A 123,154-nucleotide genomic window follows, 5' to 3' on the forward strand; every position below is an offset into this window, starting at 1 on the left:
CGAGGCAACCGGACCTCCTAACGGCTCGATTCGAGAGGAGCCATGACTCTCCTAAACAAAGTCTCCTTTGTTGTAAATTATCTTCTCTCATTTTATCCTTTCATTAGATTACTACTCCGTAAATACAAGCAAGAGAGAGTGACACATCACAAGCACACTTACCCACTAACAAGACACATTACAAATAACTAACACCCACTACTTAACACATACACCATAACTAACACCCATAACTCTAAAAACACATTCCCACAACTAACATCCACACCATAATTATTATGCACATAACATTCCTTTCCCCGTATAATCGACCTTGTCCTCAAGGTCGAATTACTGTAGAAAATATTGTATTCCGCCGGGGTTCCAAATCTTGTTGGGCACACTTTGATTGAGAAACACAATCAACTTTAGACCTCCGTGTTCTTCAAAAGTAACGACTATGATCGTTCGAACCCCGCTTTTAAAATTTGTTGCTCTCGAAGTTGGAAAGGAATAAAAACTTTCATCCTCATCACCATTGATTTTCACAATTTTGTCTATGTGAGCATCAACTTTCTCAAGATATAACTTTGCTCATTCTTTACGCATTTCTTTGATCTCTTCACTGATTTTTTCCAAGCCTTCCGTGATTCGCCAGTACTCCTCCATCATTTTAAAAAACTTCGCTTTGATTTGCCGGAAATCATCGCATAGGGATTCCAAAAGCTCTAACAGCACAGTCATGGCGTATGATCTACCGCTTTGTTACCAATTGTTACATGCCTAATCGGCCGTAACGGAAATAAACAAAATAAAAGAGAAATAGAGGGGGGAATGGTTGATTCGAGGCAACCGGACCTCCTAACGGCTCGATTCGAGAGGACCCATGACTCTCCTAAACAAAGTCTCCTTTGCTGTAAATTATCTTCTCTCCTTTTATCCTTTCATTAGATTACTACTACGTAAATACAAGCAAGAGAGAGTGCCATATCACAAGCACACTTACCCACTAACAAGACACATCACAAATAACTAACACCCACTACTTAACACATACACCATAACTAACATCCATAACTCTAAAAACACATTCCCACAACTAACATCCACACCATAATTATTATGCACATAACATTTTCCTTCTTCGTGAGCTTTGCGCATGCCATTTTAGTAGTGTGACTTCAAAATCTAATGCTACATTGTTGGAGAAATATATTATGCAAGGGCCCTCGTTATGTAAGGGCGGGAGAAGGGCCCTCGAATAGATCCACATCATTTTATAAGTCGGCTGAGAAACTGAATTCGGTTTCACTTAATGACGTGGATCTATTAAAGGGCCCGTCTTTAGCCCTTGTATAAAGAGGGCCCTTGCATCTATCTTTCCTCATATTAATATGTTTTAGGTTTTCGATGAGATGCTCTAGTCAGATATTTGCTTTCAAAAATCTCAAATAAACAAACATCTCAATTATTTGTTGGAAATCCAATCATTTTCGGGATACAACCTATTTACGCTGTGGCTCAAGAAACGAAGGGTTCTGATCATCCCATGAAGCCGGTTCCACTACTTTATGAAAAAAAAATACTAGGGGGCCACTTGGATATGTAGATTTTAGAATCCATATTTTAGTTCGAAAACAGTGTAAAAGAAGGTTCATGATCAAGCTGTTGTATGCTGTCCTGGCAGTGTTTCTTGGATTTTAAGTAAGAAATTCAGGTTTTAGTAGAAACATGGACGATCTACTGCTCTCTTGATGCCGGAAAGACTGACGAGCAATCAGAAAACAACGGCTGGTCTCATGCTTCTTTTGTCTCCCATGTACAATTTTGAGGAAATCCAGGATTCAAAAATCCGTGTATCTAAATGGCCCCTAAATGTCACCTTACAATCTCATTTTTGAAATGATAAACGATATCAACAACACCATGTTTTAATAAGAGGGTTGCTAGGAAAACGGGATCCCGTGTGGAAAAAAAGAAAAGCACGGGATCCTCTACTGTGACACGTACTCGTAAAACAAAAGAAGAGCCCATCTCGTGAAATGCAAAAAAACACCTTAAAATTGTGAAATCGATCGACCATATTTCTCCCTTCTCTGTTTTCAATAGGGGATCACGTTTCAGAAGTGTTTTCCTTGTAATAATTGCCCAAACTCTGCTCTTTTTTAAGTGCACAGAGTCAGCTGTCAAAGGTCATCAAAAACCAAATTTTTATATGGTGTGTGCCTTACACCGTAGGACGATCAAAACCATTCATTTGATGGGCCACAACGAAAATAGGTTGTGCCCCAATAATCATTCCCATATGATGGTCCCAACCCTCCAATCTATGGAGGCTTTCATAATATGCAATTTCTCTATAGATTGAACAGGTAGGATCATTCTAGGGGAATTTTTTTTTTTTGGCACACACTATTTAGGCTTTGCCCCATCAAATGGACGGTTTTGATCATCCTATGGTGTAAGGCGTACAATACTTTTTTAAAAATACTGGACACTTCGGTCTTACACCATAGAAAATCTACCCAAAAGGCTATGACAAAGCAATTAAAAAAGAAAAGACAAGCTGAGTTAGTGCAATTATTAAAACATGGTTGTGCAGCTTGTGCTGATATCATTTAGCTTTTGAAATATGACCCGATAGTACTTTAAAAAAGATTATAAGGGTGTTTTTGACACTTCATGCGCGGGATGTAAATAGAGAATTAAAAATCGCAATCCCTGTGGTAGTGGCCGCAATAAATGCCGCACGCTCCTCCTACCATGACCCACGTTTCTAACCGCTCCTTTAAATTACAACACATCTACTAGTATGCCAGGCCAAAATCCGAATGAAATGACAAAATCACCCTCGTAGTCATAAAATGAAATTGAGACCCGATGACTGGAAGGCCATTTACTTTTTTTAACTTTTTGTATCGGCTCGGTGCTCTTCTATGTGAACCGTTGGATTAGGTGGCTTTCTGAACAACTTCCTCCTCAAATTCCGCTTCTTCTATGCGCTTTTCCCTCTAATAATAGAACAAACGTCACCAAAAAAGAGCAGAACAAATTCATGTGATTATGAACTTTGATATTATATGTTCGGATTAGGTAAGAAAATCCTAAAAATAGAGTGGGAATCATCCAATGCTTCATGGATGTTTCTTATTACCATATGGTTCTTAGCTCTATCATGTACACCGGCCCATCTTGTTTAATACGAACCATTCATGTGGTGGGCTCCACCTTAGATTGCCTATAGCACAAAAAATCAGCAATTATGTCTTTGGTCACTCTTTTGGGCGCCACTTTTGCCTCATTTACGTGGTAATATCTATTGATTCAGAGTACAATGGCTGAAACTCCTTAATCGGATGATCCTAGGCCCTTAGTCCATCATCCCTTAACCAATACTCATTTAGGGTTTCGTCAAGAAAAGCTAAATCATTGATTTTTGTAGCCCTTGATCATACACATGGGTTGCCCGTTCAAGATCGGAACTTTGCTAGCATCCATCGCAAAAGCCATTTCGCGGCTGGCCTGTGCCAGCCGCGAAATGCCTTTTGCGATGGACCACTTACAAACCCTTCAAAATATAATGCTTTGTAGAACGGAAAATTGCCTTTTACCATTGATTGTAAAAGTTACTTTCTTGGTATTGGTCCTCAAATATCTCTTCCCCACTTTTCATGTAAAGTAACTATCCATTAGATATACGTGTGACACTACTACTAAACACATGGAGCCCAATGGGCTCCACCTTAGATTTCCTATGGCCCAACAATCAATATGATCATATATGCCGGCTAAATGATATTACCACCCACTTTTTAGGTGCTTTGCCTCCCATCTCTTTCATGTTGAATTTTTTCATTGGGTTTGACGATGCATTGAAAGTTGAATGGTCCAATAAAAAAAGCCTACATAAAAGAGTGATAGGGAGCTTATATGAGGAAATGTTATCTGCACAAAATTCCACATGAGTGTTGTTGGATTTATAAAAACTCAAATAAATTATAGGCTTCATCGTCCTGTATTTTATCTGCATTGCTTTGGTAGCTTTTTGGGAATTTCAATAACTTTCAGCAGCTAATTAGAAAGATGTTTAATAAATTGAGAAGCTCCATTATCAAAATTAGATTGTGGATATCATTTCCATATTATATATTATTTGTAACCAGCATGCATAATGCACTGTGCATTCGATGACTTTTGCTACCGATTCGTGATTGAAAGAAACCCCTTTCTTTGGAAAGTTTTGGCAAAATTTAAGGCTACCACTACAAGCCCTGCATGTTGGTCTTACTAACTGAGATGGGACCCACCAGCTTAACTCGAAGACTCATTACAAATAGTCACTTTTACCCTCCTTCCCAAAAGAAACTTATTGGGCCCCACTGATGCATCGGTTTTCGCAAGATTGGAGATGGCAGTCATAGCCTCATAGGTCCGGCCAAATGCCACCTTAGAACCCTTGATCAAATGATCATAGGCCGTTGATCAATTGAGCCTCTTCAAGGTCTCTACTCAGAAAAGGTTAATGCCTTTTCATTTGAGATTGTGACACCCGATTGTGAGCCCAAAACCTATTATTAGGCTCAAGATCATATTCGCTTGTCACTGCCATGCATGATCGTTTTCTTTCTTCAGATATTATATGTGGGTCATGCATTGATTACATTGTTTCAAAGGTGGGTCCTGTTACTTGACTAATAAGAGGCGAGCCCTAGGATTCCCAAACTAGGCCTCTTTCTCTGAACGATAAGGGGCAATTTTGTCAAGAAGTTTAAAGGCAGGTTCGTCGTTTCAGTGGTACAATGAAAATACCTTTCGCTGTCTTTCTCCCTCCACTTTCTCTCCCTGCCTTTCTGCTTTTGAAAACTGCCACATGATTGCACCAGCCCAGAAGACTAAAGTGCTTTCCTGTTTTCCCCTGTTTTTGTCCTTTCCAGTAAAGAGAGCAAAAACTAAAGATTCAATTCAAGAATCCAGATCCTACTTATAGGTCTCCAGCATCATTTGAAATTGAATCTCTCCTCTCACTCTGCTTTTCCAATCAGTCATGAAGCTGATTCTTGTTCTTCCGATTTGGGTTCTCTGCTTTTCCCTCTTTTCAGCTCTCAGTCATTCTAGAATGCAACCACTGCTATATCCCAATTCTGGGCCTGTTTTCGCCCCTGAGTTGCAACCCATTTCTCAAACTCAGCAAACAGTGTCTCCAGCTCCATTTAGTAAGCAATCAAGAATCCCTGCTTCCATATTTTTTTCTCTCTCTTTGACATTGTTTTTGGGTGTGTGTCCTTCCATATTCCCCCCTTAACGGTTTCTGTGAGAATGGTTCACTCCTCTAGGATAAATTCACCCCCTTTAAAGTTTTCCTTGCCTGTAAATCTGAACGAATAACGTTAAAGGGGGGATTTTTTCTGTCAGAGGGGGGGAAATATCATTTCCCAGAAGAAAACTTCTCTTTGAGATTGTTTCCAAAGCAGTTTTTTTTTTTTTTCCCTTTCTTTTCTGGACTGTACTTTTTCAAAACTTTACCTTCAGTACATTTGAAAAAAAAAGCATCGATTTTCCTCTGGGTTTTGGATATATTCAAGTTTTAATGTAATCTGGATGAAAAATGTTATCTTATATTTTTGTCTTTTTTCTTTATCATGTATTTTTCTTGTTCACATCGATACAATTGATCAGTTTTCTATGAATATCTACAATGGCTGCTGATCCTCCTTTAAATCTCGAATTAAAAGGGGAAACGCTTTTTGCACCTCTTCTATTCTTTGCTCTCCCTCTCTCTTTTTTGGGTTTTGACTCTTACATCTTATCGGGGCATCTTTCAGAAAATTTTCTGAAACCAGGGATGGAGCTCCCAACAGGAGACACGCATCATCATTTGGATAAAGAATTGCTTTTGGCCATCATCTTAATTTCCATTATGCTCAGTTCGATCATACTATCTTCATTTTGTGCCTGCCTCTATTGGCGAAAAAACCTCCAAAAATCCAATCTAAAAAGCGTCACGAGTTCTGGTATACATCTTTGCAACGCCCCACTTTTCATTTTTTGTTTATAATTGCAGAAATTATGCTTTCTTTTCAGGGTCTTTATTTGTTATTGCTGATTCCTTTGCCAATTTTTTTACCTGTAGAGTCTAACATAGGACTTACCTTCGGCCCAATCTTGGGTAAGTTCAATTCCTTGAGGACCACTGGTAAGAAGCGATCCATCTCAGTGATTGAGTATGCATTGTTGGAATCTGCTACAAATAATTTCAGTGAGAATAATATTTTGGGGGAGGGTGGATTTGGGTGTGTTTACAAGGCCTACTTTAACGACAGTTTCATTGGTGCTGTGAAGAGACTAGAAAATCGGGGGCAAGATTTCGAAAAAGAATTCGAGGTATACATCATGAATTTGGAATTACATTTGCTTAAATTTTCTGATTTGCTTTTACTCTTTTATTGGGTTAATATTCACTCTTTAGTTCGAATCACAGAATGAGGTTGATTTGATGAGTAGAATCCAGCATCCGAATATAGTCTTTGTTTTGGGTTATTGCATACATGGACAGACAAGGTTTCTTGTTTCAGAGTTGATGCAAAATGGATCTTTGGAGTCACAGTTGCATGGTGATGTTTTTATTCTTAATTCTTTGCTCAGCAGTGAAGAACAATAAAAATTCTAAAAAGAGTAATAAAAAGGCTGAATTTTATGTTTTTTCTTCTTTCTGTTGCAGGGCCTTCTCATGGATCTACTTTATCTTGGCACCTGCGCATGAAAATTGCGCTGGACGCAGCCAGGTGAATGTGCTCAGCAATTACTTTCTATTTAGTGCTTAAATGCGCAATTATAATGCCCATAATGATCTATTTTCTCTTATTTGCATCTTTATGCATCAATATTGAACAGAGGGTTAGAATATCTGCATGAGCACTGCAACCCGTCTGTGATTCATAGAGATCTAAAATCATCTAATATTCTTCTGGATTCCAACTTCAATGCCAAGGTATATATGTAAAAAATGCAGTCTTAATATGTTTTAGCTTCCACCATTCTGTCTATAAAATCTCACATTATTTTTGGATTTTCCCTGGATGCAGCTTTCAGATTTTGGTCTTGCAGTGACTGCTGGAAGCCAAAGCAAGAGCAACATCAAGCTTTCGGGTACTCTGGGTTATGTAGCGCCAGAGTACCTTTTGGATGGTGAGCCTATTAATATATGGCTATTATCTGGAATTTGAGTTAACATGTTTTTTTTTAATCTGTTGGTTGAGCCTTCTGATTTCATGGAATTTTATTTTTCTTGAAACTATTCTTATTTGAGTGGAGCTCAAAATCTTGTTTCCGTGTCCTGCGGTAGAGATAAAATATTACTGTCCTTTCTTTCCTTTTCTTTTTTTATGCATCTGAATTACCAATTGTGTCGTTGTTAATGTTCACTCCATGTTCTATTGGGCGAATTAAGCATTTTTATATCACAATCTGCAGACAATAAATTGTGAGTATCTTTCTGAAGGTTAAAGCATTGTTGGATCTTTCAGGTAAACTGACTGAGAAAAGCGATGTCTACGCTTTTGGTGTTATCCTCTTGGAGCTTCTTATGGGAAGGAAACCTGTGGAGAAAATGACATCAACTCAATGCCAATCTATTGTAACATGGGTATGTTTTTCTTGCGGGTGCCCATACTTAGAAAATTTTCATTTGAGTTGTTACCTGATTTCCCATTTCAGTTCTCTGATTTTTGGAACTTTACACAGGCTATGCCTCAGCTCACTGACAGATCAAAGCTTCCAAACATTGTAGATCCAGTAATCAGAAACAAGATGGATCTGAAACACTTATTCCAAGTTTGTTAACTGGACATCTTATGATTATTTCCGATTTCCTCTAATACTTTCCCCTTTCTAACATGAATTACCATATGGTTATGCAGGTTGCTGCTGTCGCCGTACTCTGTGTCCAACCCGAACCAAGTTACAGACCATTGATAACAGATGTCCTACACTCTCTCATTCCCCTTGTTCCTGTTGAGCTTGGAGGGACACTGCGAGTTACAGAGCCTGTACCTCATATATGCCCGAAGTCTTCTCACTGAGTACACTAGTTGGCGATGCAATTTTCTCATTGGACATGTTTTGCGAGGCCAATGAGATTGGGCACTATGCCAGTCTCCACTGTTAGGCCACACTTCCTGTCTTCCACATTGCTCACCTATCGGGAGTTCTTGATTGTTTGCTCAGGTATTTATTTCCTTGTGGAGTTCATATGGAGGGGAGGGGGAAGAGCTGGCCCATTTCAAAGGAAATCTTGTTTTCTTTATAGTTGTAAATTGAATCAAATTATATTGGTTTTGTTTCTTCTCATTCGAAAACTTCCATGCGTGCAACTGAGGGATACTGAGGTTTGAGCAATAGCTTGAAATCCAAACCATTTTAGTTAGAAGTCTTTAACTTTTGTAAGATGGAACATGATTGCCTGACTCCTTGTTATTTAAAGCAATGTTTATTAAGTCCTTTGCCATCGAATTCGCCCTATTTGATTCCTTTTTAACTTGGCCAAGTCCTCCTCCAAGTCCAAGTTTTGCCCCATTAAGTCAATCAAAATTTCCTCAACTTGTCGGAATTAATGAAAATTGACTGCTTTAACCATTGACTCGTCCAAACTAATGAAAATTGACCACTTTTAACCATTAACTCACCCGAGTGACTCCCTTTTACCTTGGCCGAGTTCTCGTCTAAGTCTGAGTTTTGAGACACCGATTTAAAGCATACAGTACTGAAGTTTGGTATTTTGACCATTTTTAGCCAATGATGGAATTTTCTGGAGCTCCTTTGTCATCAAATACTTTGTCTGTCCAGTCCTCAATTTCGTATTTTACAATCTTGATCTCTGTCTTCCTTCTAATTTCTAAATACTAAAACAACATCAAGCTCCACGCCTGTTACCAACATTTTAAAAAGGGTTCCATACTCCAGGCTGCAACTATAACTTGAGTGTCTAACACATACAGAAGCCATACCCCTTAAGTTTGATTCTCCCATGTGTATTTATGCTATTAGTGTCGAAGAGTTCACACATTATTATATGGTCTACAGCCTCTAGTAATTAGCAACTGATCCCTCAATGACCATATCCTTGCACCTCATGCTGTTACTGAATGTTTTCTTTTCTGTCCTCATTCTTTTATAGCTAAGCTACAGTCAAGGAACACGAAATACAACTACTCAACTCAACTCAACTAAGCCTTTGTCCCAGACTAGTTGGGGTCGGCTAATGAATCCTTTATAAAATTTTCATGAAGATTTTCTATAGGATTCATTTCACAGAAAAGTGGCAAAGTTTACGGCTAGCTGCCAACTTGGCGCCAACCCTTCTACTTTATCCTGGCTTGAGACAGGCAGTGAAAAACATAGCCGGAGCTAGTCAAGGAACACGAGTGAACTTAGGGCCCGTTTGGATACCTCAGATTTTTTATTTGGATTTGGAATTGAGTTTTCGGTACAAAATGAATAGATCTGCCAGCTCATGTTGAGGGAGAGGGAGGGAAGGGGTAATTCCTTAACGGTCTCATCAATATATCTTATAAATGTAAATAGGGAAATGTTATCAGTACTATTGTATTTTGATGAGGGCACTCCTCACTTTATTAAAAGTATAGTCAGGTCCGCGCATAGGATGATCCAAACCGTCCATTAGATGGGCCACAGCCTAAATAGGTTGTGCCCCAAAAATCATTTCCATAGGTTGATCCTAACCCTCCAATCTGAATGTTAGAAGGTTGATCCTAACCCCCGATCTGGTTAGGTTCAACATATGAAAATGATTTTTTGGGCGCAAAGATCGGAGGGTAAGGATCAACCTATGGAAATGATTTTTGGGGCACAACCTATTTAGGTTGTGGCCCATCTAATGGACAGTTTGGATCATCCTATGGTGCGGGCCATATCGTACTTTTAATAAAGTGAGGAGTGCCCTCATCAAAATACAGTAGTGCTGATAACATTTCCCATTCTTTATAGTTATTAATTTAAACAGTATATAATCAAGAAAAATAGGGTTGTCAGCCCTAGATTATTTAAAACCTTGTAAACATAAATTTCTTTATAGCAGCCATTAAGTACTTTATAAATGTAAACATGATTGGATTGGCCCTGCTCACCATTGAGGCTCCGTTTCTTCCAATGTAAAAATGGGCGTAAATTTTGTTTTACACCCATTTTAAGCTAGAAAAATGGATGTAAATTTTGTTTTACTCCCATTTTACATCAAAAGAAACTGATAACATAACAAGCAGGGGTATATTTTATCCTTGGTTAGATTTGCTATCCTATATTCATGTAGACCTCTGTTCTTGTATAAGAATATTAGCAGAACAAACAAATTTGGTTAAAAATATTCCCAAAAAACATGGAAATTTTTTCACTGTTTTATGGATTCTCTCTCTCTCTCTCTCTCTCTCTCTCTCTCTCTCTCTCTCTCTCTCTCTCTCGTTTGTGTTTGCTGCCCTCTGCTGATGCTCCCCCTCAGCTGGAGCGTGCGCGTGGGTGCACTGAAAGAGCTTCACCAATCGGTAAGTCAACCCTCTACCTTTCTCTTTCTCTGCATCATTGTTATCTCTCCTACCTCATTTTATTTTATTTTTTTACCTCTTGTAAATCCCATGCATTGGATTGTTCGTAAGCAAGTGTTGATTTTATTGTAAGTAACTTTCTCCTTTATTTCTTCCATTGAGTGCATGTTGATCTATGTTGGGTGCGTTGAATTTTTTTCTTGAAAGTTTTTTCTTTAGAAATTGATTCTTTAAATGTTTGGTGAACCATTTTTTTAGGCAAAAATCTTGGCAGATATTTTTTTCGATGGAAAACCTTACGACAGAATGCCCATGTTGTATGTCATGGGCCAACTACCCTGATCACACCGATGCGATACTCATGAAATGCCCACCCATTGTACTCACACTCAAGAAAGAACACAAGTTCGATAAGTGAAGCTCTACATGGGCCCTTTGGCGATGTACCTCCCAAACTCCCTTACCTTACTCTTATGAAACGCGGCATTATCGGTCCATCCAATTGGGGCCAACATAATTAACCTCGAATGACAAAAGACCGCCTTCTTAAAACCAAAAAAGAGATTTTCCTTGAGATTGCTTATTTACTCATCCAATTCGTAGAGGAGATTTTCTTTTGGGAAAGTTGCCTAAGTATAAAAAGGGTTATTGGGTGTTGCGGCAAGAGTTGTGGGCTGCTTGGGGTGTGTCAGTTATCTCAATGTAAGAGAGAAATAGGGAGAAAAGAGAGGGAAGAGAGAAAGAGAAGGAGAAAGAAGTAGAGGGCTTCTTCTTGGGTTTCCTCTTCGCAGGTATTCTCTTGTGGGTTTTTCTCTGGCTTCTCTTTGTGTACGACCTTGGTTGAGAAAAGCAAGGGAAGGCTTGCGGGTTGTAGGTTTTAAGGCTTAATCCATTATAATCCATGTATATTGTTTTCTCATAGTAAAGATCGTGTTTCTCGCCAGTGGATGTAGGCTTAGTCGAACCACATAAATCTTGGTGTTCATTTTGTAGCTTGTTTTCTTATTTTATCTTTCCATTTAATTTGTGCATGATCGGGATTTACTCGACGGGTTTTCTCAACAAGCGGTATCAAAGTTGTGGTGGAGCGATCGTCGAGGCCAGGTGAAGTGATCGTAGATGTTGTGGTTGGATCGCGGCTAGAGTGATCTTTGGGAGTAGAAAGATTGTCCAAGAAAGATTCTCGTTTGAGGTTAAGCACTACACCGAGAAGTGCAGACTAATTTGAGATGATAGTAAAATCAAGTTATACCCAATTCAATATCGACAAGTTTGATGGAAAGGGCAATTTCACCTTAAGCTAGATGAGGGTGAAGGACATTCTAGTTCAACAAGGATTAGCCAAGGCGTTGAAAGAAAATGTTGGGAAGTCAGAGAAGATGACTGATGCCGAGTGGGAAGACAATTAGTTGAAACCGATCAGCATGATTCGGCTATGTCCAGTAGATAACGTTATATTTAATATTATAGAAGAATAATTAGTGTCTTAACTATGGGAGAAGTTGGAAAAACTTTACATGTTAAAAAGCTTGGCCAACTGATTGTATTTGAACTGGCAATTGTACGGGCTGAAGATGGAGGGAGGAGGGAATCTTCTAGAACACATTACGGTGTTCAATGGGCTTGTGGATCAACTCCACAAGGTTTATGACAAGTTGAAGGAAGAAGACAATGCTCTTTTGCTTCTTACTGTGCTTCCTGATTTGTATGACAACTTCGTGACAGCTTTATTGTGTGGTAAGAATACAATCAAGTTAGTGGAAGTCACGACGTCGCTATTGTTGAATGAGATGCGGAAGAAACTTGTTCTTTATGGGAGTCAAGAGCATGAGTTGGTTGTTCATGGTAGGAATCAAAGATGAAGGTTGTATGACTGGGGATCAGGAAAAGGTAGGTCAAGACCATAGTCAGCGGAAATGGCGTGCAATGTTAATGGTTCAAGAAACATGGCCACATCAAGTGGGATTGTCCGAAGCGACCTGACAATCTTGTTCTTGATGGGAGTCAAAAGCATGGGTTGGTTGTTCATGGTGGGAATCAAAGAGGAAGGTTGCATGACCGTAGATCATGAAAAGGCAAGTCAAGATCTATAGTCAGCGGAAAGGGCGTGCAATGTTATCGGTTTAAGGAACATAGCCACATCAAGTGGGATTGTCCAAAGCGAGCTGACCAGTGGGACAATAGTGTTACAAATAGAAAGATGAACTTTGGGTTTTGGGGAAGACCGAAGAATAAAGGGGCTCTCTAGGGTTGCAGCAAGAGTCATGGGATGCTTGGGGTGTGTTGGCTACCTCGATGTGTGTGTGTGTGTGTGTGAGAGAGAGAGAGAGAGAGAGAGAGAGAGAGAGAGGCTTGTTCTTGGGTTTCATGTTGGGGTTTTTCTCCGGTATTCTCTTATGGGTTTTTCTCGGGCTTCTCTCTGTGTACGGTCTTGGTTGAGAGAAGCAAGGAATGGGCCGCGGGTTATGGGTTTCGGGCTTAATCCATTCTCTAATGGACTTGCTTATTCTAATGCAATTACGGAAGTTAGCCTCTGTACATTGGATTTTGGATTCCTGTACATGGGATGCCCTATAGAGAGCGAATTGAAAATTCCTACAAGGGGATTTAATTTTCTGGGGAATCTATTAGGAGCCGTTTCGCCTCATTGCGACTAAGAGCATGCCCAAAAATCAGCCTTTCTCTTTCTTGTGAAGGGCTGAAATTAAAAAAATTGAAACGGCTTTATATGTTTTTTCGTTCCATCTTGCTCTTGGATTTCGTCCAGAACAGCGGGGCTCACGGGAAAGAAATTCTGGCTATGCTAAACAGAGCCTGATATGTAAGCATGCGTAAGTAGTTCGTGGCATTTTAAAAGATCAAATGTTGCATAACGGGGCCTTTCTTATTACTTTATTTCTTTGCTGTTGTCCTGATGTGGCTCCGACCACCTTCGCCACGGAGCCTTCGCTTTTTTTATTAATAAAGTTATCTTCTGTTTAGATAAAAAAAGTTGTGTCAGCAAGCAATTCGGTTTTTTAAATCCCCCACTTTAACGTTATCCGTTAAAGGCAGAGAAAAACGTAGAGGGGGTGAATTCATCCTCAAGCAGTGAACCATTCTCACACAAACAGTTAAAGGGGGGATTTTATCCGTTTAGGGGGGTCACATTTCCCGTTTTTTTTCTTGTTATTATTGAAAAAAAGATCCCCCTCTCACTTAACAATTTATTTATAAAAGAAAAAAAATTGAAAATAAGTATGTGATTTGTGTGAATTTATATGGTAGGCCATGAACGGACGGACGTTCCTGTATGCACGTGCAGCCCAAAAATATAGTGGAACCCACATTGTTTGGGTGATCCAAACCATTCATTTGATGAGCCTTGACATAGATAGTGTGTATCCAAAAAAGCTTATCCGTAGGATGATCCTACATCATCCTCTCCGTGGAGGATTCTACACTGTGCTGTCTATTTTCCTACGGTGAAGATTTCCCGGGGTCACACGGAGATAGTATGTATCCAAAAAGCTTCTGTGCTGTCTATTTTCCTACGGTGAAGATTTCCCGGGGTCACACGGAGATAGTATGTATCCAAAAAGCTTCTGTGCTGTCTATTTTCCTACGGTGAAGATTTCCCGGGGTCACACGGAGATAGTATGTATCCAAAAAGCTTCTGTGCTGTCTATTTTCCTACGGTGAAGATTTCCCGGGGTCACACGGAGATAGTATGTATCCAAAAAGCTTCTCCGTGGGATGATCCTACATCATCCTATCCATGGAGGTTTCTGCACTGTGCTGTCCATTTTCCTACTGTGAAGATTTCCTGGGGTCACCCTATCCGTGTAGTCGTGTAGAAACCTCCGCGAATAGGGAGAAGCTTTTTGGATACACTCTATCTATGTCAGGGCCCAACAAATGAGTAGTTTGATCACCCAAACAATGTGGGCCCACTGTATTTTTGGGTTGCACGTGCAAGCACGGCTATCCACCTTATACTTTCTAGCTATTTGCTGTGTAGTTGTAGTTGGTAAGTAGTTTGAACTTTGAAACACTGCTACTCACACAAATAAAATAAGAGTTTTTCGAGTATTTTATAAGACTAAGCAAAGAAACTCCTTAAGAAGTATTTAAAAAATAATAATAAAATCTTTCTACAATTAAGGAGGATATTTAATAAAGAACTAAGATAGAATGCATAAATTACTGCTGATGTAGGATGCAAAATACGCTACGTATAGGTCTGTTGCATTTTAATGTAACTAGAAATCAAGGCCATGTGAGTGTTAGCATATGTAAAGAACTGAGAAATCAAGGCAACCTGGAAATGTGCATATGTAATGTTTATCAGTTAAAGGCCCATGCATCACTTATGGCCCCTGAATGGGTAAAACCTCCGTGGTAGTTGTGGTGAGAAAGAACCTCTGTTTTATTGGAATTGGAGAATTTCTACAAGAAAGAACCATGGTTGGCCCCTGGAGGAAGAATCCACATCATGTGGGTGGGTTGTGTGTTTTTCACCGGGTTATCATAGTATCATTTCTCTCATTGTTATAAGAACGGAAATGATAAATTTGGCCGTTGAATCCCTCCCACGTGAATTACATCAGCCCCTCTGCAGTCATAGATATGGCTGTCCCAGGTAAAATATTGGGGCAGATATATCACTTTCCTATAGGAAAACGACATTAAGCTGGCTGCCCGTTGAATCCCTCTGATTTCCCCATTTTTTTTATTTGAATGGGTGTTCTCAAATCTCAATGGCATCTGACCGGCCCTATGCCATTTCGGAGCAACTGATCCGATCATGTAAATGTGGCATAAGAGGGCCCAATAATTGTCTTTTATGAAGCAGAATAAAAGCCGCTTTCTTTATAATATCTTATCCTTGAACCTGCTTGTTTCATGCTGTTCTGAGCTATTGCTAGAGATAATAAATTAAAATCATGGAAACCTCTTACAACGTGAGTCATAATTTGGATCTTACTCCACAATCCATATGATAATTCTCTTGATTGATTGGCTTTTTGTTTATTCGTACTCTTTTGCTAGGGTTTCAGGGAAACAGATAATTTTCCCGGAAACTAATTTTATACGAGGAGTGGTTAAGGTGTGCTGGTCATATTGATGATTAGATCATCGATGTGAAATCTGCACCGTCCATTTGGTGGGTCCACCTTTGATGGTCACCATAATTACATGTCGATCCACCTTAATTGAGAATGCAGAGTGCAAACCACACAAGAGATCCACGGTGGGGCCATGCCAGCGAACCCTCGTCTGAAAACATTGACTAATCCCTTGTATTGACATTTATTGGGGGCATGTCCATTTATTGGTGCACCGAGAAAAGGAATTGATAATTTAGCACTTCTTCATATTTGATAAAGACAGCCTCTTTTTCTTTTTGGGAATTGATTTACAATTCCGAAGAATTGGCCAAAAAACACAAGTCGGCAAGGAGGCTACACCCACGTGTAGATAGGGCAGGTTTGACATTCAGCGACAAAAATACACATTATTGGATGATCTGGTGGATTTTGAACCACAGGAAATCCAAAGTATTTTAAATAGACGTTTTGGATCAATCAAAGGTGGGACCCAGTGTTTCATAGTGAGCCCCTAATATAGAATTTCTCACAACCTTCAGGGGTGTGTATCTATCAAAAGAAGACGTCTGCATAGTTATCTCCCATTATACAAAAAAGTAATTTGGAGAGGGATACGAGGCCATTTTCGTCACGCGGCTCTGGCCTTCAAAAGAAAACATAAAAAATTAAAAAATGAGATTTCGTGTACTTGCCTAAAACAGGAGTGGCGGTTCCATTTGTAATTTGCCTTCTTAAATCTCTCTCTCTCTCTCTCTCTCTCTGCAGATCTGATCGAGAATTTCTAGGGGAAGAAACATCTTTTTCTTCGATTTACTTTGGATTCTTCTCGAAAAGGTCCTGCAGAGGAGCTTTTAATGTCATCCAAGACGAATACCAGCGAAGGATCGGACAGAGAAGGGTCCGAGAACGGGTCGGAAGAGAGAGGGTTCGAGTACTTCGGATGGGTTTATCACATCGGATCCAATACCATAGGCCATGAATTTTGCCATCTCCGTTTCCTCTTCCTCAGGGGAAAATATGTCGAGATGTACAAGAGAGACCCTCATGAGAATCCCGGCATTGTAAGTTTTCTCCTCATTTGTTTCTTTTATGTAAAATTTTTCTTCTTAGGTTTTCCTTGGATTTTCCTTATCTCTACTCGATTTCTCTTGTTGAATTTCGATATGGCATATTGTTAAGACCTAATGTGCAAAGAATCTATATGGTAAAACAAGGAAAATCAGGGGTAATCTACGTATTAGGGTTAGAAAAATTAATTCGATTGTAAAATAATTTCGGGTGGGATCTTACAATTTTTTTCCCGATTGCATTGCAGTTCTCATGTTATGATTGGTAATACCAACTTTTTCCACGTGGAAAAGAGGATTAAAACCTAGGAGAGCAAATTGGGATATTCTCCAGCTTGGGGGGGGGGGGGGGTAGGTAAGCTGATATTGAACCCCCCGACTTCTAGGTTAAAAATCAAAGACTTTGAAACTGAGCTAGAGGCTTAATTCCGTGAACTAGGAAAAAAAAGAGTAAAAAAAGAAAAAAACAGATGGTAACTTGTATGTACTCTGTTATTCTATTCTTCAACCTTTTTAACTTTTCAATTTTCAACTTCAAGTCTTCAAATCCCATCAGTGTGACCTTCACTATCTCACAAACTGAATCTTAAAGTACCTCAAGTTTTTTGGTAATCACATTAACACATGCTAATTTCCTCTCTTTTCCCTCAATTTGGAAATGGTCTTGGAGTCATAAAATGTAACGGTAGGAAAAACATGTGTTCATGAGGGTAAAATGTGACACGCAACTCATAGGAATTACCATCGGCATGTTTGACGTTGGCCACTGTCTCTCAGAGTTCTTCTTCTTTTATTTATTTTGGGAGTAGGTAGTAACGTTAATAAACATGACAAAGAGAATATCATCGAAATCTACTGTTAGCCAGGAAAGGCCGCACCAGAAAAAGACAAGAAAATAAACCCCTCCAAAAGGATCAAGAATGCTACTAAATAACAGAATGCTGTTGCTAAAACAGGGCTTGGGCCTGTAGCTCAATGGTTGAGGCTATGTTTCTCGACCTTATGGTCTCGGGTTCGATCCCAGCTTACCAATAAAAAAATGAAGAATGCTGGCCCGAATGAACTCGAGTGAAAAATGATCGACTCAAGGAGGGATTAAAGTTAAACAGTACCAGGTATGTATAGATGCATTAATTTTTCATTCTAACCTATATAGCATGCTTAACCCCACCATGACACAATTAATGCCTTAACCATTCACTACACTGGCTCACTTAGTTTTTCCTATTTACAATGCACCAATGTCATTCCATCTCTTTGGTGCTTATTGTTGCATCCTGAAAGAACCCTGTAAGTGAAAATTTAGCCTGGCTAGTAAAGCAGTGCAATTAAGGGCGGCCTTACCCATCATTTTAATGTCAGGTCACTCTTTATGTTAGAGCTAACTAGCTTTTTCATTTTGTCTTGCATCAGAGGAATGCCCTAATTATGTGACATAAAAAGTTGGGAGTTGGGACTTGGTACCACGATGAAGCAAGCACTCCTTGAAATGCTCTTGCCTAAGCATGCTTTCTTTCCTTGTCTACCTTTATCCTACCTTCTGGTATTACTTCTAATATATTATTTTGCAAAATTACAAAGACTGGATAATATTGCCCATGGGCCATAAAACTAAAGATATAATTTCATAGAAATGGCATACAAGGGCAATGAACTAATTATCAGTTAGCCATGAAACTACTAATAGAATAATTAAGAAATATTGTTACTTGGGCTATTTTAGAGTCAACCCTCAAGTCCTCAACAACATACACGTGTTTGTTATATAATATAACTATAATTTTTTTGTATATTTTTTCGTTAGTGCTGCTGATTTTTCTTATCAGATGTCTGTGAGATTTGTATACACTATGATTTCTTCTTTGTTTCGGAAGATTTTTTTGGTTTTAAGTTGGGAGGTTTGATACCATGAGTTAATTAGTATTTTGGCTAAATTTGTGTCGTCGAGTACATGGAAACACTTTCAATTGATTGATCACTTGATACTTCTATCACTTTCTCTTACTACAGAAACCCATCAGGAAAGGGGTTGTTGGCCACACTCTTATGGTGGAGGAGCTAGGACGCAGGAAGGTGGATCATGGGGTAACAACCTAGTTCTATGTTCCCTTTCTTTTAGTAGGAGAGAAAGAGTAACTTTTCTTTGGGTAGGAGTTTGGTCTTTTACTTTTTATTCTTTTTAATCCAGAGAATGCAAGAGAGAAGCTAATTGTGTATCTATTTTTACCTAGGATGTTTATGTTCTGAGATTTTACAACCGGTTGGACGAGACAAAAAAAGGAGAAGTAAGTGAACATTATACTTATTTTGTTTATTTCCTACAAGTAGTTTTAGTAACGGGAAGATAAATTTCACTTTGTAACCATTCAAGAAAAAAAAAAAATCACTTTGTAAGGATTTTCTTTCCTACAAGTTGTTTTAGTAACTAGAAGATGAATTTCACTTTGTTAAGGATTTTCTTGCTTTCCATTTGGGAAGTCAGCAATCCTATTACTAGTTCTTGTGATATTTGTTTTAGCATTTACACAAAAACCAAGTAGATTTGTGTAGTGGAGTATTTTTATTTTTTACTGAAATCAGAAAGATTTGCATTGAGTGGATGGATATATAGAGAGATAAGAGATGAGATCAGCCCAAAGGAAAGCGAAGAATAACAAAAAACAATTAAAATAAATAAAAAAGTAAATATAAAAAGAAGGGATCTACAGAAGGGGAAAATTAGGTCCAAAAGGACCAAAACTTGCAAAGCAAGAAATGACCCTGCTCTTTTCCTTAATATATTCTTAGATGGTCTTTATTTTTTATTTAAAAGCTGATAACACCTTTATTTTCACTAGGGCTGGTTATTCGGTTATAACCTAACCGAAATGGCCATTTTTTTAAACCGAAATGGCCATTTATGTTAGTGAAAATCACTAACCGAAACGGTAACTGAATTTTGTGTGGACCTAAAGTAACCGAACCGTAATAATTTTCCGGTTAGTTCAGTTAGTTCGGTTATAACCGAACAACCAGACATTTGATATTTTCTGTATATATATACATCAACTGGTTTCAGATTCCCAACATTAGGGTTTCAGATTCCCAACATTAGGGTTTCAGATTCTTGCAAAATCAAACAACGCAATAACAGCTCCTCAATCTGAGACCCAATATTAGGGTTTCAGATTCCCTTAAGTTAAGATGCCCTATCTTAAGATTAAGAACCATCCTTCAATGGAAAAATAAAATCCAATAAAACCCCCTTATATTTTCTTTATGAAATGGCAAAATTAGGGTTTCAGATTCCCTTAAGATGCTGATGAAGTGATTCCCTATTTCCCTTCTTCATAAATCAACGGATTGGGATTTACCTGAAAGTTTCTTCTCGCCGGATTAGGGTTGAATACTTGAATGGTTGATGGATCCCGGACTTCTCGCCCGCCGACTCCGTATCCCGGAGAGAGAGAGAGAGAGAGAGAGAGAGAGAGAGAGAGAGAGAGAGAGAGAGAGAGAGAGAGAGAGAGAGAGAGAGAGCAAAAATCGTGTAAAAAAAACCCTAGAGTCTCTCGAAGATTCGAATAGATTTTTTAGTCTTTTATTTACAGAAAAAAAATTAAGTGTATTTTTCCTCGGTACAACCCTTATACGTCCATAACTGAATAGTGTTGGGGCTGTCCCAGGTCCAATATTTGTTACATAGTTTATTAGTTTATATGTTAAAACTATATTCCGGTTAGTTCGGTTAACCTGAATTATTTTCCGAACTAACCGCTACAAAAACCGAAAACCGAATTTCAACTCTTTTACCCACCGAAACCGAACCGAATAAGGGAAAAACCAAACCGAACCGAACCGACCAAAAAAATTTGGTTTGGTTTGGTTATTCGGTTAAATCCGAATAATGCACACCCCTAATTTTCACATCAAATCTTCATTATTTTTCTCGACACCTTCAGTTTACTATTCCATGGATGGCACTGGTCACTGGTGGTATGTTGAGGCGCATTCATTGGTCAATTCTGCTCGATTCCTAAGTCCTAAGTCCGTGGTTGATGTTTCTTGTCAGTGTTACCTTGACACTTGACACGGGTTCCAAATGTCCATGCCTCCAATATGGGGATCACAATGGCACAGGTTTTTCGTTGCCAGGAATGGCGGAAGATCAAACTGATTTGTTGTGAAATAAACACCAGAGATTTCTGCATGCAAAGCAAGACAAGGAGGCTGCTGAAAGATAAGAGAGTACTTGTGAAAGGGGTGAATTCGAAGGAAGCGATGTCCCTAGAGACCCACTATAGACGCGTGGAAGATTCATTACGTGATGATGAGGGGAAGATGTGGTAGGTTAGATAAATCTTAGATCCTTTCTTCCTTGTTTTAATCTAGACAGTTTTCTAGAGGTCTCCCTCTCTCTCTCTCTCTCTCTCTCTCTTTATATATATATATATATATATATATATATATATATATATATATATTTACGTGTGTCCATAATTGTTGACTCTTCAGCAAACTAAAAAAAAATCAGTGTGTCCAGGTAGCATTGTTCCTCGTGCTTGACCTGTCATGTCCTGTTTGTCTGTCCAATTGTGGTTGACTATGAGCATCCAGACCGATCTGCATCTGCACATTTCAAGATGTCTCAGCAACTATTTCTGTTAATACATATGAATTCATGTATCTTGTGATCGGATACGGAAAGAGATGTCCACCTAGAACTTTTCTTAATAAACGGACTGATAAATCAAAAGTTAGAATTTATTGCCCTGTTCATGTTTAAGGAATTTGGGAAGTAGTTCATACATGCTTGGATTGTTTATTGGATCCTCATCATCAAGAAGAAACATTTCCACTATCGTGTTTACTAGTTTCCTTGCAAGCAATCTTCTTCAGGAATGGAGCTCCCAAGCAACTGTATTGGAATAATAAGATTTCTATCTTATGTCTTGTCGTTTATCGTTCACAAAAAAATAAAAAAATCTTATGTCTTGTTGCTTTTATAGAAAGATGTATTTCAATCTGAATCACCTTTTGAAAGTCTCTTTCATGTTCTGCCTAGTGTCATCTGCTTTTTTTTCCTGAACATGTGAAATTTTATTAGAAGAAGGCAAAAATGCAATAACAACTAGAAGGGCAGCGTAGACTCAACCCCCCCAAAAGGACAAAATCAACTATAATGGCGGCATATCATTCCAAACTCGTAAATTTGTTCAAATTCCTCCAAAGTTTGCTAACTTATCAGCTAACCCATTCCCTTCCCGATGAATATGGGAACAACGATACTCATCCTAACTCTATAATAAATAATGCATCTCCATAAAGAGAGATTTAAACTTGCATGGGAGAGGGGACTTCTTATCAAGCTAATGAATGATAGTAAAGGTGTCTCCTTCGATCCAAATGGATGTCGCCTTGCTTGAGCAGCATCAAATCAGATCTGACTGCCATGACCTCCACCTTGATTGCATAAATGTCACCACAGGGTTTTGGAAAAGTTAAGATAAAATTACCAGTTGGATCCAATAGGGTACCGCCAAATCCATCCCTCCTCACTTTGTCGCCGTGAGCGAGATTCACATTGCAACTCCCATTGAAATAAAGCTTCAGCCATTCTGCAAGGGAGACAACCTGTCACCCAATCAGAGATGATATAATGAAGGTGATGACCAGAAAAATATTACATTTTCGATGCACGTCCCATGACCTCAATAATAATAGACTTAATTGTCTGACCAAGATTTTTAGTTTACCATTAAAAATGCTATCGTTTCATTTCTAAACATCATCATTTGCTTTCATCCTATTTATCTATTTGCCTTTATTTTTTTTGTTTCTTCCCATTTATATGATTGTTATTTAATGTAAGTTGGGTGTTTTCTGTCGTCAATGAAAATCTGGGATGCCTTGGTTTAGTATTTGACTCAAATGGATTTATATTGATGCAAATATTTAATTTATCACTATATTCTTGCAAGATTGCTTGTGGTACGGCAGGCGAAGCACGAAAGTGGATGGAAGCATTTGATCAGGCCAAGCAACAGGTATAAATTTTATTTAGTAGTAGCATAAGCATCTAGGAGGTTGTTTTTTTTAGAAGACCATATTCATTTATTTTGCATTGACAATTCGCAACCAAAACCATGTTTAGCTCAAGATTACTACTACATAATTGGCACCTTCACGAGTTTTGTTTGATAAGCTAGATGTTCTAGTCAAATAACAACTTTAAACAATCTATTTGGTACTTAAAATTGTCAAAGATATCAAATATATTATCTGTACTCTAATATAATGTATACAAATGAAGATGCCTATTGCTGAAACTCAATTTATTGTCTTTTTCTTGTTAAGAAATTTCTCTTTTAGGGTTTCCGATGATATTCTATCTAATTATCATGCTCTATTCTTAACAGGCTGAGTATGAACTCTCAAGAGGAAGAAGCCGACACAAGCTAACCTCTGAGACTGAGTATGCTTAGTTTCATAAATGTATACAAGAGAAGGGTTCTTACTTCTTAGCTGTTTCTCACATTAACTTGATGATATTTTATCTTGTAGAATTTCAATTTGCCACCTTTTTAATAATTTAGTATCACTTTAGTTTTGTTATTTCTTTGTGGAAGGATCAATCTTGAAGGACACCGTCCCCGGGTGAGGCGATATGCGAAAAAGCTTATACGGATCGGAAGAGGTGAATTCACAATTATTTTTTTCTAATATTTGGAGGCACTTTTTGTCTCCAAGATTTGGTCTCAATCTTTGTTGTCAATTCGATTATGGTGAGTGTTCCCCTTTTTTTTTTGGGATTGGAACATTTTGGTGTTTCGTTTCAGAAGAGTTGCTTCACAATTTGAATTTTTTTAAAAATATATGCAAGAAACCATTGCACACACCAACCAAATTTAACAAATAGACACACATTTTACTACTTAGAACCGCTAACAAATGTATGTGCTATGGAATTCACTCTTAATGAGCTTAATATCAAAATCAGAATTCAGTTTAAATAGGTTGGCCGGTGTGGAATGCAATGGAATCCTGGATCTATTAAGAGCTTGCACGAAAATCTGACTGGAAATGGTTGTCTGAAACCTCCGGTTTTTGGAAAGTTATAAAAACTCAAATTAATGCAAAAGAGGGGGTTTCGATGTGTTTTGACCTTCCCATTTGATTGAGCGGGATAAATTATAGTCAAATCCCCTCAACAGTTATAAAACAATAACATTTGAGGGGCAGAAATGGAAAACAGCGTCTTTTAGTTGATTCCGACTAGAACGTGGTGTTCGGACCAGAACTTCCAGGACATTGGAATCCGGTCAAAACTTTCAGAATTCCAACTGAAAAGTTTTGATCGATTTTATGTTCCAGAATTTGAAACTTCATAGGGCTGCAACAGGGTCGGGTTTTTCAAAACCCTAGCCCAACCCTGGATCCATTATCTCAGCCCTGACCCTGAGTCAGGGCCGAAAAACCTCAACCCATGGCCCGTCCTACAGAGCTCAGTGCTGGCCCTAGCCCGCCCTGATTGGCCTTGATTGGGCAGGGCCGGGCCGGCCCTAATTGACCCTAGTGCAAATACCTGTTAAGAGTGCCAAAAATAAAGCAACCACTTATCATATAGAACAAAATGATCAATAAACAGAGAAAGGGAACAAAATAAGACGGTATGAATTCAACAACTTGACGGGGCAACAGAGACAATTATTAATAATAATATAAAGAAACATCAATCCAAGATAATAGAAAACATTAGCAAAAGAAACATGCATAGATGGTTCAATTCTATAATAGAAGACTTAGGGTCGGGCCGGGTCAGGGTACCCGAGGCATTAACCCAGAACCCGACCCGACCTGAGTCGGGGTCTAAAAAAATGAAACCTGACCATCCCTCAGGGTTGGAAAATCCAGCCCTGTCCCTGTTCGGGCTCAGGGCGGGTCAGGGCTGACAGGGCCAAACTTGCACCCCTAAAACTTCATGTCAGAACGGAAGGGAATTGACAACTAAGGTCTCATATGATTTCTAACTCTAAGCGACTAGGAAAGGAAGAGACATTGACAACTAAGGTCTCATATGATTTCTAACTCTAAGCGACTAGGAAAGGAAGAGACAGAGCAAAATCATGCAAGTGAAGTTTCTTTTTCATGGAGGCTTGTTGTATTTGTTGAAATTTTATCTTTTAGAGTCAATAGAGCCCATAATTGCATCTTGTAAAGTAACTCAAAAGGAAACCCTGGTTTATCATGTTGTATAGCTTCATTTTTTTCCTTAAAATTTAGGTGTTTGACTGTTTCTATTTATGGGAAATAATGATATTTTTGAGATGAGCTTAGCCTTTTGTTAGGTCTATTTTGAAAAAATGTGCATAATGTTTTCTCTTTCTAGTTGGAGTTTTAAAAATCATTAGGTCTTTGTTTGGTCTAAATTTTGGAGGGTTGTTTCTTTATGATTTATAGGAACTTTGACTCTTTTGCTTGAATTTTACATTAGGTTTAAGTGGGTTCTGGTGGCCATACTGCAGAAAAATTATGAATGGTAGATTGCCCGATTGGGAATGAAATTATTTTAGAAAGTTGTATGTAGGTTTTGAACATTCTTTTCTTTTATAATTAGGACCAAGGTTTTAAATTTCGGTCCAAAATCCGAAATTTCGGATTCCGGTCAATAACGAAATCGAAATTGATATAACCTGAAACGTTACATTATTTCGATCGAAATTTCGGTTGAAATTCCGTTTTCCTCAAATTTCGAACCATTTCGGTCCGAAATTTAAGGGATTTTACCAAAAAATCTGGGATTTATTGATTATTTAATATTTTTTCAGCTGAAATTTTGTACGATATAAAATTATACTTTATTTGATTTCGTTGGATTTCGTCCGAAATTTTTGAAATTTCGGTGAGGACCGAAACACATTCCGAAACCAAAATTTAAAAGCTTGATTAGGACATAATAGAGCTGTTAAATCAGGTTTTTTGATTCAATTAGGGATTTAATGAGTTATGGTATGATATTAATGGATCTTTTTTGGTGGAACTTGTTAGACTATCCATATGTAGGGGCATACTTGCAGTTTTATCTTTTATTTCTTGTTTATATATGCAACATATGTACCCCTCAAATGATACGATTGAGATGAATACACCAATTCGTGTACGACTTTCTCTTTTGCTCACCTTTCCCATGATTTCTACATGTTATTCTAATGCTTTCATGGAATCAGAGCAGGTTTGTACCTATCGCAATGTTATTTCTTTTTCCTCCCTTCTTTTATCACGAAAGACTTGGATCTTATTCCCCTTCATTCGAAAACCCAAGCCGAATTGACTTTGTGAATACTTTTAGATTTTGTGTGCATGTACATTAGAAAGATTCTTGCACACGTGTGCATGCGGGGATGTCTTTGTAAATATATAACATGGTAGCATACTTCTGCTTGCTTGAATGTGCAATTACACCTATAGAACATATACACATTCTTCGTTGTTGGCATTGTGATATATGCTGCCCCTTGAATTTCTTTGAGCATCTACTTTCATGATACGAACCTTGTCAAAAATTATAGGTCCAGAGACTCTTCTGCGCCAGTCCTCAAATCTAGGAAGTAATGCCCAACCAGATGGATATTTTGAAGGGGATGTTACAGATGCAACGGAAGCACATCAATGGAAATGTATCCGTACTGTAAACGGTATTCTAGTTTAACTCTATTGTTGTGGATCTTTCTTATATTCTTAACACTTTATAACTTTACCATCGGCATTATTATTGTTTAATGACATCAACACTGATACATACCATAAAATACTGTACATGGACTGTCATCTGTTTTCATTACATGGAAAAATATCACATGGAAGACATTCATTCTCTTACAAATGTATCCTTATATCCAACAACGTGCATGCACATCCTAGAATGTTCTACTTAGTATTTTGGTCATCCCCTTTTGTATGTTCTTAAAATCTTATTCAGCATGATGAGGTTGTGGCAAAGTGGCTGGATACTTTCCTTGAAAAAACATGCATAATAGGATGTAGTTCATTTAGTGATGATGGACTTGAACATTATAGCCTGTATGGTGTTTTGTTATCTTCCAAGTGCCAATTGTTGGTTATACATACCTTCATTTTCTAGTGGGAAGATTGGAAGAAGCCATATTAAAATCTTACAAAGGGAAAGTATAAATTGGAAGATTTTGTACATTCTATTACAGACCGATCTCCATAATCTTAGGATTTGTATGCATTCTGATACATGCCTAGATGGGTTCCATTTAGAATGGAATAAATTACTTTCTTATTTTAGATAATAAGATCAGATCTAGTAAGATCTGATATATTTAGTAGCTTGATAGATTATGATACTAATTTAGATTAGTATAATCGTTATTTTGTAATTTTTATATTTATCATAAGATCTTTCTAGATCTTTTTATGTTTATCTTGGAGTGCTTTATATAAGCACATGCTACTGTAATGGAAAAGGGGATGAAGAAATCTTATTAGAAATTGTGTCTTTTTGCACAAAGAAGGATTGATCCTTCCCTTGAAGTGGATCAAGAGGCTGATCTTCCCTCTAAAAAGATCAATCACGTTACGAACCGATTCGGGTTGGTAACAATTGGTATCAGAGCGGTCGATCTTGCGCCATGGCTACGTCTTCGGAGTGTTGCGAACCCATGCGTGGAGATCTTCAAAAGATCAAAGCACTCCTTTGGGAAATGATGGAATGGCAACGACAATTTGTGGAAGGCTTGAACAAGATCGACATGGTGATCGATAAGTCTTGCCCGATGAAAAAGAAAAGACGAAAAAGGAAAAGAGGAGAAAAGAACGGAGAAAGAAAAGAGATGGAAGAAAAACCGAAGAAACCACTGAAGAAAGTCGTCGTTGATTTTCAGCGTCGTCGAGTTCATCGCCGAAAAATCCGTCAATCATCTCTGCCAGTCCAACGCCAACGTAAAGATCCTCGCCCACAACCATTCGTGCATCACCATCTAAACCATTCCAAAAAAACGCAACGAAAGAGCTTTGACAAAGGCCCGATGATAACAGTTTTAAAATGGAGCGTCATAAACTCTTGATGATGACATTCGTAATGATGACTAATTACAAGACGAAGAGAGGAAGAAAGGGACACATGATTTCATTTTTCACCATCCAATTCGTAATCTCCAACCTTGAGGACAAGGTTGATTTCAAGAGGGGTGGAATGATACATGCCTAGATGGGTGGGTTCCATTTAGAATGGAATAAATTATTTTCTTATTTTAGAGAATAAGATCAGATATGATATATTTAGTAGCTTGATAGGTTAGGATACTAATTTAGATTAGTATAATCTTTATTTTGTAATTTTTATATTTATCATAAGATCTTTCTATGTTTATCTTGGAGTGCTTTATGTAAGCACATGCTACTGTAATGGAAAGGGGAATAAAGAAATCTTATTAGAAATGTGTCTTTTTGCACAAAGGAGGATTGATCCTTCCCTCGAAGTGGATCAAGAGGCTGATCTTCTCTCTAAGAAGATCAATCACGTTACGAACCGATTCGGGTTCGTAACACTTTCTCTAGGATATTCGTCTTACAACATTTTTTTATCGATATTCTTCTTACAACCATTTTTTTCTCCTCTGAGATTGTGCTTTTTTATGTTATAAACCGTGGATCATTAGGCATTGAGGTGCTCATGGTTGATTATTGGCTTGAGAAATACACAGAACATTTGTGTCATGTAGTTGTGAACACGATTTATTGTATTTCTGGCGGTTTTTTATCTACCAATTGTTGCATGTCCTTTCAATTTTTGATGGTCCAGTTAGGGGTCCTTCAAGCCAGATTCTTCCAGCTAGGACTGCTTTCATACCCAAGTTGTTAACTAGAGTTTGGCCTATTTGTTCTCCCATCTTTACAGATTCATCCTCCTGTCTCGATAGATTTGCACTCTCATTTTGTGAGATTCATGCCCTTGATTCAAAAAGATTCGTCCTTCTAATTGGGAACTTCACACATAGTGAAGCAAATAGGCCTGGCCACCCAATGGGCTATTGGGTCTGGCCCGACCCATGCTTGGTTTGGCCTAGACCTTTGGCCTGTTAACAGATTCGTGTGGGTCTAGTTTTGAATGGAAGGTATGAAGTTTGGTCTGGCCTGCCTGACATTAACGTGATGGGCTGTTTGAGCCTTGACTGATCTGGAGTTCTGCACTGGCCCAACCCATCTACAGCCGTATTCACACCTTTCTCAAAAAAATTGAAGTCAATATTGTAGAAGAATAGATGGAACCCATCATTTTATGTTCACATATGTTGTGTTTTATAATGGTAGAGGCATTTTTGGGTTTTTATTGTGTAATATTATGTGGGTCCACAGGTCACCTAAGGGACTTGTGGGCCACTTTGGGCTTTGCACAAATCAGAGAAGTGTTTGTGGGTTTGGTTTTCCAACCTCACGAACAAGTCTTTCCCTTCTCCTTTTCTCCTCTTCGTCTCTTCACAACTCTTTCCCCCCATTTTATCTTCCCTTCCTCTCGTCTTCTCCTTGCTCTCCATCTCCTCTACTCTTCGTCTAAAATCTTGCTTCGTCTTCAAATATCAAATATCTTATTTTTGCTATATACCATGCTATCAAAGTGGGTTCCGGTCAGATCCAAATGCTCCGTAAGCATGCCATGGATGTTTTCTTAGGTTTTGTGATGAAGAGCAACACTCGGATGCAGCAGAAATCAAAACCAGTTTTGAGGTTGGTTCTTTCTGTTCTTTTTTTTGAGGAATTCTTGGAGTGTGATTGTTATTATCTATGACTTGAATCGTAATGGAGAAAGAATAAAGTTAGCCAGAAGGTTGTATCGACTATGGGAAGGAGTCACAATGACCACCCAAGTCTGATGATCACTACGATTAGACTCAATAGTAAAAATTATCGTCAGCGGTCTCAGTCCAAAAAAAAATGTTTATTGAAAGTTAGAAAATCTTGGAAAGTGAGAATCTCACCGTTATGTCATGGTTACTCGATTTGATGGAACCTAAAATTTGTCGGACCTATCTATTTCTCAGGATCAAACTAAATATGGGAGGAAGTAACTAGAACTTACTCCCAACGTGATGATCTTGCTTGTATTTATTAATTGCACAGGGAGATTCAATGCGTCAAAGGGATCTCTTAGATGATGAGTTTTTTGGACTTCGTAAACAGAAGTGGGAGGAGCTTGATTACTATCAACAGTTGGCTTTATTGCCTAAAGGCATTAAAAACAAATAGAGCAGCGAAGAGTATTTGAGATATTGGCTGGTTAATCCTGCATATGAAACTCAAAGGGTTTCGATGGGTTGGGATTGTCCCGACCCATCTGTAACCGTATTCACACTTCGTTTTCAAGAATTTTTAAGTCACTATTGTGGAACAATAGTTGGATCCCATCATTTTATATTCGTAGCGGTTATGTTTTACATAGTTAGGAGTATTTTTAGGTTTTCATTGTGTAATATCATGTTCAAGTCACTTAAGTGGCTTGTGGGCCCACTTTTGGTTTTGAGCAAGCAATAAAAGTGTTCATAGGTTTGGTTTTCCAGCCACACAAACAACTCTTTCCATTCATTTAATCTTATCTTACTTTCTTCTTCTACTACTTCCTCTCCATTTCTTCTTTTGTGAACTCTTGCTTCATCAAATATCTTTTTTTTTAAATGTTCACAACTTTTCATTAATAGATAAAGGGACTGAGATGGTCATACATCGGTATATAAATATAAGAAGTAAGAGCATATAGAAGACAGAAGGATAAGGAAAAACCAGTGAAAAAGAAAGCACTAGACACTCAAGGGGGAGAGCGGTCCTTCAAGGTTTTATGTTGGTGGAGAGTGGAGTCATGGATAAGCTAATAGTGGAAGGTGACTCTACGTCATTAGATGTTTGGATGAAAGTCACCCTCCGTGGAGATTTGTGCATTTTATTGAAGAGATCATGGATCGTGCTGAAAACTACGATATCTCTTATTGCCATGTTAGGAGATCGACAAATAGTGAGGCAGATCGTTTGGCTAGAGCAGGAGCCCAGAGGGATAGTCTAGCCATTTTTTACTTTCCTCCACCTTGATTTTTTTGTATTTTAATATTTTATCTTTTTTCTTTTGTATTGTTATCCGGACCTCCTCGGTCAATGGCCCCTTATTCCTCTCTAATAAAATCATCTGCAGTAAAAAAATAAAATAAAATTGATTTCAGACAAACGATACATTAAAAACAAGTCACTTCCATGATTATAATAGCCTCAGAAAATCAATTCCAGCACCCTCTATCTTCATCCAAATCATCCTAAACCACTTCCACAAGATTCACCATAAAAAAAATGATGCTAATACATGAGAAAATCCTTTGAAAACAATTCTAATGGAAACATTAAATCAAAGTATTCCAGATCCACTCCATTGAATTTTAGAATCTACGATTTTTCAAATCTCCATTATATAACCCTTTTCACCAATCCACAAAATTGAAATAAAAATCATTAACAATACCTTGAGGATGATCTTAAATTCTTGATTCACCACTTTGCACATGTCTCATATCTTGTCTTGGGAGAGCTTTTTTCTTTCACTCTTTGATGGCTTATTTGAACTTCTTGATGTAACTTTACGAAGAGAAATGGACTAGATCTTGGGAAAAGTGAATCTAATCCTGTTTTGATGCCATGCAGTTGACTATATTCTAGATATTAATGAAATAAGAAGAAAAGAAAAGGGAAAGAGAGAAAATTGTTTTTTGGAGGGTATGCTTCCATCATGAGGCATGCCTTCACTTTATTTTCTTATTGTAATGTTTACAATATTACAAAAATGCCTCTGCTAAGGAGAAGAGACATAATAATGATATACAACCTATGTCAGTGCACACCATAAAAACTCAACTTAAACTTTGCATGACTTTGAACAAAATATACAATGTGGTAAATGTTTCGTTGATCAAGACTCCCTAGGTTACAACAAGAGTCATAAAACATTAATTCAGTTACCTTAATTGTTATTTAATAGTCTTGACATAAATTCATTTATGCCTTTGAATTTACTATGTCTTGTATTCTTTTCATTTTTGCTGCTCTTTGTTTCCCCATAGCTAAGGTATTATAATGATCACGTGGGGGATTTTTTACGAACTATAATGGTACTTTTCTAATGGATAATATTTATAAGTATTTTCTTATTTGGTTGAGATACTTTTCGTTTTACAATTTATGTCTTTGAATTTACTATATCTTTTATTCTTTTCATTTCCGCTATTCTTTGTTTCCCATAGCTAAAGCAATATAATGGTCATGTGGGAGATTTGTTATGAACTATAATGGTATTTGGCTAATGGATAATATTTGATAGAATTTTCTTATTTGGTTGATATACTGTTGGTTTTACAATTTAAGTCTTCGACTCATCCACTAATCCATGCCATGTGGCTATCATCAAAATGTGGAAAGATACTCACTTATGGCCTTATTTTGCAAAATCTTTGATCTATAAAAAATGTCATTTCGTTCTTTCTGATGCTTTTTTCATTCCTTAGGTACTAGAATATTTGAGGATGTGGCTAGCTCGAAGGTACCTACTATAGCTATATGATTTGCTTTATATATGTTGTTATTATATACGCTTCCATATAATATGGTTGTGCACTTTGATTATCACAGGCCTTCCATTTTTCATGTATTGCCAATCCTTCTTGTCTTTCACCCGGCCTTCCATTTTTCATGTAGTGCCCTGTTGTTTTATTTTTATTTTCATTGTGTTGAATGTTGAGATGATTAGTTCTTTAGAGGCTTGTTCGCTCTTTGTAGGGCGATAAAGGTGTCCTTGTGAAGGCAGTTGGTGTTGTGGACGGAAGCTTGGATACTGTCTTCGAAGTAGTTCTCGGCCTTGATCGGAATCAAAGATATGAGTAAGTTGTGTAGTCTACGTTTAATGTGCCATGACCAGACTGCCCAATTCACTAAGAAATGTTTGTTTTTTGGCAGGTGGGATATGTTGACAGGTGACCTAGAATTAATAGATTCAGTAAATGGTCACTATGATGTTGTCTACGGGACATTTGACCCAAAATACCTATCTGGGTAATTTTGTTTAATGTGGCCATTAAGTTTGCAGATATGATATTCATGTTGTTTAACAAAGGATATATACTTTTACATTTCTTGTTGCATGGCTGTTTCATCATGATATCCATATTTCCTTGCTTATATAACTTTTATTGATGTCAATATTTTTATGGTGGACATAAAACACTTTTTCGATTTAATTTTTGTATACTTGATGTTTCTTTCCATGCTTAGGATTGAAATAACTCATATGCCAAGCCAATTGATCAACATCTATAATAGACACGCTTATGGTAATGACAGAAAAATATAGAGACGATAATCAATGATGGTTTCCTGCATCTGTAAGCATTATCTCTCCTATTGCATTAGTATTGGTATTTTCATAATTTGTTATTTCTAGGGCATTATATGTAATGTTATTGTTGCCTAGGGCCAATTTGGTGATTGTTACTAGTGACTAATCCAATATGCTTGAATGATAGTTTATAATTACATGTACTTGTTACCTTGAAGAGCTTGTTCCTATGAATGTAAACTTGGGATTATTTGTTTAAATTACCAGGGAAACTTTTGTGAGTCTCTTGTCAAATTTGATATCTGTTCCACATAAGAAACAAACTCCATTTTTTTCATTTATTTCTCATTTGTATTATCTTAGTTTTATTAAAATATTTCCATATTCAGTAATAAAAATTGATCAACATACCATTCAAAAAAAAAAAAATGTTCAACATAATCATCCATAATTTTCTTGTTTTTGTTTGTAAACTTTTGAATTAATAGCCTTCGAATGATTTTTTTAATCCCAATTATGAAATATGTTGGCTATAAACATTTTGTGTTGGCACTATAAGCACTTTTGGTGGATTCTTGTTTTTTTAAAAGTTTCAGTAAGTTGTCTTATCCTATATTCCTTATGGAAAGAGGCACGTCACATATTCTATATTGCTTGTTGGAAACAATCAGAGACACTACCCATCAAAATAATAAATAAATTAGAGACACTGATTGATGCGCTAAACGATTTGCAGGAAACTTTTTCTATGGTTATTTTTTTAATCAAAGAGAACCTTAATCTTTCCTACTGGGATAGAGTAACACACATTATACAGCAAACCCAACTTTAGTTTAATACTCCTAGTCAACTCGTGAGTCGACGAGTTAAATTACTAAGGGTGAGTCAAGGGTAAAGAAAATGCACAGAACCCATGGACATATGCTTATTGAATGGATGGAAAAAGACTCGCCAAATTCTTTCTGTTAACTTACCAACTTCTCCAAAAGCTTAAGTTGTTGGAGAAAGGCGTTGTTTATCTTTTATACTTTGACCCTCCCCCGCACGTGTGGCCCACTTGGCAAACACGTGGCACATGTGGTCCCACTTTGGGCTGACCATCGCATGTGGATTTTTGCTATCTGGGAGGTTTGAACTCGAGACCTTTGGCTCTGATACCATGTTAACTTTCCAACTTCTCCAAAAGCTTAAGCTGTTGGAGAAAGGTGTTGTTTATCTTTTATACTTTAACAGAGTCGCCAATCTAGCATTCCAGTCTGTGGGAATGCTTTGACATTTAAGCTGGGGATTAAGCTTAAGCACGGGTCCAACAGATTCGGCAGTAGCATCAAGTCTTGAATCCGCATTCCACCTCGGATTAGGCATCCATGCATTTTATGGTAGATTTCGCCTCGTTGTAGGAACTCTGAAGTTGATCCGCGATCCTAAAGGTCTATAGGGGGTTCCTTTGGCCTCCGGAAGATATAAAATCAAGTTTCCAATCGAGTGGGAAAAACTGCTATTTTTAAGATTTTTAGGGTTTTCCCCTCATTTTGACCCATTTTTGCACTACGGAGGTATTTTGGTCATTTCCAATATGTCCCGTTTGACCCCCGAGCTGTGTCTGAGAAATCTTGAGCGATTCCATAAATTTTGGAAAAGCTGCTAAAAATAGAATTTCTCAGGGGTTTGACTTGAATTGAAAATTTCGCAAAACGAGGACGTTTCGGGCATTTCTAGGGGATCCCATCCGACCCTGTTTAATTTCCCTTATCCAATGGAGCCAACTAAAAAAAAAAGTTTCTATTTTCAAAGTTTGACCGCGAAGACTTTCCATTTTTAACAATTTCCCCTTAAAGGCGATCCAATTCGAGGGTATTTTGGTCACTTTTTGGGTGCGAATTGGTCCAAAAGGTCATTTTGGTCCAAAAGCTTAAGCTGTTAGTGAAAGGCGTTATTTATCTTTTATACTTTAACACTCCCCCGCACGTGTGGCCCACTTGGCAAACACGTGGCACATGTGGTCCCACTTTGGGCCGACCGTCGCATGTGGATTTTTGCTATCCGGGAGGTTTTAACTTGAGAGCTTTGGCTATGATTCCATGTTAACTAACCAACTTCTCCAAAAGCTTAAGCTGTTAGAGAAAGGCGTTATTTATCTTTTATACTTTAACATCTTCCATACTATTAAATTTTTAGTATTTAGTGGACTGATTTCTTATTGGGATTCCGGAGGGTCCAGAGTTGTCGTAAATTTTTTAACTTGTAAGGGAATAATATGCATGTGATACATCCAAATAGTATTTTCCATGACATGATCCTTATTGGTGCGTTTACCCTGTTATTTTGTTGTTAACTTAAACCTACATCTGATGTTTTCGTGATTGAATGATTGAGAAACACTTTTATTTCAAGAAAATGGTCTTATAAAAGAGAAGAGCTGGTCACTAAAATCCCTAGGATCTTGTTGACACTCCATAGGCTAGGCGCCGTTAAACCCTAGAAAGAAATTTGAATGCCGGAGTTGAGTCTTTCTTATGTGACGATTGGTACCATCATTGTAGTGCATTGGATCTTTTGGTTTCTCAATCCTTGATTGGATTTCTTTTCTAAGTGAAGGTGCTGTGTTGCCCTCTTTTATTAGTAGAAAAGGAGCCATGTTAGATCGGATCGGAGAAAAGCTTGTAGAGGTCTTCCGTTTTTCTTTGATCCATTTTCGCAGTTCACCCTAAACAATCATGAACTGGGTGTTGGTTCGAATTCCAACACCGAGTGGGAATGGGAAGCTTCTCTCACATCTACAAAAGCCTAGCCTTCTGTTAGTGGATGAACCATGCCTTCATTCATTACTTAAGTGCTGGTTTCTTCTTTGATGAGGAAGGATCTCTAATAGAACAAACAAATGGGATTCGATGAAGACCGACTTCAACTTCTCATAACGAATAGGCTAGAGAAGAAAGGTGATTCGGCCGCCACCATTGAATACTTGTGTTTAGTCAAGATGGATCGAGTCAGGGGTTGTGGATGCACACCAACTGCTCGATCTATTTCCACTGTTACCCACATTTTCCGTGAAGGAAAGAGTTGTGCTGATTCTATGGCCAACGGGGCAAGATTATTGAGCAGGTCGTTTATGGTTGAACATCTTTTCTCTCTAATAAGGGTGTTTATGGCGCTAGCCCCTCTTAGCACTTATTAGATTAGCCGGCGTTGTTACATCCAAATAGTATTTTCCATGATATATCCTTCTATGTGCTTTTAACTGTTATTTTGTCTGTTAACATAAATCTGCATCTGATGTTTTCATGTACTCATGGTCTTGGATTTTTATTTTGGCAATGCTCAATTTCACTGTTTAAGGTTTGTGACAGAAGTATCTTATAGTTTTGTTCACCGATTTATTTTTTCCATAAATGATGTTCTAGTTCCAGGTGGCATTCAAAGAGCGATTTTGTGTTCTCTAGGCAGTGGTTTCGTGGACAAGATGGAACATACAGTAAGTACTCTTTTTGCTATAGTTATTCTCTTCAAAGGTTGTCAGTTTTACCTGCTGCAACTTTTAATAAGATACATTTTAGTGAAGTTAACTAGTATCAACAGAACTAGACTCACGAACTGAGCTAGCCACTCCTCGATAAGGAAAGGAAAGGTAGGAGCACGCCAAGAGGCAAGTAGACCGAGACGCCCTAGGAGACCGAAGAGAGAGCTTGGACAGTGGCGACCGATGAAGTCCTTGGGCCCGTTCACGATCGTAGACGACCGATTCGAACGAAGCGACAGAGGGGATAGATGACGACCGATACGACAGAAGGCGATCTTTAGATCGTGACGAGCGATTAGGACCCATACCAATAGACCGTCATGGGTAAGGCATCTTGAGCAGAGGCACCCAAATGAACATACGAATCGGCAGTGACTAATAAAGACCTGCTCGTGGCCCTTCTCTGCCTCTCCTTGTTTTAGTAATGAGACTCACATACGTCTGTTACTAGCTGTTAGCAAGGTTTTAAATTTCAATATCGGTTTCGGTCGGCATCGACACGGAAACATTTCGGTTTCATGCTCCTATGTTCATATACTTCCTCTTTCTGCAACTGGTTTGCAAATCAATCTGAATAAAATCATTGATCATTATCCATAACTTCTACACCAAATTCCGCAACTGGTTTGCAAGTCAATCTCAATAAAATCATTGCTCATTAACCATAACTTCTACACCAAATTTAGAATCGTTTGTTCTTAAATTATGATGACCAACCTCAACACCTGGAATCTTGGGAGATCTGCAAGTATTGTTTGAATACTTACACACAGCTGACATTGGGGGAGCATGTTGACCTTTTCTAAGTTATCAATTTTTGGGTCTCTTACAGCAAGTCTCAATGACCTTTTAATAAAAATAAAAAATGAAGTTGCATTAGCATGTCAATCCTCTTGTAGCAGGGGCTTTGTACCATTCCATGTCCTTTTCTTGGGAGTTAGATATATTTTCCTTTTAACTTCAGGTCCCTTGGGCCAAGAGGACGGTGCCCTTGTCTGCATGGTCACTCATGAAGTCACTCATGGAAGGTAGATAAAGTTTAGGCCAACATGGTGTTGTAGAGAACTTCTAAATGAAAAATCAGTCAAAGAGTCCCAAAATGTTGAAGAAAATTTATAGTTCCCCTAACACTTTGAAATGTATCAGCTCATAATAGAAACAAATCTTGAATGATAGCTATCAAGATGACGAACGGAATTCACCGTTTTCTAAAACTGCAACCTTGTATCCTTGGAAAGATCTATATACTCAAAATTTATCAAAATTCCTGAAGAGGCAACCAAAATTCTATGTGCGACCCGCAATACAGACACTGAAGTTTTTGTATGAACAGTAGTCAAAAGTTGAGATTCTTGAACGCTGATGATGTGAAAAGTAGTAACTGTGGGAATGAACAAATGAACCAAGACCTGTCTTTAGAAAGCCAAATGCCGAGAAATGAGTCACGAATAAGGTCGTGAATCGAACCCTGGAGCTCTGATATGTACAAACTTTGAAAACCTTGATTTGGGCATGATAGATTGTATTATTCCTGAGAAACCGTTCGGTTATATACGATTACAGAATAATAGAAGCAAAAATATCTATATCTAATGAAGATTGACAGCATATCCTATTCACAGTACATTTAGAGTTACATAAAATTATAGGTCCCGTAACCCATTATTTAACATTTAAACTCGATATAATACCGTGGAATCTGTATTGTATTGTGAAAAATATTTTACACTTTTTAGCATATGTTAGTTTTTCTTCGTATTTGCTTGGCTTCAAACAATCAAAACATCTAACCTTGTGAACTGCATGCACCTTCTTTCAGGTCACGTAGGGTTTATGGAGATTTTTTTTTTGAAATGGCGGGGTTTATGGAGATTGAAACCTTATACATTTGATTTAAATGCATTTAGTTAGAGAATACTTGATTCTTGTTTTTCGGTCTCATTTACATTTGATTGTTGCAGCCATTTTACAGTTTCCAGCTGTACATAAGAAGCGGCCTACCAGATCTGGCTATCGACGTGAAAAAATTAATCGTAAGAATTTCTTTTTACTTGTTGAAAACTAAAAAAAGTGAAAAGTGGATCTAATTTGGAAGTCTGTCTTTTAAACTTATTCCTTGTTTCTTTTCGTTCACACATCACTGTGATGCCTGGTTTTGGAGATGATGGAGATGGCCCTATGCCTTTCAATTCGTTGGATGTGGTTGTAACTTTCATCTTGGTACATAACTGTGGCTTTCATTGAACTTATGTGATATCTTTACTTGTACTGATATTGTATTGTAGCTTCAACTTGGGAGATCAGAAGATTAAATCCATCGTCAACTCCAAATGCTGATAAATGCCTCGTTACACTAATTTTGGAGATACACTCTAGTAGTTGGGGTAGTTGGAAGACGCGCTACTACTCAAAGTTTGAGGAGACCATCCCTTATGCTTTCTTGTGCCAAGTTGCAGGTTGAGCAACATAACCTTTATCTTTAACTTATCACATAATGTCTAGATCCTGTTGGAAGATTTAGGGCCTGATTTCAAGAGAGAACAATATTTTTCTTTTGTGATATTTTCTTGGAGGAAGCAATTATAAATTATGTATGTTGCATATGCTTGATAAATCACTTGCACACAATTATAAATTATGTATGTTGCATATGCTTGATAAATCACTTGCACACCAAGGAAATATTTGTTGTGCATTCACGGGCTTTAACCTATTTGCTGAGCACATCATGCATGGTATTTATCTCTATCTACACTTGCTGAGATGAATAATATACCTTTAAGTTATTAAGTTTGTTAATTTTTTTATATTTGTGTTGATATTTGTTAGACGCACACCCTTCATTAAGGGTATTTTTGTCTTTGTTTTCCACACTTAGATATAAATATATTTTCGCGTGGAGAGAGTATGATTGTCTTCACGCTGTTCTCCTCTCACGCATTATGTGTCTCACTTCTCTCATCATCTCTCTCTTTATCTTTCTACTATGTAGCTATCTAACATGGTATCAGAGCTTCAAGCTTGAAGATCGGGCATGTCATACTTGAAGAAATCAAACCCTAACCCTAATCAACCAAAACTCTAACCCTAACCCTAATCAGCCATAACCCCAAACCCTAACCCTAATCCTCCACTTGCACTACTCGCTACCCCCTTTTCTTCCATCAGTACCACTCGCACCCTCCTTTTCCTCCATAGCATCTCTCTTGCCTTCGTCAGTACCTTCAACAATATTCATTGTGTACTTGTGTTTTGTGGAACATTGGAAGAATTAAAAGATAATATTACTTCCATTAGTGAGTACTTGGTGCATGTTATCTACAATACTGATGATACCTGGACAAGAAAATATGAGAATGGGCATGGCTTCTTGGGTGATTCACACTCCAGGTTTAGGGGATTGATAAGATATATGTTTTTATCTTAACGACGCCTGAAATCTGTGATATAGGGTTAAATGTTGTGGATGCCATTGGGAAAGTGTTGGTTCTGCTTCGACTTTTTTACGTTCATAAAAGCTATAAATGCTTAAAACTATTATTGTGCATGTTGTCTAGTTTTCTTGCAACATAACTATGGAACATCATAATTAGTTGTGGGTTTACGAATTTTCATTCCTAACAAGTAACTATATATGCTCAATACGCAAACAACTTCATTTGAAACTTATATTATACATACTTCTCTGTGGATGATTTATGCCATGTCACATGATATTTGCGAAACAAAGCCTACTTTTTATTGGAGGCACTCATTATCAAGGTTTTAAATTTTGGTTTTAGTTTTGGTTTCGGTTGCCACGGAAATGGAAATGTTTCCGTCTTGGTTTAAAATTTCGGTGGAAATCCTATAAAATCACATAAATGTATGGAAAGATATGCAAATTGATAGAATTTAATATGAAGCTTCAGGAATGCTAGAATATGCACAGATACACACTTAGAAACCATCACATAAGGCAACCATCCGTACTGGTTTGACAACAATGGACACCTAGCGACATGCATTGTTCAACATTTTGTTCGAGAAATATGGAACTAGTTTCAGAGGCCATGATCTATATTCCAAGTTCTAACAATATTTAGGACAAAAAAAAAGTCAGACTATGAGGCCATGATCTATGTTCGAGAAATATGCAACTAGTTTCAGAGAGCATGTAAATTTCTTTCTTGTTCTTATAGTTTTATTCGTGGCTATCTTTACATGCAAACTTATGACTGCAACTAGTACATTGTTTTCATCATCTGTATTGGTCAACATTTTGTTTGATTTCATATGCTTCATTTAAAGAAGTCTATTCAGGATGGTTTACATTTATTTAAAGCAACCAATTGAATGCATAGGAGGCAACTAACATGCTTTGGTAGTTAGGTTCGGGGTACGGAATAATTTATTTGTAAATAAAAGGCAGCAGCCATTCAAACATGTTCTTTTTATTCTTCCTATTTTTTCTATTTGGAAGTCCTGTTGGAGTTAAATCTCCTTTATTTCTTAGGTCTAAGAGAATATTTTGGAGCAAATCCTGCACTCAAATTTGATTCTTCCACCACAATTGTCCATTCAAAGACTTCCAGTGACTCTATTGTCAGTGGTCCATTTGAAGATCCTGACTCGAAGGATGAGTTTTATGATGCAATTGCTGCTGAGTCGTCAGAAGATGAAGATAGTGATGATGATTTAGAGCTCTCTGCGGTATTCTCTCCTTTTCTTTAACATTCTTTTGACCAAGAAAAGGATTTAGTGGTTTAATGAACTCTGCACATTTCTCTTTCCGGATAATCTAAAGTGAAGGGCCTGTTGACATCTGTAACTTATTTTTGTGACTTTTCTTTTGGTCAGGGTGGAAAATTGAAGCTGAAGAATGTTTCGTGGGCCATTGCAAGCTTGGCTTTAAAGAGAAATTCAGGTTTTTTGACCTCCCCTTTGACATGAGACTTGTCCTATTCCATTAGTGAATTACCTACACTTTTAAATTCCGGAAGTCACATATGCCACTTATAGAATCAAATTTTCACTACGTCATATAAGAGTGTGTAGGTTCTTAATTTTGAAGTGGTTTAAGGCCATGTATGGTGCAAGCCTGGAGTCTTGGGAATACTACTAGGAAGTAGGAACCTTAGGAGCTTAATGGAACCAATTGTTCACATCCATATAACCAGACCATAGCCTATAAACAATTAGCAAACATTTAATGGTAAGTTTCAGCCTAGTGAATCACGAGATAAGCCTTAAAAGATAAACCATTAATGGAAAATGCTTCTACACCAAACGGTTATTGTACATATCAACTTAGATAACACAAAAGATGGTAATTAAAGGTTCAAAAATAATGAAATAAACGCTGTTAGGCTGCTGTCCATAAAAGAAAATAAATGCCTAAGGCCCAAACTACACTAGAAAGTGATAAGATCTCTAAAATAGGCTAGGGGAAATTATTAGCAAGGCTCCTATGGTTTCAAAAGGGCAAAAGGTTCAAGAAAGGGCTGAAGATAATGGAAACATCTCACTGGGAAAATACAACGGTTCTTTCCCCTCAAATCCGTGCTAGCAAGAGGTCTAAGAGAGTGGGGGGAAGCTCGTGGGCGCGATCCGAAGTCCGGACAGCAGTAGTCCTCCAGAAATAATGTGTATGGGAAGGTTCCAAGGAGGGGTAGGAGAAAAGAAAATAGAAGGGGAAGAAAGAAGAATATGAGAAAGAGAAGTAGGGGTTGGGATAATTCAAGATAGATGGAAAGATGGAAAATAGGTAGTGAGAGGAGAGAGACCAAGAGAGACGTGAGAGAGAGAGAGAGTGGCTAAAAGGGAGAGACTTGAGAAGAGATATAGAAAAGGGCGAGAGTGAGAAGAAAACACACAGAGAGAGAGAGAGAGAGAGAGAGAGAGAGAGAGAGAGAGAGAGAGAGAGAGAAGGGGTATGAATTGGGTAATTAAAAACTTTTCTTCTGTTTATGTGGGTTCATACAAGATTGAAAATAAGTTTCCAGTTAAGTGCACAAACCACAATAAGCAAATCACAAAATTCAAGTTGAGTTATTTAACAAGCCCTTGTTAATTAGAATTGTAAAGTGCAACTACCCCTTGTTAACTTTAAAGTGCAAAGAAGACAAAGAAAGGTTTAGATGTTGCCAATCACAAGGAGAGAGAGAGAGAGAGAGAGAGAGAGAGAGAGAGAGAGAGAGAGAGAGAGAGAAGATGAACCCAAGGAATTTAAAGTGGTTTGGTTCTTGGATCCAACACCAAGACCTACATCCACTCGCCAAGACCTCCTTGGCGCTTATATTATCACGATCCTCCTTTCTTAACGGGCCGGACCGGACCAGAAAACCCTCTTTCAATGCCGAGATTCACCTTTCTTAGCGGGCCGAATTGGAGACCCTCTTACAATGCTGAGATTCACTTTTCTTAGTAGGCCGAATCGGAGACCCTCTTACAATGTAGATGAAGAACGAAGAAGAACACTCTTAGGCTCTTTGAAGCCTTGATTACAACTTGTAAAGCTCACAATAACTCTCTAAAGAATGAATACAATGAAGCCCTATGGAGATCCTCTTCAAATGGATGTGCAAATTCAAAGCTCTTTTAAGAATTCCAAGAAAACTCGTAGATTTGAAAGTTCTGGTTCAAAAATGATTTTTAATCTTTTCAAAAAATTGTTAAATGTGTGAATAAATGCCATATTTATAGTCCCTAAGGATTCATGACCATTTGGGGGTAATTCGGGCATAAAAAGAGAAAGGGAAAAATACACGAAGACCTCCTTGTGGTTTCTGACACATTCAACTTAACCCCTAATGTTTAAAAAGTCACAAGTAGACCCCATGTTGTTTCGATTTGTGTAAGGTAGAACCCCTTAGTTGACAGTTCGTCCACATATTGAAGGGTTAGGATGATCCGATGGAGCTGATTTTTTAGGCACACCCTAACTAATGAACGCTTTGGATCATCCAAACAATGTGGGCCCATTGTGTTTTTGGTAGTGTTTGGATTCGGGTATGGGCCCACATTGTTTGGATGATCCAAAGCGTTCATTTGATGGGCCCTAACATGGATAGGGTGTGCCCAAAAACTCAGCTCCATTGGTTCATCCTAACCCTTCAATCTGTGGACGAACCGTCAACTGAGGGGGCCTACCTTATACAAATTGAAACCACAAGGGGTCTACTTGTAACTTTTTAAACATTAGGGGTTAAGTTGAATGTGTCAGAAACCACAGGGGGTCTAAGTGTATTTTTCCCAAAGATTAAAAACGATCAAAAAGTCAAACTAGCTGAGTACAACGACTCTTTCAGACGCTAAGTCAGATGTGTGTCCAAATTTCAGATGTCTGATTTCAGAACAGATCTTTTTAGAACAAATCTTTTCCAGGGTCAGACGTCTGTCCAAACTTTAAAAGTCTGGTTTAAGAATAGAAGGGTGGACAAATTTTATCCGTTTTTGCACATTGAATTTGTAAAATTCATATCTCCCTCGTTTCTTATTGGATTTTGACATTCTTGTACTCTACGAATATCACAAGAACAAGAGGAATCTATAAAAAATATTTTCAAAAATATTTAAAATTGTTTTGGACTAGTTAAGATAGGATTTAGGTCTATGGTCCACCATTCAAGTACTAATTTCATATCTTTTCACTTTTAAACTTAGCACTTGGGCTATGGGTCCTTGGGCTATATCCTTTTGTTTTAGCAATATTTGGGATCTTTCAAAAATGATTTTTCATGAAATTAAATTTTATCCAAAGGTGGTTTTGAAAGTAGTTTGAAAAATGCTTTGAAGTGCAAGGTTGAAGAGATCTCTAATACAATCTAAAACACAAAATGTAAATCTTGAAGCTCTTGATTGAATTGGCTTCATCTTCTTGGGCTTTTGGGCATGCAGAACTTCTTTATCAATCTTTGAATGCATGTGACTCCTCCATCTAAAACTTCAATTGGACATGAGAAGGGACACCAACACTAGTTCATCTCCAAGCTTGTCTTTGGCACTTTGCAAGTGATGCTTCTAGGATCCTCAAATTGAGCTCCTGACTTGGACATCTTTCAATGATGCTGTCTCCAATGTATGAAGCTCTCTTGGTTCATTTGTGCATGTTGATCCTTAAGCCATGTGTTGTGTTGTATTGTGATAATGTGCTAAGCTTGGATTGAGATATGAAAATCCTGTCTAAGATACAATACTAAAAAACAACATATTAGTCCATAAAGACTAATCAATTTGGGTTTGCTAGCATCAAAACAACAAGGGAAAGGTGATTAGTTGAACCCATGGGAAACCTTGGGCTAACATAGGGTAGAGGCATAGTGAGAGGCGAGAAAGAGAGAGAGATGAGAGGAAAAGAAACAAAGAGGAGGGCGTGAGAGAGAGAGAGATAGAATAGAAGAAGAGAATGAGAGAGAAGCAAGGAGGGGGAAGCGCTTATCGTAGAGATGGAGGGGAGGAAGTGACAGACGCCCTAGGCATCTTTGGGGAGAGGGGAGCCGTTGGCTCTTCTTTCTTCAATTCACGTTTTTTGTCAAAAATTAGGGTATTTCCCCCATTTACTTTTTTTTATACTCTCTTCTTTGTGGGCTCCTTTGCTAGCTCCCTTAAATGAGGATGAAAAGACTGCTATACCCCACAAAGAACAACAAATAGTCACATAAGGGCATAATAGGAAAACCGACTAATAAAAGGGGAAAAAAAAGTAAAAGTGGTGTGTGCAAGGGTGAGCCCTAGATGACGTGGACATCCCCACATATAGGCAAATAAAATAATCACAAATAAACCCAATAATCCTCCAATAAACGAAGAGAGTCAATGTACTAAGTAAATAAAAGATGATCCAACGGTTGGATCACATCAATGTATTTGTTTCAAACTTTCAACTTCCCTTGTGTTTCTTCTGCCAATTCCATTTCCTTATTGCATGTAATGTTTATTTTGGAAGGCAGTATTTGATGACTGATGCAATTAAAAAATTGTACCCTTGATTGTTGAGTTCTACTCTCATCAAGCTAATTACAAGTTGGCAACTCATCTGTGTCAATTTAAACTTATAAGACATAGGAAACAAATGAAGAAAACAATGTTGACTAGTTATGTCAATAGGGAACTAAGAGTGAGGGCTAGTGAAGAACTAAGGAAAATCACCAAATTAAAGAGCACAGCCAGAGGAAGACATGGATGAGTGGTGTTTGATAATTCTTGCACTCATGCGTAAGAAACCACAATCTATCTCATTATGCTCAGCACTTCCATGTCTGCATGACTAGGTTGGTTGCAAGTAGCACTTGGATTATCACAGAAGAGATTTAGAGCCTTCTCAACTTCTATTCGTATCTCAATTAGTAGCATTTAAATCAGTTAGGATGAGAAATGCTCAAGTGTATATGAGAAGAGGGAGAAGTGAAGAAGAAGAGAAGAGAGAAGGGTTTGGAGAGTCGACTCACCATCTAGACAATTTTAAATTAATAGAATATTTTAATAATTGCAAGAATTCCCCTATGCCTCAGATAAGCACATTTCAATATGCTTCAACACTCCACCTCAAGTTGGTGCATTTATATCATACATGCCCAACTTGCTCAACATAGAACGTTGCTTTGGACTCACCACACCCTTAGTCAGAACATCTGCTAATTGATTTTCTGCCTTCACAAACGACAGAAAAACTTCTTTGGAGTTGACTCTCTGTCCAACAAATTGTTTCCTACCACAATTGTTTGGTCTGATCCTGTTTAACATGCTTGTGAGCAATGTTGATGGCCACCTTATTATCACAATAAAACTGCACTCGTCTTTTAGCCTCTTAAGTTCATACATAATGTTACGTAACCACAATAATTCTGCAATTCCATCCTTAAAAAAAAAAAACAAAAATCTGCAATTTCCTGAGCCATTGCTCTATTTTCAGCTTCTGTGCTGGACCTTGCGAGCACTGATTGCTTCTTGGGGTGTCAAGTCACAAGGTTGCCTCCGACTAAGGCAAGGTAGCTAAAATTAGTTTTACGGTCATCAACAAATCCAGCCAAGTCATCGTCCGTGGAAGATTCCACTCGCAGGTGACCATGATAAATAGAAATCCCTTTGCAAGAGCTGAGTACCCCAGTATCCTCGCAACAAGTTCAAGAGGTGATGCGAGTGCATGTACTAACTGATCACATGATGACATATGTGATGTCAGGACGAGTTGAGAAAAAGTACAGAAGTCGACCCGCCAATCTCTGAAACTTCCTCTTATCCTGTATGAGATCTCCATAATTTTCACCGAACTTATGATTATGATAGATTAGAGTTGTTGCGGCCTTTGCTCCAAGTTTTCCTGTATCTTTGAATGGATCAAGGATGTACTACTACTTCCTATGCGAAATGAGTATGCTCTTCCTTGAACTCTCTCCAAGGAAGTGTTTCAATTCTCCTAAGTCTTTGATTTCAAATTCTCAGCACACATTCCTCACCATAAATGTAGCGTCTCTCATGAAAGTTAAATCTTGGTGCTATGTCTGGAATTTTGGATGAAATCTAGAGCTTGATTGTAGCTCATTGACTGTAATTTTCCAGACGAGTTTCACCACCTTGTTTGCTTGATGGGAAGTTAACCCATATTTTCCTGAGTGGGAAGCAAATGCGACAAGAGAGGGGCCTAAAAAGATGTGGGAATCGGAAAACATCAAGGAATGGGGAAAGTAAAGAGTATACATGTGGAAAGCATCATGGGAAGTGAACATGAAGTGTGTAGAAGCCTCATTGAAAGTGAACACGAAGCTCATAGAAAGAGATAGGGTTATTCTAAGTTAGGGAGGAAGGGTAAATGTTGTCTAGTGTTGCAGGGAGCTATAAAGGACTTCACGACTAATTAGACATATCCTTTGGGGATTTATAGTTTACAAGGTTGAAGCTGTATTCACTTTGTTGAGTTTTTGAAAAAAGGTTTCAAGTTTTATGTGAACATAAAATGAGATTTTAAGTTTTAAATACATTCTTTTAGACTGTATTTTAACGGACTATTTTGAGTTTTAATTGCACACCTTTGGCATTAACAAAAGAGGAAAACATTTTCTAGCATAAACATTATCACCTAAATTGGAAGTGGGATGTAAGTGCACGGGGTTGGACCTGTAGCTCTATTGTTGAGGCTTTGTATCTTAACCTTGAGGTCGCAGGTTTGATCCCATCTTATCAACCAAAAAAAGGGATGTAAGTGTGCTTCTGCTAAATTTGGGACGCGAGAAGAATTTGGCTTCTGAAGCGAGCTTCCGACCCCCTTAAGGAGCTTCCGGAAACTATGGTCTAACCTCATCAAAAAGTTTGTTCTTTCTGTCTTTTAGCACATTGGAATTTATTTATGTAATTTTAATACAAAGATCAGTATTTCATTATTTCTATTCTTTTAATAATTCAATTTATCTTCTACCTACACGACTTCCTAATGAATATACATCCATTTTAAATGTTTCTCCTCTTCTAGTAATTAAGGATGGGATGTAAGATCATTTGTGGACATTTTCCACTGATCACAAACTATGCTTAAAAGATATTAAGCAGTTAAAAAAATGTTTTTACTTTTAGCTTCCTGCTCATTATAGGGTTTGGTATATACAGAACAATTGGTGAGCCTAGAGAAAATAATATTGATGCATTTTATCTATTTATAATTAATGACTCCTATATTGAATGGCTGGGGATTCTTCATGGGTGCAGCTCTTGTGGCAAATAATGAACTAGATTCCCGCATTCCCCCAACCAGTGTTGATACAAGTCAGTTTCATGGTTCTATGCGTCAGGGAAAAGCTGAAACTGACACAAACTGTTGGAGTGCTCCAGGAGGTGAAGGATTTATGATAAGAGGAAATACATACTTAAAGGATTGCTCTAAGGTGAACTGTTATGCAGTTTATTTGTATTCTTTCATTATGGTTTATTGAGGTTAATATACTGGACATGCAGTTATTAGGAGACTTTGATATAGTAATTTTGGTACATAATTCTAACATGACAACTAGGATTGGATGGTTACTTTCTTGAATGATGAAATATAATTGTGTTGAAAGTGTTACCATTGATGAATTGCTACAAAATATAATCACATTAAAATCGTATGTACACGTGCATTTAAATCAGTCAACATCCTAGGCTATTGTACTGGATGCGTGTTGTGATGCTTTACATCTAGTGATCTTAGTGATGCTTGAATAAATTATCGGGTTGCTTTCCTATCATCTGACTTAGTTAGACCCAAGAGCTTGTTATCTTAGAAAAGTAGCTACATATTTGTTGCATTTTCATGAAGAAAGAGCAATAAAGATTGTTGTACAGAGAACAAGTGATAATGGGGATGCAAAAGTTAAAATTGCACCAACTAATTTGAATGTGCATACGCCCTCAACTTCAGAACCACTAATTTGACCTTCTTGTTCTGAGGCACAGCACTGTAATAAAAAACACTTTCACCATGCTCAACTAATAGTGAAATTCTTCCATTTGCAATTTGGTCATTGTTTCTTCTCGCAACCTTAATTTGCTGCTTCTGGTATAGAATATTCTCTCACACTCCTATCCTGTTGGGTCAGATTTTTATAATTTTGAAACAAAGCATGGACATAATCGTTTGGAAAAAAAATGTATCTTTAAATTATTATTTCATATTCTAACATAGCAACCCTCCTTTTTCCCATTTGATTATACATCAAATGAAGCTGATCCCACCACTCGAATGCATATGTCTTCAACTTCAGAACCACTAATTTGACCTTCTTGTTCTGAGGTACAGCATTGTAATAAAAAATCTTTCACCATGCTCAACTAATCAAGAAATTCTTCCATTTTCAATTTGGTCATAGAAATATGGAGACTTTGGTATGAACATCACATCCATGGTCTACAGCTGGAAATTCATCTCGACCCCAATCTGCATGGTGAAGATTTTCTTTATCATGGGTAGCAGGTTGAAATTATTCCATATCAGGATTGGCGTGCCCGAAATCTTCTCTACCACAATCTGTGGCTCATTAATTTTAAGGCCTCATGTCCCACTTCTACTGACTCATCACAAAAAGCATGGTTTCACATGGCCATTCCAACATGTCCACAAGCTGCAATAGGGCTTGAAAATTAAAGAAATAACAAGTTTCTGACAGGTACCCAAGGTTCAATATGGCATGAAGATAATGTCCTTGGACTTCAGCAGATTTTAAAAAAAGAAGAAAAAATATTTAGAACATTGAAAATACCTTCTTGAGCAGCACTGGGTGAAGATAAAATTACTGAAATACCGAATTCAATTTTACAATAGATTTTTTTTTGTGAAATAGAAATACCATAAAAATCGTGTAGACATCCACTTAGCCAATTTCAACTCCTAAATCAAGAAAACTGTTCATTTCGAAAAAAAAAATCAATATAACTTGTTAATTTCGAAAAAAAATAAAGAGAACTTGTTCTGATTTTTCATGGAATTAAAGCTCCAAAAACATAGGGTTATTGAAAGTTTGGCTAAACCGATTTCATGAGTGTCCTCTTTTGATGTCAGCATGAAAAGAGGACACTCATGGTGACATCACCAACATTTTGAACCTTCCCCTATCTTTTACATAAATATGGATGTAACCTGTAACTACAGATGTTTCACTTTATTGATGTTTTAATGTAAAATGTGTCCATTTTGGGTTGTACCTCATAATCATGTGCTACTTGACTCACATCCATATTTTCATATGTGCATCACTTTTGTGGCTTGTGTGCTATCTGCTGCTCCTGGTAATGAGATTTTCTTGTTGAATAGTTCATAGTATAACAGAAAAGCTCCTTGGGTACATCACCTCCTGTCCTAGTCTCTGCCACCTTCATCTGTTTTTCATCTACTTAAACATATTTCTTTTGGTTTTTTTTTAATGATACACCTGGACCATAAGAATACTAATGTATCACTGCATCTTTTTACCAGGTTATTGGGGGAGACCCCCTTTTGAAACTTTTAGCAGTTGATTGGTTCAAGGCTGATGTTAACATTGATAGAATTTCACTGCATCCTAAATGTCTTGTTCAGGTAAAGAACATTTGCTACGGGGACTTGGACCATGGTAACCTAAATCTTGCAATATGATGTTTAGGTGAAAAAATTGTTGTTTTATCTGTACCTTGTTATAGGATAAAAGGGAAATGTTAACATGTTTATATTGATATTGGGTATACTATTATGGGTCATTATGGGTTGTGGGGAAATGCAGCCAACTATTTGTTCTTTGGTCTTTTTTACGTATCGCTTGGGTTGTGGGGATATGAAAGTTGCTTGTCTACGTCCAGGAATCTTCAACACTGGAAAGTCCATTCTTCAATTTCATGCATACAAAATCTCATACCTAAGATTTCTCTAGTATGGCTTGGGTTCAGTATTACTGCCCCACTTTAGTAATATTCAACAAATTAGCTTGAATTCATCATCTTATACTTGTAATTTGGTTATAAAAACTGCCCTTCTTACAAATCCTAACCAAGGTAATTGAAAGTAAAACAAGGCTGAAAGAATTTAAGGCATGATAAGCTTAAGCTCTTAAAGTTTTTCCTTAAATTTGCTAAGCTGTGTACAATCAATAAGAAAATTGTGTAACATGCAATAACTTGATGTGTCTGAAATAGCGTTTACAAAACCTGCGCTCGTGACAGAGATACAAGAACCATGAAAATATGAATGGAAAATTGGAATACAGTGGAATCACACCGTATTGAAAATGGAATCATTCTATGAATGTGATTAGAACTTAGAAGCGCCATCTGTCCGTGCCACAAGAATATTTGCATTGGTTGCAAGTCTGGAAGAAGGAACATTAACTTACAGAGGAATAGGAAACAAAGTAATATTAGTAAAATGATCTGAGTTAAGTGACTTCTCATTTTTGATGGGATCCAAAGCATTCATTTGATGGGCCCTTTCATGGATAGGGTGTCCACCAAAATTCAGCTCCATTGGATCACCTTAGGGTGTCCATTTGTGGGGCCAAAAATGGACACCCTATGGTGATCCAATGGAGCTGATTTTTGGTAGACCCCCCATCCATGATGGGGCCTTCCAAAGGAATGGTTTGGATCACCACCCCAATGCCCCCCCCCCCCCCCCCCCCCCCCCCCTCTTTTTCTGTGCTCGAGCGCAGAAACCATTTTCTCATATATATATCACCATTTTTTTAGTAATTGCACAAGCTCAGCTTGTCTTTTCTTTTTTAATTGGCTTTTGAGGGCTTTTTGGGTAATGTAATAATTTTTTGAGAGCTCTTTAAATAATAAAAGACATGATGACTTGGTGCAATTATCAAAACATGGTTGTGCTGATATCATTTCCCTATATGTGTGTGTGTGTGTATTCTCTCAATGACTAATTGCAATAGTTCTATTATGTGATGGGCCCTGTTAAGAATGTATAGTTATTTTAAACAATTTCTCTGAATACCATATTCTTTTTATAAATTTCAAGAAAATCAGTTGTGTAGGTTATGTAATTTTATTAGGGATAATTACATTTACACCCCCTCTAGTTTCTGACACATCCACTTCCACCCCTATAGTTTAAAACGTGACAAATACACCCCTGTAGTTTCAATTTGTTTAAGGTTTGCCCCCTCAGCTGAAGGTTCGTCCATAGATTGAAGGGTTAGGATGATCCGATGGAGCTGATTTTTTGGGCACACCCTATCTATGTCAGGGCCCATCAAATGAACGCTTTGGATCATCCAAACAATGTGGGCTCACATTATTTGGATGATTTTTTGGTAGTGTTTGGATTCGGGTATGGGCCCACATTATTTGGATGATCCATAGCGTTCATTTGATGGGTCCTAACATAGATAGGGTGTGCCCAAAAAATCAGCTCCATCGGATCATCCTAACCCTTCAATCTATGGACGAACCGTCAACTGAGGGGGCCTACCTTAAACAAATTGAAACTACAGGGGTGTATTTGTCACGTTTTAAACTATAGGGGTGGAAGTGGATGTGTCAGAAACTAGAGGGGGTGCAAATGTAATTATCCCATATTATTGTATCAATTGTTCTTGATAAAGAATATGTTGGCTGTCTCGTTAGATAGTCATAGTGCTTCAATATATTATGCATGCACACCAATGCACATTGTAGTGCTAGATGGTTTATTATTTTGATGTATATAGTGTTTAGCCATTCTATCTTAAGAGTTGATCATGCCAACTTAAATAGGTTTGGATGCTGGTTAAACACTATATACATCAAAAATTAAAATCCCAGTTCATATTATTTTGAAATGCTACACTCTAATATGCAGTTCTCTTTTACAGTCAGAAGCTGGGAAAAAACTCCCATTCATTCTTGTTATAAATCTAGAGGTACGCATTATAGTCTTATCTCTGTTTTATTCCCTAATGCACTTGTAAGAAAATCTTGGTTAGAATTTCATGTACATGCTAGGGATACTTATTCCTGTTTAGCTACATAGCAAGATCCCAAGTAGTCCCATCAATTACTATTATCCAATAAAATATGCCCTTAAGCTTGTTATTTCTTCACATGTTCTTTATATATCGTATATAAAGAATGTAAACATGTATCATTTTTCCTTTAGTAAATTATAAACAATCTATGTAATAAATAATTTCTTGTTATTAGTTCATCTGGGTAATAGATAATCTGTGCTCATTTTAGTTCATTTTTTTTTTCAAAATGCAGGTTCCAGCAAAACCAAACTACAGTTTGGTTCTCTACTATGGAGCTGACAGGCCCATAAATCAAGGATCTTTGTTGAGTAAATTTGTGAATGGGACTGACGCTTTTCGGAATGCAAGATTCAAACTTATTCCCAGAATCGTAGAGGTATTAACTGCTTTGTTAGTTTATAAATCGATTCCTAATGGGATATTGCGGATTCTGTCTGTTACCATAGTTTTAAATTTCGTCCGAAATCCGAAATTTCGGCCAAAATATTACGGTTTCAGTTTGGACCGAAACCTGAAGTACATTGAATCAGAAAAGTACAGGATTTCGCTGAAATTTCACTTTTCACCCTCATTTACAAAATTTCCACCAAAATTTAAAGATTTCCACTGAAATTGCTAAAATTTCCATCGAATTTACCAAAATATCCACTGAAAATTTATACATTTCGGTGGGAATTAAGAAAAAAAAAACCAAAATTTTATCAAGGTTTTACATGATTTCGGCCGAAATTTCCTCCGAAACCTTCGCTTTTGGTGGTGGCTGAAACCGACATTTAAATCCTTGTCTGTTACTGTGTTTACTTCATATGATGGGGTAGCACTAATAATGACTTTTTGAAGTGTTACTCAGGGTTATTGGATGGTCAAGCGTGCAGTAGGAACCAAAGCTTGCCTTTTAGGCAAAGCAGTGACGTGTAAATACCTTCGAAAGGATAATTTTCTGGAGGTAACTGCTAATGGTTTTAACGAATGCATGCCTATAGTTCTATAATCTTTTCGTTGTAGCTCACTGCACCTATAAAATACTTCTGTGCAGATTCACTTGTAGTGTCTAAAGTATTCTGTAGCATCATGATAACACTTGAATTAAATTTCAAACTAATATCTTAACTACATATTTTATAGTTTATTTCTCTTATATAATGGTGGTTATGGGTATAGGCTCAGGGAGCAATCCACATATATCCTCTATCATCTTTATGAACCACCACAGACCGCATAACCTAGAAAATCCTAGATTGCGATCAGCACTTAGGGATTCCTCTTTATTCACAGATTTGTATGATCCAGGTTGTATCATCTAACATCGTGCTTTCATGGATCTTGGGGTTCACCTCTGCACTCCCATACCTATATTTTGTGATGGTGAGAACCCTAACCAAGTTGCATCTAATAGTGTGTTACCTGAACAAACCATACTGAAGTTGACTGCCACTTCATGAGAGAGAAATTGTTGTCGGCTTCACTCTTCCTCATGCTTTCTTTTTCCTTGACTAGAAAACAACTCTTTTTTGTTGGTAAGCCGTCTTGTGACTACCTATGTGTTATAGCTTAAAGAGAATATCAAGTGTATTTTATTATTTTTTAAAAGTCCTTGAGGGAATTTTGTGTTTCCGTTTAATTTCAACTAATTTCCTAGATTTTTAAATTCACATCAAGATAATGTCCTACACCTTGGGGGCTTTATGTAGTTTTCCTTTCTAATATTATTTTGTGTTGACATAAGGTTGAACTATCCTCATTTGTCAACTTTTACATTCTCCTCTCAAGTTAGGATGATTTGGAAGAAAATTATATGGAGATTGATGTCTAACAAATATACGATTGATGCTCAAATACCAAATAATGTAGAACAAATCTACGGCTGATGCTCTGGTATTAAATAACGTAGAAGAATGTATGATTGATGCTCTGATACCAATTTATGATGCAACTTATTATAGAAATAAAATTCAAGAGTCGATGGTTAGCTCTTGATTACAGATATTAACATGATATTTCAAATCTAGAATCAATCAAGAAGTTAAATTACTGTAGAAAATTTCAGTAACTAACTTTCAATAGATAACCAATCCGGAAAAATAAAAATTGCAAAAATCTAATCAAGGTTGATTGCAATCATAAATCAAACCCACGAAAATCCGGCAAAAAAATTTGCAATCTTTGAGTTTTCTTCTTCAAGAAAATCCCACGAACACAAAATAGGCAGCCCTGAATCCTTTTTTTTTTAATAAAAAATATGCAAAAAAATTGTACCCAAAACCTAAAGCAAACAAATGCGCACACACACACACACACACACACACAGAGGGAGGGACAAGAAAATGAACTTAGAAAGATCTAAAATCCTAAACTAAAAACTCCCAACTTTTGACAAAATACCCTCACTTAAAGCTCCCTGCAAATAGGGTAGTGACATGGATAATGTATCTCAGTGTTTAAAAACTCCTTGACTCGACAAGGAACTCGCCCGAGTCGACTCCTTTTTACCTCGGCCACGTTCTGCGTTGCACCACATCCGCATTCCGCATTTTGCCCTACAGAGTCAATAAACTCCTTTGATTCTCCCAAGTTATGACCGCGTCAACCGTGTCAACAGCATTCTTAGCTGCGTCCGCGCCGAGTCGACAAGGATTTTTCTTGGCCGCGTTCCGCGTCAAAACCGCATTTTTAAACACCGATGTATCTTGTGCCTTGTCCAGTGCTCTCCAAAGTAGCTTGAGTGTGGATAATCCAAGCATCTATCCAAGCACCTCCCCAAGTATGTATCTTTGGTTGGGCTGCTACTCTTGGTCGGATTCGGACGATCGACTTTCTATGTAAACGGGAGATGCTGATAATAGATCATTGTGCCCTATATATTGCAGCGGGGGAATCAGCCGACCATATCGTCCTTAGCCAGGGAGGTATGGAGTAGTATTTTAAGCAGGTTTGGTATGTGTTGGGTCTTCTCCTCTTCCCCGTCTTATCTCCTGGAAGGATGGTCGTTGCTTCCATGGAAGAAAAATGGCAAGATCGTTTGGAATATTTCTTTCCTTGCTACATTGTGGGTGCTATGGAAAGAGAGAAATGCCAGTGTCTTTGATGGTATAGCTAAGCCCTACTTTCTGTTTTTGAAAGTGATTGCTCTGACTATATCCTGGGTGGAAATTCTGCCTAGCTTTAAGTTTGTATCTACTATTGATTTCTAGAACAGATGGAGGGAGATCTGCTTCAGTGTAGAGCAGTGCCCTGTGGTTGTGCAGGAACGGGTACCTTCGGCTCCATGTTTTATAAAGCTCAACTTTGAATGTTCTAGTATGGGTAACCCAAGACCAGTAGGTATTGGAGGAGTTCTTGGGGATGCAGGGGCGAGATCATTTGGGCTCTTGCAGGGCCAATAGGGATCTTAGATGCAAGTGAGGCGGAGGTTAGAGAAGCTCATTAGGGGATAAAAAGATTGGACGAACACTCCTTGGATCGGGTGATAGTGGAGGGAGACTCCCTCAATGTCATCCATTGGCTTAGAGGTTCCCTAGCCGCCCCCCCCCGGAGATTCACGCAGTTTTTTTGATGAGATAGTGGGTGGATCCTTGGTTGTCTTCAACCATATTAGAAGATCTGCCATCTCCGTGGCGGATAGATTAGCGAGGGAGGGAGTTCATAGGCTCTATCTTGAGATGTTTGATTATCTCCCCCCTTGAGTTGTTTTGCTTTCGTGCTCCTTTCAATCTCGTTCTTATGTTTTATTGCAGTTGTAAATCTTTTAGTTTGACCACATCGGTCTTTTCTTTATCATTAAGAAATTTCATCACCATTAAAAAAAGTGACATGAGATAATGTTGTGAACAATTGTGTGAATATAGTGTTGTATCAGTGGTGTGAATAGTTTTGTGAGAGCGGAGTGGGCCTTTATTCATTCTAATTTACTCAACTCAACTAAGCCTTTGTCCCAAACTAGTTGGGGTTGGCTAATGAATCCTTTTGAAAAATTTCATGAAGAAGGTGAAAGGATCTACCCGGTTCAAAATGACTGAGTCTAATCCCGACACTAGTTGGGTTCGTCTACATGTATCATTTTCTTCCATTCTATCCTATCCAAGGTCATGTTCTCTATTATGTTCCTAGCCTTCAAGTCTTTCCTCACTGTTTCTACCCAAGTTGTTTTTGGTCTGCCCCTACCTCTTTTTGCTCCATCAACTTGGCACGAGTCAATTCTTCTCACCGGAGCATCCAAAAGCCTACGTTGGATATGCCTAAACCATCTTAAGTAGTGCTCTCTCATCTTCTCCTCAATTGGTGTCACCTCCACCTTTTTACGGATGTCTTCATTTTTAATTCAATCTAACCTTGTGTGGCCGCATATTTATTCTAATTTACTAAAGTGTCTTAGTTGAAACTTAAGTAAAATACCTATTATACCCCTCTGACTTAAAAGTTAAAACCAACTAAAATACTCATTTAGAACCATATAACTAAAATAAAAGTCACTTTTAAAACCATCTAAAAGACTCATTTAGAACCGTATAACTAAAATAAAAGCCACTTTGGTGGGACACATTTACGTCAAAACTTGTCTCACGAACAATAGATTTTCCCTTCTTTGCATCATGCTGCTTGTCCAATTTTGGGTCAGGAACAATCCTCATCTTGGCTCTCTCTCCTTATGTTTTAAAAAGGAAAGAATGAAAGAAACTCAAGTTTTATGCAAATGATGATCAATGTCAATAATCTATAGCACCATGTGAGGTAATTGCAGAGCCTTACTAAATAAAATGACACAAAGCTGTGTGCAGACTGTCAATATCATGTTGCATGCTTTTATAAATGTCACTATTAGATTTTATGTGGAGGATCTTAAAACATGCTACTATGGTAAAAGTGGAAATCTAGGAATTGCCTGCTCAGTTGATTTGAGTTGGTTGGATTCTAGCATCTGGAAATTATGCTGTTATTGATATTAGAAGCTATTTGTTATCATAAATTTGTTTGAAGAAACTAATTTGGGAGTGTTGTCGTACTTTTACACTGTTCAATTTAGTTAGCCCCTTAAGCTCCAATTTTCTTATGGTGCAGATAGACGTGGATATTGGGTCTTCATCTGTGGCGAGGAGCATCATTGGTTTGGTCCTTGGATACGTCACAAGCATTGTTGTTGACCTAGCAATTCTGATTGAGGTTTGTATCTTCATGATTTAAGTTAGAAAATGCTTCGTACCTCCACAAGATGACAAACAAACTCCCACAATTGAGAGGTTGGGTTGTTGTGACCTATGACCATAGTCACAAATGTCTCCGATATTTTTGAAAAAGAAATTGCAATATTTTGCGATGTTCGATAAAAACAACAAAATCACAAAATTTTACCGTGATTCTGATAAATCACTGAGACATCTTCATTTTTTATTTTTTATTTTTTATTTTTTATCGTGACAAAAATCCCGATAAATTCATGCTATTATTTGTTGTCCTAATTTTGTTCTTAAATTATATATATATATATATATATATATATATATATATATATATATATTGTTTTCCCAGTTTTTTTCTGGTATAGATCCGAAAATAACGAAAGGAAAATTAAAATATCCCAAAATACACCCTTCCCGAGAAATTCCCGAGACAAATATCTGTGACTATGCCTATGACAATACATGAGGGGTATCACATTTCATGTCAGGAGGTCCCATCATCCCCTCAATCTATGAGTAGAAGTTTTTCCTCCTGTAGAGGACAATCCTTTTTCTCTCCAGTATATTGTGGAAAGGTCCTCTTTTATTTTTTATTTTTATTTTTTGAGTTAATGAGAACTGCCAATATATGACCAACGCCATATGTTTTCGTATTCAAATGCATATCTATGATAAGGCTAGCTGTATATAGTTATTGTTGGAATAGAGCTTACTGTTTAGATATAATCATCACGCGTTCAAAATTGTTGATGGAAAATGCAATAGGGATGTGGAAGCACGTTCAAACTTCCAAGTACTGTTGAACAATGCCATAGGATCACTGTATACACATTTACTGTTTGTTTAATTTAGATTTAAGCTCAGTTATTTCAATGAGAGCCACGGTTGTTGTTATGAGGTGCCAAAATGGCTTTTGTTTTTTTAATGGCAGTGCCAAAATGGCTTTTCTTCTCTTCTAAATTGGCCTTTTTTTCTTTTTTGTTTGGATATAAACTCCGTTGAAATCCAAAAGAAAAAGGATGCTGCTAAATAGAAGAGCCTATGAATAAACAACAGTGAAAATGCATTTGGTAGGCTATGATTTTTTAAAGGAGACTGCCTAGGTTATTTTACCCAAGCAATTGGTTTAGTCCCCTGACAACTGAGTGCAGCCCCTGCTAATTTATTGGGCTATTTATGATCATCTTGAATTTTTCAAACAAATTGATGTATTTAGTTTGGGACAAAGGCTGAGTTGAGTTGAGTTGAGTATGTGTCTATGCAATTCAATATGGGGGAATTGAGGAGTGCTTTCTTGTTATACATGTTACACCTGTTGTCTATGCAATTTTATAGTGGATCATTCCTTAATAGAAGGTTCTATCCATTTGTTTGGTTACTGTTGCTATCTTTGTAGTTTTTTCGAGGATGATGTTATAGCGCAGATTAAGGTATTCTTTAATCATAGAGACAGTTGAATCCTAACCAAGATTTTCCTTCCCATTTTGAATCTGTTATATTTGCAGGCCAGAGAAGAGAATGAGCTGCCTGAATACATTCTTGGGGCAGTTCGTCTAAACCGTGTGAGGCTCGACTCTGCTGTAGCTGTATGAGGTTGGTTATCATGCCCATAAAAAAAAGTTGTTTATCTTTATATTTTGATTATTTCGGCAAGCAATTAATGAGGTTTATTTTCATGGGGGTGCATCTTTGGTTAACATGAGAACATTCTACCCTCTATCAAATGCGTTCTGCCTATTTATCGTTCAACTTTGTAACTGATATGCACCATTGCCATTTGATTCTTTGGCAATGGGTAGTGTTGTATTAAAAAATATGAATTAGGTTTTCATTTGTTGAAAACTTTGAACATGTATTATTCTATTCTTGAAATCTTCAAGTATGTATTTTTCATATTATTATTGCAGGGAAAATGATAAAAGTAGTATTGGATGGTTGTATTGGATTCTTCTATGGCAAAAAATAAAATAAAAATGCAGGTGTATCTTCCTCTCCCATTCATTTAGGGTCTCTAGAGATGGCTAAGTGCCTCTTCTGATACCTCTAAAATTTATCTGCATATAATCGTACATGCATATGACTTTGAAGTTAAATAAGATTATTTGCACGTAATGTTATAATTGTTTTAGAACGGATCTTGGGGGTTTTAACACCCTAAATTAAGCAAGCTGAATAACATCATTTGGGCACATTGTTTTTTGTTAATGGGGTGTGATGGCTCATCTTTATGGATAGTGGTTTTTGTTGATATGCCCTGCCACCGCTAGCCTAGCCATTATTTTCGCCCCCACTGTGATTGGATGATCCTAGTCCCTGTTGGGGCAGAGAGGAGAAGGGAAGGGTGGACAAGATATGGGCGGAGAGAAGGATGGATTATAGTAACCTTGATTTTTAGAGTGTGAAGCAACCAATAATTTTGTAAAGCAGGGACTAAATGGAAAAAAAAAAACCCCTTTTTAATATGGAGTTGTTGGGTTTAGAACCCAACCCTAATACAATGTGAAACAACCAATTACTCCACAAGCTTAAGCTATTAGAGTTGTTGTTATTTGAGGGAAGTGATATATCCGCCCTTTTGGATTACTTGGGACACCCAGCAGCCGTGTATGTGGCAATCAGCCCTATTGAATCCTTCTGACGTGAAGTACATCAGCCCCTCTGCACTCATTGATGCACTGCTGCTGGGTGTCCCAAGTAATCAAAAGGGGCAGATATATCACTTCCCATATTTAATCATTTAAACTTCAACACTCCCCCTCACATGTGGCTCCACTTTTGGGTTGGTTGTTATAAGCTCAGGACCTGCTGCGAGGCAATGGCTCTGATACCATTGTGAAACAACCAATCACTACAAAAGCAAAAGCTTAAGTAATTGGTTGTTTCACACAACAACTATTGAAATGTCAGTGAAATTTTCAACCAGCACAAGCATCCCATTTTCTCCCTATTTCTTCCCTTATTTTCTTTCCTCTCCGCCCATTCAGAGGTAAATTGATCCCCCAAGAGAATAGGCTCAAAAGTTATGATTATATATTACACCATAAGAAATTAAGGCCATAAGAAATAGGGTGTTGAGATTCTTTTGATTCGCTTTGGAAAATCTCATTTTTTGGCTTTACTTGAGGAGGAACGGGCTGGTCGGATTCAGGTTGTTGATCCACATCTACATTTTTTCTCTTTAATTGGACTAAAAAAAGGACTGAAGATTGGTTGCAGGACACAGCAAAAGGTCATCTATTCACTCTAAGAAATTCTTTTTTCCTTTGCTAAATATAAAATAATTAAGGGCCCGTTTGGATGTAGAGAAAATTTTGATTTGGATTTCTCACATTTGCAGCCTTTTTGCATTGTAATTTGGATCCGGATCAAATTCTTGGATTTCCAATTCAGCAACTCACAGTGAAAAAATCAGATTTCCAAATATGCCGTGCAAGTAAGAAATTGGAAATCCACATATCTAGCAGTTTCCTTCACCCTCTTTGCTCCTCAACCTCTCCCCTCCAATAAGAAGTACCCCCTTCCCTCTCTCTCTCTCTCTCTTAACATGAGCTTACGGATCTATTCATTTTGTATTCGAAACTCTATTCCAAATCCAAATACAATATATGAGGTATGCAAACAGGCCCTAAAACAATTCCTCCCGGTATTAAAAATGAATTTAGCGATGGATTTCATAAAATCTTCGCCAAAGGGTAGCAATAAGAAAAGGAATGCTTTGATTGTCACTAAGATAGGGGCAGAAAAAAATAAAATAAAAATTCTGTGGTTTAGTGTTTATAAGGACGGAACATTAATGATGTTTTTTTCCCCTTTCCTATAAGGGGTTTTCCTTGTGGGGAGCGTATGGTCTTATGGTGTCCTACAATAGACACACATGATACATTACCATCAAAAACTTAAGAACAAGGTTAGGATCATCCAATTGTGGTGGGACCACAAGTGAGGGATGACCCCATGATGAGGGACCTTTGGCTAAGACTGGATTGGTGCCAGCAGAGGAGGATTCAAGTTGGGGGCTAGGCAATAATAGAGTATTGAGAGATCACATGCCCAAATGAGGTGGATGATAGGGCAGTGCTGTGGGCTTCGGATTCCAGTTCCTTGTCGAACCTTCAACATATTGGGTCTGTCCTCTACTTGGATAACTTTATTTATCTCGACACTACTTTGTGCAAATTTTATTGTGCTAAAATTTGACAAGTCTATCCAAGGATGAAAATAAAAGAAGGCTGAAGGAGAACAGTCCCATTTGTGGAGAGAGGGCTAGCCACATGAAATCTTGGTTTTGAATGCTCTAATAGTATCAGAATGTGTTGCACCCCTCTGTTTTGGGGGCCGAATCTCTAGTTCAATTCATCTGGTAAAACCCTATCTATGTTCTTTCAATCCCAGCTTACCCTAACCAAGAAAAAGTGTTAGATCCGTTGTTAAGGCTGTCAGAATTCCCGGAATATTGAGATGCAGGGAATCCAAATCGTGAAAAATCACCCCAATTTATGATAGTGACTAAAATACCCTTACCCGTTTAAAAGAGGGTGGAATGGAGACAAGAAAGTGCGCATCAACCGCTCTTTTCTCGCCTAACAAGTAAAAGGCCTCCTCCTTCATTTTATCACCTCACAGATTTCACATTTCTTCATCTCTCTCTCTCTCTCTCTCTCTCTCTCTGTGATTTTCTGGATTCAAATAGTCTTTCATTTGTGTCTGGGACAGATGGCTTCGACTATGCTTTCTCTCGCCTCTGCCTCTCTTTCGGACAATTCCAAGGTATGTCTATTTTCTTTCCTTTGGGAAATCGTTTTTTTTTTTTTTTTTTTCGCCTTCTCATTTGTTGATTTTTTTCTTCTTGCTTTTGAAAAGGCAAGTTTAACGGAGCTAAATCCCGGTACTTCTGGCTTCAGACATGTGTTTGGAAAGAAGAAAGGAAATCATTTTCTCAATGTACAGGTACTGTCACAAAATCATTGCCGTACATGTGACTGGATTCGATTAAGATGTGTTGATTGAATTTTGATTTTTTATTAAGTCCTGGATTGTTTTAGGATTCCAGAAAAAAAAGATGAGTATAAAGAAAATTGAAAAAATATTTATTAATTTTTCTTTTGAATGGCAGAGAATTAAATATTAAATAAAATAAAAGAAAATGGGAAACCCTGACACAGTACAAGGAACAAGGAGAAAAATTGAAAATGTTTATTAGTGAAGCTTCGCCATTCAAAAGAAACAAAAAAAATGTGAAAATGATAATATGAATTTTCAGAAAATATTATCATCTATAAGTATGAGAAATTAATGAACTGATGATGTTGGGAAAGTCAGGTTGATTCAGAATTGATTAGGAAAACAGGAAATGGTGTAGCAAGTCAATCGTATTTTGGAAATGCAAATAGGGATGCACAATTGATATAAGTTAGTCAAAATGATGTAAACACTGCAAGAATATTCCTGAGCATAATGCTGCTCTAGGGAGAATTAGCTGTACTAAATAATTGATTTCTCAAAGAATGTTTTCAATTTTGAAAATTCAAACTTTTAAAAGCCATGAAATCTTCTTCTTCATCATATACCTTTTCTTCAACAATCATACTTGAAGTTGCACTGGAAAGCAACCTACCTTCACCCCTTCATCCACATTCATTCTATCCCTTGTACACTCTTTTCCATAACTATCCTAGATATGTGCATCTTCAGTTTCAAGGAGTTCACCTTCGACTTCTTCTTTCCAACTCATGTCGACATATCCCGAAGCATTAGAGCTTGATGCACCTCTTGATGCCTAAGGTTCATCTCCTCTTCAATTCCTCTCTTATTGATCTCGACATGTCCTGGCTTCTGTGGTAATTCTTGATTAGGCACAATTGACACCCCCTTGTTGTTGCATAGGAATTGAGTAATCATTGCATACTAATCTAAAATCTCTCTCATCTTCCCATCACGTATTTCGAATTAATTCTCTTTGCCGCGGAGAAATTATCAATGTTATCGCATAAATCCCCTAAACATCATTGGTTTTATTTTCTTGCCCATCTTCACTAGTCTCAAGACCCTAGACCTTTCTTGGTGGCATGACTCTGATACTAAATAATGTAGGGCAGATCCTACTGATTGATGCTCTGATACCAATTTGATGTAGACGCAAATCTATCTACTCCGGATGCTCTTCTAGCAATTTTGTGTAAAACCAAAACAGATTCTATCCAGGACATATTTGATATAACTTGATATGATAGGTATCTCCAAACTTTCACAAGTCATAAAATAACATGCAGCTGGATTTTCGTGTTTGTAAAACAAATATGTTGCTATTATCTTATTCGTGAATTCAAGATCTGAAACGAAACAAGCTTTGTAGAAATAATTAATGACTGAAAATTTTAGTCACGGTCACTAACCTATCATGTAGAGAAATTTTCATGTGTGAAAATTAAAGCAAAGAACCAGTCCTAGGTTGATTACAACTGTAGGTAGGTGCCTTTGTGCTTTATAGAGAACTGGTTGCAAAAGCCTTCAACTTTGTAAGTTTCTTCCTCCAAACCCTACAAGAAAGGAAAACAGCAAAGACAGCCAAAGAACAAGAGAAGAAAAGAAAAACCAAACTCTTCTTTCCATTCAACTCAAGAACTTCCCTAAACCCGTGAATGGTGACATGATCTGGGTGTGAGTAGTGTTGTAAAGAGTGCCTGAACAGTGAAGTGGGCCTATTTGTATAACTTACCTTAAACATAACTTAAAGACAGTAATGGGCCATGGTTTGCTATTCCATTTAAAAAAAAGTGACAGTAATGGGCGCTACCACTTAGCATAACTTACCTAACTTACAAATAAATGAAATAAAATAAAGTGGGCAATGGGCCATACAATTAACTAAAACAACTTAAAATTAAAACCCATATAACACCCTTATGAAAAGAAAGAGTGTAGGAGCCAATGTCGTGAGGAAGAGACTCCTCGGTTGGAAATTTAACTCTATGGATCCATCTATTGATCGGGTATACATATTCTACGATTTTTCGTTAATACTATGGAATGAGTTGGCTTGACTTTTGTCCTTAGTGAACATGATAACTGTATTTATCAACTTACCCAAGCGATAAGAACATGTAAGCAAGAGATCGATCTATGGAGGAGTATTTTAGTTTATTGGAGAGCATGTGGGAGGAGCTCAGTCGTTATGAGCCCCTATCTGACTTTTAGGAAGAAGCTGCTAAGCGTGAGGAGACACATCTGATTTATAAGTTTTTTTTATGGACTTCATCCTGAGTCAAACAAACCAGGACTCTAATACTTGCTACTTGTTCTCTTCTTCCGCTTAACATTGTCTATGGCATTCTCTTTATTGAGGAGGAGCAATGATATTGTTAGTGATTTTTTATTTTCAAAATCATGTATTTTGCATGTTTTAGTGTTTTGGAAAATGTTTTTATCAAAAGCGTTTGGGAAAAAGAAAATGTTTTCTTGGAAAGATTTGCTTTTACAAAAGGATGTAGAAGTGTACTTGAAAAGATAGTCCCGTACCGGATGAGAGAAAGGAATGAGAAGGGCTTATAAAGCACTACACTTTTCTAATACTTGTTGATTGCACATTGGGTTGAACCCATGGTTGGACCCGCGGGACGGTGCAACGCACCGTTCGCACACGCGCACGCGCGCGCGGCGTGGGCAATGGGCTATAGGGCGCATAGTGGCGCTTTTTTAGGCGCACTTTGCACACCATAGATCATGTGCTAAGGGGTGCGATCCACACCATAGATGGTTGATCTAACGATGACTGGGTTGGAGAGAGGTTTTACTCAAACCAACAGTCACCTCTAGGATCGATCAGGATCGTTCAATTTCAATGGGTGCGATCTAACGGTCAGATTTCAAACATTCTGGAAAGGTGCCCTGTAGAGGTGTTTTTCGCACTGAAAAGAGACCAGGTGGTCTACAAAATGTGCAGAATTCAGTCATTTCAACATAGAAAAACGAATTGGCAATTCTGACAGACTTTACACTCTCTTCTACACTCCTACAAAATCCCCAAGTATTTCTACATACTGTTTTTCTTTTGTTTACTGTTCTAGATACTGTTTTTCTGCAGAAACATTATCTAGAAATTTCTCTAAGGCTTGAAATTTCGGAAGGGCATTTCGGGTTTGATTCCGCTAGTGCTACGCGTCATCAAACATTAGTAGGGCTTCCCTACTAGGCTTCATTGTATCTTGGAGGCAATTTACGGATCCCCTTTGCACATTACTAGTGGGGGCGAATCTTGTCTTAAGGAAGTGATATCATGCCTTGAAGCAACAAGTTTCTGTTTTCTATCAACAACAGTACCCTCAACATTTTCCAACAGATATTTGATGTCTTGCTCTCCAGTTGTTCCTCAAATAGTGTTGCCTTACTTGGAGAAATAGAAGAAACATTTACCATATGTGCAAAATCTGGAAAGGTATCTTAGTTCTTCTTCGATGAATCAACTTCCGAACGAACGGATTAGGCTCCGGGTAGGGGGACTTCATTATGCCTTGCTGTCACGCTTTCAATTGTATACGTATCAACGAATCGATGAGGCATTGACGAACGATAGAACCTCCCCACCTCAGGGATGGGAAACTGCTAACAACTCCTACTGTCCGAATTGCTATCAGTTGATGGAGGAATTGGAAAATAAGTGCATGAACTTTTAATGCATTTGTAACAAATCTTATTGAGAATTAATCTGTATAGAACTTGTGACACATCTATTTTCATCAGGGATCCTAGATGTATAACTGCTCAAGATATCATTTTGCCACCTTATGCGAAAATGTTTGATACTACACGGCATATAGCTAGCCCGACAAAACCAATTGATTTGTATATTGGACTATAAATCGAGAGGGATCGCAGATAGAGTATGAAAACCCCTCATAATAAAGCCTTTTGGTTTGTACTCCAAGGAGTGAAAATCAGCTTCCCCGTATGAAAACTCCTTCATCATCCCCTAATAATAAAAGCTTTGTAGTTTTGAAAGCTCTACAGTGATGTGGAATGAAGTGAATGATCTTTCATGATCTTCTAGTAATGTTACTAGACCAGTATCCAACTAGAAACTGAAGACATGAAGAAAATACAATTGGTGTTTTCTTTCAATGAACTCCTATGAATTAAAGCATATATGGAAGATTGAAAGTTCTTCCCTTGTTGAAACTTTCTACCTGTTTATATTTCTTTCCTTTGTTTTCTCTTAGTATTCTTAGAGGTTTGTGACTATCTGATATGTTTTTTCCTTGATACTTAGTTAACTTAGCAAATGGGTGTGGTAGGTTGGGGTTGTCATGTGTAATCTGTTTTGCTTTTGGATTTGAGGTTCAGTTATTTGGGATTTTGCAGTCTTCTGGTCGAATAACTATGGCTGTTGCAGTTAATGTTTCTCGCTTTGAGGTCGTGACAATGGCCCCTCCAGATCCCATTCTTGGAGTTTCTGAAGCATTCAAAGCAGACACAAATGATATGAAGCTGAACCTTGGCGTTGGTGCTTATCGGACAGAAGAACTCCAACCTTACGTGCTTAATGTGGTTAAAAAGGTGGTACCTCTTCTAACAATTAAAAGCTTAGTTATTTTCTTTAAGATGACTTCCCAACCAAAAATTTGAGTACTATTCTTTTTCTTATTTCCAATGAGATCCTTGCTTTTCTTTGGTTGGTGAATTGATATTAAATATCATTTGAATAATTTCCAATCTATAGGCAGAGAATCTTATGCTGGAGAAAGGAGAAAACAAAGAGGTATTTTCAAGTGTTCAATCAAATGGGATTCCATCGTGTCACTTTTCTCAATTTTAGTTTGTATTTGACCTATAATAGCATTACTTATTTTGCATTGTTGCAGTATCTCCCAATAGAAGGATTGGCTGCATTCAATAAGGTTACAGCAGAGTTGCTGTTTGGAGCAGAAAATGCCGTTATCCAGCAAGGAAAGGTATGGCATATTTTTATTTTTTCTAGACATGCGTGAAAACACGAGGAATAATAGGTTTCTTCCTTCTGTAATCATTTATTTATGATCCTTGAACTTCTCTCTCTCTCTCTCTCTCTCTCTCTCTCTCTCTCTCTCTTTCAGGTCGCGACTGTTCAAGGTCTTTCAGGGACTGGGTCTCTTCGCCTTGCTGCAGCATTTATACAAAGATATTTTCCAGATGCAAAAGCTTTAATATCGTCTCCAACTTGGGGTATGTGTGTGGCCTCTGCCTGTGTGAGCTTATGTTTGACTCGACCCAAAGTTACTGACATCTCGAGGGTAATTTTCGTTATTGAATAGGTAACCACAAGAACATATTCAATGATGCGAGGGTTCCTTGGTCCGAATATCGATATTTTGATCCAAGAACAATCGGTTTAGATTTTGATGGACTGATCTCAGACATCAAGGTAATGTGGACATCACCACCTGGTGTGTTGTTAAACCAGCAATTTATAACTTAAATGGTTTTGCTGACCTGGCTTTTTTTTTTTGCTGATGAACTTGTGTTATCCAGAATGAGCAAAAATATGAAGAAGCTTGAGATTAACAAAATAAGTTATTTATCATAGTCTGCCTTTATGTATCATGATATATCTCAAATTTAGTTCAAGGACTGAACTTTTGGAGCTGAAGTTGGGCACATAAAAAGCAGCTATGTTATTTCCAACTTGTGCCACTATTAATTGCTGGCTTCTCCTTCTCTATTTTCCCTCTTCAAATCTAGACATGTAAAGGCATCTTCTTTCCATGTACCAAATCACAACTTTCGGATTTCCCCAAAACCCCAGCTTCTTTGCTGTTTGTCTTTTGAAGCTTAGCAACATTTTGATAAGGTCCTCCGAAAATAAAAACAGATTGGTGTAAAAGGATCAATGGCGAGCTCCAAAGATTTTGAATATACCTTCCATGCCACTTGATTTTTCATTCCATTATCATATTCTATTTTTCCCTCCTGATTACCAAATAGGGTTAAAGTTCAGAAGGATATTTCAAGTTCAGGATAATTGTTTTTGTTTTCTTCAGGCTGCACCCGACGGATCTTTTGTGTTGCTTCATGGATGTGCTCATAACCCAACTGGCATTGACCCGACTCCTGAACAATGGGAGAAAATTGCTGATGTCATTCAAGAAAAGAACCACATCCCCTTTTTTGATGTTGCATACCAGGTAATGAATTTACCAAATATATAAGAGTATCAACATTTCCGTTTTAACTCTTAAAATACTTGGTATGTTTAAGTGCGGTTTCTTTCGCTGGAAAATAGACTTTGAAATCTTGTAGTTTTATGGGTGCCTGAATGTTTAGCTATGCTGCAGGGATTTGCAAGTGGAGGCCTTGATGCAGATGCTTCATCCGTTAGGTTATTTGTTGCACGTGGTTTGGAGCTTTTGGTTGCTCAGTCTTACAGTAAAAATTTAGGTCTATACTCGGAAAGGATTGGAGCTATAAATGTTGTCTGTTCGTCCTCAGATGCAGCAGTGAGGTGTGTCAAGCAAAATTCGGATTTTGTTACTTGAGTTCTGCACATAGTGCATGAATTGAAATTGGATGAGTTTTTTCGATGGAGAATTTAATATTTCATGCTTTCCCGTGCAGAGTAAAGAGCCAGTTAAAGAGGCTTGCACGACCAATGTATTCAAACCCTCCTATTCACGGGGCTAGAATTGTTGCCAATGTTGTTGGAGATCCAATTCTTTTCAATGAATGGAAAGAAGAGATGGAATTAATGGCTGGACGAATAAAGAAAGTGAGACAGAGACTCTTTGACAGCCTATCTGAGTATGATAAAAGCGGGAAGGATTGGTCATTTCTCCTTAGACAGATTGGCATGTTTTCTTATACAGGATTGAACAAAGCACAGGTAATTTTTTTTTTTATTCTTTTCTGAAATATAATGCTTTAAGCAGATTTGAAATGGGTATTCTTATTATGGTTCCTTGGGATCACATGACTGCCTCAAGGTCCATATTTGCGGGTTTATACTCAGTTCCCTATATGTTGAATCTGTCTACTACATTCGAGCAACTATAAACTTCCTAGTATTGTTCATGGTTTATTGATTGCTGCTGTTATTGTATATCAAAAATCTGATGTTGATATTTTTTGTCTGACCAGAGTGACAATATGACGAATAAGTGGCATATATACATGACAAAGGATGGTAGGATATCCTTGGCTGGGCTATCTTTGTCCAAATGTGATTACCTGGCTCATGCCATCATTGATTCTTTCCATAATGTAAGTTAAAAAAGGCCAGATCCTGATTTATTATTCTTTCCTTGTGGCTTTGCTGGAATTTTTTAATGGTTTTCCAGTTTCTTAGAACATTACATTCGAAGTTCCTGGGTGTGTATCGGTTCTCCATTAATAGTTCATTATTCTGTGTAAAGAACATAATGTTGGTCGGTTGAGAATAAAGTAATAATAGGCTTGCATGTCTACCACTACTGCTATTTTCTTGGTAGTTGGAACATATTACATACCTGTGGGCTTTTTTGTTTTTATTGGTTTGGTTTTCCTTAAGCAATAACTTGTACATATATCATTGGTCTGCAACTTAATTACCATCCAAGGTAAAGTTAGGTCAGATGTATATTCATCAGTTGGAGTGATTGCGTATCTATCAAATCTTGTTGGATAAATTCATGTTGCTGACTTCTTTTGCACTGAAATAGTCAGTAAAAGTTTTTGGTTTTCATCTGAGGGGCCATTTGAAGTCTTGAATTTTGATAGTTTGCAAGTTTCAATGATCTTCAGGATTTCCCTTTTATGTTTTGCCTTTTAATATTGGAGTCATATAATTTGTTTCTTAGAATTTAGACCGAGAGAAAATAATAAAAGTGCTACTGTTTATGCTGCTGCTGCTTAATTTCAACACCAGCACTTGGGCTTGACATCGTTGTACCTGATGATTGAAGGTTGGGGCTAGTTTTGAAATTTCATAGATGTTTTCGAATTTCCTGGCTTAAGGAGATTCACCCTAGGGATGAAAAATCTGTGTTGCAACATGCCTTAACATGCATTATTTTAAGAGAAAACGGTTCCTACACATGTGTAGATAAGTTATCTACACACTAGCTTAAAATACAGTGGGGGCCACATTATTTGGGTGATCCAAACCATTCATTTTTAAGGCCCTCACATAGATATGGTGTCCACAAAAAATCAGATCCATAGGATCATCCTAACCATTCGAAAAGTGGAGGCAAAAAATGGACTAATTTGTAAAGGTTTAAAGACATCCATTTTACCTCCACAAATCGTAGGGTTGGGATGATCCTATGGATCTGATTTTTTGTAGACACCCTATCTATGTGAGGGCCTTTAAAATGGATGGCTTAGATCACCCAAACAATGTGGGCCTCCACTGTATTTTAAGCTAGTGTGTAGATCACCCAAACATCCTTTAAATCTTATCCATCTAAAAGTTCATACGTACCAAAAGTTTCAAAGAGAAAAGAAATCAACTAGCTACATATATTTACTCTTATCATCTCATTACAGTAATACTCTCTTAACTATTATGTTACAGCATAGGGAATGTGTTCACTCTACAAATATATTAATCAATTCAAACACAAACTGTTACTCTCTTCAGTTCACTAACTTTTTATGTAACATTACTAATGGTCATTTATGTATTCGGATGAGAACTGGAAACTGCTAGTGTTTTCTGTGCGGCATCAACCCCGACAAAAGTCTCAATGCATCTTCCATGGATGGCCTATCAGAAGGCATACTTCTGGTGCAGAGCATAGCTACTTCCAGGACCAATTTTATCTCCTCTCTTAATGCATCGGTATCACCCCCTTCATTCTCGTCGTAAATCTCTTGTAAAATAACCTCTCTTGATTTGCTTTGTACTATTCCTCCGCCATTTTTCAGTCTGCCATTACTTAAAATCTCCAATAGAATCTCGCCAAAGCTGTAAATGTCTCTACAGATCTCTTCTTTTACAGAAGCGCCTATTTCACCTGTTGAATGAGAAGCAAAGTGTAGAATTATCTGGTGAACTTGTAAGTAATTGGTGAGAGAAGAAACTACACTGGAATTAAAAATGATATTTCAAGAACGAGCAAAACTTGCATGGTTTCTTCAAAACATTTCAGAACACCATTTCCTTCTTCTGGAAAGTTTTGGCAACTTTGTTGGAGTATGTGAAAGAATCAAATCACTGGCTCTAATATCAGTTTCCTAGTCATTTCTAATGGTTATTAATGAACTAACACCTTTTTTCATGACAAAGCCGAGTGATGTTACAATAATCTCTGATGCCTAAGAGAAAACAGGTGCATTTTCGCATCATTTGAGTTTGGACTTCATTGTGGATCTGCAATTTCTGTCATTTTTTGTCAGCATTTTTTTTTCAAAATAACTCTGTTCTGGGCTTCAGCCATCTGTTCTGGTGAAACCATTGGGTTCTTTTATTTTCTTCATGGGCGGCAAAGGGTACTAATTGTAGAATAGTCGGGCTGTCATTTGTGTCTGCCCTGTTGATTAGTGAAAGGGTAACCACCCAGGGGACTAGCTACAATTCCCGGAAAGAAAGAAAAATTAAATTAGCCATACGACCCTGACCTACAAATGTGCTCCATATAGCTTTTATAACCGATTATAGTTTCCAAATTATGAACGATTTATTTTTTAATTAATTTAGTTCTTTTTTCTTCGTTGGGCTGTTCTTTAATTTTATCTGAAACTCATCTAATTATTTGTTTTATTTCAAGCTCTTGTTTTTTTTAATGATTCCAAGCTCATGTTCTATTACCAAGAGAAATTTAGCCATTTCTTGAAGCAGCAGGTTATGTTAAAACTTTTCATAAAATTGCAGAAATATAGATGAAGGAGCTAGGAGCATACCTGTGCCTTGGACAGAACCAGTGCTCAAGAACCTTCTAGGAAATGAACCTCCATTCATCTGTAGCAGACGTTTGAGCCCAAATTCAGCCAAATGGGGCTCCATATTTTCATCAAACACTATATTACTCGCACTCAGATCTCCATGGGGAAGCGCTGGATGACAATCGTGATGAAGATAGCAGAGGCCCCTCGCAATCCCAATCACAATTTTATACTTAGCAGCCCACGTACTGATTGTTGAATCCCTTTTCATACTCATCTTCTCAGATAGATTCCCGTTAGGCAAATAATCATACAGAAGATACGCAACAGTTTTGCTGCTACAGAAACCTAGCAATCTAATCAGGTTCCTGTGCCTGGCATTGCCAATTAGGGTTATAAATTCTGACATCACCCCTCTTCTCTTGGCCTCCCATTCGATTTTCTTAACTGCAACTGTTATACCTGTCGGGAGAACTGCTTTGCAGAATGGTGCTGATAATGGTGGAACTTTCTCTGGGGAGTTACTGCAACCCAAGCTCTTTAAAATATCATTTGCTTTGAATCGAGGAAGTCCAGTAAATGGTACCATTATCCATTGGATTTTGCTTCGCCTATGAAGATATAAAAGCCCAAAAACTGATACTATGATGAACACAATTATCGCTGAGCATAGTAACAAAACCCATGTAAGTTTCTCTGGAGTTTTGCCCCCCAACCTAAAACCAGCTACATGTGGAATCACTTTTGAATCAACACAAGGTTGCAAAGGTGCTCCACATAGCGCGGGGTTTCCAATAAAAGCATCTGTACCCATCAATCTGAAAATCCTCTCTGACGGAACAGAACCAGTAATATCATTGTAAGACACATTTAGGAGTACTAAGCTTGAAGAGTTTCCAAACTTCATAGGTATGGAACCTGTGAGTTCATTATGTGATAGGTCTATGACCCTGATCTTAGGAAGACTTGCAAGCTCTGGAGGTATATAACCTGTCAATTCATTGTTTGCTAAATCCATCATCTCAAGAACCTGGCAATTGACAATACCTCTCGGTATGGTCCCTGAGAAATCATTCCTCTTCAATTCTATCACAGAAATAGAGTTGTGGGATTCAAAAGGAGGCAGGTTGCCAGAAATATTACAAGAAAATGCCGAGAAGTTCTGTAGAAGTGGGAGAGACCAGATATTTTCAGGGATAATGCCTCCAAGATTTGGATTATTGGAGACATTGAAGTACTGAAGTTTTGAAGCTTTGGATATGTCAATGGGGATCCCTCCTGTGAACCTGTTTCTAGATAGATCCACATAGGTTATATCAGGTAGAAGACCAAACTTCATAGGGATTGTACCAGAAAAGGAATTGTCTTCGACCCGGAGACGGAAGAGGGAAGAGCAGTTCGAGAGAACAGGAGAAAGTCCACCTGTAAAATTGTTGGAGAACAGGATCAACTTGAAAAGCTTACCTCCTGCACAGAGTTCATCTGGAATAGTCCCTGAAAAACTATTTGTAGAAACATCCACCCATTTCAGCTGAGAATTCCTCCCCAACTTCTTGGGTAATGGACCTGAGAAAAAATTGTTCCATACGAGAAGGGTATCCAGGAATGGAAGGTCTGCAATTTCTTCAGGAACAGAACCACTCAGATCATTGTACATGAGGCTGAGTAGACGGAGATTTTCCAAATCTGCAAAGCTCTTCGGTATGGACCCTGAAAGCCGGTTATCAGACAGATCTATATTCATAAGCGTCTTGATATTTCCAAAACTCGTTGGAACTGGTCCGATGAGTTGGTTTCTGAATAGAAACAGAGATTGGAGCCTGGTGAGATTGCAGAGTTGATTGGGAATTGGACCAGAGAGATTCGCCTGTGCTATGTCGAGATACCGGAGCTCGCTCATGTTTCCCAGTTGCCATGGGATAACTCCCACATAGTCATTGTAGCCAATTTCCATGTGAGTCACTGTTTGGAGATTCCCCAGTTCCGGAGGGATCTCACCAGTGAGTAAATTCCCAGCGAGATGTAGAAATTCAAGACTCCTGAAAGACCCATATTCTGGGGGAATTGGACCTTCAAAGTAACTCCCTGCTAGATTCAACACCTGAAGAGAGTCCAAATTTGCAATATCCGGTGGTAATGGACCAGAGAAGCTGTTGCTGAATGCATCGAGCACAATCAGATGATGAATAGTGGAGAACCCTATTGGAAAAGGACCGCTAAAATTATTCCGGCTAATGTCCAAATTTCTTAGATTAGTGAGACTGAGTATGTCTGTTGGAAGTTGGCCGGAGAATGCATTCTGAGTGAGGTTGAGGTCCATAAGATCTGCCAAGACCTTGATGTGCTTTCCAGATATTGAACCAGAGAGGTTTTTCTGAGAAAGGTCTAATCCAATAATCATGCTGGAATTCTTAGTGCAGATGATTCCAGACCAAGAACAAGCAGATATTGTGATGGACATGTTTTTCTCCTTAGGAACAGACCAATCGTACAAACTATTGGAACCATCCACAAGCTCTGATTTTAGGCCTAGGAGTGCCTCTGAGAAAATATCTGTTGCCAAAACCTTCGTTAGAGTGATGAGTATCAGAGCAATGAAACTTGGAGCAAAGCTCCAAGGTATGGTCATGGTAGCTCTCATTATTGAAAATCTTCACAAGTGGGGGGCATCTGTACACACCCAATGGGAAGATTATCTATATGTGTCAGACTAAGTTGTTGGGAGATGCATGGGAACTGCCGAAAGGAGATTGACATCCCTGGATTAGTTGAGATGGGAATATTGATTTGTTGCTTTTGGGTGCAAGAGGGGTCCAAGTAATGGTTGTTTATTTGAATGGTGTTTGCCATTAGGAGAGAAAGTTTAATCTCTTACATCTGCACATCCTCCTTTTTCTGTGAAGAATCCAATAATTCTGTGAGTGTTGTGTGAATGTGGCCAGTAGGGTCGGATTCTCTCATTTCCAGAATAAGAACTTCCTGATGAATCAAAGTTCCTCCTGTTGATCTTGTCTGTGTAGTTCTTGCCAACGTTCTAGATATCGGCAGATAATCTATAGATATAGGTCTGACCAGACACTGTGATACTTATATTGCGAGTAACTGTACATGTAGAACTATGAATACAGCAGTGTTGTTAGAAAGTGAATGATATGTTGTTGCCCCTCACACCCAATTTATGGTGTAAGCAATCTGATCAACTGTTTGATCTTTTAATCAGATAAGGGATGAGATAAATTTACCTGCAAATTGGGTTGGTGGGCCCTGGCCCCAATCAGATTCAGGCAACTATGTGTGACTGAAGATCAGATGGGTAGTAATAGTTGCTATTTGATGATCACAAGGATCAGCCTCTAATTTGGATTATCCTGTCTCTAGGAGGAACTAAATTGTTCTCCGTTTGATTAAGATTGGATGGTGATGGTTCAAATGGGGCCCAATTTTCCATCACATGAGAATTATCCTCCTAGTCCCAAGTAGTGGACTCCACCATTGTCCATTGGCGTGGTGCTTTATAAGATACTGTTTATCTTTTCTAGTGTTCTTTATAAAGGACATCATCCCTCTCGTCTTTATCTCTGAAAACTTCAGGAGTGGAAAATAATAAAAGCAAGAGAGGAGTCACCGTCAGAGGTATAGAAAAACAAAAAACAAAAAACAGGGTATTCTTATAAAAAGCGGTGGCATCAGGTACGTATCTGCATGGAAACAACTTTTCATACGCAACACGATTAGAAAAAAGGAAAAACACCCAAATAAGAAGATAAAGGTCGAGCCCGGTGAAAAGACACGCACCGATTGTCGTCTACAGCAGTATACAGTGAGGACGCTTCTTTTTATGAGGCGCGTCTCATTCAATTGAAAAATACACAGACGGTCAAAAAGGAGGAGCCTTGATGGGATCTGATTCCACTTGATAGAGACCCGAAACCATAAAAAAGGCATGAAGTTGTGAGGCCAAGAAACCGACACATCTCATAGCATCATATGCTTTTCCTAAAGTGTTTTTCTCTCCATCTTTTGGACAGGAAAACAGTCCTTTTATTTTATTTTCATTGTGAGGGAATGAATTGCTATGGTTTGTTGTTCGAGGGAGTACGTGGACTAGGATGTTGCTTTAGCCATTTAAAAGGCAATCTTGGCCAATTTTCAGGTGTTTTAGTCGTGTTCTATCAAAAGAGGTAGGAGATTTCAATCAGGGTTTTGAGAACAGGAACCTCTTAAAGCCCCCACTTGTTTCAGAGGCATAAACAGTGAACCGGGTAATATTTTACATTGATAAGGCTACTGGATTTTTTACACTCAATTTCGGCATAAGATTTTCTAAAGTAAAATCATGATCGGACTCCCCCCTTGGGACCATAGTTCTCAGGAAAATAACCAGTTTAAGAGTTTAAGATTGTCATTTATAAAATATAGTGAGGGTAAAATTGAAAAGTGGTCAAAATACGCATTTAAACATGGAACTTAGATGGCTTCCATTAAACAGTTGATTGGGTTTGTCGTGTCATGCACTAATTCTTTTGCACGTAGTTAAATATTGGGTACTATTGTTTACATTCAACCAGAAATTCCAACTAAGTGACAAGAAATAGAATCTTAGCTTTATCTGTCATGTTATGGGTCAGGGATTTAAGAGTACAATCCAGATTGATGGTGAAGAACAGAATGCAAGGAGTGTTAGGCTTTTTAGAACATGTCCCGGTCAATTACCAAGTATTCAAAGCACTTACTCTTTACATTACCCTATTCCTGATCCCCACTGATAAGTGATAACGAGTGGGATGCTATATAGCCTTGTATTTTGCTTCAGCACTAGATTTTGACAAGGGCAGGTTGTTTTTTCACTGCTCGATGATATAAGTTGGCCTCCTAGAGGAATCTCCAAAGTTATAAATAGTCATCTATAGGTTCAATCCCAGCTTACCTACCAAAGAACTATACTTATTCTTTTTCCTTTATTTTCTTTTATTTCTCAAATTTCTTAACGTTACTTTAAGGGGCCGTTTGGATATGCGGATTTTAGAATCCAGGTTTTTAGTTTGAAAACAGTGTAAAACAAGGTTCATGATCAAGCTGTTGTGTGCTGTCATGACAGCTTTTCTTGGATTTTAAGTGAGAAACTCAGGTTTTAGAAATCTCTCCTGCATCCTGAGATTTTTAAAACCTGGAAACATGGGATGATCTGCTATGCTCTTGCCAACGGAAAGAAGGGCGAGAAAAAAAAAAAACAATGGCTGATCCGCTTCTTCTCGTCTCTCATCTACAATTTTGAAGAAATCCTGGATTCTAAAATCTGTGTATCCAAACGGCCCCTAAAAGTTCCCTTTTTTTTGTTTTTATAATTAAAATTAGTTTATTTATGAGATGATGGTTTAACCTAGTTTGAACTACGGTCAATCCGATTTACACTGAACTGAAGACCTTTCTTGGTTGGATTACAGGTTCGGTGTTTAGAACATTGGTTTGAAGTTTCCTCCAATGAAGTTGGGGCAAGGTTCAGTATCCACTGATGCCAACTCAAATTGTGTGGTGCTTGTTGTTTGTACGCCATGGTGTGGATGAGGATCATTTTGATCAGCATGATTTTATGCCTAAACTCTTTTAAGTGTTATCCATCCAAATGACTAATTGTATCCCTTCTTTAGGTCCTTTGTTGGATGACATACATGGAGCTATTTTTTCCTTCAGCTAACTTCAAGTGCGTTGATTCTTGCAAATGCATGGATGAGCTTGATATCTAAAAGAGAAAGATAAGGATAGCAAGATATCTATCCTAAGGCCCGTTCGTTTGAGACTGCGACAACCGATTGTGGGCCTCAAACCGATTATTGGACTCAAAGTAAACGTATTAGAGGAGAAGATTCGCGGGATCTTCATAGCTTTCTTGAAGAAATGAGTAGTATCCTGGCGTTAGCGGGATAAGAGGTTTTAGCCATTTAGGGGTGAAGACCCTGATGATTTGTTTAGGTGTCGAGTTTTTTCCCCTTTTGTGTGTGTGTGCTCGTGTGGCAGCGGTGGGGGGAGGATATGGGACTGATTGGGGGTGAATTTATCTGCGCCCAAAATATATTTTACGCAAACCATGTAAAATGAATATCTTGTAGAATACTCTTTGATTGAAAGAAATTTTTTTTTCTAGCATTTGGTAAACACATTTTCCAAGGAAAGTTTTTCCAAAATTGAAATTTTCTGTGTTTTCAAGGAAAATTGCAAACCTACTGGACCTTGGAATTTTTGCTCCACAAAATGTTATTTTGCATGGAAAAAATTCCATAATTTTTCCATAGATCCAAACACCATCTTAACGAATTAAATAAGTCAGGATTTGGTTTATCGAATCCATGAAAACTTTTGTTTTGAAGCCATGGTTTTGAGGTGGCTAGGCTAATTGGCATTTGAAACAGAGACAATTTGATAAATCATGATAGATTATTTCCTTAAATCATTTCAACTTCTTCCATGAGGTCAACTCAGGAGGGAGTACATCTTCATTACAAGAAATCACAGCTTGGGCCATTAATTTTCCAAGCCAACCATGGTAAAGTAAGCCCCTAGAACCAAGCCCTCCAATCAACCAGTATCTACACTTAGGGTTCTCACCAACAGCATCATCCACACAACCCATAAGTGGAAGTGATCCAAGATCAGTTAAAGGTGGCATGGCCCTCACTCCCGCCCTCGCTTCTCTGAAATCCCAATTCCTTATACCTGGATAAATGGCAGACGCTTTCGGTATGAGCTCTTCAAGGGCTGTTGAAGCTTCATCTGCAGAGACAATTGGCGAATAATTTCTCGATCCCCAGTTCCATGTCGAGCCTAAAATCATACTACGTGGGCCTTGGACAGCGAACCATGCATCGGATAAGATTGAGGGACTATGGTCTCCATATTCTCCTCTGCAACAAATGATTCTGGAAAATGAACATAAAAAAACGTAAAAGATAAACTTACATTACATGTGTAAATAAATAGTTGATCTTACCCTGCATCTTTAGGTAACTGTAGGTGAGTAACTACACCTCTGCATGTCCTCAGAGGGAGTTTCCCAGAAAGTTCTGGAAGCATTTTTGCTTTGGCACCTAAACAGATTATCACTGCACTGTATTCCCCTGCATATCATTTAACATAAGATAAAAAGGTTGCCAAAATTATATTCGAAAACTAAAATTCAACTTAAATCAAAATCAGGATTCTGAATAACGATCTTCTGAAAAATCATCATCAGTTTCCACTCAGACCGAATTCATCCTCGTGGCATTCTCCATGAAAGAATGCTACTCTAGATCTGTACTGAATCCTGTTCAGAAAACCAAAATTGAAACAATACTTTCTGTTTTGGACGGGGATGAAAGCAAGGATGTATTAACAGCATTTGCTTTCACAAGACTTTTTTTTATTCAAACGGCATTTATTCCTTCGAAATTTTATACTCACAAACATATGAGTATCACCCCATTCCTCAACAGTGAGAAACTGAGAATCATTTCGAAGATTTGCAAATGGCTCAACACTCAAAACATACAACCTGATGCTTTGGTGGTTCCACACTTCTACTACCCAACTGTGTGTGAAGATCTGATATGATACTGAACATAATTGACCACTGAGATCAGTGTCCTATATTTTCTAATAGAAACTCTTTCTTTAATTGATTAGATTCCATCTGGATCTGTGAAATAAATTTTCATTATTGGATATTCGGATGTAAGTCTTTGTCAAATAACTGAAACAAATACAAATTCCACCTAAAGAATCCATAACGCCTTCTGATGTTAGAAAATGCTGTATAATATGTGCTGCTCCGCTTACACAATTGAACAAGAAATAAAACATGACCACCAAAAATGATCTAAAGGGTGAGATTTTGAGCAGTTACTGGCAAATAGAATCCCAATAAGTTGTGTGGAATATTGCCTGCTAGATCGAGGAGGCTGTTAACAGATTTCTTGTGCAGATATATTTCTTTTCCTCCATATCCTGATGCAGAAGTATCATCCGCCAGGCTTTGACATGCTAAAAAGAGTGCCTAAAAAAAGATGGCAAGGTATAGTGACAATTTGGCTAAATGCATGGATTGTAAATAATTATGGTACAAAAATGACAAACAGGAGGAAAAGCTTGCAGGTTTCACATATGAAGGGTAAAAGCTTTAGTACCTGAAGATAGCGCTTAGGATGGATATTGAGAGCTTCGGGCATATAAACAGCAGAGTTAAAAGGTACACAGAGATCAGGGACAAGATTTCGGGCAGCATCCTTATCTATGAATTCTATTCTGCAACTCCCAAGGCAGTTCTGAGCATTCTAATTATTTGAAATAACAGGCAATCCAGATCACTTACAAAATTAAATTTCAAGGAAAAAGCCATCTGAAATTTCTATCAATAAGTTTGGAGAAACTTACCTCCTTCAATATATCCACATTCTTCAAAGCTGTTGCAGGTCTTAAGATACCCCTGCAAGGTTTAAATGTCATCAGAAGCATCAGTCTAGAGCCACTGGCTGATCCATGCAGACAAGTTTCCAACACTAAAAAGAATGGGACAGCACAGCTTTTCCCCAAATCCCTACTATAATAAGAGCAACCTATCAAATTTAGTTGAATGCAATCAATGATCTATTTCAGAGCAACATAAAAGTTGAATAAGTTCAAGAAGATAAGTTATCTTTCCATCATAAGATGTGCAGCATATTTTTCCTGAGAAACAAAGCTACTTCTTATCAAGCCCATTGACCCTTGACCTTGAGAAATGAATATATGTTTCCCAAAGCAGTTCTGAGCACGCAAATTATACATGCATATTCATCCGAAAATGGTAATTCAAGAAAAACGCTAAAACGAGTAGGTGATGAAGAGATCAATTTGATTCACTCTTGAATATGCGTCGCTCCCTGTTTAATTACATAAAAAAGAATTTCTTATTTGATTTGTACACTAGAATTGCTAGAATGGATGTAGGTTGAAGAAAATGGCTTGGAGATTAATTTTTCCTACCCAAAAATGGTTTGTTGCACATGCAGTAAATATTCTACATCCTTCGCATGACTCGCCAATAGTTCAGTTCATAGTCGTATTTGATTGGAGAAGAACTCGCCCAAGGTAAAACCCTGTTGAAATGGGCGATTCAATAATTGATGCAGCATTTTTTATCGACCCAGGCTAGTCAAAGGAGTGCTGATCAACTAGATAGGGACAAGGTTATACATAATTTGCCCTACAATGTTCTAATTCTTGCATAGGTCCATAAAGCCCTGTGAGCACCCACGTAAAGTACTTTTGTCATTTATAGTAGATTTAAATTTAAAATAAATTGACTAGTCATCCACTCCCAATCCCTGGATTTCAAAATATTTCCATACCCCAAGTTATGATAATTAGGCTGTTTCCATCAAAGCAGAGTCCAGCCCATATCTGATTTACAATTTTCTCAATAACATCCTCTAGCTTAGAATTTGAGAAGATTATAGCCACCTTCTAACTGGCTCTTTCACAACCATCTCCAGCTTAGATTCTGAATCATCACAGAATTCATAAATAAGTTGTTACTTTCTTCAGTTTTAAGTCGTAACTGATTCATCTTGTTAAACTTCATGTAACCAGTTAATAACTTCATGAATGACAAAATGTGATTCAGTACATAATATGCAAAATTTTTGTGCCACTAAAATTCAGCCAACCTAATATTTAAACAGGAAGATGGAAATAACTATGTATAATACAGAATAGATAGCAAACCTTCTCCAAAGTTCTTTTTTTTTTGTTTTGAAAAGTGACAATTTATTATAATTGGGCTGGGACAAGATGCCCCCCAAGATTACTGACCTTCTCCAAACTAATACTTCATCAGACTCATGTACTAAATCTTGACCTCCCCTGTCTGAAGTTCTTGCATTCTTAGCTGCTTCTGCAATTCTTAATAGCTCGAGACACTCTTTCCAACATTCAGCTCCCCTCCAAAGAAGTTTAGCTGCCAGTTTGCAGTACGGAAATTCCAAGCAAAATATATTATTTCCCTGACTAACACCATTACATTAATTAATCTGGAAAAAGCTTGCGAAGAAGAATAAAATCCCCTGAAAATTGAAAATAGAAAGAAATGTATATGATGTGATGTGCACTGTCAAGTGAAGTTCTACTGTGCCATGCCCTAATTCGAAAAGTAGAAATGAGGGACACCTTTCGGGGAGTACGGATGAAGTAGTCCTCCGGCGACCCCAGATGCTCCGCCGCCAATGCCAACTTCATCATAGATATCAATGCATAAACGTGACTCCTTGGAACTATTCTGTAGAGTAGTAGAAAGTCATTGGAGTACATTCTTATGTTCATTGCAATTTGGGTTGTTCAATTTTTTATCAGTTGGGTGTGCAACATTGCAACTCACTTGCAATTTGAGTGGAAATTGGGCCTTCTTATATTGCGGTTTGTGTAAAAACTGCAATCTAGAAAGGCCCAAATTGAAATTAGCGTGTACACCCAAGCGCACCCTAGATTACAAATCAAATTGCAATTATTTAGATTCACTCAAATTGCAATCTGGGTGTAAATGCTTAGATTGCAAAATCTAAACCCTAAATTGCACTCAAATTACAATCTGGGCGCACATATGAATGCACCCTTAAACTATAAAGCATCTGTCTTGAGTTCCTGTGGCTTAGGAAAATAGCATACCACGGAAATAGAAATTTGAAGAACCAAGTTCCTATAATCTGTATCTTAGTAAGAGTAGAAACTTCATATTAGGAACTGTTAACATAGGTAAGGTAATAACAATCACCATGAAAAAACTCTCACATCATCTTACATCCAATTACAAGTAGTATCTGCTCTAAAGGAAATAACAAGGTAAATATAAACTATATTCCATTGACGCCTTTTCACAAACAGCAGGAACGGACCCGAGAGAGACCTGTAAGAGATGCCATGCGACGGATAATCCAGCAAAACCAGCACCGAGCACTGCATATCTGTCCTTCCAAACGAATAGACATTCATTCACTCGCATACATACATACACCCCAAAATAAAATGAGAAAGAAGAAGATTGAAACCCAACCTGAGAGGTTGTGAAGAAGAGGAAAGAGAAGAAGAGTGCAGAGGGTTGGAGATTGAGGTTTTCCTCTTCCTTCCCAACTGGGACTCCAGGATAGTGTCTCGTCGCATCCTCGGCTCGAACCACAACCGTACTGGGTCCAACACCAGGTTCATAACTTTCTCTTCTCTCTCAACATTTTCGTCTAGGGGACTCTAGTATATACCTATGCAGATTGAACGATTCGACAATCCTAGCCGTCCAATCAATGAATTTCTGTCGTTGAATATGTGATGTGTCTGGGTAAAGTTACGGAAAAATTGCAAATGGGGATGAGAATTACCCATGGGGTACACTATTTTGAAATCTCACTTGGGGATATCAAGTTCTCAACAGGGTTATTGAGTCTCACAAGGGGTTATCAAGTCTAACAGGGTTTATCAAGTCTTAATGAACTTGATAATCTCTGGTTACGTACTTTATAACCCCTTTTTAGACTTATAACCTCTAGGACATTTTGGTTAGGTTCTCACTGTTTACGTACTTGATAACCCCTTTTCAGACCAGATAACCCCTTTTTCGACCACCCATTTTTAATTTTTCAAAAAAGTGTCCCCCATTTGCAATTCTCGTATTTTGGTGTCCCGCATTGGCAATTTTTCCTAAAGTTATTTTGTTACTCGTCCTCAAGTCCACCCTGATCGATGTTCCTAGCCCCTTCACCAAGGCCATAAGTGAAAAAAACAAAAAACAAAACAAAACTGTGACTAAAATTGTTTGGGGAAACCAGAAATAATGGCTCCTTGCTCAAGGTGTTAGATCAGTCCATGGTAATGGGAACCACATATATCCTAATGATAGACTGAAGGGCACCCTTGTAAAAACCAATTACAAGGGTACCCCCATTGGTCAATTTCCATGAAGTGCATTTATTAGTGCATAGAGAAACATGACAATGGCGCATACAAATGTAAAGACAAAAATCCATACGGATGTGGCTCTTCGGCTTTAAGTCATGGGTATGCTCCCATTGACGCGAGTTTGAATCCCTCCGGGCTTACCCGATGCGCATGGTTTATAGGTGATTGTGCGCATTGGTAGGGAATAATCCCACTCTAAAAATTGGGGTGGGGATACCTATGTCATAAAAAAAAAGGAAAAGACAAAGGAACAATAAATGCACTTTTTGATATTTGACAAGCAAGGGCGCCCTTGTAGATGGTTTTTTTTTGCAAGGGCCCATTTTGTGATTCCTCTACCCTAAATTCTTAAAACTGTAGCAATCCGGGGCGAGGCCAATATTCCCCAATCACCATACATGTGCATGATGTGTCTAATGACTAATGTGGGGTGTGCAAATAGAGACACCCTTGTAGATGGTTTTTTGAAAGTAGTACCTTCATTTTATCATTTATTTTTATTTTTATGGCAAGATGATTTCATTAAAGAAGGAAGCAGACTGAGATGGACCACCCTCAATTTTCAAAGGACAGGATAACAAAACAAAAACAAGAAAACACCCAAGGAGAAAGGAAATCGAACCACTCCAACTTCATTTTATCATTCCTCTATCCTAAATTCTTAAAACTGAAGCATTCCATGGCGAGGTTAATATTCCCCAATCACCATACATGTGCATGATGTGTCTAATGACTAATGTTGGGTGTGCATGGCCTTTTGGCCTATAGTGGACTTTTGTTTTCTTTAGGTGTCGAAGATCATCCATGTAAGTACTTTGGAAACCTACTGTAGTATATTTATGGATTCTAAATCTCACTTAATTGAAGTTCTAGTAATCTTTCACTCAATTTCTTTCTCAGATGCACCAGGGTGCTAAAACAACTTCAAATTCTTCTCTAATGTTGACATGAATAGGATTCTCTGCTCCTCTACTTGCTCCTTTGCATCATCCTCTATTAGACTTTTCATGTGGTTCCCTTCACTCCCTCAGATCTAGACTCCCCCTCTTGTTCCGGTCTGGTTCAAACTCCGTGATCTCCTTCTTCACCTATAGAGGAAATATGTTCTCTTCCTTATTGATAGTCTCGTTGATATGCCCCTTGAGCTCAATGAGGTGTCTGTTAAAGGAACAAAGCTTCTATTTGCTAGGATTTGTCTCGTGGACCTCACATCCAAACCACCTACCATTCAACACACTACCTCCTGTAGCATTCGTAGAGCCTCACTCATTTATGTAGACCATGACCGTGCCTTGGGTAGAAGCTTAGCCAATGCCTTGGTGATGGATCTCTTGTCACCCCTATTGAATCCACTTACCCTCAGTCTTTAAAGATAAAAAATACCCATTAATTTTTTTTTCATGCGAATGCACACAGGAAATAATCCTTGCACAAGGATCATGGAATGGAAGCATATAGAGAAAGAGACAGAGAGTAGACACAATAATAGAGGGGGAAAAGAGAGAGGCATATATTAAAAAAATAATGAAGAAAAAGAAGACAGCCTCATTCATTTGATTTGGTTACTTGCTGGTTGGATTTAAGACTGCCCTCTTTCTCTTTTGTTTTGTTTTGTTTTTGCCTTTTTTGTGTGCCTCCGGTGATCTAAGTCGAGTAGCATTTGCAACTTACATCCCCTAAGAAAAGAAAGAAAAAACAAAAAACAAAATGTTCATCCCTTCTCTCTCTTCCCCAGCCATTCTTTTTCTCTACCTTCAAACCTATTCTTCTTTCAATCAAACTGTGTAGTGCTGTTGGATGGTCTCAATGTCCAGTCCCTTCAGCTTCACCACCGATTCCACATGTCCCTTGAGCGTGTGAAGCTCCCTTAGCCTGCAATCACCCACAAGTATCACTAAAATCAGCCACTTTATTCTGCATCCCTACTAGCTAGTACTACTAAAAGAAAATATATGGTTGTTGTATGATGATCCAGGGTTTTCATCTGGGGCCCACCTAGGCCATGGCAAAAATTCCCATGACCCTACAATCCTAACCATTTGATCCCGACTTATGCTCCTTAGTCGGCCTTTCTCTACACTTATCCACTGTCAATTGATCACACTCGTGGGGTTATTTGGGTCAGGGGACTGTTGGGGTTATGTTATCTTTCCAGGGCGGGCCCTCAGATCAAACGGGAGATCATATGGTGAACCCACTTTTGTCATGGGCTTACCAGAAAATCATATGATTCATACCTTGCGACTTCGGCACGTCTCTTTGCCTGCTCTGCGATCTCAGACAATTCTCTGTAGCTGTTCTTGTCGTTGAAGAGTCCCGATTGCTCTGGTGGTGGCTGCAGGCCGTGGAGGGTGCGCTGAGCCAGGGCCCACTGAGCCTCCCTCTCTCCCTTTCCATAATCTTTCTTTGTTGTGAAGGCCGTCTGCGAGTGTTAGTAGAAGTGAGTAAGTAAAGCACGAACAAGTTGAATTTGCCTTGTATATTTGAGGCCAAAGGAGTGCAAGTAAAAAAACATTTACCTTGTTCTGGATCATATTATCCCAGGCCTTGCCGCTCAAGGCGTAGCGGATCATGAATTTGAGAATGTCAAGTGGAATGTAGAAGACAATACTGTACAGCCAGATGACACCAGCCCATCCCCATCCAATGCCCTGGATCCTTGCGAACCCCCACTTGGCGTAAACAGCTATAAGTGTCGCAATCTGAAAAAACAGAACAAATCGCTCTCCTCTGTGAGTTGAGTTTTTCCTGGGCTACCATCTTGCATTGATAAGAGAATACTAGACTCACCAACTGGGCAATGGCGAAAGCAGCAACAAGCAAGAAGCCTGGGCGTTCGATGAATGACCAGCCCCGGGACCGAGTCACAAAGATGAGTGCCTGGCTAACGATACTCACTTGAAGATAGAGAGCTGCCGTCAGTTCATCTTTGTTTTTCCTGATCGATCTCACACCGAATTTCTCCTGCAAATAAATTCACCATTACATGGAGTAAAACCATCCAGACTAATTGTGTAGGAGTATAAATGTTTAAATAACACCAACAGGGCAAGTCATGGGTTCAAAACTAAACATCTCCTTGATATTAAAATCCACATGCAAAAAAAGAGGGGCCACACATGAAGGAGAGTGTTTAAAGTATAAATGATTAAATAACACAAACTCTATCATCTTAAGCTTTTGGAGTAATTAGTTGTTTAAGAAATTGATAGGTGTGAATTTAAAAACTTACAGTGAAGAAATCAGAATCAGCAGCAGCCCAGAAGAAGATGACGGTCATGACGGCAAGGTAGGTTCCAAGGACAATGCCAGTGGCAAAGATCTCCTTAAGCTTCCACGAGTCTGGCATGGGTGAGGGCTTCACTCTGTCCTTAGAGATGGTCATTATCGTTCCGTCATTGAGGATGGCAATGATCAAGACCATAAATGGAGAAAAGTCGAACTTCCAAATGAGAGCGATGAGCATGAATCCCACCACAATCCTAATTGTGATTGAAACCGCATAAATGGTGTAGTTCTTCATCCTTTGGAAGATGGCCCTGCTTGTAAGAACAGCACTAACAATGACACTCAGGCCTGGCTCCGTCAAGACGATGTCAGATGCACCCCGAGCTGCGTCCGTAGCATCTGCCACCGCAATTCCAATGTCTGCCTTCTTTAATGCCGGTGCGTCATTGACACCGTCTCCGGTCATGCCACATATGTGCTTCCTCTCCTGTAACTTTTTAACTATCTCATACTTGTGTTCTGGGAAGACTCCGGCAAAGCCGTCGGCTTTCTCAATAAGCTCCTCAACGGGGATGGAAGCAATAGACTCATCCTTGCTTTGGCCAAGGAGGGAGGAGGAAGGGTACATGTTGGTGCCCATGCCCAACCTGCGCCCAGTCTCCTTGCCAATGGCAAGCTGGTCACCAGTGATCATCTTCACGTTGACGCCGAGGTGGAGTGCCCGGCGAATGGTCTCCGCACTATCATGCCTTGGTGGGTCAAACAAAGGAAGCAGAGCCACGAATTGCCATGGCCCTCCAGCGCTGTCCTTATTTTTCTCCGGCACCGTCTGAGGAGGTAAATTCATCATCACATTTCAAGTTCAATCATCACATTTCAAGTTCAAATTCGATACAACCTGTAAAAAATTCGTGGTTAAATTTGAAAACAAACCTGTCTAGCAATGCCCAAAGAACGAAGGCCGCGATCGGCAAACTTGTGAATAATTGCATGGACTTTGTTCCTAGCATCGTCCTTTAGATTGCAAAGCTCAATGATCTGATTTAAGACATAAAAAAACAAAGAGGACAAATGGGGATTTAGTATAGGCACATATGGGTGGTGTATAGAATTATTAGCGAAGAAGTACAGAAGAGGTTTACCTGTTCCGGTGCGCCCTTGCTAGCACGATGCCATGAACCATCTGAGTCAATGTAGGTGATAGCTGTTCGTTTATCTACGGGATTGAAGGGCAGGAAGTGCACCTCCTGGATTCCTGCTCGTGCCTGAGATGCACACAACAAACAAAAAGGAACTCATATCCATGTCTATATGTAACAAATTAAGGTAAATACTAACCAGTTAAGGCAAATACCTCCTTAGGGTCAGCTAACATGTTAACGATTGAAGCGTCGATGGCATCCTGGTTTTCCATTCTCGAAGCCCTGGCGGAGATCAGAACCACTGTATCCTTATCCATGTCCTTCACAAACACCTGCAACCAAGAAATTCAATCCAATATTAATTCAAATCATAATATTGGCACCACCACGATCTATCCAAACCATTGAATCATTCAAGCTGACCTCAATCATGGCCTTATCAACGCTGAGCTTGTTGAGGGTGAGAGTCCCGGTCTTGTCACTGCAGAGGACGTCCATCCCGGCCATCTCCTCAATGGCGGTCATTCTCTTGGTGATTGCACCTTGTTCAGACAGGCGGTGAGAACCAATAGCCATGGTCACCGACAAGACAGTGGGCATGGCAATCGGAATACCACCAATGAGCAACACTAACAGATTATCAATCCCGTCTCTGTATTTACGTTGCTGGATCGGGTACATGACGATGATCTCCACCAGCATGCCCACTGCGATAGAGCAGATACAGAAGTTACCAATGGCGGTAAGGACCTGCAACAACACCACACCCAGTACAAATTAGCACTATTCTCTCTCTCCCTCTCATGGTGTTTAAGCATAAATGATTAAATAACTTCAACTCTACTAGCTTAGGACCTGTTTTTTTTTAAGATTATGACAACAGATTGTGAACCCAAAAACCAGTTATTGGACTCACATCAGTCACATGTGACTGGAGAGTGTTGAAGTATAAATGATTAAATAACACCAACTCTAATAGTAATAGCTTCAGCTTTTGGAGCAATCGGTTGTTTCACAAATGGAAGGACTGACCTTTTGGAAATGTCCGACTTGGTTGGTGCTGTCGACAAGGTGGGCTGCCTTCCCAAAGAATGTGTGGACTCCGGTGGCAATGACGACAGCCTCGATCTCACCTTGTTTGCAGGTGGAGCCAGAGAAGACTTCGTCACTTGTGTTCTTGGTGACAGGGAGGGACTCTCCGGTGAGTGCGGACTGATCGATCTTTAATGGGTCCCCTTCCAGAAGCCGAGCGTCGGCGGGCACGATGTCTCCTAGCTTGATGCTTATCACGTCGCCTGGAACAAGGATCGCGGCATCCTGCTCGCTCCATCTCCCGTCTCTAAGCACCTGAGCTCACGACGTAACAAAACACAACCAAGCAAATGTTATAGGTTTCCTTTTAGCAATTGACAAATGATTTTGTCATATGTAAATGATATCAAAACAATCATGTTTTAATAATTGTACTAACCCTTCTTATTTTTTATTATCTATAGAACTGTCAAAGGTTATTAGAGTTCCCAAAAAGCTCTCCAATACAATTAAGAAAGAAAAGACATGCTTAGTAAATTATTTAAACGTGGTTGTGCTGATATCATTTCCTTTTTTATGTCTTTGCTTAAATATGAAATGAGAATTTGGACCCACATATGTTTGTCTTTTCCCTACAATAAAGACGTTTTGCAGGGGATGGAAATATCATTTCCACGAGATTTTATAGGGTGTGGGGTGTGGCCCTAAAATCCAGTATTTTAAAAAAAAGTAATGTACGGCCCACTTCATTGGAATATCCAAACCGTTCATTTGTTGGGACACAACATAAATAGGTTGTGCCCCAGAAATCATTTCCATAGAATGAACCTAACTCTTGTACCACCTCTATAGATCAGAGGTTTAGGGTCATTCTATGGAAAGGATTTTCCTAGGACTGCTAACCAAATGATCCTTGCTATCCGATCTAAAGCTTCAAGTGAGATTCCATTGATTGACAGTTAGGATCTTCCAATTATCCGGCACAAGATTGCTAGTTTCAATCATCGTGTGTGGGAGATTGGAGCATAGTACAAAATTCAAATTTGGCCCCAGCCATGAGTCATTGTAGAAAGTGGGTCCCACTCATGGGTCAGATTAGAGTTACAAATAACGTGGAGAGGGCGTTAGATTAGTTACCTTGGTCTTGGGAGCAAGACCAGCCATGAGAGCAGTTGCTGCATTACCGGCATTGTTCTCCTCAATGAAACTGATGGTGGAGTTTATGATCAGCAAAACTACAATACCAACGAAGTCTTGCCAATCTGGAGGTTTGCCCTGAATACAGATAAATTTCAAAAAGTAAAATAAAACAATTTAGGTAATGACACCAATCATAGAAACCAAACATTTGAATAAAGAAAAAGAAAACTATCTTCATAAATTACAAAAAAAAAAAATTGTACTACCCCTCCGTTTGCCAATCCAATAGCCATCAAAGCAGCAATTTCCATGACCCATGAAAGAGGATTCCACATGAATCCCAAGAACTTGAGCACCTTGCTCTCCTGTTTCCATCAATAAAAGGAAAAAAAAAAAGAACAAAATTTAATAAAATAGAATGGCAATTTCTTCACCCTAAAATTAGACAGTTGCACCAAAATTCCCTAATATGAGGTTAAGAAAGATTATATTTTGGCACATTTTTCTCTTCTAATTTGTTTGGGCCAAAGATCTGGAGCCTCTGCTCTCCTTCGTCCGTAGAGAGACCCTCCTTTGTACATTTCAATTGCTCAAATGCTTCCTCCAAGGGGATCCGCTCCTATATACAGATCAAACATTTATGAAACAAAATATCAAGCCTCACATATAGCAAAGATGAAGCCAAGCAATATGAAGATTGCTTCTGGGCATAAATTAGCAATGCTGTAGAATAGGAAGAGTCGCAAATAAAACAAAAAGGGGAAGCTCATATTCACGGCGCATGTTAGAAATGCGTAGAATAGGAAGAGCTGCAAACAAAACAGAAAGGGGAAGCTCATATTCTCTAAAATATGTAAATATTTCCAAATATCCGTACTTCTTAAGCTGTACTCTTTTAGAAACTTTTCAAGAGCTATTGTATCATATTAAAGAAAACATAGGAAGATATCATAAAAGAAGAGAAACAGACAAAAAACCGACATAGCAGATCCAACTTTTGGAATTAAAAAAAAAAACAACTTTTGGATTAGACTTAGTCAATTTGAGCTGGATAGATCCTTTCACCTTCCTCATGAAAATTTTCTAAAGGATTCATTAGCCGACCCCAACTAGTTTGGATAAAGGCTTAGTTGAGTTGAGTAATTTTTTTAAAAAAAAATCGATCCTCTAACTCTTTTACGTGTTGAAGACGGATGAAAGATGAATTCATGTAACAAATAAGATGATGATGAAAGGATGGGGAGGAAAATCATGAAAAAAGCTACCAAACATGAATGAAAAAGCAAGAAAGATTGATTTTTCTTACGAGATCGACATTCTCATTCTTGATCTCTTCCAGGCTAATGGCTCTGTCGGTAGCCATATTGGCAGCCGGAAGAACACGTGGAAAGATCTACTACAACGAGAAGGAGAAAAAAACAACAACAGAAGGCTAAACAGGAAAGAGAGCTTTTTCCCCTTTATAAGCCCATAGCTCTTGTTCCTTCTTTTTTATTTTAGGTATATGTGGTTCGCGTAGCTTAGCTTGACCGGTTCACGCGTGGTTGTTTAAAAGAAAAAGGAAGGTTGTTAGGGGCTTGTGGCTACGGAGCCGGTCATCCGAAAAGCACTTTTGGGCCTACTTTTTGACGTGCCACCTTAGGTTTAGGAAAATCAACAAAATTGCTAGCTCAAGCGGTAAATTAAGTTACGCGGATTGTCATTCGGGTCAGTCCAAGTAAGCAAAAAAAGTAGCAAAATTTGAGTTGAAGATAATTAAGGGTTTCTTGATTAGTCTCCATTACTAACCTCTCCAATCTGTTTTCCGGCATACCTCCATGGGTCCCGATCATTCTCCGGCATAGCTTCCCTAGGGTCAGGTGAAATCTGATGGCAGAGGTAGGTCAAGAAGGGGATTGCATCTCTCAGGAAGAGGAAGGTCAAGATCCCTCTCGACTCTCCATTTCTGTGTGTAAAACTTATCTCAGTTCTGTGATTTGTCAGATCTGGTAAAATTCACAGGAAATGTATAAGACAACAGACCGAATTGTGCAAAGATGAGCGAGTACCCTGTGGACTGTTGGAATCCTCGAGAGCCACCCCACCGAGACTCAGATCTAGATCTTTTAGCTATTTGCAGCATTATGGAATGAAAATCCCTGACAAATTTTCTTTAAATTCGTTTACCAGACCTTGAAACATATATAGATATTGTGTTTAAAAATTTAAAACGGCATTAATCTCAAAGATCTAGATCGGATATGTGCTTCAGACAAGCCACGGCCAAATTTGATCTAGAATTCTTGATCGGATCCAGAATTTTGGTGGATTTCACTTAACAAACTACAATTCTAAGACTGAGGTATGCTTCAAACGTCCCTTGAGACTTTATATTCACGACCTACTGATCTGTTTCGATCTCCAAAGAAGAGGTAGATGTGGGTTTTCACTGTAATCAGCTAGTTGCCGTTTTTTGTTTTTTCTGCATGGACATGATTCACCTCCATCACTTTGCATGCTTGAGCTGCTGTTCAAAATTCCTGAAAGATGAAATTAATTTTGCAAGACTGTTGTTCATGTGAGCTGTTGGATTGATTTCCATTTCATCACCTCTTGTTGATACTAGAACCACTGTATTGGACGAACTGCCTTGGAATCTTTGAAGGTAAGGATATTGAATAGGCTTCTAAGGACTACCTGATTGTAGCTCATATTCATGTGAATGAGAAAATCGACAGTGGAGCTGATGTGCATGCTTGTTGCTTGTTGAAACGACTGTGACACCATTAGTTTCTGATATTTTAACAAGTACTAAAGTCTAACGGTTGTAGTTCCACTTGGTTGAAAGGAGTTACTGTTAGTGATTTTGGATTTTCAAAATCATGTATTTTGCATGTTTCAGTGTTTTGGAAAATATTTTATCAAAAGCGTTTGGGAAAAAGAAAATGTTTTCTTGGAAAGATTTGCCTTTTACAAAAGGATGTAGAAGTGTAGTTGAAAAGATAGTCTCATACCGAATGAGAGAAAGGAAAGAGAAGAGCTTATAAAGCACTACACTTCTCTACTACTTGTTTGATTGCACATTGGGTTGAACCCATGTTGGACCCGCGGGACGGTGCAACGCACCGTTCGCACACTTGCGCGCGGCGTGGGCAATAGGGCGCATAGTGGTGCTTTTTAGGCGCACTTTGCACTTTGTTGCGTACGCATCGTCGTGAGGAGCGATTGGAGCCTTTAATTTTTTCAGATTTGATCTGGAACGTTGGATCAAGATGAAGGTGGGCCGAACGGTTCGTAGGCCGATCAAGCCTAGTGCCGAATGGTTCAGTTTAGTTGGGCTTCAACTCAGGCCTAACGGTCGGCTCAGCGGGCCCAGTACTCCAACGGTCAAGGAGTGTGGTCAAATGGGTTGTGTCTCTTCCCCCGATGGTCAAGACCCAAGGGGGTGCGATCCGCTGATCTAACGATGACGGGGTTAGAGAGAGGTTTTACTCAAACCAACAGTCACCTCTAAGATCGATCAGGACCGTTCGATATCAAATGGGTGCGATCTAACGGTCAGATTTCAAACTTCTGGAAAGGTGCCCTATAGAGGTGTTTTTTCAGACAGAAAAGACACCGGGTGGTCTATAAAATGTGCAGAATTCAGCCATTTCAAAACATAGAAACAAATTGGCAATTCTGATAGACTTTAAACCCTCTTCTACACTCCTACAAAATCCACAAGTATTTCTACATACTGTTTTTTTCTTTTGTTTACTGTTCTAGATGTTGTTCTTCTGCAGAAACAGTATCTAGAAATTTCTCTAAGCTTTGAAATTTTGGAAGGGCATTTCGGGTTTGATTCCGGTAGTGCGAGGCGTCATCAAACATTAGTAGGGCTTCCCTACTAGGCTTCATTGTATCTTGGAGGCAATTCGCAGATCCCCTGTGCATACTACTGGTGGGGGCAAATCTTGTCTTAAGGACAGTGATATCACGCCTTGAAGCATCAGTTTCTGTTTTCTATCACAAAGAGTACCTCAAATTATCCAACAGTTACCAGACAGAAAATTCGTGTTTTGTTTTTTGAGCCCGTCGGATCTTTCAATTCAACTGAGAAATTGAGTATTCCTTTGAGCTAAAATGAGAATTTGGCTATGTGGTGAAGAAGAAGAGTTATTAATGATTTGAAAGTTTCTGGTACTGCATGTGCATGCTCATTCTTTACAAGGATCTGGATTTGTGTTTGAGCTAAAGTTCAGTTAAAAAAAAAAACTGGGAAGAAGCCTCCCGGAGGTCATTGAAGTTGAGCAAGATTCTATTGAGGACGATTGCACATGGTTCAGAAGATTCTGTGCAATTACACCCATCTTTGGGTGTGTTGAAATTGTATGCTTAAAGTTTGTCTAAAGTTGTGTGAAAGACAACAAGATTTCCGCCTTTTGCTCAGTTAGCTTAAATATAGAAATGAGGTTTGGTCATAGTGTTGAGGTTCTGATTTTATTAAACTGACAGTTCTATCAAGAGACCGGGTTGAGTTTGTCTCTAATAATTGAAGCCTGTTCCGTAATTTGGCCTGAGAACAATGTGATGAAAGTCTGTGAATTCCATTCAAGGTTGTTCTCTGTTGGATTGAAGATGTATTACTTCCAGTGAGTGTGTAGAATGGAGCTTGAAAATTTCGCTCATTGTATGTTGGAAATGCTTTGAACTTGAGTTGGTAGGTGTCCAACAGAAATCGTGTTTCCTGAATCTTTTGTCTTCTCAGCAGCCACTATATCGACGAGCTTGTCCTGAGATTAATTCAGAGAGGTTTGTGCATTTTAACTTGTTTGAGGACTGAATCCATTCTCCCCAATAGAACCGTGCTATATACATGATTGTAGTCCAAAATCATGACATACATGGAGCTATTTTTTCCTTCAGCTTACTCCAAGTGTTTTGATTCTTGCAAAGGTAAGGATGAGTTTGATATCTAAAAAAGAAAGATAAGGATAGCAAGATATCTATCCTAAGGCCCGTTTGTTTGAGCTTGTGAAAACCGATTGTGGGCCTCAAACCGATTATTGGACTCAAAGTATTGAGTCCAATAATCCAATAATAGGTTTAGGGCTCCCAACCAGTTGTTACAATCTCAAACGAACAAGGCCCAAGAGATAAAGATAACTATATGGAAGAGATAAAATAGAAGATCCGCGGGATCCTCATTGCTTTCTTGAAGATATGAATGGTAGACCCTGATGGGTTGTTTAGGGGTCGTTTGGCAAAATTTACTTAGCCGGTAAAAATGTTTAACATCTCTGTTAAAAGATGGTGAACTTGGGACTAATTGGGGGTGAATTTATCAGCGCCGAAAACATATTACCCAAACCATGTAAAATGAATTATCTTATAGAATACTCTTTGATTGAAAGAAAAAACAAAATTTTCCAGCATTTGGTAAACACATTTTCAAAGGAAAGTTTTCCCAAAATTGAAAATCTTCTTTGTTTTCAAGGAAAATTGCAAACCTACTAGACCTTGGAATTTTTTTCCCACAAAATATTATTTTCCATGGAAAAAATTCCATAATTTTTCCATAGATCCAAACACCATCTTAACGAATTAAAGAAGTGAGGATTTGGTTTACCGAATCCATGTAAACTTTCGTTTTGAAGTATTGAACCCATGGTGTTTTGAGGTGGCTGGGCTAATTGGCAATTGAAACAGAGACAATGTAATAAATCATTATAGATTAATCATTTCAGCTTCTTCCATGAGGTCAACTCAGGAGGGAGTACATCTTCATTACAAGAAATCACAGCTTGGGCCATCAATTTTCCAAGCCAACCATGGTAAAGCAGGCCTCTAGAACCAAGCCCTCCAATCAACCAGTATCTACACTTCGAGTTACCACCAACAGCATCATCCACACAACCCATAAGTGGAAGCGATCCAAGATCAGTTAAAGGCGCATCGCCCTCACTCCCGCCCTTGCTTCTCTGAAAGCCCACTTGCTTATACCTGGATAAATGGCAGATGCTTTTGGTATGAGCTCTTCAAGGGCTGTTGAAGCTTCTTCTGAAGAGATAGTTGACAAATAATTTGATGACCCCCAGTTCCATGTCGAGCCCAAAATCATACTGAAGGGCCCTTGAACTGCACACCATGCATCCGATAAGATGGAGGGACTATAGTCTCCATATTCTTCTCTGCAACAAATGATTTTGGAAAATGAACTTTAAAAAATAAAAGTAAAAGATAAACTTACATTAAACGCAAAAATAAATAGTTGATCTTACTCTGCATCTTTAGGTAACTGTAGGTGAGTAACAACACCTCTGCATGTCCTCAGAGGGAGTTTCCCTTAGAGTTCTGGAAGCATTTTGGCTTTGGCACCTAAACAGATTATCACTGCACTGTATTCCCCTGCATATCATTTAAAATAAGATACAAAGGTATGCCAAAATTATATTTGAAAACTAAAATTCAAGTTAAATCAAAATCAGGATTCTGAATAATGATCTTCTGAAAATTCATCATCAGTTTCCACTCAGACCGAATTCATCCTCGTGGCATTCTCCATGAAAGAATGCTACTCTATATCTGTACTGAATCCTGTTCAGAAAATCAAAATTGAAACAATACTTTCTGTTTTGGACGGGGATGAAAGCAAGGATGTATTGACAACATTTGTTTCACAAGACTTTTTTTTACTCAAATGGCATTTATTTCTTTGAAATTTTATACTCGCGCAAACATATGAGTATCACCCCATTCCTCAACAGTGAGAAACTGAGAATCATTTCGAAGAGATTTGCAAATGGCTCAACACTCGAAACATACAACCTGATACTTTGGCAGTTCTACACTTCTACTACCCAACCGTGTGTGTGAAGATCTGATATGATACTGAATATAATTGACCACTGAGATCAGTGTCCTATATTTTCTAATAGAAACTCTTTCTTTAATTGATTAGATTCCATCTCGATGTGTGAAATAAATTTTAATTATTGGATATTTGGATGTGAGTCTTTGTCAAATAACTGACATACAAACTCCGCCTAAAGAATCCATAACGGTTTCTGATGTTAGAAAATGCTGTATAACATGTGCTGCTCCGCTTACACAATTGAGCAAGAAATAAAACATGACCACCAAAACTGATCTAAAGGATGAGATTTTGAGCAGTTACTGGCAAATAGAATCCCAATAAGTTGTGTGGAATATTGCCTGGTAGATTGAGGAGGCTGTTAACAGATTTCTTTGCAGATATATTTCTTTTCCTTCATATGCTGATGCAGAAATATCATCCGCCAGGCTTTGACATGCTAAAAAGTGTGCCTAAAAAAGATGGCAAGATATAGTGACAATTTGGCTAAATGCATGGATTGTAAATAATTATGGTACAAAAATGACAAACAGAAGGAAAAGCTTGCAGGTTTCACATATGAAGGGTAAAAGCTTTATTACTTGAAGATAGCGCTTAGGATGGATATTGAGAGCTTCGGGCATATAAACAGCAGAGTTAAAAGGTACATGGATCGCGGCATCCTGCTCGCTCCATCTCCCGTCTCTAAGCACCTGAGCTCACGACGTAACAAAACACAACCAAGCAAATGTTATAGGTTTTTTTTTAGCAATTGACAAATGATTTTGTCATATATAAAATATCAAAACAATCATGTTTTAATAATTGTACTAACCCTTCTTATTTTTTATTATCTATAGAACTGTCAAAGGTTATTAGAGTTCCCAAAAAGCTCTCCAATACAACTAAGAAAGAAAAGACATGCTTAGTAAATTATTTAAACGTGGTTGTGCTGATATTATTTCCTTTTTTATGTCTTTGCTTAAATATGAAATGACAATTTGGACCCACATATGTTTGTCTTTTCCCTAAAATAGAGACCTTTTGCAGGGGATGGAAATATCATTTCCACGAGATTTTATAGGGTGTGGGGTGTGGCCCTAAAATCCAGTATTTTTCAAAAAAGTAATGTATGGCCCACTTCATAGGAATATCCAAACCGTTCATTTGTTGGGACACAACATAAATAGGTTGTGCCCCGGAAATCATTTCCATAGAATGAACCTAACTCTTGTATCACCTCTATAGATCGGAGGTTTAGGGTCATTCTTTGGAAAGGATTTTCCTAGGACTGCTAACCAAATGATCCTTGCTATCTGATCTAAAGCTTCAAGTGAGATTCCATTGATTGACAGTTAGGATCTTCCAATTACCCGGCAAAAGATTGCTAGTTCCAATCATTGTGCGTGGGAGATTGGAGCATAGTACAAAATTCAAATTTGGCCCCACCCATGAGTCATTGTAGAAAGTGGGTCCCACTCATGGGTCAGATTAGAGTTGCAAATAACGTGGAGAGGGCGTTAGATGAGTTACCTTGGTCTTGGGAGCAAGACCAGCCATGAGAGCAGCTGCTGCATTACCGGCATTGTTCTCCTCAATGAAACTGATGGTGGAGTTTATGATCAGCAAAACCACGATACCAACGAAGTCTTGCCAATCTGGAGGTTTGCCCTGAATACAGATAAATTTCAAAAAGTAAAATAAAACAATTTAGGTAATGACACCAATCATAGAAACCAAACATTTGAATAAAGAAAAAGAAAACTATCTTCATAAATTACAAAAAAAAAAAAAAATTGTACTACCCCTCCGTTTGCCAATCCAATAGCCATCAAAGCAGCAATTTCCATGACCCATGAAAGAGGATTCCACATGAATCCCAAGAACTTGAGCACCTTGCTCTCCTGTTTCCATCAATAAAAGGAAAAAAAAGACTAAAATTAAATAAAATAGAATGGCAATTTCTCCACCCTAAAATTAGACAGTTGCACCAAAATTCCCTAATATGAGGTTTAGAAAGATTATATTTTTGCACATTTTTCTCTTCTAATTTGTTTGGGCCAAAGATCTGGAGCCTCTGCTCTCCTTCTTCCATGGAGAGACCTTCCTTTGTACATTTCAAGTGCTCGAATACTTCCTCCAAGAGTATCCGCTCCTATATACAAATCAAACATTTATGAAACAAAATATCAAGCCTCACATATAGCAAAGATGAAGCCAAGCAATCTGAAGGTTGCTTCTGGGCATAAATTAGCAATGCTGTAGAATAGGAAGAGTCGCAAATAAAACAGAAAGGGGAAGCTCATATTCACAGCGCATGTCAGGAATGCGTAGAATAGGAAGAGTTGCAAACAAAACAGAGATGGGAAGCTCATATTCTCTAAAATATGGGAAGCAAAGAAAACCAACCTTCACACTACTAGAGAGACTAAAAACCAACATACATGACACAAGGAGATATTTTGACAGGAATCCGTCTTCCTTATTTAGGGAGTCTTGGCTGCTGCCGGAGGGCAACATTTGGGGTCATGAGAAGAAAGAAAATAAAGGAGACAAATAGAAAAGAAAACCAACCTACATATTACTACGAGAGACTAGTAATATGACCGGAAACCAACCTGATGTTGCCTTAGAGGGTAGGTGAGAGGGTAGGTCATGATAGCAGCATTGCCAGTCATCGTTCCCGTTGAAGAGAACAGAATTACCATCGAAACAGTTTTCTTCATCTTCACTTGAAGTTAAGCTCTTTCACAGGTTAAATTGCAAATTGCATTTGCTTGAAATCCCACCTAAGTCAGAAAACATTAACATTGTAAAAATGACGAGGCATAAAACATTAACATTGTGAGAAGAGGAAGGCTAAACTCATCACCAAAGTAAAGCAATGGCCCACATTTTCCCACCTTCAAGATTAAATCTGATGGCGTGCAGAATGAAATAAAACTTCTTTTGAAGGGAGAGTGGTTACATGTTGTACACTTGTACATGGGTCCAAAAAAATGTGGTTCGTAAAGATAAATAAAGTAAATGACATATTGTGTAGCCAAGTTCATATATCTATCTAACTATTATGTAACAGAGTGGGACACAAGCATTGAAGAATGCAGAAGCATAAGCACGGGCGGGACCTTCATCTTACACAATTAAGTGAAATGATACACATTTCATCTATTTTCACAATAATGTTTTTATATGGTAGAGCCCACTATCTCTGCCCAAATCCAAGCACAGGTTAAGGCCCACCATTTTAGGGTGGCTCTCACCAACTCCGCTCAAGCACACGCATTAGGTGGAGTCCCACTGTTTTAGCTTACGTGATGAGGTGGGTCACACAATCAAGCTCATGGGTGGGACCCATCATTTTTCAGCATGGCATGGACCTAGAATGTTAGTTGATACTTGATACAAGGAAGCCCTATCAAATAGACTGATTTAGATAAGTCCAAAAAGTGGCAAAACAATCTTTTAGAGTAAACTCCAGAGTCTCCAATACCAGGTACAGAATATGGGTAAAAATGTCTAAATTGAAAGGTCATATGCCATAAAAAATCTCAAAATCAGCCACGAAAACCTTAAAAAAATATATGAAAAACCGTCACAATCTGCCGTGAGAAACCCGACTCAAAAAGCCATGAAAACACCCAAAATCAGCCACGAAAAACACAAAACAGCTATCAACACCCGCCGCCTCACACCCAAAATAAAAAATTAAAAAAAAAAACCTCAACATAAGACACAAAACACCCACCAAAACCCCAAACATCAAACATCACCTATGAAAAAACCGATCAAAAAAAAAAACCCCAAACATCAGCCAACATAAACAGCCACAATAAAGTCCCCAAAATCAGCCATGAAAAACCACCAAAATTAAACACGAAAACGTCCAAAATCAGACATCAAAAACCCCTAAAATAAGCACTAAAAAGCCCAAGAAAAGACATGAAAATCCCCAAAAGAATACATCAAAAACCCCTAAAACGAGAGACACAGAGAGAGAGCTTTACCAGAGTCGCTATAGATGGAAAAAGGCCTGAGAATTTGGAGATGCAAGAACGAGATATGCTTTCCCGCAAGGCTGCGGAGGGAGACGCTCCAAAAGTGTTTCTTCTCTCAGTCTCAGCTCTATTTATAGGAATCTTGGGCAAGATTCTTTTGGAACAAAACTTCGCTCTTCAATGTTGAGTAGGAAACTGCTCCGCAATTCTACCCCTAACTAACGAGCCACACTTTTAGGTCAAAAAATTTACCTTTCTTGAGGACGATAGTACCCCTAAACCCTTTTAAAACAGCCTGCACTCTTTGGATGAAAATTTTTTAACTTTTTTCTTAAGAAAGTCGTACCCTTTGCCCTGTTACACTTTCTTTTTATGCCGCCTTTTCTCCTTCCGGTTTCCTATTCCTCCAACGTGCCATTGTGATTTACCCACATAATCTTTCTCCTCTCAGTCTTTCCTTGTAAAAAAGCTTTCTAGGAAAAAGAAAAAATCCTTAAAAAAAAATAATAATAATCCTGACGACCAAACGTGCCATTGTGATTTACAAAAGGAAAACATGAATTCATTCCTTAAAATAAATTCCTAGTGGCCAAACGTGCACATTGTGATTTACAAAAGAAAAATGAGAATTCATATAAATTTGCCTCTTTTTCTAACCTGGTTGCGTTAAAGGGTTTAGGGGTACTATTGTCCTCACAAAAGATAAAAAAAATTCGCCTAAAAGTATGGCTGGGTTAAAGGGTTTAGGAGTAGAATGATCCTCATGAAAATTGAGTATTTTTTGAGTTAAAGAGTCCTCAACGTGCAAGACTCTTAGTCGCTCACGTAGAATTATGGAGCAGTTTCCTACTCAACGTTAAGGAGCGAAGTTTTGTTCATTTTTTAGCCTACAAGTAAGCATAATAAGATACTTAATGAGGGAATTATGGAATCACATGATGCATTGCACTTGAATGACTCAGCGTAAATACGTCATTTTTTTATAAAATCAACATAGATGGCACTTGAATGACTCAAACTACCTAATGAGGTATCTTTCAATAATAAATTAGGCGTATTTGCGCTAGAATAACTCCAGCTACCTAATAAGATCCCTAAAATACTAAATTAGTCTTTGTTACACTTGAAGACACAATGGAAGAAGCTCGGGACTCAAAATCGATTATCAAAGTCGAAAAGCCTTGTTCGTTTGAGATGATGACAACAAGCCAAACCGATTATTTATTAAAGACTTTAACTAAAATTAGTATGGTTCCAAAAATCTCTCACAAGCCCTAGGAAAAGACAGAGCATGTGATTTTAATGAATGGTGAATATGGGCATCAAGCATTCCTGATATAAACTAAAGGTGTATTGAGTTACTGAGAAAAATACTATTTAAAATGAAACGGGTATAAAGCAGATTTTTATAGCATTGCCATTTGAGAGAAAAGCATTAAAGTTTTTTTCGTTACTATCATAGTCTACCCAGCAAAACCCTTTATAAATAGAAGAGATTTGATAGAAGGCATTTCACATATGGCATCTTGCATGGATTTGGTAGCGTACATCAGAGAAGGAATTTCGCAGATGCCATCTCGCATGTGAGGGTTGTAAAGGAGGACTGGTTGCTTCAGGTCACAATTAAGAAGGAAAAATAAATAATAATACCATACTAAGAGGGACAAGTTTTTATATGGAGTCCGGGTGTACTGCACCTAATAAATAGGGGTGCAACTCGGGCGGGCTCAACCCGAACCCGGCGGTTCAACCCGGAAAAAACTCGGGTTGGGTTGAGTTCAAGTCGGGTTCGGTTTCGGGTTGGATTTTCTCAACCCGAGTTGAGTTCAGGTCAGGTTTGGGTTGAGGGCTCGGGCAACCCGACCCGAGTTCAACACGAAATTTTTAATAATTTTGTAGTTTTTAAGCTTAAAATCTCGGGTTGGGTCGGGTTGGCAAAAAGGGTTGCTCGGGTCTGGTCGGGTTGAACCTCGTCAGGTTGGAACTCGGGTCGGGTTCGGGTTCGGGTTGAGTAAATGGTTGTTCGGATCGAGTTCGGGTTGGCCTCAACCTAACCCAACCTGCCCGAGGTGCACCCCTACTAATAAAGGTGTCACCCTTCATATTTGATTCAGCAATAGTCCATTTTATAAGAGACGATCTAGCTTAAACTCTTCCTTTTGCTATGTACATTCCATTTTATGATTAGCATAAAAAATATCAATAAAATGGAGAAGTAGCAACCAATAGTTAATGTTGGTGCATGTGATGGTTGTGAATGAGTACAACTTGCTCCCAATAGTTTTAAATACTTCAAAGAAAAGGTCAGCTTTTTGTGTGTTTGGCATGAATGTATCAATCAAGTTACTGATCTCATAAGAGATTGGCACTACGGCTATCTGCCACTAATGTCAGTTGAAATACTTATAACTTCTCTCTTGTGATGAGTTTTATCAACAGTGATCATTTACATGAAGTTAGGCAGCTTATGGATAACTTTCACTTTTTCATAACACAAATTATCATAGTTAAGTAACCAACCATAAGGTTGGAAACACGAGATTTTATACTGTGTAAGCCCCTATAGTCCCTCATTTTTCAAAACGTTAGGATGATCCAAACCGTCCATATGATGGGTCATAATGTAAATAGGTTTTGCCCAAAAAATCATTTCCATAGGATGATCCTAACCCTCCGATCTATAGATGAACTGCATATTATGAAAACCTCTAAGATCGTAGGGGTAGGATCTTCCTATGGAAATGATTTTTGGGCACAACTTATTTACGTTATGGCCCATCATATGGACGGTTTGGATCATCCTATAGTGTGGTCCATACAGTACTTTTTGAAAAATAAGGGACAATAAAGGCTTACACCGTATAAAATCTCTAGAAACACAAACCTCTCTCTCTCTTTTTAGTCAACAGAGTTGAAGTTCAAAGTGTGCGCATCAGGTGCAATTTCAGTTGTAATAGCTGCCGAAATTAACTATTTTAATATACAAATAGGATTGTGTTAATAGTTTTGGTTAGATTGTGAGCCTGTACTTATTATTTAAGGCTTACAAATTTTAATATACAAATAAGATTGTGTTAGGACTTGAGTCTTGGTTAGATTGGGAGTCTATACTCAAGGTGGCAAACGGGCCGTGCTGTGCCGGCACGGCACGAAATTTTGCAGCCCACACGGCCCGCGGCCCGTGGCCCATGTCGTGCCATGCCGGCACGAGAAAACAGCCACATAGAGCCTTTTTTCCACTTTTTTTGTCGTGCCGGGCCGTTTCGTGCCGCTTTTCGTGCCGTGTGCCTAAACCTTAAGCCCGGCACTGCCCACTGTAGCAATCGTGTCGTGCCGTGTCGGGCGTGCCTCGGGCCAGTACGGCCCAGTTGCCACCTTGAGTCTATACTGCTTACTTATGGCTTGTGAAAATGCTTACGTTCGGCTTGTGAAAATTATTATTGTCCGTAGAATTTATTCGTAGCAGTCATCTTTCTTGAGCTTCAACGCCAGACGCTTTGCCTCCTGTTCCGAGATAAAGTTGTGTGTAGCACCTGCATCGATCATAGCCCGAGTCATCTTCTCATTGATGTATGCTTCAATATACATTAAACCCTTGGATGGGACTCCCTTAAAAGGGACTTTCTTGGCACCTTGTCCCTTGATAACAATGCACAGGCTTAGGGAAGTCATCTTTGGTTCCTCCTCATTCCTCTTCGCCCTGAGTAGGCGGTGGGAGGTTGTGGCTAGCAAAGCATTGACAGTCTAATGCAGTCTGATACCGTAGAGGCACAAAAATAAACCCCTGGTGAGACTCAGTAATCCTGTTGAGAACTTGATATCCCCAGGCGAGATTTTATAACCTTGTTTAGGTTAGAGCATAGTTAGCAAAACGTGATTCGGCAAAAAAACAGGACGGCAAAAATTCGAGTTTAATACGGTACCGGTTCAAAAAAATGTACTAAAAAACGGAAACACAAGAAAATGAGTTTAAAAAATTTTCATTTACAAAATATGGTGGGGGTAAAATTGGAAAGTTGGTCAAAATACTTGTTTAAAACGCATTTTAAATGTGTTTAAAACGTTCGATCGAAAAAAAAAAGTTTTTTTGCATCGTAAAAGTTTTAAACAAGTATTAAATGGCACACCAATAAAACGAGTTTTTTTCAAAAAAAAAAAAAAAAAAACGTCGTTTAAAATGGAGTTTTGCTAACTATGGATTAGAGTGGTTAAATCATATTTAGACCTGTTAACCAGTTGATAACCCCATTTTGGAATTTGAGGAAAAATTGTGATATTCTTAATGTTTTTTGAAAGAAGATCTAATCTTTATTCTGTTTTAAGGAATTGATTTTCTAATCTTTTGATTTAGATTGGATGTAGGTTTTGTGGAGTATTATTTTTACTTCTCATGATTAGCAAAAGCTCAAAAACCCAAGGAGCAACCCAATGGCATGGAAGGTAGTGTTCGGAAAGAAGAAGGGTGACGGAATGCTTACGATGTAATATCTTTTCACATTTCTGCCCATACCAAATTATATTGTTCTTCTTTTTCTTTTCTATAATTTTTTAGGATTCATTTTGATTCTCAATTGTTGGTGTGTGCAGTTCATATATTGGAGCATGTAAATTTGTCATGTAAGAAATTTTCTGATCATAAGAGAATTTGAACATGTAACAGCATGTATTCTTAAAGTGTGTGTTTGTTTTATCATTTCCTTTAATGTTGTATAAAGATAAGTATTGTTTGAGAATTGATTTTTGATCCAAAGTTGTTTGGGGATTTTTCCGCCTTTCATTTACAGGGTATGGGTTTAAATTTTTCGATTTATGGGAGGATGCAGAAGCAACTTTTTATCACTGCTTTTAATGGGAAGGTAATTTGGGTTCCAATTCTCCAAATTATTTTATTTGAAAATATGGATCTGATTGAAATTCTTGGAAATGGAAATTTTAGAAAGCTTTTACAATTTTTTTTCACTATGTACTCTTTTTCCTACAAAAACTCTGATAACTTGAAATTCTTCTCACAAATTGGAATAATAGAAGAAATGAGTCTTCCCATTATCCCTTCTAAATGAATTTTGCCACTAATCATGAATTGTATTGCATTTCTCCTTCTTTTTGTTTTATGTTTAGTTGTTTTTTCAGTTCTTTTCTTCTCTCGGGTTGCAATTTTTAGCCTACAGGATTCAACATTCCCTGATTGTAGTCTCTTTGTTTCTTTCTCTTTCTTTCATTTTTTTTGTAAACCATTGATAAGATTTTCCATATGTTTAGTTGCCATAATTTTTCATTAGGATTTGTGACTAATTATCCTATCTTTAATACTAAATTATGGCATACGTGGTATTCCAAAGGACTGTTTTCATCCATGAAGGGAAACTTGACACTGATTCGCTTTATTGTTATGAGTTTTGTGCTCTTACGTGAGAGAACCTTATGCATCTTTAATACCGTTTGCCTAATTAGTACCTTTTTGTGGTTGATTAGGATGTAGGCTAACTTGAAGTAATGACAACAGATAAATCTGTCATGTGCCAAGTAAATTGGACTTTCTTCTCTATAGGGATCTCAGTCATTTGGATTTTTGGATTGGATTTTCTATTATGGTTTGCTTTATTTCAATTAATATATAGTTATGATTTTCTTTCTAAAATGTACGAGTTCGTTTCATAAATTCTTTAGATTATTCTATAACAACTATTTGATTTGTATGTTCCGCATTTGTTTCAAGTTATATAGTGATTCAGGTAATACTTCAAGCCCTTTTTTCGTTCACGTGCCATGTGTCCTCTTGAAAACTACAAATTCACCCTCCCAATCTTTTAAGCCGTTTCCAATTGTAGATTTCCCTTCCAATCACAAACACTCCCATTATTTTTTGCTAAGTGGTTTCCCCATTGTAGATTTCCTTCCAATCACCAATATTTTTGGCAAAAAGTTAGGAAAAAAAACTAAAATAGTAAGTCTCCCATTATTTTTGCCAAAAATTACATGTTTGAAAAGCCAAGCATTCATGAGCTAACATACCGAGGAAATACCCCAATACCCATGTCCAATGATGTTTAGAGAGTCCTTCCAACACCTAATTGAGATTAGAAAATGGAATTCCAATTGAGAGAAGATCCTAACTCAAACTCAAGAGCTAATTCCAGTGCTCTTATAGCTTTAAATGAGGAGAAATTAGGTGAGTGCATTGTAAAGAATCAACTACCTTGTACACTTTCTACCCCATGCACAAAGGAAACACCACAATTGCTTTTTGAGAAGGAGTGTAAACCATTCATTTATTTACCCCTGCCATAGACAGACCTATATAACTTTTGGAAGCAATGCAATTTCATCTTTCCAAATGTACATAACAAAAGCAGATTTTAAGCTTAGATGCACCCTTTTAAGTATTTTGAAAGCAAGCGCTCGTCCTTTGCAACCTATCACATGCCATCAAGTTTTGTGAATACGTTCGTCACGGTGATATTAACCCTTGAATTCCATATGTATGAAAATATGCAATTATGAAGTAGGCCTCAGACAAGACCTTATAAAAGTCTCCAGGTCACAATTAAAAAGGAAAAATAAGACGACACTATGAGGGACAGGTTTTTATATGGTGTCCGGGTGTACTGCACCTATTGCCCCTTCGTATTTGATTCCGCAATACTCCATTTTATAAGAGTCTACCGTTGGATTAAATCATTAAATTAAATATAAAGGCGGCACTTTTGTTGCAAGCCTATCATGCGCAAGGGCCCGTAGGTGCGTACCCCAGATTATTTCTAGTGAGATGTTTTTAGTACGGTGGCTTTGCATATAACAAAACAAGTTAGGACCGTGCATACTTATCATTTCCCAAAAAAATTTAGAGAAGGTGTACTAGTAGAGAGGAATTCCTTTTGTGTTTTTTTAGGATTATCCTATGGATCTTATTTTTTGTGGACACCCTATCTATGTGAGGACCATTCAAATGAATGATTTGGATCACCCAAACAATGTGGGCCCCCACTGTATTTTAAGCTAGTGTGTAGGAAATCTTTTCTCATATATATATATATATATATATATATATATATATATAAGGAAAATGATTGTGAGCTTGAAGCTCATATAGCTTACATGAGCTTGAGGGCCCAAACACATGGGTCCCACATTTTTTGTGGTGATCCAAACCATTCATTTGCAAGGCGTACCAAAAACAGCTCCATTGGATCATCCTAACCCCTCCAAAAGCGGAGGGCAAAAATGGGCAGATTTGTGGCAAACGGTGTCTGTCCATTTTGCCCTCCACTTTTGGATGGGTTAGGATGATCATATGGAGCTAATTTTTTGTACACACCCTATCCATGTAAGGGCCTTTCAAATGAATGCTTTGGATCATCCTAATAATGTGGGCCCACATGTGTTTGGGCCCTCAAGCTCATATATGCTATATGAGCTTCAAGCTCACAATTATTTTCCTCATATATATATATATATATATATATATATATATATATATATATATATATATATATATATATAAAGAGAGAGAGAGAGAGAGAGAGAGAGAGCATGCATTTGCTGCGCTCGAGCACAGAAACAGGGTGGGGCCACATTTTGGGTGGGATCCAAAGCATTCATTTGATGGGCCCTTTCATGGGTAGGGTGTCCACAAAAAATCAGCTCCATTGGATCATCTTAGGGTGTCCATTTGTGGGGCAAAAAATGGACAGATTTGTGGACAAACAGTACTTGTCCATTTTTGGCCCAAAAAATGGACACCCATTGGTGATCCAATAGAGCTGATTTTTGGTAGGCCCCCCATCCATGATGGGGCCTTCCAAATGAATGCTTAGGATCACCCCCCCCAAAGACCCCACCGCCTGTTTCTGTGCTCGAGCGCAGCAACCCTTTTCATATATATATATGAGGAAAGTGTCTCTAGTCTCTCCCCTAGATAAGCTTATCTACTCCTCCCTTTAAAAAAACACAGTGGGCCCACGCTGTTTGGATGATCTAAAGCATTCATTTGATAGGTCTTAACATAGATAGGGTGTGCCCAAAAAATCAGCACCAAAGGGTCATCCTAGAACTTCATTTTGTTGGGCACACCGTGTCCATTCTGGGTACCACAAGGCACCACAAAACGAAGTTCTAGGATGACCCTTTGGTGCTGATTTTTTGGGCACACCCTATCTATGTTAGGACCTATCAAATGAATGCTTTGGATCATCCAAACAGCGTGGGCCCACTGTGTTTTTTTAAAGGGAGGAGTAGATAAGCTTATCTAGGGGAGAGACTAGAGACACTTTCCTCATATATATATATATATATATGAGGAAAGTGTTTTTAAGCACGTGCTTAGATAAGCTTATCTAAGCACATGCTCAAAAACACATGTAGCCCACATTTTTTGGGAGATCCAAAGCATTCATTTGGAAAGCCCTTCCATAGATAGGGTGTGTACCAAAAATCAGCCCTATAGGACCCTCCTACTCCTGCCATTTGTGGAGGGGAAAATGGGCAGAAACATGGACACACAATGTCTGTCCATTTTCCACTCCAACTTTGATTGGGTTAGGATGATCCTTTAAGGCTGATTTTTTGTACACACCTTATCCATAGAAGGGCCTTCCAAATGAATGCTTTTGATCCCCAAAAAATGTGGGCCACATTTGTTTTTGAGCTCGTGCTTAGATAAGTTTATCTAAGCACGTGCTTAGAAACACTTTTCTCTCTCTCTCTCTCTCTCTCTCTCTATACATATATATATATATATATATATATATATATATATATATATATATATATATATATGAGAAAACATTTCCTACACACTTGTGTAGGTAAGTTACCTACACACTAGCTTAAAATACAGTGGGGGCCCACATTGTTTGGGTGATCCAAACCATTCAAACCATTCATTTGAATGGTCCTCACAGAGATAGGGTGTCCACAAAAAATCAGATCCATAGGATCATCCCAACCCTACGATTTGTGGAGGTAAAATGGACGTGTATAAACCTTCACAAATTAGTCCATTTTTTGCCTCTATAGTTTGAATGGTTGGGATGATCCTATGGATCTGATTTTTTGTGGACACCCTATCTATGTGAGGACCATTCAAATGAATGGTTTGGATCACCCAAACTATGTGGGCCCCCACTGTATTTTAAGTTAGTGTGTAGGTAACTTACCTACACAAGTGTGTAGGAAATGTTCTCTCTCTCTCTCTCTCTATATATATATATATATATATATATATATATATATATATATATATATATATATATATATATATGTGTGTGTGTGTGTGTGTGAGGACCATTCAAATGAATGGTTTAGATCACCCAAACTATGTGGGCCCCCACTGTATTTTAAGTTAGTGTGTAGGTAACTTACCTACACAAGTGTGTAGGAAATGTTTTCTCTCTCTCTCTCTCTCTCTCTCTCTCTATATATATATATATATATATATATATATATATATATATATATATATATATATATATATATATATAGAGAGAGAGAGAGAGAGAGAGTCTTAGGATCAACCCTCTAACATTCAGATCGGAGGGTTAGGATGAACCTATGAAAATGATTTTTGGGGCAGGGGCACAACCTAATTAGACTGTGGCCCATCTAATGAACAATTTGAATCATCTTATGGTGTGGTCCATACCGTATTTTTAATAAAGTGAAGAGTGCCCTCATCAAAATATAGTAGTGTTGATAACATTTCCTTATATAATATATATGTATAGTAATATAACAAACATCATCCGAGCTTTAAAGCTCGGCTCGGCTCGGCTTTATGAACCGAGCCTAAAAAGTTCACGCGCTTGTCCAAGCCGAAGTATACAAAGCTCGAGTTCGGCTCGTTTATTTGACGAGCCTAATTTTTAGGCTCGGTTCATTTGCAGCCCTAAACACACCACTTTCAAAAAATAAAGAAGTTTAAAGACTCTTGGTTTTTCACTTTTCACAACGCTACATATAACCCAAATTTACTGCTTCTTTAAGTCCGATCTTTCTTTATATGAAAAAATATTCCATGGAATAAACATCCCTACAAACGAAAATAGGTTTGCTGTAAGCATGGTTTCAAATTTCGGTTTCGGAATGCATTTTGGTCCTCACCCAAACTGATATTTAGGCCGAAATTTCAGATGAAATCCAACGACATCAAATCAAGTAATATTTTATCTCGTACAAAATTTCGGCCAAAATTACCAAAATATTCAGGAAAATATTAAGCAATGAATAAATTCTAGATTTTTTTTTGATATTCCTTAAATTTTGGACTGAAATTTCGAAACTTCGATCGAAATAAAGTAACATTTTCGGGTATTAGGGATTTCGCTTTTAGTCTCCACTGAAACCCGAAATTTTGGATTTCGGTCGAAATTTAAAACCATATGTAAGAGACTACTAAGGAGACGTTTGGAAATATTTCGCTGAACATGATTTTCTTTCCCTTAGTTTGAAACAATGCTCACAAGATTAATAACAAAAAGGAAAAGAATGGTAGAACATTGTCACCGCCGAAACATAACAATCATAAGTGACAGTACTTAATATGGAAAGAATTGACCTTAAAAGATGTGTTTAACCCACTCTTGTCTGTCTAATTGCACCCACTTATTATGGGTCATTAGAGGGTTTAAAATTTCGAGGGTTCTTATAAACCAATTAGCATTCAATATGGAGGAGAAGGTGGGTTTGTACAATTACAAGAACAACACTAAAAATCACTAATTACAAAACAAATTTATGCAATCATCATGAGGTGGAGATATCAACATCCGAGCATAAAACATAAAACTGGTATCAGCACATCTATATTTTGATATTCTTACAACTCCTCTTTCCTTTTAGTCTTTAAAGTTCATTTGGAATTGTAGTAGACTTGGAAGACTAACTGAACAATGAACAAACGTATGAATTCATCTCATCATTAAACATGGCAGAGGAAATATCAATGGCCCAGAGAGGGAAATCATGTACAGGCCGCATGGCCCAAAATTAATGGAAGTGGAGGCGGGCCAACTGGCATCTGAGTTTCAGTTCTACTTTCCACTGTTGTAAACATGTGATACTTACTGGATTAATTTGTTTCGGAAGAAAAAAAGGATCAATCATTCTTGCCACATTCACAAGTAGACAAAGCATTGTTAAGCACAATAAGTACAATGAAATTATGAAAACGACCACTCAGTTGGGAAAAGAAACAACGCATTGTTAAGCAATGAAAGAAGCAAAAAAAACTCAATGGTGGTATAACTCGGTTAGCCAATAGAGAAAGATATAGTTTTAGGGCCAAAGGCATCTTTTTCATTATAAACTTTACAAATTCTGCAGTCTAGCTTTGAAATTAAATATAAATTTCAGTCCAATAATCAATTTTGGAGTCGCAATTAGTTCTCAAAGTCCAAAACAATAGGGCTTTAACTTTGGATATGTAAATGAGAAGTTCAGAAATATACAAAGCTCCATGCCAAACACAGTAAGACTTAATTTCAATACAAAACACATCTTTTTCCCTGTAAACATTATAAAATGTTCAGTCTGGCCTCATTAATACCAAGCATCTCATGATCTTATCAATAAAATATTAAATTACATGACAAAAAAAGTACCAAGAAGAATGAAAGACCCTGGAATGGACGATACCAGAAATTATGTTTACACCATCTAAGTGGGCCAAAGTCAAAATTAAACATAAATTTGAGTCCAATAATCAGTTTTGGATTCACAATTTGTTCTCAAAATCTAAAACAAACAGGGCCTAAAATTTTAGAATGTAAAGGAAAAGATTGGAAAATTACAAGGCAAACATTGATCGAAATCAGTGTGTTATGATTTTTTGATGAAAAATAAATAAATTCAACAGTAGATCCATCCATTATGTTTTACCATTCTATTTATATTTCAAATCATAGAATAGAATTCCCTTAGATCTAGTAGCTTTCTTTAATTTCTGTGTAATCTATGCATGTCATTTATTCTGTAGTCTATGCATATCATATATATATATATATATATATATATATATATATATATATATATATATATAGCATTCTTATGCATGGGTGTAAAAAAATAGGTCCCACCCCATCAAAACATGACGTTTACAATTGTGGGCCCACCATATACATGCGCTCGGGTGGATGCTGTGAGACCTACCCCATCAATACATGAGGCAAAATGATGAACCCCACACAATGCATGGGTTTGAATCGATCGAGTTGATGGGACCCACACTAGATGTCAAAACATATCACTGAGCATCACCAGTATTTTAATCCTTTTATAAGATATTTTCATATGGCTACGTGATGATACATTCGCCCCCCCCCCCAGATAATTCGCACCCCTTTTAACGTGATTTTGACGTCAAAGAGAGTTAAAGTCAGCCTCAATTCACATTATCAAGGGTGCAAATTATCCAACAAGGGGTGCAAATTTATCATCTCCCTTTCATATTTTCATATAAGGACATTTTGGTCTTTTATTAGTAAGAAAATGGGAAATGATAAATCCTTTCAGATTTTCATATTAAAGCATGGTAGTGCATATGTCAGAAACACACAAAAAAAACTATTGCTTTTAATGAAATAAGTGGGTGATTGCTTCTATTTAAGTAGGGCTGCAACTCGAGCCGGGTTTTACCCGACCCGCATCGACCCGACCCGAAAATAGCCTGGATTGGGTTCAGGTTTCATGGGTTTAGGGTCGAGCCGGGTTGAGCATTCAAAAGCCCGCATGAATCTCGGGTTTGAAGGGGCCCGACCCGAGTTACATAAGTTATAGTATGTACATTTTTTTCTATTGTTAGTTAAAAGTTAAAAGTGAAAACCCACGCACCCACTGTTATTGTATGTGAGTGTAATTTCTGCTTCTATGAGTTGAGTTGATTCAAGTGTTTGATTCAGCATTGTTTGATTGTAATTACAACATTGTTTGATTACGGCATTGTTTGATTCAAGTGTAATGTGAGTGTAATTTCTGCTTCTATGAGTTGAGTTGCCTTGCCAAACAAGAATTTTCCTTAAAAAATTGTGTCAACGTGAAAAAACCCGACCCGAGATTTATCATGGGTAGGGCCGGGTTTGGGAATCGTGAGTTTTCCGGAAAAAAAAGCCCGACCCGAGATATTTCTCGGGTAGGGTTGGGCTCTCCAAAACCCGACCCGGCCGACCCGAGTTGCAGCCCTATATTTAAGTAAGTGGGTATTGATATCTGGATCACATGCAGAAGATATGACATGCAGAAGATATCCCTTCAACTGCTCGTCTTTTAAGCCAGAAGTACTTGATCACATGCAGAAGATATGACATTGTACCCCATGCCCATGGAATGTGACATTGCCCCTTCAACTACTCGTCTTTTAAGCCAGAGAAGTACTTGATCACATGCAGAAGATATGACATTGTAACCCATGCCCATGGAATGTGACATTGCCCCTTCAACTACTCGTCTTTTAGCCAGAAGCACGACAGAAATCACTTAAAGTGTTGAATGCTGAAAGTGATACTACACAACCGAAGACCGGGTCTTCTTTTTATACATTGGAATCCAAATTAAGACGAAAGTGAAATGACAAGGGAATGTTTTCTTGAGATTCCAGCTCTCTTCATTGTCTTCTTGTGCACGTGTCTCAATCTATTTTGCAAGCGTAGCACTTGCATAGAATAATTCACCCCCCGCGTAGTCGGCATTCACCCCTTTTCACCGGCCGGTGAGCCAGAACCGGTAAAGACTCTACATCCTCTCTCTCTTTCTCTCTCACACACAAACCGTACATATCCTTAGAACTTTCTCACTCCCTCATTGCCTTGGTGTAATGTTTCAAGGAACCTCTTTTTTTTTGAAAAGGGCAACAGAATATATATATATATATATATATATGTAAAAACAGAACCGAGGTGGTCCTGAAGGAACAAAGATAATACAAAGATAGCAGTGCAATAATTCAAGGAGGTAGATAGTCAAAGCACTCAAACGCGGCCCGAAAGACTCCTTTCTTGGCAAGGGTGTCTGCTTCCGCATTGGCTGATCTCCTGACATGGCGAAAAACTATAGAGGAGCCCTTAGCTCTGTCCTCAATTTCCTCTAAGAGAGGCAAAAATCGCCAAGGGGGAGAAGCGTTACCCGAAAGCCAGCGAATAACATTTAAGGAATCCCCTTCGACGATAATGTTGTCGCACTCCAGACGAGGCATCGAGAGAAGCCCGCTATGAACGGCTCGGACCTCTGCCTCGTTTGAGTCTGCCACTCCGATAGGCCCCGAGTAGGCCCAGAGGACTTCCCCTTTGTGGTTTCTACATAACCCCCCTACTCCTGCCATTCCTGGATTGCCGATAGACGATCCGTCAAAGTTAAGTTTCAGGGACCCCGGAGGAGGAGGAATCCAGGAGGGGAGGATTTTCACTTTGGTAGCCGATTCCAAGCATATGATTGACCATCCTTCCCAGAGGTCGAAAGCTGAAACAAAACGAAACAGAGGAAGGCTTCGAGCCCAGGATATGACCGCAGCTATCAACTGAATATAAATCCAATAGGAAGATCTAGCCTTCCCTTCAAAGATACGAGCATTCCTCTCTTTCCACAAGAACCACCATGAGGCCAGGAGACACATCTTCCACAGCATTCTGCCTTTCCTTTTCCAAGGAGTCCAGGCCCAACTCTGAATGAATTCAGCCATAGAGTTGGATGGGACCCAACTGATTCCAAAACGAGAAAAAATAAGACCCCAAATATGACGAGCAACCTTACAGTGTATGAAAAGGTGGTCAATGGATTCCCCAGCGGATAAACATAGAGGACAGTGATCTACCAACCACATTCCTCGCTTCCTCAAAAAATCCATAGTTTGAATGCGGCCCCAGCTAACCGACCACCCAAAGAAAGCAACTTTCGGAGGGCAAGATTGTCTCCAAACCGAGGAGGACACGTGCTCCACTAAAGAAGGGATCAGATGGTTATAAAAAGATTTGACTGAAAATATCCCCGAAGGATTCCAAATCCAAATCCGACGATCTACGCCCGAAGACTTGATGAAGCAAGAATCCAATAAGGAGAGGAGGGCGCTGTAAGAGCTTAACTCCCTAACAAAGAAGTCTCTGCGAAACTTAGGAGACCAATCCACCTTCCCATGTTCCCTTGCAAAACATTCCGATACCCAGGCCTCTTTCTGAGATGAAACGATGAATAAGCCAGGAAACATCACTTGAAGAGGATCATCCGAACACCAAGAATCCTGCCAGAACCGAACCCGATCCCCCCTATATACTCTGAATCGGACGCCAGGAGCAAATAACGACTTCAACTTCAAGATGTCCCTCCAAACCGTGAGACCTTTGAGTTTAAAATTATCAACAGAGTCCCAATGCCCATGATCTGAACCATACTTACTTCCAATGACCCGGACCCACAAAGAGGATTGTTCTTCGCCAAATCTCCACAGCCACTTGCCCATAAGGGCCTGGTTAAAACTCTGAACCCTCCTGATACCCAAACCTCCATTTTTAGTAGGCAAGCAGACCATACTCCATTTAATCAGGGAGACCCCCTTGGAAGACCCTGATCCGCCCCACAGGAAGCGTCTCTGAATTTGTTCGATGCGTTTAGCAACCGAGGCGGGACATTGAAAAAGAGATAGAAAATATATCGGCATATTGGATAGAACGGCCTTTATAAGCACTAATCTACCTCCTTTGGAAACCAACCGGCGCTTCCAGGTAGCCAAACGTCGCTCAATCCTTTGAATAATAGGAGCCCATAGGTTGTGTTTCGGTCGACCCACACCAAGAGGAAGACCCAGATAGGTTGCTGGAAAGACATCTAAACCACAGCCCATAATTCCGGCGAAAAAGGATGCATCGCTCTCAGAAACATTGATCGCGAACAATCAAGATTTTGCGAAATTAGATCTTTGACCCGAAACCATCTCATAACAACGAAGCATTGCTTTAAGGTTGAGAATCTGGGATATGACCGGAGAACAGAGCAGAAGAGTGTCATCCGCAAACTGAAGAAGCGATACTTCCACCTTACTCTCACCAATAAGGAACCCTTGATATAGCCCCAACTCACTTCCTTTTTTCAGCAGTCTGCACAGTGATTCGGCCACAATCAGGAAAAGAAAAGGAGAGAGAGGATCGCCCTGCCGCAATCCTCTAGAAGATTTGAAGAATCCTTTTGCTGATCCGTTGATGAGGACAGAAAACCAGGCGGACGATAAGCAGTTCCGGATCCACCCTCTCCACCGACCCCCAAAGCCCATCCGTTGATTAGTATCTCAACACCTGGACACCTTGTGTGTAAAACGGACATAGTTCGTATGCTGGACGATAGTCACAGCATACCCGGCCAGGTGGACCTCACGACATTAAATCCGGTCGCCATCTACAAAAGGATCTCCGCGTGGGTTTCCGATCCAGAATCCGGGGGATTCTCACGGCTCGGTGGTCGGCACATTTTGCAGAGTGGAGGAGGATTCCGTGACAATTATGATCTCCGGCGGGGTGAGAGGTGTTGGGGGAGATCGCCCTAGATGGGCCAGTGGGGCGAATTTGATCCCTCTTGGGGTCCGGCGGATCAACCCCGAAGCAGGCCTTTTGGGCGATTCTGTAGGAGGTTGGAAGAAGTTTGGCTCTGAGCCGGCAGTTGGGCAGAGAAATTGGCCTCACCGATCTGAAGAGGAGGAGTGGCTACCCGTCCGAAGCAAGAAGGGAAGACGAATGGAGACCAACTCTCGTCGTCTCCTCACAGTGGATTTTGTAGCAGTAGAAGGGGCGATGGCTTCGGCTACAGAGTCAGACTCTCAGCGAGAGTCAACTTCGAAGAAACCTCTGTTCTCGCTGTTCTGAATCTAGCTGTAAAAAACGAAAGTTTGAGCACAATAGATCGAACCGGTACTCTCTTAGTTGAACTTTTGGTGGGGCCTAATAAGTGAATTGGTTAGATCTAACAAATTACTCTCTTTCTCTTCTGTCTTTAAGCACAATAGATCGAACCTGTTCATTTGTTGGACCCATTGCTCATAAAATCAACTGCCAAGAAGATCCAAACCCTCCTATCTGCCTCGACACCCTCTACAGAGTTAGGATCATTATATGGAGATGATTTTCGGAGGAAGGCCTGTTTATATTGGGCCCATTAAACAAACGGTTTGGATATTGGGGTCAAAATGAATTGTTTAATAAATATATGTTACATGGTGTATACACGGCGGTGAATGCATTTTCTTTTTTCAAATAAATTGGGGTCTAGATCAATGATCTAAACCATTCAGTTGGTTGGCCCCAACGTAAATACCATGAAAATCATCTCCATTAGTACATCCTAACTCTTCGATAGAGATTTATATATATGGTATAGTTTATCTATAGATTAAAGGGTTAGGATCATGGAGCTGATTTTCCCAACCACTGGATGGTTTGGACTTTGGATCTTCGAACAAGGTGGGCTTCATTGTATTTTTTAGAATTTCATTAGGCCGCTTTGTTCAAAAATCCAAACCATTCATTCAACCTAAATAGTTTGTGGCCCCAAAATCATCTCGATGTTCCTAACCCTCCGAATTATTACGATGACATCATATATGAATCTCCACTGATCAAATAGTTAGGATCATCCAAGGGAGATTTTTTTTGGGGGCAATGCCTATTTACGTCGAATCACAACAAATGAATCGTTTGGATCTGCGAGCAAAGTAAGCAAATTGATTTAAAAAAATAATAATAATACACTTTTATGGTTTTCATATTCTAAAAAGATTTAAACCATTCATTGTTGGGCCCCACTAAGGGTTCGTCTTCGAAGATAGAAGAGAGAGTACTGGTTCATAGAATAGAGTATTTTACTTGGTGTAAGTCCCTGTAGTTAGGTATATTTCAAAATAGATGGTACGGCCCATCCAAACCGTCCATTGGATGAGCCACAATGTAAATAGGTTGTGCCCAAAAATCATTTCTATAGGATGATCCCAGCCCTCCGATCTATAGAGGTTTCCATAATATGCTGTCTCTCAATAGATCGAGGGCTAGGATCATCCTATGGAAATGATTTTTGGGTGCATAACCTATTTACGTTGTTGCCCCATCAAATGGACGATTTGGATCATCCTATAGTATGGGCAGTATAGTCAATCTATATAAAATCTCATGCCGATGAGTATGGGTGGGGCCTACCTTGTCCATAGATTTAAACATATCATTTGTTGGGGTCGGCTAAATGAATCATTTCAAAAAAAATCATGAAGAAGGTAAAAAGGAATCTACCCGGCTCTAATCCTAGTTCTAGTTGGGTTCTTCTACATGGATCGTTTTCTTCCATTCTATCCTATCCAAGGTCATATTCTCTGTTATGTTCCTAGCTATCAAGTCTTTCCTCACTGTTTCTACCCAAGTTGTTTTCGGTCTGCCCCTATCTCTTTTTACTCCATCAATTTGGCATGAGTCACCTCTTCTCACCGGATCATCCAAAGGCCTACGTTGGATATGTTCAAACCATCTACGTTGGTTTGAAATTTCGACCGAATCAACACCAACACCAAAATGACCGAAATTGGAAATTTCAGAAACGTACAAAATTTCTATAATTTCGGCTAAATTTTAAACAAAATATTAATTTTTTATTCCTTTACTATCGAAATTTTGGCCCAAAAAACCGACATTTCTTTCGTCTTTACCCAATTTCGACCGAAATTTTGGGATTTCGGCTGAAATTTCGGTTTCGGCTAGGTCCAAAATATATGCCGAAACCGAAATTTCAAACCATGGTTGAAGCGTCAAGTTATAGCTGGTGAAAGGGAGAGAATTTGTAATTTATCACGGCCCTTACTTCACACGATTTTTAGGTATACCATGGCAAATTATGGGGTTGTGATCAGCAAGCATCCAAAATTCATGCGGAACACTTGTTTAAGAGTTCCGGATTGTAAATAACGAACTGCTATTCTAAGGCAGTTATCAACTGGAAATAACGAACTGTTTAAGGTATGTTTATGAATTTCCCACACACATATTAGGAAACAAAATCAGAATTGTTTCACAACCAAGATTCTTACATCCTTACACTGAAAATACACAAATCTCCCATCATAACACGAGTTTGTACAAATCCCCAAGGACTGTTGGAAATATTAAATCTGAGAATCAAAAGAAGAAAAGGGTAAAACACAAAAGAAAAACAAGCCACGAAGTCCACTCAATTTAAGTAATTAGTACAGTCACAATTGATACACTGAGCAACAATCAGAGATATCAAACTGAATCACTGAAAAATGATGAAATCAATAAAGGGAGTGACAATTTTTTTTATGACCGCCAAAGAATTTCATTAAGAAATGAGGAAAAGCAAGGGTGGAGAACCCTCGACCGAGATGTTCATAACAAGAAGATAAAAAAAAACATCAAAAAAAAAAAAAAAACAACAATGAGCCCTCAAGGGAAAATAAAATAAACAGCACTAAACTCTCTCTTTGGTAACCCCTTCATTGGCTAGCCTATCTACATTGCTATTGGCCGATCGTCTTACATGGTAGAACTCGATGGAAGAATCAAACATACGATCTATCATCTCATCCATCCAATACGCAAATCTCCAAGGGGGTGGGAGGCTTCCCTTTAACAATTATATGACGTTGAGGGAATCACCTTCCACTATCACCCTCTCCAGGAGAGATGACTCAATAATCATGATTTCTAACCTCTATCTCTTGGAATAGGCAATCCCAATGGGACCCGAAAAAGCCTATCTCGTCGATTCTCTCTCATCTCTAAGAATGCCGCCTACCCCTGCTGTAATGGGATTCCCCATGCTGGGCCCATCAAAGTTAGGCTTTAGCACAAAAAAAAAAATCAAAACAAAAAACCTTTAGCTGTCCGGGCCAGGAGGTTCCCAAACTTGGGAAAAGACTCCCTTTGCTAAAAAAAAATCAGATCTCCCTCCAACCATGCCATAGATCATATGCCGAGATAAACCTGAAGTAAGGAAGTGTCCCAGCCGAAGAAATGGTTAGAGCAATAACCTTCGTGAAAAATGAAATGGGGACTTTTTACTAGTCCTCTTAATACTCAGACATTTCCCTCCTTCCATAATACCCAAACCGTGGCTAGCATTATTACACCCCAAAGATATTTTTCCTTTCTTCCTCCAAGGAACATGGGACAAGCTAACTAAAATATCAAATAACCTGGCGGGGAAAACCCAAGATATACCAAATCTAGTAAGGACTTTGCTCCACGTATACCTCGTCAGTTTGCAATTTAGAAACATATGATTCACTCACTCTCTTGCTTCCACACATAAAGCAAAGAAGACATTGACAAAAGCACAAGGCATGCAAATTGAAAAATTGTGGGGAAACTAAGGAGTTATTTGGACGCAAGAAAATTTTATCTTTGGAAAAGTTTAAAATAAAAATATGTTTCCCTGGTTTGGCTAACCTATTTTCAATTAAAAAAAAAAATTCCATGTTTTCGAGGAAAATTTCAACCCCACTAGACCTGGATTGTTACCTATTATTTTTACCCTAGATCCAATAGACCCCTAATGCAGATGCGATACAAACCTTCAAAGCAACTGCCAGAGAAATTCAAATCTCATACTCGAAAGGACAAAACCAAGGGAAACATGGGCTAATGCAGCAGGGAATAAAGGAAACGAAAATCACCTAGTTAAAGAACCAAATCATATTAACCACCAAATCAGATTCAAGATCAAATTACTCACATAAGAAAACAAAGAAATATAATAATCATAACAAAGGTCTGCCAAAATACTCGTCTCACTCTCTAAATTTCCAACAAAATGAGGGAAGAAAGAGGAAGAGAAAAGACGAAAATTCTCATTTCAATTCTAGAAAC

At 38.3% G+C, this 123,154-nt stretch overlaps 6 protein-coding genes across 13 annotated transcripts; 3 read left to right on the forward strand and 3 right to left on the reverse strand.

Moving 5' to 3' along the window:
- Nucleotides 1-4,794: 4,794 nt before the first annotated feature.
- LOC143878300 (putative receptor-like protein kinase At1g80640) lies at nt 4,795-8,323 on the forward strand. The gene is made up of 10 exons (XM_077380604.1): nt 4,795-5,192; nt 5,802-5,990; nt 6,110-6,360; nt 6,458-6,590; nt 6,698-6,761; nt 6,871-6,967; nt 7,062-7,164; nt 7,503-7,621; nt 7,720-7,809; nt 7,896-8,323. Exons 1-10 carry the CDS (start codon nt 5,024-5,026, stop codon nt 8,055-8,057), a joined length of 1,377 nt encoding a protein of 458 aa, XP_077236719.1. The 5' UTR covers nt 4,795-5,023; the 3' UTR covers nt 8,058-8,323.
- An 8,015-nt stretch (nt 8,324-16,338) lies between these two features.
- On the forward strand, nt 16,339-60,115 carry LOC143879500 (ENHANCED DISEASE RESISTANCE protein (DUF1336)). 3 transcript variants are annotated; one of them, XM_077381922.1, is made up of 23 exons: nt 17,668-17,804; nt 18,103-18,232; nt 18,700-18,774; nt 18,921-18,974; nt 22,647-22,712; nt 23,085-23,140; nt 23,295-23,362; nt 26,235-26,360; nt 32,226-32,260; nt 32,497-32,597; nt 32,674-32,769; nt 36,457-36,527; nt 38,534-38,605; nt 38,858-39,028; nt 41,068-41,264; nt 41,412-41,478; nt 48,252-48,427; nt 50,494-50,595; nt 52,853-52,900; nt 53,241-53,384; nt 53,859-53,954; nt 58,064-58,165; nt 59,688-60,115. In XM_077381922.1, the coding sequence occupies exons 2-23, from the start codon at nt 18,158-18,160 to the stop codon at nt 59,772-59,774; spliced, it is 2,085 nt and encodes a 694-aa protein (XP_077238037.1). In that variant the 5' UTR covers nt 17,668-17,804; nt 18,103-18,157; the 3' UTR covers nt 59,775-60,115. The 3 variants fall into 3 exon arrangements, with proteins under 3 accessions (XP_077238034.1, XP_077238035.1, XP_077238037.1); XM_077381919.1 differs by lacking the exons at nt 17,668-17,804; nt 18,103-18,232 and adding an exon at nt 16,339-16,683; XM_077381920.1 differs by lacking the exons at nt 17,668-17,804; nt 18,103-18,232 and adding an exon at nt 16,339-16,683 and having other exon boundaries at nt 36,463-36,527.
- Nucleotides 60,116-62,397: 2,282 nt separating this feature from the next.
- On the forward strand, nt 62,398-78,988 carry LOC143879502 (aspartate aminotransferase, chloroplastic-like). Of its 2 annotated transcripts, none has more exons than XM_077381924.1 (13): nt 62,398-62,769; nt 62,896-62,949; nt 63,043-63,129; nt 67,537-67,731; nt 67,895-67,933; nt 68,037-68,126; nt 68,268-68,376; nt 68,466-68,575; nt 69,192-69,335; nt 69,486-69,652; nt 69,766-70,030; nt 70,285-70,407; nt 78,456-78,963. In XM_077381924.1, exons 2-13 carry the CDS (start codon nt 62,896-62,898, stop codon nt 78,522-78,524), a joined length of 1,452 nt encoding a protein of 483 aa, XP_077238039.1. In that variant the 5' UTR covers nt 62,398-62,769; the 3' UTR covers nt 78,525-78,963. The 2 variants fall into 2 exon arrangements, 1 of the variants encoding a protein (XP_077238039.1); XR_013251302.1 differs by lacking the exon at nt 62,398-62,769 and adding an exon at nt 73,001-77,273 and having other exon boundaries at nt 62,824-62,949; nt 78,456-78,988.
- MOL1 (Leucine-rich repeat transmembrane protein kinase family protein) lies at nt 71,624-76,215 on the reverse strand. The gene is made up of 2 exons (XM_077381923.1): nt 73,030-76,215; nt 71,624-72,143 (listed from the first exon to the last, which is right to left on the reverse strand). The coding sequence occupies exons 1-2, from the start codon at nt 75,650-75,652 to the stop codon at nt 71,833-71,835; spliced, it is 2,934 nt and encodes a 977-aa protein (XP_077238038.1). The 5' UTR covers nt 75,653-76,215; the 3' UTR covers nt 71,624-71,832.
- A 436-nt stretch (nt 78,989-79,424) lies between the features above and the next one.
- LOC143879504 (FAD-dependent oxidoreductase family protein) lies at nt 79,425-84,297 on the reverse strand. Of its 2 annotated transcripts, none has more exons than XM_077381929.1 (9): nt 84,071-84,297; nt 83,924-83,981; nt 83,191-83,299; nt 82,837-82,981; nt 81,418-81,469; nt 81,171-81,317; nt 80,929-81,040; nt 79,997-80,123; nt 79,425-79,925 (listed from the first exon to the last, which is right to left on the reverse strand). In XM_077381929.1, the coding sequence occupies exons 1-9, from the start codon at nt 84,220-84,222 to the stop codon at nt 79,457-79,459; spliced, it is 1,371 nt and encodes a 456-aa protein (XP_077238044.1). In that variant the 5' UTR covers nt 84,223-84,297; the 3' UTR covers nt 79,425-79,456. The 2 variants fall into 2 exon arrangements, with proteins under 2 accessions (XP_077238044.1, XP_077238045.1); XM_077381930.1 differs by having other exon boundaries at nt 79,425-79,910; nt 84,071-84,292.
- A 2,157-nt stretch (nt 84,298-86,454) lies between these two features.
- Nucleotides 86,455-102,535, reverse strand: LOC143879503 (plasma membrane ATPase 4-like). Of its 4 annotated transcripts, none has more exons than XM_077381926.1 (15): nt 102,330-102,535; nt 100,941-101,111; nt 92,008-92,127; nt 91,775-91,873; nt 91,506-91,643; nt 90,369-90,683; nt 89,760-90,086; nt 89,549-89,668; nt 89,337-89,459; nt 89,128-89,232; nt 88,199-89,023; nt 87,757-87,930; nt 87,486-87,668; nt 87,204-87,388; nt 86,455-86,838 (listed from the first exon to the last, which is right to left on the reverse strand). In XM_077381926.1, the coding sequence occupies exons 2-15, from the start codon at nt 101,046-101,048 to the stop codon at nt 86,742-86,744; spliced, it is 2,919 nt and encodes a 972-aa protein (XP_077238041.1). In that variant the 5' UTR covers nt 101,049-101,111; nt 102,330-102,535; the 3' UTR covers nt 86,455-86,741. The 4 variants fall into 4 exon arrangements, with proteins under 4 accessions (XP_077238041.1, XP_077238040.1, XP_077238043.1 ...); XM_077381925.1 differs by lacking the exons at nt 91,506-91,643; nt 91,775-91,873; nt 92,008-92,127 and adding exons at nt 99,856-99,993; nt 100,128-100,226; nt 100,358-100,477 and having other exon boundaries at nt 102,330-102,534; XM_077381928.1 differs by lacking the exons at nt 91,506-91,643; nt 91,775-91,873; nt 92,008-92,127 and adding exons at nt 99,856-99,993; nt 100,128-100,226 and having other exon boundaries at nt 102,330-102,534.
- Between the last annotated feature and the right edge of the window lie 20,619 nt (nt 102,536-123,154).

Source organism: Tasmannia lanceolata, unplaced genomic scaffold, assembly GCF_043159265.1.
Source record: "Tasmannia lanceolata isolate RefF3 unplaced genomic scaffold, GAP_Taslan_0.1 ptg000006l, whole genome shotgun sequence".
NCBI lineage: Eukaryota > Viridiplantae > Streptophyta > Magnoliopsida > Canellales > Winteraceae > Tasmannia > Tasmannia lanceolata.

What these genes read in the sequence shown, in the direction of transcription:
- LOC143878300 (XM_077380604.1), top strand. Translation starts at nt 5,024, where the DNA reads ATGAAGCTGATTCTTGTTCTTCCGATTTGGGTTCTCTGCTTTTCCCTC. An exon ending in ATTGCGCTGGACGCAGCCAG is followed by an intron (nt 6,762 to 6,870) that starts GTGAATGTGCTC and finishes AATATTGAACAG; the next exon opens with AGGGTTAGAATATCTGCATG. An exon ending in GCCAGAGTACCTTTTGGATG is followed by an intron (nt 7,165 to 7,502) that starts GTGAGCCTATTA and finishes TGGATCTTTCAG; the next exon opens with GTAAACTGACTGAGAAAAGC.
- MOL1 (XM_077381923.1), bottom strand. Translation starts at nt 75,652, where the DNA reads ATGAGAGCTACCATGACCATACCTTGGAGCTTTGCTCCAAGTTTCATT. An exon ending in TGGTTCTGTCCAAGGCACAG is followed by an intron (nt 72,144 to 73,029) that starts GTATGCTCCTAG and finishes CTCATTCAACAG; the next exon opens with GTGAAATAGGCGCTTCTGTA.
- LOC143879500 (XM_077381919.1), top strand. Translation starts at nt 16,477, where the DNA reads ATGTCATCCAAGACGAATACCAGCGAAGGATCGGACAGAGAAGGGTCC. An exon ending in TTGATCAGGCCAAGCAACAG is followed by an intron (nt 22,713 to 23,084) that starts GTATAAATTTTA and finishes TATTCTTAACAG; the next exon opens with GCTGAGTATGAACTCTCAAG. An exon ending in TTTCTTGTGCCAAGTTGCAG is followed by an intron (nt 39,029 to 41,067) that starts GTTGAGCAACAT and finishes TTTATTTCTTAG; the next exon opens with GTCTAAGAGAATATTTTGGA.
- LOC143879503 (XM_077381926.1), bottom strand. Translation starts at nt 101,048, where the DNA reads ATGAAGAAAACTGTTTCGATGGTAATTCTGTTCTCTTCAACGGGAACG. An exon ending in ACCCTCTAAGGCAACATCAG is followed by an intron (nt 92,128 to 100,940) that starts GTTGGTTTCCGG and finishes ATCTGTATATAG; the next exon opens with GAGCGGATCCCCTTGGAGGA. An exon ending in TGTTAGCTGACCCTAAGGAG is followed by an intron (nt 89,460 to 89,548) that starts GTATTTGCCTTA and finishes TGTGCATCTCAG; the next exon opens with GCACGAGCAGGAATCCAGGA.
- LOC143879504 (XM_077381929.1), bottom strand. Translation starts at nt 84,222, where the DNA reads ATGAACCTGGTGTTGGACCCAGTACGGTTGTGGTTCGAGCCGAGGATG. An exon ending in ATGTGGATATATTGAAGGAG is followed by an intron (nt 81,318 to 81,417) that starts GTAAGTTTCTCC and finishes TCAAATAATTAG; the next exon opens with AATGCTCAGAACTGCCTTGG. An exon ending in CAGCCTCCTCGATCTAGCAG is followed by an intron (nt 80,124 to 80,928) that starts GCAATATTCCAC and finishes AATGATATGCAG; the next exon opens with GGGAATACAGTGCAGTGATA.
- LOC143879502 (XM_077381924.1), top strand. Translation starts at nt 62,896, where the DNA reads ATGGCTTCGACTATGCTTTCTCTCGCCTCTGCCTCTCTTTCGGACAAT. An exon ending in CTCTTTCGGACAATTCCAAG is followed by an intron (nt 62,950 to 63,042) that starts GTATGTCTATTT and finishes GCTTTTGAAAAG; the next exon opens with GCAAGTTTAACGGAGCTAAA. An exon ending in TCCTCAGATGCAGCAGTGAG is followed by an intron (nt 69,653 to 69,765) that starts GTGTGTCAAGCA and finishes TTTCCCGTGCAG; the next exon opens with AGTAAAGAGCCAGTTAAAGA.